Genomic DNA, 122,586 nt, shown 5'->3' on the forward strand with positions numbered 1-122,586 from the left:
TATATTGCTCTTCTGTTAATATTTTTTATTACAGTCATGTTTATACAGTTGTGTATATTTTTTATAGCCTTATCTTATTTTTATCTTGCCTTTACTCGTATTTATGTCTTTTTCTGTCTTTTCAATCACTTATGCTGCTGCAATGATGTAAATTTCCCCATTGTGGGACTAATTAAGGATTATCTTTTCTTATCTTATCATAACAGTGCACTGCATTACAGTTTGTTTCACTGGTGGTACTGAGAGAGAAAACATTTAATCGCTTAGTTTGTAAGTTTGTCTTAACATTGCTAAAATGTGAACTGAGCACAAAAATTCTGCACTGTATTATCTTTTAATTCCACCTTTTAAGACACTTAAGACATCTAGTATCTTTTGTATGTGAACTACCTGTTTTAAGATGATCACTGTAAGACTCAACAGGCTGCAGCATTTTCTTTGATCTTGAGGATCTTGTTCAAACAAGGAATTATGAGTATATTAATACAAGATAATGTCAGTTAGTAGGCAACATAGCATACTATCAGCCTCTTAATTGATAGTGCAGATAAAGAAAGCACTGTGTACGATGTATTTCTTAAACTAGCTAAAGAGTGATTAGAAAATTCTGTACTTTGTCTTGGCCACACACAGACAGTATCTTTCTCAGCTGTTACAGTAATACTTACCATTTGTATCTGCAACTTTGAAATAAAAGCATCATATTTTTTAGATGTTCAAATATTTTCGGCCTATGGAAGCTCATTTCCACCGGTATAAGAAAAAAACTGCAAAGAGATAGTAAGTCATAATCATGAGATGATACATTAAAATTGAGATAATAATTTGGAAAAGTCTGTATGCACTCCAGTGGTGCACCAAGTTGTCCTCACCATGCCAACAATATGTTATCCTAAATAAGGTAACCATGACACTGACCAGATGTTTCCAGTTGCTGTTCAATGAAGATTGCCACTTCAACCACATCATTTTTATTCTGTCTACACAAGGGTGTGTTTGCTCCATATAATCCAGTGTGAATCAGCAAGCAAATTAAGTATTTCATCTGTTGTAAAGCCCTGTTTAAAATAGTCTTCAATGTGCTCACAATCCATGTCATTGTCAAGGTAAATAGGAGAACTCATGCCAAAGAACTGCTACTTTGAGTCTTGTGTGAAAGTATCTTATAATTTTGACATGATCTCATAATTATAATTTTTTAATCTCACAATTTCGACATTATCTCATAACTTCGATTTACTATCTCGTAATTTTGATTTGTTATCTCATAATTTTGATGTTATCTCATAATTATGACTTTTTATCTCATAATTTCGACATTACCTCAGCATTTTGACTTATCTCATAATTTGTACCTATCTCACAATTATGACTTTTTATCTCATAATTTCGACATTATCTCATAATGTCGACATTATGTCATAATTTCACTTTTTCATTATTTTGATTTATTATCTCATTATTATGATTTCTTATCTCATATTTCCATCTTATTTCATAATTTCAACATTATCTCATAATTATTTTTTTTAATCTCACAATTTCAACATTATCTCATAATTTCGACATTATCTCATCATTTTTGATTTATTTCATAATTTCGACATTATCTCATAATTTTGACTTTTTATCTCATAATTTTGACTTAACACAGGCAGTTTTTTTTTTTTCTTATACTGGCGGAAATGGGCTTCCATATCAGCTCTGCTATGGTGAGAAAGCTGCCAGTCAGAGGTAGTTTTAATCGTGCCTGTTGTCTTTTGGTGTTCTGTGTAGAAAAGGTAACATAAAGGTTTGTATCATCAGAGTTTTTACCTCCTATCCTCTTGTCCTCTTCTGAAGAAACTGTGGACCATGTCCTTATTCAATGGGTCCTCTGTGAAGACACATCTTCTGCTTCACAAATGGACTTTTGGTTACAGGACGGTCAGGTTTTTGTGGGCTGCCTTTATGTACTTCCTCTGATGGAGTATAGTCATCACCAGTGCTTTCAATACAGCTTGTACAGGCCTCTGATCCCTCAGATACTTTGGAGAACCGTTCAAAATATTTCTGGTAAGCTGAAAATGAAACATACAAGAGGCTTATAGTTAAAAGAAGAGACATGAACCCAGTGTGAAAATCTTAAATTGTCTGTGAGACCCCCTTAGAATCTTGGCAACCTAACCTGACAATGAACCCTGTGTATTAAGCAGGGTTAAGAGTTGGTGGTTTTGCAAGAGCTACAAGGTTAATAGAGAGACATGGTGGTTAATTCCACTGACTGTTTTATTTACAGTTGGATTCATTTTAAATGAATGTTAACTTGCTATGTTTCAGAATGCATATTTGCAAGTATACTGTCAGTTCTCCTCCAAGCTGATACATCTGGGTCATCACCAGCATCAACTTGAGCTTCCAGGGATGTATGCATCTGCACTGCTGTCAGAATCTAGGCTTATATATATATATATATATATATATATATATATATATATATATATATATATATATATATATATATATATATACATATATATACACACACACACACTCCTGATCAAAATTTTAAGACCAGTTGAAAAATTGCAAGAATTTACATTTTGCATTGTTGGATCTTAAGAAGGTTCTAAGTAGTGTTTCAAAATGCAAAAAGAAGAAATGGGAGTGAGACAAGAAAAAATTTTGAGTAAGCAATTTATTGCAAACATATATATATATATATATATATATATATATATATAGAGTATATGTAGAGAGAGAGAGATACAGATATAGATAGATAGATAAACAGATAGACAGATAGGCAGTAGAGAGAGACATGGGGGAAGGAGCAATCTCACTGTAGCTGCAGCAAATTCTAATCACCTGGGAGGACACCTGCATTGCAACTGGCCAGTAACAATAACAGGATAGAATGTTCTATTAAATTACTGCCATATGAAATGAGCTAAAAACGAATGACTATTGAACATGTAAATTGTAGCCATGTCTTTGCTGATGTAAGTTGCAACATTATCTTCTTCCATCATTGATGCTGCAGGCAAAAGCCTCTTGCAGCATCTGAGTCTGGGGTTTGTTTTGAGCACTTTACTTTTGTGGAACTAATCTATGGATTCTCTCCATACTGTTTGACTGACTGATACTATTTGACTATTACTTAGGTGGTAAAAGAAGCTAATGGTGTACTATACAAGAACAGTGTAATGCGATTATGGTATCACAACTGAAAATCAGATGGCCAAATATTGAGCCAGCATTATTACCTGTGTTTGGTATTTTTGTATTCTGTGTGCCTGGACAAGCAATTAAAATAACGCCCCCTCAGGTGATGTAAGTGTGTCCTCATTCTGGTGAGTTGGCCACTCTGTCTGCAGGACATCAAAGACAAAAAAGTGACTCTACCTGATGTAACATCTGACCATCAAATACATTATTTTCACAATTTTGATGAAGAGCCACACTACAGTTAACGTTGTTGTTGCAGCATTTGTTTTGTTATAGGTTTATATTTCACTGACAATCCATCCCTTTTCATGTTTAGTCATTATTTTCCTTGTATATTTTTGTTTTATATATATTTATTTTGTGACCTTTTATTTTGCTAATGGGTTTTTCCTCACTTCCGGTGAGCAAGTTTTTAGAAATGTTTGCAAATTAATGAAAAAGGGAAAATATTCTAATATCACATTTACATAAGTATTCAGAACCAGGCAGGTTTAACTGATCAGAATGACCCATTAGTTAATGTGTAGATCAGTTGTGTGTGTGTGTGTGTGTGTGTGTGTCTGTCTGGTTGTGTGTGTAAACAGACATGTTGTGTTTAAGTGTCCTTCTCTTTCTCTGTGTATTTGAGTGTCTGGCTCTGTTAAACCCCTGATGTTTTATTTTGAAAATCTGTGTGCGTAAATGTGTTTTCTATCACCAGAAAGGTAACTCCTGATTAAAACTGCTCTAAAACCTGTTTGAAGTGAAAACTGTTTAACTGTATGTGAATCCACATCTTCTATGTGCTGTGAAGACAGTTTGTAGCAGGATTTTGACAGAAAAGTAAGTCAAGCGTTTGATAAACAGCACAGACATCAGAGATCAGCTGATCACAAACGTTTACAAATCACAATATATTTCAAACATGAAAGAGGATGCAAATATATAATAACGGTTCTGTCCTTACAAATAAAGTAATAACTATCCGGTTTGTTTAATAAAGGATTGGCAACTGACTGCAGATTGTTAATGGTAATTCATTCAGGCTTTCAAAAAAGAGAGAAGGGATGGAGGTAGAAGGATTGTGAATGATAATTAATTCAGTAGTTTAGGTAATATAACAGTGGAAAACCCTTTCTTAATGGTAAAGATGAGCAAAAGATGCGTTGTTAGGAAACAGCATCCCTCCACTTTCTGTAAAGCAAATTCAGGTAATTGTAAATTGATGAAGAGCTACGCAAACAGTAAGATGTGTGACATTATCAAGCAGTGACTCTCATAACATGTTCCTGAAAACTATGAACTTCTTTGTAACCATTATTTGTAAATTTATTAGCTAACGTACAAAGACTGGTGGTGTATTTATTGTCACTGAGAATGATAGTCACCCAAAATACATATTTATGAAGTTACATTAAACTATTGACATGTTTTCAACACTGACACCATTATCACAAAAGCAAGTTAAACTAATATGCACATATTCCAGTGCATGTAGTCTAAGAAATCCCTGTTTCTGGGTCATTACTTTCAGTCTCAACAGGTTGCTGTCTTTTCTTAGATCTTGAGGATCCTGTATAATAAGGAATTATGAGAATACTGATATTAGAATACTGACAGCTAACTGATAACACACCTTCACTGTCTGAATGTAAGCCATCTAGATAGACTTCCGTACATTACCTAATCATTTTGGTAAAATGGCGCTGCACGAGTGGCAGCCTGTTGCGGCAGCTCTTGGGTACTGTTTTTCCTCTTTTTTCCTCTCTATGTCTGTGTTCTTTAAATTTTCTTTAGCTTTTTTGTGTGTGGTTTGTGTCCTTTTTGTTTTGTGCACTATGGGCCCCAGTGTCGCTATTTTTGCTGTGGCCCTACTTGTGCTTTTTGTACTTTTTGCAACCGCGTCCGGGGATACTGTACGCAGCCATGGCCCTATTGTTTACTCTAGGGATCAGCTGTTGGTGCTCTGCAACTCAGAGCTGCTGCCCCAAGAGAGGCCCGAGATGGCCAAGCTGACGGCGCTGACCCAGCATCAGAGAGAATATCGGGAGTGCAGCATCTTGGTGTTTACAGAGACATGGCTGACCACGGTAACCCCGGATATGAATGCTGCTCTGGACGGGTTTCATCTGGTGAGGGCAGACAGAACAACGGAGAGTGGTAAAAGGAGGATGGACTGGCTATGTTTGTTAATGATAGATGGTGTAACTCTGGGCACATCACTATTAAGGAATGACTCTGCTGTAGGGACACTGAACTGTTGGCCGTTAGCATGAGGCCTTACTATCTGCCGAGGGAATTCTCGCACGTTACCGTGATAGTAGCGTATATTCCCCCCTCTGCTAACGCCAACGATGCTTGCACTTGCACAGTGAAAAGATGATCCACCGAGACTGAAGGGGCTCTGAAGGACTGTTTTGAGACAACTGTGTGGACCAAGCTCAGTGACTCTCATGGGGAGGACATCGACAGCCTAACAGACTGCATAACGGACTATATCAACTTCTCTGGAGAACGCCGTACCCACCAGGACTGTATGGTGTTTCTCAAACAACAAACCCTGGATTAATCCTGACATAAAGGCTCTCTTCAAGGAGAAAAAGAGGGTCTTTAGGTCAGAGAGATAGAGTAAGGAGGAGCTGAAGGCTGTGCAGAGGGAGCAGAGGAGGAAGATCAGGGAGGAGAGGCCTGAAAACCATCTCTGGGCACAGGAAACCAGACCACCAGACTGTGGGGACTCAGGAGTGGGTGAATGACCTGAATCTGTTTTTTTAATAGATTTGATCAGTCACCCGCCCCTCCCCCTGCTCAGTCATCCCTGCTGCAACCCCCCTCATCTGCTACCCCAGTACACTGCCCCACCCCTACCTCCACACCCCTGCCCACAGTGTTCAGCTCACAGCTACCCCCCACTGCTTCTCCTGCCACACCCACCCTAGCCACCCACACCTTCCAACACACAGCCCTCCTGCTCCAATCTGTCCCTCACAACAACCCAGGTGAGAGATGAGCTCAGGAGGATCAGGGCAAGAAAGGCCACAGGTCCAGATGGCATCAGCTCCAGGCTCCTGAAGTCCTGCACAGACCAGCTGTGTGAGATCGTGGAGCACCTCTTCAACATGAGCTTGAAGTTGGGGAGAGTCCCACAGCTGTGGAAGACATCCTGTGTGGTACCGGTGCCGAAGACGCAGCACCCCAAGGACTTCAACAGCTACAGGCCAGTGGCGCTGACATCCCACCTGATGAAGACCCTGGAGTGATCTCCGGCCCTCGGTGAGACAGTCAATGGACCCACTGCAGTTTGCCTACCAGCCTGGCATCGGGGTGGATGATGCAGTCATCTACCTTCTCCACAGAGCTCTCTCTCATCTGGATAAACCTGGGAGCACTGTGAGAATCATGTTCTTTGATTTTTCCAGTGCTTTTAACACCATACAGCCCATGCTCCTGAGGGACAAGCTGGAACTCATGGGGGTGGACCAGCATTTCACATTCTGGATACTGGATTACTTCACCAACCGACTGCAGTATGTGAGGACACGAGACTGCAAGTCTGACATGGTGGTCAGCACCACGGGGGCCCCACAGGGAATGGTGCTGGCTCCATTCCTCTTCACCCTCTACACTGCAGACTTCCAATACAACTCACCTCACTGCCACCTGCAAAAGTTCTCTGACGACTGCAGTCATCGGCCTCATCACAAATGAGGATGACAGGGAGTACAGAGAACTGACGCAGGACTTTGTGGACTGGTGCCTGTGGAATTGCCTCCAGATCAATGCAGGGAAGACCAAAGAACTGGTGGTGGATTTCCGCAAGAGCAGACACTCCCCCCCCCAACACCAGTGAACATCCAGGGAAGAGACATTGAGATGGTGACATCTTATAAGTACCTGGGTGTTCAGCTGAACAATAGACTGGCCTGGACAGACTACACTACTGCACTTTACAAGAAGGCTCAGAACAGACTCTACCTGCTGAGGAGACTCAGGTCCTTTGGAGTGCATGGGGCACTCCTCAGGACTTTTTATGACACTGTTATGGCATTAGCCATCTTCTATGGAGTGGTCTGCTGGGGCAGCAGCATCTCAACAGCAGACAGGAAGAGACTGGACAAGCTGTTCAAGAAAGCCAGCTCTGTCCTGGGGTGCCCCCTTGACCCCGTGGAGGTGGTGGGTGAGATGACAATGAGCTCCACCCCATGCAGGACAGTCGGACAGCACTGAGCAGCTCTTTCAGTGATAGGCTGCTTCACCCAAAGTGTGTGAAGGAGAGGTATCGCAGGTCCTTCCTTCCTGCTACTGTCAAACCCTACAACCAGCACTGCTCCTAATATACCACATACCCACATGGACCTTTTTTCACTAGGTTTCTGCACTTTAATTAATCCAAAACAGCTGCTATCAGTTATTCATTGTGTGCAATTCCATTTTCAAATGTGCAATATCTGTATTTAGATCATCTTCTGTCTCTATGTATAAAGTCCTGTGTATATTGCTCTTCTGTTAATATTTTTTATTACAGTCATGTTTATACAGTTGTGTATATTTTTTATAGCCTTATCTTATTTTTATCTTGCCTTTACTCGTATTTATGTCTTTTTCTGTCTTTTCAATCACTTATGCTGCTGCAATGATGTAAATTTCCCCATTGTGGGACTAATTAAGGATTATCTTTTCTTATCTTATCATAACAGTGCACTGCATTACAGTTTGTTTCACTGGTGGTACTGAGAGAGAAAACATTTAATCGCTTAGTTTGTAAGTTTGTCTTAACATTGCTAAAATGTGAACTGAGCACAAAAATTCTGCACTGTATTATCTTTTAATTCCACCTTTTAAGACACTTAAGACATCTAGTATCTTTTGTATGTGAACTACCTGTTTTAAGATGATCACTGTAAGACTCAACAGGCTGCAGCATTTTCTTTGATCTTGAGGATCTTGTTCAAACAAGGAATTATGAGTATATTAATACAAGATAATGTCAGTTAGTAGGCAACATAGCACACTATCAGCCTCTTAATTGATAGTGCAGATAAAGAAAGCACTGTGTACGATGTATTTCTTAAACTAGCTAAAGAGTGATTAGAAAATTCTGTACTTTGTCTTGGCCACACACAGACAGTATCTTTCTCAGCTGTTACAGTAATACTTACCATTTGTATCTGCAACTTTGAAATAAAAGCATCATATTTTTTAGATGTTCAAATATTTTCGGCCTATGGAAGCTCATTTCCACCGGTATAAGAAAAAAACTGCAAAGAGATAGTAAGTCATAATCATGAGATGATACATTAAAATTGAGATAATAATTTGGAAAAGTCTGTATGCACTCCAGTGGTGCACCAAGTTGTCCTCACCATGCCAACAATATGTTATCCTAAATAAGGTAACCATGACACTGACCAGATGTTTCCAGTTGCTGTTCAATGAAGATTGCCACTTCAACCACATCATTTTTATTCTGTCTACACAAGGGTGTGTTTGCTCCATATAATCCAGTGTGAATCAGCAAGCAAATTAAGTATTTCATCTGTTGTAAAGCCCTGTTTAAAATAGTCTTCAATGTGCTCACAATCCATGTCATTGTCAAGGTGAAATAGGAGAACTCATGCCAAAGAACTGCTACTTTGAGTCTTGTGTGAAAGTATCTTATAATTTTGACATGATCTCATAATTATAATTTTTTAATCTCACAATTTCGACATTATCTCATAACTTCGATTTACTATCTCGTAATTTTGATTTGTTATCTCATAATTTTGATGTTATCTCATAATTATGACTTTTTATCTCATAATTTCGACATTACCTCAGCATTTTGACTTATCTCATAATTTGTACCTATCTCACAATTATGACTTTTTATCTCATAATTTCGACATTATCTCATAATGTCGACATTATGTCATAATTTCACTTTATTCATTATTTTGATTTATTATCTCATTATTATGATTCTTATCTCATATTTCCATCTTATTTCATAATTTCAACATTATCTCATAATTATTTTTTTTAATCTCACAATTTCAACATTATCTCATAATTTCGACATTATCTCATCATTTTGATTTATTTCATAATTTCGACATTATCTCATAATTTTGACTTTTTATCTCATAATTTTGACTTAACACAGGCAGTTTTTTTTTTCTTATACTGGCGGAAATGGGCTTCCATATCAGCTCTGCTATGGTGAGAAAGCTGCCAGTTCAGAGGTAGTTTTAATCGTGCCTGTTGTCTTTTGGTGTTCTGTGTAGAAAAGGTAACATAAAGGTTTGTATCATCAGAGTTTTTACCTCCTATCCTCTTGTCCTCTTCTGAAGAAACTGTGGACCATGTCCTTATTCAATGGGTCCTCTGTGAAGACACATCTTCTGCTTCACAAATGGACTTTTGGTTACAGGACGGTCAGGTTTTTGTGGGCTGCCTTTATGTACTTCCTCTGATGGAGTATAGTCATCACCAGTGCTTTCAATACAGCTTGTACAGGCCTCTGATCCCTCAGATACTTTGGAGAACCGTTCAAAATATTTCTGGTAAGCTGAAAATGAAACATACAAGAGGCTTATAGTTAAAAGAAGAGACATGAACCCAGTGTGAAAATCTTAAATTGTCTGTGAGACCCCCTTAGAATCTTGGCAACCTAACCTGACAATGAACCCTGTGTATTAAGCAGGGTTAAGAGTTGGTGGTTTTGCAAGAGCTACAAGGTTAATAGAGAGACATGGTGGTTAATTCCACTGACTGTTTTATTTACAGTTGGATTCATTTTAAATGAATGTTAACTTGCTATGTTTCAGAATGCATATTTGCAAGTATACTGTCAGTTCTCCTCCAAGCTGATACATCTGGGTCATCACCAGCATCAACTTGAGCTTCCAGGGATGTATGCATCTGCACTGCTGTCAGAATCTAGGCTTATATATATATATATATATATATATATATATATATATATATATATATATATATATATATACACATATATATACACACACACAATTTACATTTTGCATTGTTGGATCTTAAGAAGGTTCTAAGTAGTGTTTCAAAATGCAAAAAGAAGAAATGGGAGTGAGACAAGAAAAAATTTTGAGTAAGCAATTTATTGCAAACATATATATATATATATATATATATATATATATATATATATATGTAGAGAGAGAGAGAGAGAGATACAGATATAGATAGATAGATAAACAGATAGACAGATAGGCAGTAGAGAGAGACATGGGGGAAGGAGCAATCTCACTGTAGCTGCAGCAAATTCTAATCACCTGGGAGGACACCTGCATTGCAACTGGCCAGTAACAATAACAGGATAGAATGTTCTATTAAATTACTGCCATATGAAATGAGCTAAAAACGAATGACTATTGAACATGTAAATTGTAGCCATGTCTTTGCTGATGTAAGTTGCAACATTATCTTCTTCCATCATTGATGCTGCAGGCAAAAGCCTCTTGCAGCATCTGAGTCTGGGGTTTGTTTTGAGCACTTTACTTTTGTGGAACTAATCTATGGATTCTCTCCATACTGTTTGACTGACTGATACTATTTGACTATTACTTAGGTGGTAAAAGAAGCTAATGGTGTACTATACAAGAACAGTGTAATGCGATTATGGTATCACAACTGAAAATCAGATGGCCAAATATTGAGCCAGCATTATTACCTGTGTTTGGTATTTTTGTATTTTGTGTGCCTGGACAAGCAATTAAAATAATGCCCCCTCAGGTGATGTAAGTGTGTCCTCATTCTGGTGAGTTGGCCACTCTGTCTGCAGGACATCAAAGACATTTTACCACTCTTCAGGAATGTACTTTAAAGTACTGTGTTTTATTTAAAAAACACACAAACAAACATGTTTTCTAGACATTGGAAGTTTACAAAGACTAATAAATAAACATGATTTTGTTGTTATGTTGTCTTCCATTCCACCTGATGATGGGTGATTTATTTTGTGACAGCCAGGATTTATTAAACAGGTATGGCACTCTGGAGCCACAAAGCAACACTGGCCAAGAAATAACGGCTAACAGATGGTAAAACTTTTAGTATCATGATGTTAATCTCTTGAGCCTGCTTATTCATATTGCTTAGAAATACATCTATACTGAACAGAAATATCTCACATTTTGTCACATCTGCCCCAGCCACCTCCCTTGACACCCCCTCCACATGTCATTCTCTGTCCTCCTAATGATAAGCAGACCCCCAAGAAAAACCCCAGATACAAGAAACAACAAGAGACTTGTAACATTGCAGGTGCACAACAAATATCTAGCAGGTTGTTGGGGAGTCCAAATCCAGCAGTGTTAAAATTGTTGTGACCCATTTGTGAACAACAAAGAGTGCGGCAATGAGCTAAAGCCAAAGAGAGCACAGGACTTTGGGGAGTTGTACAACATCAACAACAACTTTGTGTCTTTACTACAAATCAGTGCAAAATCAACTTGGTTCTTGCCAACATTGGTTTTGGAAGAAAAAAAATCCTGTCTTGCACCTGGTATTGTGTCATTTCCTGTGTTACTTCTTGTGTGTGTTTTCATGACAAAACCTATTTTGGAGACCAGACAGAATGTAACTTAACATTCTGTGCTGGTGTTCTCCAGGTGCTCCAACACTGTAAAGATGTACAGGCCAGACTAATGGGAAACTAAGTATTGGTGGGCTGAAATAAACTCCACCCTCCTCTTACATTCCAGTGAGGAGAGAAAATCAACTGATGCACACAACATTAAAATAACAATATGTATATATTCCCATTGCTGGCTTTACACCTGCCTTGAAGTAATGAACAATATCACTCCCTACTAATCAAATGTCAAACTTCATTATATAATGTGGTTTTATGAATAAATGCATGAACACACTTTTCTTCATGCCCAATTTGTATCTGTTATTAACTGTAACTTAGCACATAAAGACCTAAAAAATCTTCTGCACAAGGTACTGGTCATAATATTTAGCATTCAACATGCTGTATTTGACCAAACAAAACCAATCATTCTTCATAGGCCAGAGAGCATTAAGAGAAAAACAAAGATTTAAAGAATAAATAAATAGTAAATGTTGCACCGCTGGTTCTTTTGTTCTGAAGTTGATGGGTTTTGAAGGGCCTTTGTTAGATGTTCAAATAAAATCTGTGATGTTTTATTTAAATCTTTTCTGCTCCTTCTTGTACACCTCACCTCTGACTTTCCTTTGAATTTTGTAAAACCAGCGACTTTTCCTCTCACCCTCCTGTGCCAACATTCCTCCTCCTCTGCCTCACAATGCTCCTGGTTTCTTTCCTGCTGAAGCTGACTGTGTGATCAATATTATTATTTGTGGCCTCATGTGATTTCTTTCATTGGCCAAGAAGTAATTGCTAAGTCCCATCATATGAGTCCTGTATAATGTTTGTTGTACTTCTTTCAAGATGTCTGGTCTGCTGTCTAAGTGACTGTAGACTTGTTAGTGATGAGGTTGAATCTGAACAGATAGTTGCTCTCAAGTGGTCTAACCTCCTCTACCTCCACTGCCGACAGTATTGCAATCATTTCAACCGTGTATACTGATAAACCATCACTGATCCTTTTCCCTGACTTGAAATTCTGGAACATAGACCTATATTATCCATCTTTTAAGTCAGAAGCTTAGTGGTGGTGACGGTAAAGTCATGCGACCATGGTGTGGTTCATTTGTAGCCTAACGTTAGCCTGTTACAATTGTATTTTTTGGTTCAAAAATTATAAAAGTAGCGTTCATCTGTGAAGATTATCCAGCTTTTAAGTATCAGAATCGTTTGTTGGTCACAGTTTGATGCGATCAAAATAAGTCATCCTTGCACCCCTCAATTAAACTCTCAATTGATGAACCATGCTGTATGTGCAGTATTAAACCTTACAGCATCAGAAAACTTTAATTTTCTGTGTTAAGTCTGCGTCCCAAACGTACAATCAGAAACTCCGCAGAAAGTCCACTCCGGTAAACTTGTGGATTTAAACAGTTCTCGGTGATGCTGAAAATGCTTAGATTTAACCAATGAAATGAATTCAGACTCAGCCGTTAAAAGAAAAATCAGGCAGTGCTTGTTGTTTACGCCGGGGCGCTCGGTTTCAATAACCGGGGTTAGTTGCTAAACTCAAAGTATAACAGGCGTGGAGAGAAATCGACTCCGCCTCCTCTGGGGAGTATCGGCACACGCCGGCAATTTTTGAAGTGAACCCAAAAATTAAAGTTGAAAGACGCATTGCGTCGAGCCACCCCATTGGCCAGTGGTTCACCCCGTAAAATTTTCAATGAGCCGCCATATTAGGAAGTCAACCCCTCTTTCATTCGTGAAGGAAAACACAGGATATACTTCCAGGACAATTTTCAGAAGCGCTGGCTGTTGTTGCGCGCTCCAATCTAAATCGTTACATCAGCACGAGTGGTATCCTGGTTTGGTTTCAGTCTTTAATACGGGTTATTTAGCTACTGTTCTACAATGGCGACCGCGGCTGCAACTCCGACCGGCCAGAGAAGCACGTGCGGCAGCGGTACACCGCTGAGTCCGACTAGGATAAGCAGACTACAGGAGAAACAACAACTCAGGGAACTCAACGACCGCCTGGCCGTCTACATCGACAAAGTCCGTAGTTTGGAGTCCGAAAACGACACACTCCACCTGCAAATAAGCGAGAAGGAAGAAGTGAGGAGCAGGGAGGTGTGCGGACTGAAAGCCTTGTACGAGACCGAGCTAGCCGACGCCAGGAGGTGTTTGGATGATTCCTCTAAGGAGCGGGCCTGGCTGCAAATTGAGCTGGGAAAGATCAAGTCCGAGCATGAGCAGCTTCTACAGAAGTAAGTCGTTATCAGTTTCATTATGTTACACAGTGTAATGCAGACGCGAACTGTTGAAGATTAGTTTAGGGCTGTATGCTGAGTTTGATTTTCGAGCCACTATTGTACCACGACGCAGGAAGTTAGTCCGGTGGATTACGTTTTCTCGTCTGCGGATAGCGTCACTCAAATTGCAGTACTATGGTAAAGCATGCTTTATGATTTCATTGTCCATTTTGTTTTGGGCCTCGTTAGAAGGCCCTCTTAAATTTGATATAGTTAAACAGCATGTCCTTTAAAAATAAAAAAATACTGGCCGTTACCCATCCACCACTGTCTGTGTTACTGAAATAGAACTGTCAGACCACGTTTTCTAAATGTTAGATTTATTTTACCATGGCTAAACCCAATGAAATAAAAGATCAAATATGTTAACTAACCAGAAAACAAAATGTATTCACAGAAATGTATGTGTGTTTTAGAATAATAGAGTAATGTAACAGAATAATAATTAGAATGAAAAGGCTCCGCGTTCCCTGAAAGTGACACGGTGCCTTTAGGGTCTAACATTAGGATCTGTTAAGGACAGAAGGCGCAAACAGAGGCGCCGAATTGCAGTGATTTAATGAGGAAAATGATAAACCGTTTTAAAAAGGTTTAAAAGCATTCGGTTTTTATACTATTTAAAGTGGCACACAGAATTGATGTATATTTAGCACGGCATAGATGAGACATATAAGTAACATGATGTTAATATGCAAATTGTGCTAATTGAATATTGGATGTTGTAGTCATTTGAATGGACAGCACCCACGTATTAGCAAACATGAGCGTGTTTCTGTGTATTCTCATATATCTGTGAAAACGTGACAGCAGCAGCTGTTACTCACAGCTGTTAAAGTGCTTCAAGAGTCAATGTGGAGTTTCCTCAGTCAAAGTATGGTGTTCTCTGAATTCAAATGTCAATTAGATGTTCAATTAATAGTAACAAATATGTCAGAAAAATAAGTGTATCTGTGATGTATCTATATGATGCAGTTACTAAACATAAAATGAAAACACATTTATTTGATTGAATTGATTAAAACATATTAATCAACAAAGCAGAAGACTAGGATGTGCGGTGTAACGGTCAGACGGGGTACCGCAGTTATGTAGTTTGCCTCTAAATGTTTACTAGGATGGTGTTTCACATGCTCTCTGACCACCCATAAGGGTCACACAAATTCTAAACAAATGAACCACACCATGGTTGCATGATGAAGTCATGTCACCACCACTAAGCTTCCAACTTAAAGAGTTTAAGGGGTAAAATAGGTTTATGTTTCAGAATTTCAAGTCAAAATATGGAAAAGGATCAGTGATGATTTATCAGTATACACAGGTGAAATGATTGTAAGAGCTCACTTTGTCGCTTAGTGCTTGCTCATGGTGGGATCTGTTGGGTTTCTCTCTGTAAATTTTATAAGATAAAGAGTACGGTCTAGACCTGCTCTATATGTACTGTGCCTCGAGATAACTTCTGTTGTGAATTGGCGCTATATAAATAAAATTTGACTTGACTTGACTTTGGCAGTTGTGTTTATGAACATGGCTGTCTGGTTTAGCTGAGCTACCAGTGGCTCATGCTAGTCAGTGAGCAGTTGCTTGGTTATTGCAGACCAGGAGCTGAGTGTCAGACAGCAGATGGCACTGTTGCAGCTCTCATTAACTGTATAAGCAACAGCCTTCTGATTTTAGTATAAATGCTTTTTACTGGTGGCAGTAAATCTTTAAAGACCTCCTGGGCTGATGAAGTTGGTGCAGCATTATTTGTGCATCTCTAGGACATCTGTCTCAGCTGAACAGCTGTTTCCAGCAGCTGCACAAATGTTAGCTACAATGAGCAACGCACAAGTCACTATCATAGTATACAAGTTGGACTGTGACTGGCCTGTTGTTGAAGAAACATATGTCACTGTTAACCAGCTTTATCATGGAAAGTAACCACGGTATTTCATAAATTAATGATTAACTATCTGTTGATTTGTCTTCTGCCAATTAAGGAAATTACTAAAAATGTGCATCTCTAATTATACAGAGTAGTCAAGAGATAGTAATGTGTTTGCTTATTATTAGGAGCCAGTAGTCAAAGGGATTTCTTCAATGTGATTATTTTGGTTATTATAATTGGTTTAAACTGTTAGTTGGTTGCAGTCATTTATTTTTTTCAACTGATCACTAACCACATTGGACTGCTCTTTAATTGCTTAAGCTTTCTCACTGTGGTGCTTTCTGATGAAGCTGTAAACTTATTGTCTTTGTAAAGCATGTCAGATAGATGTTGTCAGATATGTTCTTACTGAGAATGCTCCAGTGAAGTGAGAGCCTGTACAGGCTGTTTTTGTCTCCCAGCTAATGTTTCTCAGTAAAATGTGAGAAAGCAGACATACCACACTACATTCCACTCATAGTTTAACCACTTTAGCTGCAGTCCCACCCACCCATCATATCCCTGAAGCACAGCATGAGATAATAAGTAGCCTCTGTCTCAGCATAGCTCTTCCAACACACCACTTTACTCACAAACCCACTGAGCAGTCCATGTTGACTTGGGCTGGGAAATGGATGTGCTGTGTGTTTTTGAAAATTATGTCTATTTTTTCTATCCAAGGATTCAGGAGAATTAAAAAAAATAAATTCCTAAAACTGAAAAGCATTTGTTTTTAATAATCAGCAGAAAAATGACACAGAAAGCTCATATTCTAATTAACAGCTCTTCTCTTTACTTTTCTCTTGTTCTAACCTTTTGTGGCTACCAGAGGACCCGATTTACTGTAAACTGAGCCGACCACAGTCAGCTGGCAGCAGAAACCAATCTAAAACTTTTTGACATAATGTACTCTCTGTGAGTACTGTGTATGTTGTGCTTCAAGTTTTGAAAGTTTACCCCTTACCATAAAGAGAAGGAGGAACAGCTAAAATTAATGACATGTAATCAAACATGTCATAAATCAAACCTGCCTTAAATCCTAGCTTCATGATGATTTTAACATTCACCTACTCTGAACCTAACTTTTATTTGGTTGTTCACATTAAAGGTTTCACAAATAGTTGTGTAAGAAATGCAAAAATAGTCAGAGTGAAGTTGAATGTCTGACTCCTCACACTTCTGCTCAGCTGGCCAATCACCATGTAAATATCAGATTGTTGGTTTCAGAAAGTTGCAGAAAATGGTTGACCCAGATATCCATCTGACATGCAGTTCAAACAGCCCATAAATCCTGCTCACTCATCGGGTTTAGGTTTGATCCAACATTTCTCAAATTTGTGTTAGGATATACATGTAGGTCCTTGTTGGCAGTCTTTGGGTTTTAATGCACACTGTGATCCACATACACTCACCATGCTGTGTCCTTTTCCTTCCAGCTACAACAAGAAGGACTCTGTGGCAGCAGGAGCCCAGGCTAGGTTGAAGGACTTGGAGGCTCAGCTGAACTCCAAAGAGGCCATGCTGGCTACAGTGTTGTCTGAGAAGAGGGGCCTGGAGGCCACACTGAGCGACCTGCAAGAACAGCTGCAGGAGGTACAGCAAGACTGTATAATGAATATGATGAGGCTAGTGGAGAGAGATTTTCTTTTCCCTTTTAACTGTTCCTTCAAACAGTAATGGAGCAATGGAGAAAACTGATTGTAAATACTTTAGTACCCCAACAAAATGTTGTGCTAGTTTGTTTTTCTGTGGTGTGTCCAGTGCTTCTCTTGAATGTTGCTCTGGGCACGTTAAAAGTTGTTAACCACTTTCCACTCATCTAGACTTATTTTCAAAGCACTGCCTGTCTTCTGTGTTATCAGCTGGATACAGGTCTCGCTCAGGCCAAGAAGCACCTTGCAGATGAGATGCTCCTGCGTGTTGACCTGGAAAACCGCTGCCAGAGTCTGACTGAGGAAATGGACTTCCGTAAGAACATGCACGAGGAGGTGAGAATTTAATATATTTGATCAAGTAAGAATAGATAAGACTCTGATGCTGATGGCCCAAGCTGGCAAGACAGAATCAAAAGAGAGGCAAATGGTAAATAAAAAGATGAGAGGATAATAATTACATATTGTGCTTAAATATTAAAGGTTCCTTTTTTCCTCCTCAGTGAGATATGAAAATATCATAAGGTTAATTTTTTTTTGTTGTAAGGCATGGTGCTGGAGAAAGTGGACACCCTGGTCTGTTGTTGTTGTGCAGGTATCCCACTGGTTGTTTTAGGGGGACCACCAGCACCTGCTTGGGTCTGGGACTGTAAGGTCTTGCATTGTGCTCTAAAGGAAAGCCACTGCTGAAACAGAATAGTGGTCTCTTTGATAACACTGTCCCTCAAATTTTCGTTAACATTTTCTGTCATCATTTTCTCTTTTCTCTCACTCATGATGTACTGTTATTCACGGCTGCAGTTGCCCAAACTTTAGCACATGCTGCTCTGTGCTGTGTCGGTCTGGTGAAAGCCCCCACAGAGGTTAAATACTTGGGTCTCCACACCAAAAATCAGTTGGACCAGTCCCAGCCTGGTCAGCTGCGAACACGAACTGATGAAGCCTCTTGGATGAGAGGTGAAACGTCTTCTAGACTATAACTAAGTCCAGTTGCTTTCGATTAAACTTTTTCCTTGAGATAACTATGACCTGGATGAATGAGAATATTCACAGAAAACTTTTTCCCTGAGATATCTGTGCTGTGTGTGTCAACCTAACCTGACATGGCTGTAATTCTGTTCCAGCCACATGATTGGTTTGGCACAGCGCTGTTCTCATAATTATTGGCTTTTCATATTGTCAGTCAAAACATGGATGGAAGGAGTTCTATCAACATTGTATTGACTGTCTTACATTTCTATCAAGGAAAAGTTACTTTGTGGTGATTATTATTATTATTATTATTATTATTGTTTTATCGACCAGCTCTACGATTGATTCAACCTTATGACCACTTCAGAAGATATAGTTTGTGGTGCTGCTGAAGTGTGTTGCATGACACAGGTGTTTCTGTTATTTTGGTGGGAACACTGCGGACTGTTGATATAGATGTGGTGGGCAGAATAATAGAAAAACCTGCTGACTGGGCTTTGAGAACAGAATCAAGGAACCACAAGAGCAAAAGCATGATGACCTTGGGGGCGCCCCATAGCCGAATGGTTGGGGCCTGTACCACATGGGCTCATGTGCCCTAAGCAGCTGGTCCCCGGATCGACACACGGTTCGGCCGGATCTTTACTGCGTGTCATTCCCCTGCTCTCTCTCCCTGTTTCCTGTCTCATCTCCACTGTCCTATCCAAACAAAGGAGAAAAAAAGCATGATAAGATGAGATAATCCTTTATTAGTCCCACAATGGGGAAATTTACATTGATTAACATGATGACCTTGTGTTCTCAAAAGAGCTGTAACTGACAACTAAGTGAATAATTTTTTTCACTGAATTGATGATGTTTAACCTAATGAGAGATGACTTGAGTTAATTACGGCAGGATCAAACCTGAGACCAATGTCTAAGTGTTGAATGTGTGTTGTACTACAGGAAGTAAAGGAGGCCCGGCAGCGGTATGAGACCCGACTGGTAGAGGTGGACTCTGGACGGAAAGAGGAGTATGAGTATAAACTGACTCAGGCCCTAGCTGACATGAGGGCTCAGAACGAGGAGCAGATCAAGATATACAAGGACAACATGGAGAGCACCTACCTGACCAAGGTAAGAAAACACACACGCACACATACACACACACACACACACACACACACACACTGTCTCAGTACATATGCTCCATTCACAGATCAGAAGAAGAAAAACTTGATTAATCCTCGCAGGGAAATGATGTCACCATTGATCAATACTTGGTTATGAAAGTGAATAAGTAAAAATTACTATAAAAACGTAATAATAATAAATATACAGTAAGTGAGTAGAAAAATGTACAAATGCAAATGTGGAAAGTAGTTATTAAGTAGATTAATTGGAATTTCACAGTGACATTTACTGTCAGTAAATTAACAGTAGTCTAACAGCAGTACTGATGGAGATGTGCAGAAAGAAGTGAATTACTGGATGGTCACAGGAAGGTAGGACCTTCTGCACCTTAAGCCAGATACACATTCTGTGCTCTTTTGGCAAGAACACTGTAGTGGTAGCCGTAGACAGCTGTTATCATTTTACAAGAATCACGGCGAGTATTTGACTGACAAAAACTTAAGGCACAGGCTGTTGGTTCAATCGCAAAAGGAGGGGGTGTCAGAGAAAGGGAAATCCCATAAGCAGGAACCCAGATATTACTTGTTCTGGATATTTTCAACTCTGACTGTGGAGTTTTTTGCAATGTCTTGACTCTGTCGGTTGCAGCTTGGTTCGAAAAGATGGAAGAAATCAGTGATAAAATGAAATGCTTTTTCACAGTTTCTGCAACTGGAATGACACTCTGGTGACAAAAAAAATCATCTTTCAATTAAGACCACACCCCCTGCCCCTCCTTTTAAAAAGGAGGGCTGTACTTTTACACACTATAAAAGACATCCGTTTGGAGTGTACGATATCCACTGCTGAAATAACACCAGATGAACCATGCCCTCTATCAAGAGAAACACCAGGACCGTGCATCTGATGCCTAAAGACCTTTCAAAGTTTTGGGGGTTTACTCTAAAACTCTGACTGCTGAGACCGACCAGCAGTCTGAGGGCGAGGTGTGTATGGACGGCCCTCCACCTTCCACAGAAACCCTGGCATCGCGCCCCCCGGAGCATCTCTTCTCTGACCTGGTTCTGACCCTACCGTCCCTCGGACGTTCACCGTCGTTCGCTGAGCTCTCTTGGCCTCTCTCAAAATCATCCGATCTGACTCTACCCCCCAGACGTTTGGCGGCGTGCCCTGAGATGTCTCCACCACTTCCATGTTTACTGCCCACACCGGAAGGTGAGAGCATGGCGGATGTGCCTCCGCCTCTTTCACATTCATCTTCCTCTGATTCGAGTTCATCCTCATCAGAAAATGACAGCAGGGTGATACAGCTGTGATATTTCTGTATTTAGTAAAATATGGGGAGAGGGGGTATCAATAATACAAAAGAGGTAATAAAAGAAATAAAAAAGTTGTAAATGCAGTGGTAGCAGTAATACAAGAAGCAGTACTAATCATTTCTAAATAAAACTGCAGGTGTTGAGTGGGGTTGTAGGAGCAGCAGGAGGCTGTCCAGGGAAGATGTTAGAGTTGGTGTGATGTAGGGATGCAACGGTATTCGGTAAAATATTGAACCCTTCAGTCCGCCCTGCACGGTACAATACGCCCTAATGGACCGCAGGTTTTCGGTTTTGCAGTTCATTTTGCATTGGTGCTTACTGCTGTCCAGTGTGTGTGTGCCTGTCCAGGCAGGCGAAAGCCCTCCCCACGAGTTAATGTCCAATCACTGTTGTGCCTCCACCCACTCACACTGTAACTGGAGCCGGGTTGAAAGTGCAGCTTACAGAAGCGGAGACAACGAAAACAAACGGGCATGGCCAGCACTAGCGGAAGGGTTGAGAGGCATGAGGTTGAAGAAGCACCGGCTTCATTCAAATTTCCAGTGTGGTATCATTTCGCTTTCGCTGTTGAATACAATGACGAGGGAGTGAACAGTTTTACTGTCTGTAAATGTTGCCTGAAACATGTCCACTACTCAAAAGGAAACACAAGCAGTATGTCCATATATCTCCAGCGTAAGCATCCTGATTTAACAGTTCCTGAACAAGGGACAGACGAGCGACTCGAAAAGGCAGCAAAACAACTGTCTACCGAGAACGCTTTTGAACAGACCTACTGAGCCACTTCAGACAAACACAAGAAAATAACTTGTGCAGTGGGAGCGTTCATTGCCAAAGATTTGCAGCCCTTTTCTGTGGTCAAAGATCAAACTATACAGTGTACACTGTGTGCACAATTATTAGGCAAGTGAGTATTTTGACCATATCATCATTTTTATGCATATTTTCCAACTCCAAGCTGTAAAAACTTGAGTGCTCGTTGGATTTGAGCATATCAGGTGATGTGTATTTGTGTAATGAGGGAGGGTGTGGCCTAAGGAGATCAACACCCTATATCAAGGTTTGCATAATTATTAGACAGATTCTTTTCCCCAGGCAAAATGGGCTGAAAAAGAGATTTGACTGACACTGAAAAGTCAAAAATTGTAAAAAAAAAAAAAAAAAAAAAATCTTTCAGAGGGATGCAGCACCCTTGAAATGGTAAAGATATTGGGTCATGATCAACTGTCAAACATTTTGTGGCAAAAGGTCAACAGGGTCGAAAAAAACGTGTTGAGAAAAAAAGATGCAAATTAACTGCCAAAGATTTACGAAAAATCAAGCGTGAAGCTACTAGGAACCCATTGTCCTCCAGTGCTGGCATATTCCAGAACTGTAACCTACCTGGAGTACCCAGAAGTACAAGGTGTTCAGTGCTCAGAGACATGGCCAAGGTAAGGAAGGCTGAAATCCGACCACCACTGAACAAGACACATAAGTTAAAACGTCAAGACTGGGCCAAGAAATACCCGAAGACTGATTTTTAGGTTTTATGGACTGATGAAATGAGAGTGACTCTTGACCGACCAGATGGATGGGCCCATGGCTGGATCAGTAATGGGCACAAAGCTCCACTTCGATTCAGATGCCAGAAAGGTGGAGGTGGGGGTCTGGTATGGGCTGGTATCATTAAAGATGAGCTAGTTGGACCTTTTCGGGTTGAAGAAGGACTTAAAATCAACTCTCAGAACTACTGCCAGTTTTTAGAGGACACTTTCTTCAAGCAGTGGTACAGAAAAAAGCCTGCATCTTTCAAGAAGACCATGATTTTTATGCAGGACAATGCTCCATCACATGCATCAAAGTACTCCACTGCATGGCTTGCCAGTAAAGGCCTTAAAGATGACAGGAAAATGACATGGCCCCCTTCCTCACCTGACTTAAACCCTATTGAGAACTTGTGGGCTCTTCTTAAACGGGAGATTTACCATGAAGGAAAACAGTACACCTCTCTGAACAGTGTCTGGGAGGTTGTGGTTGCTGCTGCACAAAAAGTTGACAGTCGTCAACAGCTAAAGAAATTGACAGACTCCATGGATGGAAGGCTTGTGACAGTTATTTGAGTGACAGTTTTCAGTTGTTTGTTCATTATTTTCACTTTAACAGATGAAAATAAACAAGTGAGATGGGAAAATATTTGTTTTTCATTTAGTTGCCTAATAATTCTGCGTACCAATATTTGCCAAATAATTGTGCACACTGAGATATTCTCTTAAGAAAGACAATACCTGACTTTTACTTTCTTAAATATTCAGGTTTGAGCTTTATTAACATTTTTGGATTGAGTGAGAGTGCTGTAGTTGTTAAAAAATAAGATTAATCGTCAAAAAAGCAAAGCAAGCAAAGGTATGTGAACCCTTTGGAATTTCAGGGTTTTCTGCATTAATTTCTCCTAAAATGTGATCTGATCTTCATCTAAGTCAAGGGTATTGACAAATATAATGTGCCTAAAATAATAACACAATTTTTTTCTTATCTTTCACGTCTTTCATGTCTGTTGAATGCACTCATTCAACATTCAAAATGGTAGTGGAAAGAGTAAGTGAACCCTTGGAATTAATAGCTGGTTGACCCCCCCCCCTTGGCAGCAATAACCCCAACCAAGCGCTTCCTGTAGCTGTGGACCATACCTGCACATCGTTCAGGAGGAATTTTAGTCCATTCTTCCTGGCAGAGCTGCTTTAGCTCTGTCATATTCTTTGGATGTCTCATGTGTATGGCTCTCTTCAAATCATTCCATAGCATCTCTATTGGATTGAGGTCTGGGCTCTGACTTGGCCACTCCAAAAGGTGGATTTTGTTGTTCTGAAGCCATTCTGTTGTGGAATTGCTCCAGTGTTTTGGCTCATTGTCCTGTTGCATCACCCAACTTCTACAGAGTTTCAGCTGACATACAGACATTCTCACATTATCCTGAAGAATTTTTTGACACACTTGGGAATTCATCTTCCCCTCATCTCCCCTGATTGCAAGCTGGCCAGGCCCTGATGCAGCAAAGCAGGCCCAAATCAGGATGTTTCCTCCACCATACTTTACGGTTGGGATGATGTTTTCATGATGATGTACAGTGCCCTCTTTATGCCAGATGTAGTGCTGCGTGTTCTTTCCAAATAGTTCAATCTTAGTTTCATCAGTCCACAAAACATTTTGCCAATACCGCTGTGGAGTGTCAATGTGTTTTCTCACAGACTTCAGGCGTGCAGCAATGTTCTTTTTAGTAAGCAGCGGCTTCCTTCATGGTGTCCTGCCAAAGACACCCTGCTTGTTCAATGTTTTACGTACTGTAGACTCATGAACACAGATGTAAGCCAGCTCCAATGATGCCTTCAAATCTTTGGCTGTCACTCGGGATTGTTTCTTTACCTCATTGATCAGTCTTCTTGTGCTCTTGGGGTCATTTTGACTGGGTGCCCACTTCTTGGTAGAGTAGCCACAGTCCCAAAGTGTCTCCATTTGTAGATTGTTTTCCTAACTGTAGACTGGTGAATTTCGAAAGTCTTTGAAATGACTTTATAACCCTGTCCAGCTTTATGTAAATCAGCAATTCTCAATCAACAAAACTTTTTGGTGAAGCATGGCTCACATAAGCGTATTCTTCTTGTGATGAGTAAAGTCAAAAAGTCAAAGTAGCTCTAGTCCACACCTCCAAACTCATATTTGTCAATACCCTTGACTTAGATGAAGATCAGATCACATTTGAGGAGAAATTAATGCAAAAAACCCTTAAATTCTAAAGGGTTCACATACTTTTTCTTGCAACTGTATACCAATAGTCAAGGAATAAGAGGCAGTTTACCATTTGAAAGTGTTGTGTTTAACAGTTGTAACAGTTAACTTGAAAGGAAAGTGTTATATTATTCAGTACACGAGTGATACTGGAATTTGTTTACTGTGAAATGCAGTTTTTGCTGACAAGCAAAATAAAGATATAATTTTGGGAGAAAAAAAACATAGTTCTCTTTACACACAAAGCATGTACCGAAACTGGCCCAAAGTGGCCCCTAGTGTGATGTGAACTAATGTAGATGATGGGCAATATATGGAGCATTAGACATAGTCAGATGAAGTGATTATTTGGCACTAATCAAACCATCAGAAAAACACAAGTGGTTCAACTGCTTTGCACTGCTGACACCATAATAAATTATACAAGGTGAAAGCACAGTCATGTGATCTGTGGTATGTTGACAAACCAGTTTTGTCAGCACACTCAATATACTCTATATATGTAATACACAATTAACCTCATACACGGTAAGCTAGTAAACAATAATCTGTCTCAAGTCAATCAGTGAGTAAGTAAGCAGTGAGAAAGCCAACACACAAACAACACTACTAACTTCCTGCATGTCAGGAAGTGACTGACTCTGCTCAGTTCCTCTTTGAGGGTGTGTTGAGAAGGAAGCAGTGTTGATGTTGCTGAATCTCGAAACATCTGTGTGTTTGTCTCCAGCTTGAGGACCTGCGTCGGTTGTCTGAGATGAATGGAGCATCAGCCAACATGGCCCGAGAGGAGCTTAGAGAGTCCAGCCTGAGGATTGAGAGTCTCACCGCCCAGCTGGCAGGACTGCAGAAGGAGGTTCACATTTTATCTACTCATTAAGTTTTTGTTTTTTGACAGAATTAGTCTCTTAAGCAGCAATATGTACACAGTAACTCAAACAGAAAAGTCCAAATGAATCTTAATATAATACAGGAAGTCCAGTTCAAGTTTTTACATCTCTGGAAAGTGACAGACTTTCTGCAGACCAACTCTTCCAAACATTATATCCAGATAAATGTCCTGTAGGCAGGACAGTATGGTCCTGCTTCATACAAAGTGCTTCCACTATCTCTGTTGAACTTTCTCTGTGAAAATTGTATATTTAAATAAAAAGGTCTAATACTGGCTTTTAGATAAAATAAGGTCTGTAATTCACACAGAACTTTCACTGGAAAATTGTTACCTATCTTGTTTTAAATATATTGATTTTATTGAAGCAGGTACCAAAGTTTGCCAGATAACTTGATAAAGTGTTGGCTTGGCCTGTGACACGGGCATCACCTCACTCTCTGACCTCGTCTCTGTTCAGACTCGTGGTTGGCGTGATCGTATAGCAGAGCTAGAGGCAGCATTGGCTCAGGAGAAAGACACAAGCCGCAAGATGCTGGCAGACAGAGACCGTGAGGTGGCTGAGATCCAGGCCAAAATGCAGCAACAGTTGAACGAGTATGAACAGCTGCTGGATGTTAAACTGGCTCTGGACATGGAGATCAATGCCTACCGCAAACTTCTGGAAGGAGAGGAAGAAAGGTGAGGACCCCCAATTTTTATAAGTAGATATGGCATCAGTTAAATGTCCGCTCCATTTCTGACTCACCCACACTCACAGTATTAGTAGATTTTGTACTCAGTTCTCCAGTTCTATAAAGAAATGTACGGTGGCCCTGAAGGTCAACGCACAACGACAAGTCACAAAACACTTCAACATTTCACAAAACACTTCAACATTTCACAAAACACTACAACATTTCACAAAACAAAACAACATTTCACAAAACACAACGACATTCCAGAAAACACATTTGACAAAATGGAAAGGGTAGGACAGTAGCTCTTCTTTGTGATTGGACAGAATCCCTGTCAACTCAGAGTTTATCCAGTGATGTGTTCACGGTCGGTGGATAATAGAATTGAGCATAAGGATGGCTTTCTCAGCATGTAGTGCGCAGCACTCAGGCTACTTATAATATTAATGTTAAGTTGATTATTAGCTAACAAGGCAGCACGAGTCGCAGTAACTACGTTAATTATATAGCCATTATATAGCCAGTCATTAATAATGAGATTGTAAATCAGTCTGGAAACTGGGCAACACCACTTTATCTGTGTGTCTATATCGCTAAACTGCTGCAGCTAGTACGTAGAGAGAGAGAGAGATGGATGGGAAAAACTGGCCTTTAGCGCTCATGCACTGGGCATCGGGAAGCAGTCACTTCTTAAGATGAAGGATAGTCTGATAGTTTCAGCGGACTGTTTTTAACATTAAAAACTACCATGTCACATCTGCATCGCACATTACAAAGCTGTGTGTGAGCTACAACACGATAAACACACACCCTCTCTTGCCCTCTCTCTCTCCAGCTGCAGCAGTTTAGTGCGGTATAGACACACAGATAAAGTGTGATAAAGCAAGTCTGTTGTAATGGGTCTCTGTCTATAAACTTATCTTGTGTGCACAAATTAATCAAGACGGAGGAACATAGTAAAGTGAACCCTCACTGTATAGCCTATACACTAATCTTCTTTCTCTATGATCATTCTGTCAATCCTTATGCTCAATTCTATCACCCACCAACCGTGAACACATCACTGGATAAACTCTGAATTGACAGAGAAGAACTATTGTCCCTACCCTTTCCGTTTTCTGAAATGTTTTGTTTTGTGAAATGTTGTTTTGTTTTGTGAAATGTTGTAGTGTTTTCTGACATCGTTTTGCATTGACCTTCAGGGCCACTGTAGTAATGATTTCATTAGATAAAAATAAGGATATCAGGATTAATATCAGGGAAAGGTGAGCCAGACCTTCCAGAATGTGCCACCTGTCACATCCAGCATTATCCTTGGCATTTCAGCCACGCTGTTGTGTGCTCTGCAACAGACAGGGCTGAGTGTGAGCATCATGCAGCTCTACCCTCAGAGAGGCATAAGTGGTGTATGCAACAGTTATAAATGGGGACCCTGGATCTCTAACTCACTCTCCTCCCGCAGACTGAAGCTGTCTCCCAGTCCTTCATCTCGTGTCACGGTGTCCAGAGCGTCGTCCAGCAGCCGCAGTGTGCGAACTGCTCAGGGAAAGAGAAAGCGTGTTGATGTGGAGGAACAGGAAGCCAGCAGCTCAGTGTCCATTGCTCACTCTGCCTCAGCCACAGGACCCATCTGCATCAACGAGATCGACACTGATGGCAAGTTCATCTGCCTCCACAACAGTGGAGATGAGGTGAGGTTTTTAGATGATACACGCATTTTAGTTACTTTATGTGCAGAAAGTGTTGACATGGGCAGCCGTAGCTCAGGAGGTAGTGGTCACCCACCAATTGGAAGGTTGGTGGTTTGATCCCTGGCTCCTCCAGTCTGCATGCCGAAGTATCCTTGGGCAAGATACTGAACCCTGCTTTGTCCCCAATGTGTCATTGGTGTGTGAATGTGTTAGAATGTACTTTATATAAGGGTGCCCCCATAGCCGAATGGTTGGGGCGCGTACTGACCAGCTGCTCAGGCCTTAGCCCTGAGCAGCCCTGAGCAGCACCACTTTGTATGTGCTGTGTGAATGCATGTGTGAATGGGTGAATGTGACCTGTAGCATGAAGCGCTTTGAGTGGTCAATGAGACTAGAAAAGCACTACATAAGTGTAGTCCATTTACCATTTTGAGATCTGCTGTAACTGTAGTATATTAGACCTGTGACATTGTTTTGTCACTGATTGTGTCTGTCAGGACCAGGCCATGGTGGGTTATGAGATGATTAAGACAAGTGGAAATGCTACAGCCACCTACAAGTTCACACCCAAATACGTCCTGAAGGCTGGCCAGAAAGTCACGGTAAGAGTTTGTCCTGGGAGTCCAATAATTTTCAGCTGAACTCTTTCTGGGGTTTTGGAATTTAGTATGTTTAAGAATCAAACTCATGTCAAAGAAAATATTTTTTAATTAGCTATGTAGTGTGCAGACTGGCATTAGCTGTGCATTCTGCAGGTCAATGTTTGTATGGCAGCTTGCTCATCTTGTCTGTGTACACTGTGTTCCAAATTATTATGCATATACTGTTTTTGTTAATTTTTTCCTAAATAGTCTATATAACTGGCAGTCAATAGGATTAGTCATTCATCAACAATTATATTGTAATCTGGATTTTATTAAACAAAATTACCAATGATGACAATGGCTTTTTTTTTTTTTTTTTTTCTCTGCAAAATAACTTACAATGCAGTGTTCCAAATTATTATGCAAAACAGAGTTTCTAAACACTCAATAGTTTCTAAAGGATTGAAACAGAAATCTGTTGTCATTTTTTTGCAGTAGGAGGTAATATTTCCCAAATCAAAGCTATTTCAATCAAAATCATCTCTACAGATCAATTGACATATTAATATAGGAGCCCTTCTTTGATATCACCTTAACAACTCTCTCATCCGTTGAACTTGTAAGTCAATGTATAGAATCTGCCTGTATTTCCTTTGAGGATGCTAGAATTGCCTCCCAGAGCTGCTGTTTTGAGGTAAACTGCTGTCCACCCTCATAGAGCTTCTTTTTAAGGATGTTCCACGGGTTCTCAATGGGGTTGAGGTCAGGGGATGATGGTGGCCACACCATGATTTTTTCTCCCTCTATGCCCATAGCAGCCAAGGCCTCAATGGTATTTTTTGCAGCATGGGATGGTGCATTGTCTTGCATGAAAATTATTTTATATTTTATTTTAAATTAGTTTACTCTGGAAGGCACATTTCTTCTTTTTATACTACAGCAGGAAATGGGCAGTTAGGAATTCCATATATTTTGCTGAGGTCATTGTGACACCTTCAGGCACCTTAAAGGGGCCTACCAATTCACCTTCTATGATTCCAGCCCCAAACATCACTCGACCACCTCCTAGCTGACATTGCAGCCTTGTTGGGACATGGTGGCCATTCACAAACCATCCAGAATTCCATCCATCTGGACCATCCAGTGTAGCACAGTATTCATCAGTAAATAAAACTGAAAATTAGTCTTCATATATTTCTGAGCCCACTGCATTCGTTTCTCCTTGCGGGCATTGGTTAAGGGTGGCCGGGTGGCTTTACGCACATCAGCAAGCCTCTGGAGGATCCTGCATTGAGAGGTTCTTGGGACTCCAGAGGCACCAGCAGCTTCAGATACCTGTTTTCTACTCATCAGTGGATTTTTCCCAGTTGCTCTCTTAATACAATTAATTTGCCTTTCCTTAATACACCTTTACAGGAACTGACGGCATAGAAAATGCCATTCCAGTTGAGTTCTGTCTTTGTGAAAACCCTGGCATGTGTGTGCTGTAAACTGATGTGCTGCACTGCACCTTTTTTCATGTCAAGTAACAGGGGTCCTTGTTGTGTCTTAACAGAGGAGCAATACACCTGGAAAGCTTAAAGTCGGTCAGATGAGCACTTGTTGAGAAATCGATTTAGGGACAGAGAGACAGATTCCTCCATCTATAGTTAGCGGTCATGATGGCAGTCTTAAAAGGGTACACCTGTAACATGTCTGTATCAGTGTAAGAATTTGGCACACAAAGTGGAACATTAAATCATAGGCTACAATCACACTGTTTCTCCTGTTACTCAAAAAACAATTTAAATCTATGTCCACAGAAATCACGTAAGAATTCATTTCCAGTTATGTCGCCAAGATTCCTGTTTCTACCTTATTCCAGTTCACAGCAAATGAGCCATATCATAAGAGGACAGATACTGATGATTAGGCTACACCCTCATTTATCAGTATGACACTTTGATTCATGGTTGATTCTTGCCCCCTATACCCACCAGTTTTTGGTATTTGTAGGGCCTCCACCCGCATTGGGCTCAGAATGCTCACAATACACAGACTGAAAATACCTACCAAGGTTTATGATAATTGGACAATTTATTAATGAGTTAAACGCCAGTTTCCTGCTCAGCTCCACCCTGGGCAATGTTTTTTGATTGGTGGAGGTCATGTTTTTGTACTGATCATACGCATTTATAATAGAATTGTTTCACATCATACAAATTAGTTAAAAATCCATCATGGTGGCCTTAATTGGCCAAGAGACTTTTTTGTGGAGTATATAGAGTTGTAGTTGAGTCAGATTTGAAGTGAATAGAACACACTCAGATTTAAGAATTATGGAGGCCACTGTACTCTGGGAAATCTCCAATGCAGCAGATTTTGTAGCCTTCCCCAGATCTGTGTACCTTGACACAACCCTGTCTCTCAGCTCTGCAGACAGTTCCTTCTTCCTCATGTTTTGGTTTTTGCTCTGATAAGCATTGTCAGCTGTGAGACCTTATATAGACAGGTGTGTGTCTCTCCAAATCATGTTCAATCAGCAGATTTTACCACAGATTGACTTCAATCAAGGTGTAGAAACATCTCAGAGATTCTCCAGAGAAATGGGAGGAACCTGAGCTAAGTTTGTAGTGTCATTATGGGGTACTGACTGTAAAATCAAAACATGTCTAAATTTAGCAGGAGGCTGCAACATTACAAAATCAAAATGTGAAAAACTGAAGGGGTCTAAATACTTTCTGAATGCATTAAAATCCTAGTTAATTAATTATTGGAATCACTTTGTTTATTATTATTATTATTATCATTGTTATTTTCTTCAAAAAAATGAATTGCAGTTTTGAGGGGCTAAATGTTATGTAAATCTAATGTCTAATGCTTGCAAAGGTGCAGGGCTGTCAAATGTGTGTGTGTGTGTGTATGTGTGTATAAAATATTATTTTTGGTTCAGCCATGACCAGAGGCGTTATGCTTTTAGGTTGTCTGTTTGGCTGTACATACATACTTCCTAGAATTAATTTCTTGAACTTGGTACAAATGTTCTCTTGAACTTTAGGATAAATTGATTAGATTTTGGCGGTCAGAGGTCGCTGTGACCTCACAAAACAAGTTTTTGGCCATAATTCCAGAATTTACAAACTAATGAACTGCAACTGGACTGGTTGATTGAGGCATACAACCACAAGTTAGTGATTCTAGTTTTTGTTTTTTCCTAAAAAGGTAGCTAAAAAAAGAAAAGTAATAACTGATACGGGAACTGACTGATGTTAGTTGATTCTTTACCTCTGAGCAAAATCTCAGTGGAGTCACTTTGGATTTTATGGATATTGTGTGGTGTTATTCACTGAATGTGAAGCTTGTGTTGAAAATTAGGGTCTTTTTGAACCCTGATGTGTTTGTGTACAGGTGTGGGCATCTGATGCTGGTATGAGCTCAAGACCTCCTGCAGACCTGGTTTGGAAGAACCAGTCCTCCTGGGGTCCAGGAGAGGACGTCCATGTGGTGCTAATCAACCCTCAGGGAGAGGTGAGACACACACACACACCCATTCGTCATCTCCATCCCTGTACACTGTCACTATTTAGTCTTTACATACTGGTTGAATTGATTGATTGATTTGGATTCATTATGTTCTTGATGGAAAAGTTTTGAGCAACTCATGATATGTGTGTGTGTATGTGTCAGGAGGTGGCAAAGAGAACCACAACATACAAGACAGGAGTCGAAGAAGAGCAGGGTGAGGAGGAGGAGGATGATAATGGTGTGGAGGCCGTGGAGGAAGACCTCTTCAACCAGCAGGTGACAACATCAGCTCATTAAAGACTCATTCAGGATTTAAGCCCAACAACTGAATGTGCATGTATTTAAAAATATTCCACTGTAGGAACACATTTCTGGGAAAAGAGTTGTTGGTGTCTTCTAATCTGACCACTGTGTTTCTGTGCAGGGAGACCCTCGTGCTGCCAAGAGAGGCTGCTCCATCATGTGATCCCACTGTACCAACCAGCCACCTCTTCCTCCTCCTCTGAGCCCAGCCAGTCTGCTGCCAACTGTAATACTAGAACTATTTTTCTATCTTTTGTAGTGTATTATTTTATCTTTATTTCTCATAAAAAATACAAAACTGATTTTTGTAGGTGTATTTATATCTGGAAACCAAAATAACATGGTCATTGAACAAAATTTACATTTGTAGGTCAGAAGCTTTTTTTTTCCTTTTTAGACCACACAGCATGTAGCTGAACTCAAGGACAGGACAGACTGTTTTTAAGAAAAAAATGAGTCATACCATGTCATTTTAAAAATAGATTTTCATTTTGTTATTGTGTTTTATATTTAATCTTAATTTTATTGTTGATGCTATACTCAAGGCCTTTAAATTCCAAGAACAGCCACAAGATGTCAGTAATTAGTTCAGGTCCTGGGCTGGTTTTGATGTGTTCTTCACTTTGCTTTAGAAGGATTGTTTGGGGGGCGGGGGACTTAACACTAACAGGGCACGTACACTAAAAGCTCTGCAGTAACAGGACATAATATCATAAATGACTTCCCTCATCAGCCTGGACCTTGAGTGGACAAAATGTCAGCGTTATATAATCCAGACACTTCTGCTCAATGGCATCCTTCTAGTATCTTTAGGAACAAATTAATTGTATGATTGTTTTCATAAGGAAGTTAGAGGACAGCTTGTTAGCAGTTACTGAGTTACTTTAAAGCCCTTTATGTGGAAATAAAGAAAAAGATCTGACAAGGGCACACGACCAAAAATGGACTGAAAGCATTTCCCCCAGGGCATGTCATTTTTACAGAAATAAGATCAGGTGCCAACAGAAACATTTGACAGATGTCACACACAGGGGATGTGATGGCATGAGTTTCTCTTCACTGACTCTGAATAAGCGTTGCACCACTAATTAAGAAGTGTTGATTGTATTCTTAACTTTTGATATTTTAAGTGTTTGAAGTACTTTTGTGTCTGTGTGTTACTATGCATGCTATGGCTGTAATCTTGATAGTTGAAAGATTAAATGTCTTCTCGTACTTGTGTTTTACTTTTCCATACATCATTCAATCAATCAAGAACTCAGCAAAATAAAGTGATGCTAGATAACAAAATGAGAAATATATCCTATATCCTGTATTTCAGCAGATTGCTGTTGTCATCAAACAGGTCATTATGTGGTCTTTCCAAATTTAATGTTTTAATGTTGTTTATTTCAAAGCGTGAGAGTTTGGGCTGTCCTAGTGAATCATTTTTAAATAATCGCTTGATTTTACTGATAATCTTCAACCTTTATACAATAGGTTTACTCTCTGGACCTGGTCCAAGGAGAGACAGCATTCATCCCAATGTTATCTGCAGCGGCCTCAATCTCTTATAGAACTTGTGACTTTCAGTGGTGGAAAAAGTACTCAGATCCTTTACTGAAGTAAAAGTACCACACAGTGACAAACTAACAGATGGAGGCAGTGGTATCTCAGCAGCTCCCAGTAGAATTCCTGTTCCTGTTTTTGTCAGTGGAGTCTGGTAGTGATATATAAATAAAAAGATCTGTCTCTGTAGTGTCTGTTGTAAGGTACTTAGAATAACAATCTGAGTCTGTTGGTGACAAAAGCAAGAACTTTAGTGGACGGACTTTGACGTGAACAGTTGTCCATTGGATCACACTGCAGCAGCTGCTGCTGGTTCACTATTCTTGATCAATACTGCACAGATTCCAAAGATATTTGTCCCTATAAATCTTTTACACCCTAAAACATGGGAAATAAGATCCAGCTTCAACCTGAGAAAAAAAACTCCTTTCCATTACTGACCCTGATGTACTGTCCAGTACAGTAGCTTTAGAATTAACTGTAACAGCTGATTTATATTTAGACTTTTATATATCTCTCTGAGGTGACTCCAGCTGTTTCTTAATCTAAACCATCAACTTGTCTTTTGGATTCTATTCCAGCTAGGCTGTTCAAGGATTTTGGCTTTTTGTAGTAAAACAGAACAGCTGTTGCTTAGCTTTAGAAAAGTGAGGTCTGTGTTATTTTAACTTGCATCAAGTAATCCACCTCAGAGTGCTCTCCCATAATTCATCTGAAATCTGAATATTCAATTCCTTCTAGGTGGTTTAGATAGTAAACATTTTCTATAGTACATGTCTGAATACAGACCATCTCACAAATTCACATAAGTGTGTAAGATGTTTAGTGCAAACAAAGAGGAGGAGGAAGTGCAGTATGCAGAGAAGAGTTTATGGCATCACCACAAACATGAAGTAGTTGAAGCTCTGAGAAAACAAAGGTCACTTTATGTCTGTGACAGCTGTACCACCATATATCACATCATGTTCATCTTCATCATCATTATGTTCATCTGGACTGAAAAATGTTCATGTCTGGAGCTCCCATTTTCAGGGAAAGGGTGAAACAGCAGCTTTATTTCAGTGCGAATGTCTGTGCAGAAAAATAGAACAGAGGCAACATTGTACCACTGTCCAACACAAGTGATCTGATGTCCATTCTCAAATGTCACCACTGTAATCTATGGAAGTGATTCCACAACTTGTACATCAGAGCTCAGACGTGGAGAACTGGAGTCTTACCTTAAGATCTGATGTTAGAGTGACAGTAAATACATTCGTTCTTATTGTGGGGAGGACTAAATGCACAGTGTTTAGGTCAAAATCTGGTAAAAGTAGGACTCACTTTACACTTCACTATGGGAAATGTTACTGAACAAGTGGCCTAGCTGGTTTTTAACAGAACTGAACAATAGTGGCATGAGATTAATTACCACTGATTTTAAAGGATATATGATACTGATTTATGAAAATGATCCACTCCAACTAAACTATAGTGAGTCTTTTCTTTTTTACATCAGCACAGAAACAGAACATATGAAAAAATGACTCAAATTAAAAAATAACCTTTTGTTTAAGTGTGTCCCAATCATCAAATCAATTAATTAATCACTCAATCAGTCAATCAGTGTGAAAAACTGTTGATGGACTTATCATTAGACTTTAAGTAGATTGCCTGTAGCCGTTTGTGTGCATGAACTTGAACCAGGCCTTTAAGGCTGAGGCACATTATGGTTACAGATCAAAGTTTAATATCAAACATTTTCACTTTGTTTCATCCATACATCACATCTTTTTTTGCTGCTGAAATCTAAAGATGTCCACAGTGTTTTGATGTTTGAAAGTACAACAAAGGACAGTCTGATGGTTTGGGACTTGAACTTCTCAGCTGATTCAGTCAAACCATTTCTTGAAGCAGTACTAGAGCCGTGGTGTCTTCACTATAGTGTAAGAATGTCTGAGGCTTTTCATCAGGCTTCTGTCATTTGACCGGAGCCACGTTGGTGTCCAGGTGAGATAAGTGTGAGAGTAAAGTGCTGCTTGGACCATCTTACCTGTGGTCATTCATACATGTGACATTAGCTCTGACATAACATCTCAGAGTGGTGCTGTAAAGTGCTTCAAAGCAGAGGATGAACAGAGTCCACCTCCTAATCAGAGTCTGTCTTGGAGCTGGCTCCATACTCACACTGTCGACTCCTTGGATGGCTGCTTCCCTTGCTGTGAGCCTTGTAATGGGTGAAGCCCTGACACTTCACTGTGTGACCTGGGGAGGAGGAGGACCACTCTCTGATTGGACAGTCGCCACTCATTGTACAGTCGACAGTGATACCTGAGAGACACCTTAGGAAAAAAAACATCAGGATTTCACCTCTGAACTGAGTGAACTTCATTCAAGTGAAATTAATTTAACTAGTAAAACTGACTTATTTTAAATATTTTGCATATGGGTTTCTTGGTCGTAGTTAGTACTCCTCAGTATGTGACTATTGTATAATGCCTTCTGTGGTTCTGGAGGAGCTTAATTGAGTTGGAGAAAATAACCCTGATGAGGTTATTTCTGGTGGGGCTTGGATACTACACAGATAATATCTACCAGAAAGCCTTCACCACAAACGTGAAGTGTGGAAGATGTCAGTGAAGCTCTGACCAAAAGGATTTCCAGCTTCCATTGGTTGCATTATGAGAAATATAGGAGTCAGTATTTTTGGAGCTTGACCCATTGACCCATCTCCACTGTCTGTCTGCCAACTTTATGTAGGTGCACTACTTAACTGTTGGACGATCACTTCACCTGTTCATACACACACACACACACACACACACACACACACACACACACAGAAACCACAAGATGTGGGTCAAAGGAAAGTGTTAGAGGGGTGAAGAGAAGGGTTGAGCTCAAACTGTTATGCTTTAATATTAAGCCAAACACCAGACCAGACAGGGGTGCCAAAATTTACCACTAGATAATGCACTTGACTGAGCTCCAGAGTGGAACATAATGAGACGGAGAGAACCCATGACTCAGTTTGTGACAACTGAGGGCCACTTAGTGGCAGCAACACAACTCTAAGCTGGTTTTCCAACCACCAATAAACACTGAAGAAGAAGAGCCACATCCTGTTTTTATTTCTCCCAACAACCAGCTCCACTTTTCTGTAGTTGTGTAGAAGGTCCACAGGACGGTCTGCAGTGGAGGCCTGATATTTTCACAGCTTGGTATGAATGTGGATATATATCTTGCAGTGACTTTGAGTGAGATTTTGCCTTATTGGCACAGTTGTAATTTTCTTTGAGACCAAGTCTGCATGTCTCCTCTCACCATCATCCCAAAAAACATCAGCTTTGTAGTAAATAGACTCAAACCGCCCCCTCTATCTCCTGAGCCACAGCTTACATCAACTACATTTCAAGTGGCACCAGCAAGTAGCACAGGTTGTATTACTAGCTGAGCAGACAAACGTGGTCTGGCAGACTCCTGCATCAAGTACAGGGTTGTGAGTGTGATTGTACAGGGAGATGACCAGACACCTGTGGGTAACCTCATGCAGAAACTTGGCTGGAAATGTTATTAACAAGAGGACACAGTGATCTACAGTATATGTACTGTATGAACCTCTTCTAATGATGCTAACAGCTCTGCTGCTGATGTCAAAGAGTCTGGTCCTGATCAGAGCACTAACAGCTCTCCTGCTGTTACAGCTGCACCCCCAACAAATAGAGGAGGACAGGCCTTGCCCCGTGTTTACCCCAGTATCCGAATGGTTAGGGCGCATACTGCATGGGCCTTAGTGCCCTGAGCAGCTGGTCCCCCGATTGACTTCTAGTCAGACCTTTATTGTGTGTCATTCCCCTACTCTCTCTCCACTGTCCTATCCAAATAAAGGCGAAGCCCCCCCCCCCAAAAAAAAAACCTTTAAAAAAAAGAAAGAAAACAAATGCAGAATATTTCATTTTTATCACAAGTAATGAACACTGCACAACATCCACCCCTACACTGCTCGGCATACTCACCAGAGTCCAGAAGAGGTAAATGGTGAAGAGGGCGATGGTCAGAGCGATGAGCCCCACAGCCTCCAGCCGGCTGGAGAAGTGAAGGTGATCTATGGCACCACGAAGGCAGAGCCAGCCGGAGATGGTGGCCAGAGGAGTGATGAGCAGGAAACACACCATGTCACCAAACAGCGTGCGCCTCTCCTGACGAAGACCCGGGTTCTGCATCCACTGCACCACCAAGAATTAAAGCACAGTTATCTTCCAGGTAAAATGAATGTGATGTAATGACTGACTGAACTGGATGTTCCCTGATCATCCTGTACCTCAAGCAATGGCCTGGACTTCCTCTGCACAGTGAACTGGTAGTGGCAGAGCTCACAGAAGCTGGTTCCTGAGGCAGACAGCCAGTGTTCCAGACAGCTGCGGTGGATGGTGGCCAGGGTCCCAGAACACTCACAGGGGGACAGCAGCTCCTCCTGGGCTCCGCTGTCATGACAGACACGACACATGGGGTTCTCTGACCCGGCACTGCTGAACAGAAGAATCAAGGAGGACATACTAACTATGACTTTTTGTTTTCAAGATGAATTCAGATGCATGGTCATCAGGAACTCCAGCAGCTGTGGGGAGCCATGCCTTTAATCTCAAAGATCTCCATTCTACCAGCGCAAATTCAGAGTTTCCTCAAAGACCATTTAGTGAAGAACAGAGAGAACTCCTGAGCTAAAAGAAGGGGTGGTGCAGACCACATCACCATTTCCTGCATGGTAAATGGACTCAGTGTCTTCTGTCTCTTCATGTAATCTCAGACTGACTCTGTGAGACAAGGGCTCTGTGGGGTCAGACCATCTACTGCAGGACTCCTTGTTCTACTTGTCTCTGAGGACAGTTCTTTATGATGCTGACTCACTGTCCTGCTGCAGATTTAATCTGGGACTGATCAGACACCTCCCCGGTGGTTCTGATGAAGGATAAGAGTAAAAACTGAACTGCCTAAAACTTTGACACAGTGCTGTAGATACAAACATGACCATTCACACCCACAGACAGTTTAGAGTAACCAGTTAACCTGCATGTCTTTGGACTGTGGGAGGAAGCTGGAGAACCTAGAGAGAAGCCACACAAAAACAGGTAGAACATGTAAACTCCACACAGAGAAGCCCTGGGAGAACCGGGGTTCAAACCCTGAACCTTCTTGCTGTGAGGGAACACTGCAACCACTAACCACTACTTGTCAGGTCTAGAAGTTGTGCACAACCACCAGAAGTGGAAGGGACCAGTGATGGAGAGAAAAAGAGTCAGAGTGCAAGACAAGGTGAGGCTATTAAGCTGCCAAGTCATTAGCAGTGCATTAACACAAAGCAGATGGTTACATTATTTTAACAGTTTTTTTAAATGAAGGTACTCTGCTCAACGTTAAGTTAAATCCAAATAGGGAGGAGAATTCTTAAAGTGGGAGGTTTTGGAACCAGTGTTATGTGGTGTTAGCTGCTGACAATCTGAGATAGACTGTTGTGAAAAATTAGAAGCGTTTTTTGAAACTGAATTGAACACATCAATTACCTACCACTGTTTGGTGTATGTGTCCAACCCCGGAGACATCAGCTGACCGTCCAGCTTGGTCGACACCTGTGTGTAATACTGAGGCTGTTCACTGGCAGACACACTGCACTCCTCAATGGTTTTACCTGGCAGAGGCAGATCAGCAGACAACCCACACATGGGCTCAGAGTCCAGCTTAGGCTGGTACCTCATAAGACACTGATTTGGCAAAATTTCTGGCAACAACGAGCAGTGACTGGTCATCATGGTGGTAGAACACTGGACACAGACTGGTCTTAATGGGCATCTCCCATCTACAGGAACAAGAGAGAGGTGACTCAGGTGAAGCCAATGACAGAGAGGAAGGTCTCTGACAAAACACCTACATTCACTTGTACAAAGCAAACACCTCTTAGTGCTCAAGTACATAAAACTGATGCATGCCAATGTGATATCTATGTTTACTACTGTAAGGATAGACATCACAGTGCATTCAGAAGTATTCACTTTTTTCACGTCATTATGTAGCAGCCTTTCAGACAACTGGTTAGGTGGTTAGTAGACATGGATCATAGTAGTAATATTATCAACAGTTAATATGAATAATTTTATTGTTCATCTTCATTTTTTCAAATAAGTTTGACTTGACCTTTAATATTTTAACTACTGTTCTTCATAATCAACATCAGTGTTAATTTTTATCATTTTTAATTTTTATTATTTCAGCTCAGGTTTGGTCTCCACCACCTCCTGAGGGAAATCCCTGTCTCTAGCTGCTGAATGTTTCACTGTGTACTCCAGGTGCTCACTGACTGTGTGTGTCTGCTGCTGGATGATGAACAGGTTGCGGACAGTGACTTTATCAGAGCTTTTTATCTGAAAATAAAGCCTACAAATGCAAAACAGTGACTTACAACAAGCTCTCTTTTTCCATCCTGTACGTATTAATATCTCATAAATACATGTCACTAACTCAATATCTTCCTTTTCCTGTAGTTTTGCACTTTCTCCTCTCCTCCCAACTCTTTCTGCAGGTACTTCTGCCTCTGGAGCAGTGGAGTCTGATCTGTGATGACAAACCTCCTGCAGCTCCTACGATCCTGCTCAACACCTGCTGTTATATTTAGAAATTATTAGTTCAATTCAATTTTATTTATATAGCGCCATATCACACCAACAGTCATCTCAAGGCACTTTTCATATAGAGCAGGTCTAGACCGTACTCTTTAAAGTAGGTATTTACAGAGAGAGACCCAACAAATCCCACCATGAGCAGCACTAGGAGACAGTGGCAAGGAAAAACTTCCTTTTAAGAGGCAGAAACCTCGAGCATCTGCCTCGACCGGTTGGTTTAAGAAGGGGGGGGGGGGGGGGGGGTAGAGAATAGCGAAAGAAGAACATAGCATAACACAGGTTCCATATCAGATGTAAGATGAGGCCGGTAATACAGCAGTAGTAATGATAGTAGTGATAATTAAAGTATTAACTGCTAACATAGCAATACAACTAATAGCAGTGTAAGTAATTTCTAATTCTAGCAGCAGGTGTTGAGTGGAGTTGTAGGAGCAGCAGGAGACTTGTCATCACAGATCAGACTCTACAGCTCCAGAGGCAGAAATACCTGCAGAAAGAGACAGAAGAGGAGAGAGAGACGGAAGAGCACAATACTACAGGAAAGGGAAGATATTGAGTTAGTAACATGTAACATGGGATATGAATCCATATTGAGTGGAGAGAGGGAGAGAGAGAGGGAGAGAGAGGGGGAGGGGGGGAGAGGGAGAGAGAGAGAGAGAGAGAGAGAGAGAGAGAGAGAGAGAGAGAGGAGCTCAGTGCATCATGGGAGATCTCCCGGCAGTCTAGGCCTATAGCACCATAACTAAGGGATGGTTCAAGCCTGAGCCAACCCTAACTATAAGCTTTATCAAAGAGGAAAGTTTTAAGCTTACTCTTAAAGGTACAGAGGGTGTCTGCCTCCCGGACCGAAACTGGGAGAAGGTTCCACAGTAGAGGAGCCTGATAACTGAAGGCTCTGCCTCCCATTCTACTCTTGGAAACTCTGAGAACCACCAGTAAACCAGCATTTTGGGAGCGCAGAGTCCTGGTGGGATTGTAGGGGACTATGAGATCTTTAAGGTAAGATGGAGCCTGACCATTAAGGGCTTTGTATGTGAGGAGGAGGATTTTGAACTCTAGTCTTGAATTAGTCCTTATTGCTACTATTATTATTACTAACAGAATTGTCATTACCGTTATTGCTATTATCACTATTATTAATACCACTTTACATCTCTCCTTCCAAATATTAACTCGTTTAAATAAGATGAAGGCTACATCACAGAACATATCATTACATGAACAATAATTATAATTACACAGACAATGTGCTGTTTATTCAACATACTCAACGTCATCACTATTTTCACGTTTAATTCACTTTCCATTCCGCTTCAATGTTTTCTTTCTCTTTCTTTCTTTCTTTCTTTCAGATAACTCACAGAGGATGAGACAGTCCAAACCGGGGCTGGGTCATAACAACAGTCAAAAGAGATGTTGTGGGGATTTCCCCATTAACACGTCATGTAGCCTCCTTTAATAATGCTGTGGTTATCAGGCCTCAGTCTGACAGCTGAGGAATGCACCGAGTAGAATAGTGGTGCGTGTCCAGCTTTGTGTTACACTGTGGACCACCATCTGCGGATTGTGCTAGGCTAGCTAACGACGGGCATAGTGAACAATATGTCCTCATTAACACGAGCGTAGCACTGTTCAACTACTACAATGAACAGTGATGTAACGTAGACATACAACGATACAGTGTCTGTATGTTGAACTGAATGTCTCCGTCTTGAGACGCAGTTTGAAGTTCCAGTAGGCCCAGCTAACGAGCCACGCCTCTCCTCTGTCTCTGTCTCTAAAGCCACATTCTTACCTTCGATCAGCCTCCTGAATTCACGGTACCACCAGCTTCCATAGCAAACAACACTGTGAAACAGTTCACCACCGTCGGTCTGTATTCAGCCCGTTAACAGGTCGCTGTCACTTCCGCTTTGAGCTGAACCAAGCGGCGACAGCAGGGGGCAGTAAAGAGCTAACTCACATCTTGTCACAACCAACAAAATGTTACCAAACCCCAAAGCAATGGACAGACATTTACAGGTCATCTGATCATGTTCTTCTCTACAGATTACTGAAATGCCATACGGGAACTTTGTAAGCCCTGTTTAACTTCCACATTAGTCTCATATAGGCTTTATACAGAAATGTTGTCTAAGCTGAGTTACAGGAAGTGAACTTCTGGTTAAAAGCAACTGAAAGTAGATGAGGAATTGATGTCTGCTTCGAAAGTGAAAGTATATGTTGGAATTTGAGGAAGAAATTCCTTCAAAGAAAGTTTTGCTTAACTAAAGTATGTTTCTAAACCTATTCAATTTTGTAAGTGTCAAAGATTTGCTCATACATATAAAGGAAGAAAATGTGGAGAGGATGTAATTGCAGAAGCCATAGTGGTAATGAATAAGGAGGTAGAGATTCATTAGGTCAGAGTGAAAGACAAGAGCAGCCAGCAGCAGCTGTCAAGATGGTGAACCAGAGGAGAGGGACACAACAGGAGAAAGAGGGTAAAGGGTGGATTGATGTAAAGAAATGGGTCTCTTTCATAGCATGAGTCATAAATGCTACAATGGAGACAAAACAGAAATAATTCAAATAATGATAAAAGCAGCAGCATGTCACCTGAAGACCAGTGAACTAACATCAGTGGAGGTGGGAAATAAGAGGAAGATGAAGAAAATGAAGTATTTTAATTCACAAAGTGTAAGGAGATACAAATGCAGAGAAAGAGAAGGGCTGTTGGAGGATAACAACTTGGTGTGTCTTAATACTGAGAGAGGTAGGAGGATAGATGTATACACAGGTAATAGTTCAGCACTAGATTTGACAATGGTGTCAATAAAGGCAACAGGGATATGTGAGATGAATTATGGGAAGACTCAACAGCTGGTGGTGATCATTATTCAGTATTTATTCAATATATGCAGACAGGGCAATAAGAGTAGAGGAAAGAACCTACAAAATGTAAGTACTTGTGTGAGATGGAAAATAGGGAATAGACCTAAATTAATGGAGTTTTAGAGAAAAGCAGCAAATCTGTCAATTCCTTGAAGCAAAGGGAAAATGAATAGGAAAGCAGTCACATGGTGGACAGGGGACTGTGGTAAAGCCATCAAAGAAAGGATCAGAGCTTTTAACCACAACCTAAAGGTTTTTAAGGAGGAGTGGAACAACCATGGTGTTTGGACAGTGAGGCATCAGACATGATTCAGACAACTGTCCAGGGAAGTTTTCAGAGACAAACCACTCAGAGAATCCTGGATTCATCACTGATCATCCAGGGGCAGATATTACAGTGCTCATTCTGAACTGGCAAGCTGTTGTATCTGTCTCTCTCAAGCAATGCACACCAAGCCCTGCACAGATGCATCAGCTCCAGAAAGTAGCTGCTTTGGCAAGACCTGTTGACAGTTTGGCCTTAGATATATGGTTCTTCCAAGTGTTATTAGCATTTTAGAGTAGCAAGTTCAGACATTCTCATACCACTGCTGCTCCTACTTCTGTTTTTTCTTCTGCACACAGAAGTATACAGCTAGCCAGGCAAAACTAGCTACAACTGAAGGAACAACTTGGAGGATGGATAAACATTTTCAGTAGTGTCCACTTGGCTTTTTTCCTACACAATATTCACACATCTTTCCCAACACTGCTGTGTTATGAGAAACAGATTATCTATCTGGGAGATGTGTGTGTCTCCTTTCTTACTGAGAGGTTTGAAGACTTACAGTGGGGGAAATAATTATTTGATCCCCTTCTGAATTTGTAAGTTTGCCCACTTACAAAGAAATTAACGGACTCTAATTTTTATGGTTGTTTACTGATTATGGCAATAGACAGAATACCAGTCGAAAATGCATAAAAAACAAACAATTTAAAAGTTATAAAATGTGCATTTTATTGAGTGAAATAAGTATTAGATCCGTCAAACTCCTCGGTCTGGAGCTCCATGCAAGATCTCACCTGCTCAAGAAGGCACATGTATAGGCCTGCCTTGTGTTTGCCAGTGAACATCTAAATGACTCAGCTTGGGAGAAAGTGCTGTGGTCAGATGAAACCAAAGTTGAGCTATTTGGCATCAACTCGACCTGCCATGTTTGGAGGATGAAAAAATGCGAGTATGACCCACAGAGCACCATCCCAGCATGGAGGTGGAAACATTATGTTGGGGCTGTTTTTCAACCCAATAGAAAACTTGTGGAGGGAGCTGAAGCTTCAAGTTTCCAAGTGGCAGCCAAGAAACTTGAAGGATTTAGAGACTTTCTGTAAAGAGCAATGGGCCAAAATCCCTCCTGAGCTGTGTGCAAACCTTGTGACCAACTACAAGAAACGTCTCATCACTCTGCTTGCCAACAAGGGTTTCTCTACCAAGTACTAACTTATGTTTACTTGGGGATCGAAAACTTATTTTTACTTTTATATTGTGTGTTTTATTCATATTTGACTGATATTCTGTCTATTGCCATAATCAGTAAACAACCATAAAAATTAGAGTCCATTAATTTCTTTGTAAGTGGGCAAACTTCCCCCACTCTATATTATTTCCATGTCTGTGTGTTAAACATGAATCTGAGGCCAGCAGCTGGTTAGCTTAATTTAGGATTAATGCAGGGAGAGCCAGCTATCCTGGCTCTGTCTAAAGGGACCAGAGTAATCAGTAATTAACTCCTCATATCAATCTAATTTGTACAAAAAGTGTAAAAATAACAAAGTGTCATTTCATGAGGGCAGGGGTTGTGTGTCAGTATGTAGCAGATACAAATTACTCATGTGACTGCCATCTGACACATTCCTGCCTTGTGATCTTCATTACTCTCAATTACTCTCACACTGTTTTAGAGCCCCTGGAACCCCATTAGAGGGTTGCTGGAGTCATTATGGTAAAGAGTGTATGCTGGGATGTTACTTGCAATTATACAATGAGTGTTAAGCATTTGTTATATTGTCTATTACATGAAGAAAACAATCTGTGCTAACCTTTAACTCATCACCTTATAATGAATTCAGTCTCCTGTAGATTAGATTCTGGGAGGAAATGAGTCACAGATAATACACACACATTCATACAGCACTTGTTGTATATACATATGAAGTGCTCTAACACACACACCCGTTCACACTGACTGGAAGAGCAGGGACTGAATCACTTACCTTCCAATTGGTGGGCAACTTGCTCTGCCTCCTGAGCCACAGCAGCTGCTACTGTACATACACATGCATACACACATATGCACATGCACACACACGCTACACACAGATGTATACATACATACATGTACACATTATGTCACACCTACAATCACATCTCAAGTCAATAAAGCCTCTAACCTAGTGTCTGATCTGCCCTTTCAGTATCAGTATGTCAAGTTTAAGTCAACTCTGTTATTAATTCTAGATAAATAGAGCATAATAGTTAGTTAGTTAGTTAGTTACATTATTGTCCCCATGGGGGAAATTAATTTTTACGGCTGTACAGGCAGGGAAACACCATAGCACGCACCCACACATGTAACACACTACAGTCATTTGTGACAAAGTACAGATATCAATTTCAGACCATTATTGCATATTGTTCAGAGTATTGATGGCTGTGGGGATTAAACTGTTTTTAAAATGTACTCTGTTGTATCTGATGGGCCTATATCGTCGACCAGAGGGTAACAGGGAGAAGCAATAGTTCAGTGGGTGAGTGTGGTCCTGTGTTATTGCCTGAGCGATGCGTGTAATGGCCTTAGTGTTTAATTGTGAGAGGTTGGGAGTGGGAAGACCAATGATTTTAGCTGCTATGGAGGTTATTTTAGTGAACATGTTCCGGTTTTTGACTGTGAGTATTGTCATGAAACAAGGAGAACAGTATAGGAGGATTGGCTTTTATACAACATTAACAGAAGGTGTGGGGAAACATGAAGTCCTTTAAGTTTACGGATAACTGAGAGTCTTTGCTTGCATCTTTTATGAATGTCCATTGTGTGTGAGTCAAAACTGAGTTTATTGTCAAGTGTGACTCCCATATATTTGAAATGTTCAACCATATCAATTGTGGTATTGTCAATGATGATGGGATGAGGTGTTGTGATACCAACAGTCATTTCTTGGGTTTTCTTGAGGTTGAGTTGAAGATGGTTATGTTGACACCACTTGGTGAAGTGTTCTATTGAGTTCTGATAATGTGCAAGGGAGGCGCTGTCCTTAAGAAGTCCCAGTATGGTGGTGTCGTCTGCATATTTGATGTACACTGTAGTGGGTGATGGGCTGGTGCAGTCATTTGTATAAAGTGTATACAGGAAAGGACTTAGCACACATCCCTGGGGGGCTCCAGTGTTGGAAATAAGTGGAGCTGTTGCTGTACTGCCGGTCCGAATTGTCTGCTGTCTGTTGGATAAGAAGTCATGGATTAAATGAATCAGCCGGGGTGGAACATGGAGTCGGTGTAATTTAGGTATCAGAATGTGCCGTTGTATGGTGTTGAAAGCCGAGCTGAAATCTGCAAATAATATTTGAAGGATGTTTTTCCAAGACCAGTATTTACTTCAAAAACAAACACTGTCAGTCAGTCCTGAGAATGGAGGTTAGAGGTAGAATGTCTGAGGAACAGCAGTGGTAATAAATAAGGAGGTAAGCAATTTCTGAAGTAGTCCTTTATAAATGAATAGATAAGAAAGAGGGAAGCCAGCCCATCTTCTGTTACAAGACACAATGATGGGTTCCATATGGTCTGAGAGAATGTCTATAAATAACATCACCATAATCCTGCTGCACAGTGGTAGTCAAGGCCTGTTTCTATACAGAAAACTAAGTTGCATTTTTGATTTGCAACTTAAGTTGTTAAATTAATTCAATATCAAATATAAGGTATTTATATATATATTTATAGTGGGGAACCTTCTCACTTCCTGTTCCTGGTTTCCTCTCCCCTTCTCTCTGACTTAATTCTTAATTCTTACTTCTCTTTCTGAACTGAAGCTGTAGTGTTGTCCCTCACTGGGGGTTGACATGTTCATGTTGATTCCTTTGGTCTCAGTTATACTGTTCATTAAGCTAAATGATGGGTCCACTACAGGAATGTGGAAGACTGTATGCAGCTTCCACCCCTTGTTTGAGGGCCGAGTGGCCACTCACTGTGAGACCCAGTACGACAGCTCCTGTTTCCACAGGGAGGAAAGTTTGTCTTGAAGCTTGTTGTTAATAATGGCTGCTTTATTCAGCTGTGAGTGTGACTACAAACAGAGTTACACTCAGTGATGGAGTCAGAGTGGGGAGTCCAGTTTGAGAAAGATATTCCTCAAAATGCAGCCCCAGTTATGTGTCCTAGATGAAGGAAACCCCACATACCTGTGCAGTTCTATTAAAAGGTTAAGTAATAAGTTCCCCTGCCTGAGACAGACATTTGATATTGGTTAACACATAAAAACAACAAAAAAACACTTTAGCAGAATAAAACAATTGTGACTGATCAAAGTGAAAATCCAAGGACACTTCTGTACTGAAAATAAATTAAACCTCATATCAGTCATCGTCTAGTTGCTCCTATCTCCTCTGTTCTCTCTTCCTTTCTTTGCATTTGTTATTCTGTGTATCACCCCAGTGTTTGACTGTACCTCCTGATTTTTACAGAACACCTGTCTGCAAATGGTGATACCAGCGTTTCTGGTGAAGCTCTGGCAGAGTGATGTGCTGTGGAGGGGTTGGGACTTCAGTGTCTGTGATCAGAAGGACGTGCCAGTCACACTGGCTATGAGGTGCACGGGTTGTATGCTATGTCTGTTTCCCATGGACAGCTCTCGTCTCTCCACCCTCTGTTCCCATGCTGATGTCTGGATCAGTGGAATCCTGTTAAAACAGAGAATTAAAAAAGGAGGTAAAAATAAGTGATAAGCAGCCTCTTTGAGAGACTACTCATGAGCTGCCTTTTAAACTCCAGTGACATTCAGAAGCCACCTCAATTGAATGTCAAATGTGAAGGAGTCCAAGTTATGCTGAATCACAAACTGGAAGGCCTGGGTCAGGACAAACCTGTAGTCTGCATCCAACAATTTTCAGTCTCTTTATGTTTTCGGTCTTCTAGAAGCAAATAGTGTAGCTCAAAAATCACTGGAGATAATCAAATGTGAGAGTTTATTGAAGTATTACAGCAGCAATCTCAATAAACCCAAAGAGTCCCAGTCACAAGACAGTCAAAGGACAAGAGGGCTTCTGGTTTTCTACAACAAGATGTCTCCACCTCTCCAAAAGCATCTCCTCCTTCTTTCTAAAAGAAACATATTGAACTTGTTTTTAACCATGTATGCTTTTGTGTCTCTTGAGATCTTATTTCTTTTTAACCATGTCTGAGAGTCATGTTTTCCTAGGTGTCTTGGAGGCTCTGGTAGGCCTTTTCAGATCCCATTATTTCTTGTTTAGCTGTCAATGTCAGGGCCTTTCTTCTTAATATGGTTTCTGCTTTGACATGCTTATGTCAGGACTGTCCCTAGTTTTTTTTTTTTTTTTTTTTTTTTTAACATTTGCTCCACAGGTTTACCACAACATCTACACAGCCTCAACAGGTCCTCCTCCTGATTTATGACATATAAGATAACAGCATGCAGGATCAAATTTACACAACATGCAGGCTTGGGTGTGAGCTTTCCCTTTAATAATGTAAAGTCTGGGTAATATATACTGTAGAAATAACTGAAATGACACTCCAATATCTGAGCAAATTTGTCACTACAGTTGCTAAGCACACATTGGACAGGATATCAGTTTATAACTATCTGTTGTTTTACCCTGTATCTCCTTTTAAGGTCCCCCATTTTTTGGCTTTCTCACTCAACACAAGACCAATTAGCTTCATTTCATTGAGTAACATTAGCCCCCTCTGTTGATTTTGTTTTGTCTGCGGTTAGAAAGAGTCTCTGTCTGTCTTTTAAAGAGAAAAGCGCCTCAGCACGTCAACCCCTTAAACTTATCTCTACAACTGTCGTTTGAGTTCACTCCCAGAGAGACTGTCAAGTAGCCTCAAGAAATCAGTCACACAAGAAGTGTACTGAGTTTTCTCTTCAGAATAAAATACTCCCGATTCCTCTCCCATTCCAAAAGAGGTGTTTAGTGTTACCGTGTGTCATAGAGGAGGGTAAAACACTAATTTTAATGACCTGTATTTAACAATATAAAATTAATATTAAAAGGTGAATGGTGTATTAGGTGTTTTTTGCATACCCTGTGGTATGATGTGTGTTATTGTGACACTTAATATTCCATAGGCTAAATAAGTCTAAATATAGCTTGGTACTTTCCTCATTATCATAGTGGAGAGCAAACATGTTGTACTATATTTTCAAAGCTGTTTTCAATAATTCCTCTTTTCCTGCCTGCAACTGCTTTAAGTCCGTCTTTACTTTATTTCTTGTCTTGTCTGGCATTAGGGGTGACAGTGGCTCAGGAGGTAAAGTAGGTCACCCACCAGTCAGAGGTTTCAATCCCCAGCTCCTCCAGTTTGTGTGCGGAAGTATCCTTGGGCAACATACTGAATCTGTTGGCAAACCATTGGTGTGTGAATATGACCTGCAGTGTAAATTCTATGAGCACTCAACATGACTAGAAAAGTACAGTCCATTTAGCATTTGGCCTCATCATGATGGGTGACCCCTGAGCCAAAGTTTAGAGTGACTAACAGTTCTTGTTGGGAAATCTTCCGTTTCAGGGGATGTCCTGATCATATTTCTTTCCAGAGTTTAATCTGCTAATACTGACGTCATGTCTTCAGAGACCTGCCTCATAACCTGTCCAAAGTTATTAAGCTGTTTTATATGGTTCTGTCTTTTGTTGTTATCGTTTTGTTCCTCACGTGTAACTATTACCAGGCTTACCATATGACCAGCGACTAGTCTTTAAAACTTGTGGAGATTTTTTGTATTTACAACCGTATTCTTTCCAGCACTGGTGACAGGCTGATACTACACCCACGCCTTTATTTTGAAGGCGTCATATATTATGTTCCTGCCCGACGTTGTGTAAGTCGTTGGCTGACGTCACGCTGACGGTCAGTGTTTATCACCTGGAACATGTAGCGGCGAAGAATTTACCGCGCACTCGTCTCTCCGGGAGTCTCCAGCTGTCTCCCCCGGGGTCCTCTCAGCTTGTCACAGCCGCAGACATGACTCTGTCTCTGGGCTGGTTCTCAGCTCTGGCCGCGGGTGTTTTCTCCGCTCATGTTCTGCAGAAACTCTTATTCCCTTACTTTTGGAGAGACCTTCTGTTTTTGATGAAGGTGATCAGGTACGGTGTGAGGCTGGAGCTGTTCAAGTTTACATCCAGCGTGTGTACAGTCCTCGACAGGTTCATTCAGCAAGCCCAGCGCATCCCCAACAAGCCGTTTGTTATCTACGATGGAAGCGTCCACACTTACAGAGACGTCGAACAACGGAGCAACAGACTCGCCAATGTTTTCTTCGACAGAGTCGGTTTGAGGAAAGGAGACTGTGTCGCCTTGCTCATGAGCAACGAGCCCGACTTCCTGTGCGTTTGGTTCGGGTTGGCGAAGGTCGGCTGCTCGGTTGCTTTTCTCAACACTAACATCAAGTCTAAGTCTCTGCTGCACTGCTTTAACTGCTGTGGAGCCAAAACTCTCATCGTTGGTTCAGGTAAAGCTCGCACCCGGTGTCACCACAGGGGCCGTTCTCCCCTAAACCATTATGGCCTCATCAGAACCACTTATCTTACCGTCAACTGTCAACTACTTTAAAAGGCTGTTATCTAGTTTAAATGTAACTTTATGTAACCTCAGTCAACTTCCTCTCCCTGTCATCAGTAACCTGGGCATTACTCCCTGCTAGCTTTAATCATTCAGGATTGGGGATATAATCTGAAACTAAGAAACCTGATTATTGATAACTGCATTATCCAGGTTTTCAGTCCTCAGTACAGGCATGTCTTTGACTACTCAACTCAACTTTATAGCACTTTCATACTAACATGCAGCCCAGACTGCCTCACATGGAAACATATTAAATAACATAATAAATATGAAACAAGTAGTTAGAACTGGAGTTGCCTGAGGGGAAGTGTGAATGTAAACTGCTTTGCCATCCATTTGTTCAGTGCCTTAATGAAGAGAGAGGGAGGTAGAGACCATGACTTCTACTACTAATAATAATAATAATAGCAATAATAGCAGCAGTGTGTGTTAGGCAGGATCTTAAGGTGTGTAGGTCGCCTGTGATCACAGACCCAGACTCTACAGCTCCAGAGGCAGAAATGCCTCTAGAGAAAGAGAGAGAGAGAGAGAGAGAGAGCAGTTTCAGATAGAAAGAAACTGTTTTTGTGGTGTGAAGTCTTGGTTTTGATGGACCACAACCTCCTGCCAGAAGGTAGTGTCCTGAAGAGTTTGCCTACTCTTAAAAGTTCAGAGGGTGTCTGCCTCCTGAACCCAAACTGGGAGAAGGTTCCACAGTAGAGGGGCTCTGCCTCCCATTCTACTCCTGGAAACTCTGGGAACCACCAGTAAACCAGCATTCTGGGAGAACAGGGTTCTAGTGGAATAATCTGGAACTATAAGCTCTTTAAGATTCAATGGTTCCTGACCATTAAGGGCTTTGTAGGTGAGGAGACTTGTTGGGGCAGCAACAATAATGAATTACAGTGGTTAAGGCAGGTGTAAAGGGCAGTCCTTTTCCACCTGCGTAATATTGCTGAAACCAGGTAGGGCAGGGCAACAAAACGATAATGATATAGATCACTATATAACATTTAAGACATGGTCAATAACAATGCCGATAGAACCCCTTCCACCTGTGTTTTGACAGACAATACAAAAAGCCAATGATAATGAATGATGATTCTCCAATAATGAGAATAGTGCTGTGCCAAACCAATCATGAGGCTGGAACAGAGTTAGAGACACATCAGGTTATGTTGATGCACATAGCACAGAGAAATGGCAGTCCTTTTCCACCTGTATAGATATATGCCATCTACTGTAAATGTCATTAGAAAATATGTACTACAGTAATTTCAGTTTTGTCTGAGTTAATTAGTGGGAATTTGCTTGTCATCCAGGACTTTATATCCTTAAAGCATGCTTGTAGTTTACTTACCTGATAGGTTTCATCAGGCTTCAATAATTAGGTATCAACAGTTGGTGATGCAGCAGAACAGTGAGCCTTAACATTAGAATCTGCAACAGACGTCAGACAAAGAAAATCCATCTTGTGGAGACAGAGCCCAGGCCTCAACTCAACAGAGCTGCAATGGAATAAGCTCACAGTCACATTTTGTGACTAATTAATGCAGAAAACCAATTAATGCAGGAAACGAGGTCATTCCAAACAGTTCACTGACTTTTTATTGCCTCTGTATAAACAAGGCTCCTTATTAGAAATTCTTCTGTTTGACATTTGACACTTTCTCCAGTGTGAGAAGTTGGTGTTTATTTCTGTCTTATATCATTGTAAAATATCTTTTGGTTGTAGACTTTATCCTACTGCATGAAATTTTAAGATGTCAACCTTGGACTAATTAATTACTTGATTAATTGATAATGAAAACATCACTTAGCTGCAGCCTAGTTCAATGGCTGTCAGTGGTTAAGCTTATTATACATTTTATTGTAATTTTTTTTGTTATTGTTTCCAATTTAAAATCTAACTCTGAAAAGTAACTAGTAATACAACTGTCAGAGGCAGTGGAGTTAAAGGTTCAGCATTTTCTTTTGAAATGTAGTGGAGTAAAAGTGTAGACTCAAATGAAAATACTTTTCATGATTTTCAGAATGAATCAGTTTACCAAATAAAATATTAGAAAACAGCAAAGCTTGCCAATCATAATTCTCTAGAACCCAACGAGATGTCTTCCAAAGTGTCCTGAAAATGCTGCTTTCCGTGCAGTTCTTAAGGACTAATATAATGTAGAATAATGTACTTTTCATACATGTTAAACATTTGGTAGGCCTATTAAATAACAAATAGGTGCAGCACACTCCCTGATTATGTTATAATGCCCAATAGTGAACCCCAGTCTCCAAATGACCCACCACATTTAGCTGTAAAATGTGTCTATTCATCTAAGTGATTTCTCAGTGCGAGAGTCAACTCTGAGAACTGCCAAACAGCAACATGAAATTTTGTTGAACCATATTGAGCTTCCACCCATGTTTCACTGTAAGAGTCCTGTTTCTGCAGTTAATAGGATTCACCATGCTGCAACCATGTGACAGGATGCCACATCATTGCTCAACCAAACAAACATGATGTTTGTCAGGGACACTGTCCTTACTACAACCCCAGTGCAACAGGAGAAGGATTCATGGAATAGCTGGAACAGTGAGACACTGATAAGTGTAGTGTGCACAGAATATTATACCTGCTGCTGAAGTCATATTGTTTATGACAGATGTAGGTGTAAACTTGCTCAAGAGCTTACAGGACTTTGCAAATTGCAGTATATTTTATCACTAGTCATAGAGATTTTTGTCACTCTGATTGGCATGCTTTCCAACTGCTGGGCTCAGTAGATTCTCACTGAATGCTTTCGAGATAAAAGTTTGATAACAAAAACTAAGCTCACTAGATTTAGGTTGGCTTTTGCCAGAAAAAAAGATGTACCTACCCCACCCACATAATATATATAGTGGTACTTTTTACAGTGGTAAAGTTTGTGAACCCTTTAGAATGTTCTATATTTCTTCATAAATATGACCTAAAACATCATCAGATTTTCACACAAGTCCCAATTAAACAAATGAGACAAAAATAGTATACTTGATCATTTATTTGTTGAGGAAAATGATCCAATATTACATATTATGATATGTTCTTCTCTTTATGCTATGTTCTTCTCTCTTAGTTTAGTCCTGCACATCAGCTTGGAGAAATTTTAGCCCATTCCAACTGGCCAAGTCAAAGCCGACTTTACCGACAGTCCATAAACTTTATTCTTCTTTAGCCAGTCTTTGGTAGACCGACTTGTGTGCTTAGGGTCGTTGTCTTGCTGCATGACCCACTTTCTCTTGAGATTCAGTTCAGGGGCAGATGTCCTGACATTTTCCTTTAGAATTCACGGGTATAATTCCGAATTCATTGTTCCATCAATGATGGCAATCCAGATGTAGCAAAACCCAGACCATGATACTACCACCTCTATATTTCACAGATGGTATAAGGCTCTTGTGTTGGAATGCAGTGTTTTCCTTTCTCCAAACATAATGCGTCTCATTTAAACCAAAACATTTTTCCAATAGCCCTCTGACTTGTCCATGTGATCTTAAGCAAACTGCAGACGGGCAGCAGTGTTCTTTTTGGAGAACAGTGGCTTTCTCCTTGCAACCCTGCCATACGCACCACTGTTCAGTCTTGTCCTGATAGTGGACTCATGAACGTTAATATTAGCCAGTGTGAGAGAGGCCTTTAGTTGCTAAGAAATGACCCTAGGCTCCTTTGTGACCTCATCAACTATTAAACACATTGCTCTTGTCACCTCCAGGGGAGGATAACAATGGTCTTGAACTTTCTCCATTTGTACACTACCATCTGTCTAACTGTGAATTGGTGGAGTCCAAAGTCTTTTGTAACCTTTTCCAGCCTGATGAGTGTCAACAACTTTTTTTCTGAGGTCCTCAAAAATCTTATTTGTGCCATGACACACCTCCATAAACGTGTTGTGAAGATCAGAGTTTGCTAGATCCCTGTTTTTTAAAAATAAAACAAGGCATCCACCCACACCTGATTGCTGCCCAATAGATTGAAAACACCTGACACACCTGACCTGAGGCAGTAACTCAGGATATGCTCAAGTGTGCTAGTATTTTCATATAGGGGGCAGACTGGTTGTTCTGCAAGGCCCCACCAGTGCAGGTGGGATAGAATAGGATTGGCATTGTAAACAGCCTGGATCAGGAACATGTTGCAGTCAGATCCACCTTCCAGAGATTCCTCCATGTGATCTTCCGCTTCACCCCCTGCTCCCATCTAGTCAAGGCACCTTATTGTCTCATTGCTTCTATTCTGCTGTTCCTCTGCTCCTCCACAGCTGCCCTGATTTCCTCCTGGATCACTTCTTGGCACTCTTTCCATTATACTATGTCAAGGCTTCAAGGCCTCCAAGAACAACTCTTCCCTAGGCGACTGCCCCCACCAGCACCTTATGGCGCAGTCACGCCTCAGCTTCTTTCACTGCAGCTTCTGTTCTCCACTTTCTTCTAGTTCTCACTGCCACTCTTGCCCTGACAATCGCACACATAGCTGATAGCTTGGGTAGTCCCTGAAGGATGGCTCTGCAGTACTAACATGATTCACAGTAAGGACCAGTGGTGGGCTGTGAAGGCCAGCAAGGCCTTCTGTGCTGGCCTAAACACTGTCATAATCACTGAATTATAGTTTTATATATGTTTTTTATTCCATTAATACTGTATGTACTAAATTGTTCATTCTCTTCATCTCATAGCTTTCCTCTTGTTTGCATTGCTTCCAATACTGTCTGTTTATGTTCGAGCTTTTATCCAATTAGATTTCAGCCCCATGTTGCCAAGTTAAAAGAAATCTGCCTTGAGGCCTTCAGAATCATTAGTGCAGGCCCCTGTAATTAAAATAAATTAGGATGATACTGTCTAGCATACCCTTTAACCAATCAGATTTTGAGTTGGTGAGACCAGGGGCCCTCTAGCAGGCCCACCATGACATCGAAATTTTCATGTCATTTGGTTGGATGGTCAGAGCATACCAGTCACAGCTAGCAAACCGCATTCAAGCTAAAATGTATTAGTATAGATTTAGCTGTTTTTTTCAACCCACAATGGCTGAAGGAGGAGGAAGAGTTCAATGACTCTAATTTAGATCTGTGCAGGTTCTCAGTCATCTGGGTCATGGTAGTTTTAAGTGCTGAAGTTGAAGGCAACTGGACTTCTTTTAGCTTTCTTGAAGACGTTCCCCCTCTCATCCAAAAAGCTTCTTTTGCTGGTTGACAAGGGGAGATGCACTGTTGTTCTAAACATAGAGGATTACTACACTAATCCTCCCATTCCCAAAAATACACAGGCAGCCCCCCTCAGATCCATTGTGAGCAGTATCGACTCTGCCACCTACAACATTGCCAAACACCTTGCCACCATTTTAGCGCTGCTGGTAGGCAACACTCATCACATCCAGAACTCTATGGATTTCACCAACAAGGTCTGGAGACACAAACTGGCTTCAGACAAAACCATGGTGTCTTTTGATGTCACCTCTTTTTTCACCTGCATACCCACAGCTGAGGCAGTAAAGACGGTCAGGAAATGTCTACTACAATGAGGGTCCCCCAGTGTCACCCATTGTGGCCAACCTCTACATGGAAGAGGTTGAGAACACAGCTCTGAGCACCTTCAGAGGAACAACACCCAGTCATTGGTTTAGGTATGTGGATGGCTGAAAATCAAAACCCAGGAAGTGGAGGCCTTCACTGAACATATCAACTCATTATACAAGCACATCAAGTTCAGGCACAGGTTACTATTTCTGGACTGGCTGTGCTCACTGAGGAGGATGGTAGCCTCAACATTAAAGTCTACTGGAAACCCACATACTCAGATCAGTACCTACTCTTTGACTGCAACCACCCACTGGAACATAAACTCTATGTTATCAGGACTCTATGCCACCAAACACAGAACATTCCCTCTAAGACAGATGGAAAAGAAAAAGAACACAGACACCTCAAGACAGCACTTAAAACATACTCGGAACAACCCATAGGTGAAACCAAACAACCACTCCACAAGCACATGGCACAAGAGAGAGAGCCAGCTCATCAGGACAAGACTTGGCTATTTGTTTACATCTAAAGGAGAAGGGACATTCCTTTGAGGACAACAAGGTCCACGTTTTGGATAGAGAGGACAGATGGTTTGAGGCCATCTTTGTCCATCTGGAATGTCCTTTACAGTTGGTGTCGTAGGCCACCACCTCTATCAGCCACCTATAATGCAGTCCTGAAATCCTTACCCAAGCGATTCATCCCCTATTTGTACTTTGAGACATGTGACCCTAAGGACTCACATGAGGTCTCGCAGAAATTTTTATTTGTTTTATGGCTGAGAATGTCTGCTTGTCAGAAGCAGTTTTTAAAAAAATGTCTACAAATAATCAGCAGTTTCAGTGACTAAACTGCATTTTACCTGTATTTTGTTATGTCTTTGTCATTTTATTAGTTATTAGTTTAATTAGTTACTGCTGGAGATGATGTGTGTGGAGCAGCTGTGGCTGCAGTGTTTGGAGAGCTATTGAATTGTGTGCTAATGGGATTTTTATAACATTGCTTTAGTAATGGCATTTGTTCTTGCTACATCAGAAAGTATTATACAAACACACATATATTTTTAATCACTTAGGAAATCCCAGTCAGGACCAAATTATTATTATGTGATAGAGTCAAGTCAGGTCATTTTATTTATATAGCATGAAATCACAACAAAACCCATCTCAATGCACTTTTCCCTTTAGAGCAGGGTCTAGACTGTACTCTTTACATTATTACATTTACCGAGAAAGACCCAACAGTTCCCTCCATGAGCAAGCACTAGGGTGGAGGTTCATTACATCAGTTGGTTCAGAAAGGCAGTTGCACATATTTATCAGTTCCATTCTTAAAATATCCACAGTCGCTTTGTGCAGTTGCCAAGCAACATTATTACTAGCTGCACAATCCTCTTAAAAGTACATGTAATATGATATATTATTAGCTTGCTGTTTACTCTGGTGTATCTACATCACACTCAGAAAACACATCTGTTTACAGCACACTTACAATTAAAGCTTTAGGACAGGAAGAAAAAGGAAGCAGGTGGCTTTTCACTAAATACACTTTGGCTGTCTCCACCTCACAGATTTATTTGAATGTCTGGACGGCATCATAACCAGCCTGCTTGAGGACAACATTCAGGTGTGGGCCATGAACAGCCAGAGTGAGCACACAGAGGTGCACACTCTGTTGGATAAGATCAATACTGCCTCTGACCAGCCTGTACCTGCAGTGTTGCGTGTCACTACCTCCCTCAAATCACCCACCCTGTACATCTTCACCTCTGGAACAACTGGTGAGTCTGCAATTTTATTCATTTTTTTTACAGGTCAGTGAGGAGCGACATTTAAAATCATAGTGCTCATGTTTCAGTCAGGACAGCTCCTACTAATAATATAATAATCTAGTCTGTTTTTACAGAAAAAAACCCCATCAAATTGAAGATCCTGTGTCATGTTTCTCTGTATAATGTGTAGTTCTACTCTGTCTGATAGCGACAGTGTTATTGTAATGCAGGGATTCCCAGTTTGAATATTTCCTTTTGAAAGGTGTGATTTATTTTGGAGAAATAACCAGTTGTTGTTGAGGTAAAATTTAATCCTAGACACATCTGGGCTGTTATGGTATACCTGTCAAAACAGTCTGACTTGATGGAGATGTTTTCTCTGTTCTGTGGTTATCAGCAACAGTAAATTTCAACTTGACTTGAAAAAACTAAGGCACAAACCTCTGCTCCATCAAATCAATTTTACTTTTGTAAATCTCCAATGTTATGCTCACATTCTGAGCAGCATGCTGACAGAGGCCTGACCTGCGATCACTAAAGACAGAGTCCTCTATCTCTTCCTTCCTTGGTACTTTCTTTGCCAGAATTCCACTTTTACAGTATCATGTGTTTGTTTTAAATGAATGGGACTTTTCTCCTCCATATATCACTTTCACACCCACACAGTTATATGTTCGGCTTGTCTGTACATCTGTACATCCATCCCATTCCCCACTCTCATACTCAAGGATTAACTGGTTAGATGTTGGTGGTCAGAGGTCAAAGGTCAAGGGTCATTGTGACCAAACAAAACCTGTTTTTTGGCATAACTCAAGAATTCATGTGCTAATTATGACAAAAATTAACACAAATTTCTGAAACAATAAAATGACGAAGTGCTGACATTTATATCTAACAGGTCAAAACTCAACTTCACTGTGCCATCATAATGTTTCTGGAGGTTAACTCATGAACAGAGGAGGAGACTGACCTGCTCAGATACTGAATTTGTGACACTATTAAGTGCATTATTCCACCTCATGCAATTAACAATATTTATCTCCTCTATCAAAATTGAAATGTGCAATACAATATTCCTTTCAAATGTGCAATACACTATTTTCAAATGTGCGAATCACTATGTTCAAATGTACAATATTCAGCTGTGCAATATGGTATGCAAGTGTCAATGCCAACAATGTATATACTTTGTTTATTTCACGTATATTTATTTTTATACATGCACACACTTTTTTATACACATATCTTTTCATATTTGTGTGTGTATCATCTATCATGTATCATCATCAGTATCATGGAGTAGCATGATGAAGGGGAAACAATTAAATGAGATGATTTTAGCATGAGACTGAAACAACAAAATGTGAAAAAATAAAATCTGTCCTTTCTCAATAAGAACATTTTAGAAACACTGAAAGCCTATAGTCTACCTGTCCATCTCCATCTCTGTGGGCCTTCCCATCATACAATCCAGCTCACTTATTCCTGTTTCAGACCTACACTGTAAGAACATTCTTGCTTATAGATATATTTTGTACTTTGATTCACAATAATTTGACTTCTGTCAACTTTTTGACTGAACACTTTTACAGTTTCCTTCTTGTTGTATGTATTTTCATTCTTTTGGTTTTGGTTGTGTCTGATCACTGTGAAAACATTTGAAAAATATGTTAGTCCCTGAGTTTGTGCTGTCATTGTGATTATTGTGTCATCTACCAATATATGGGAGGTCATGTATGTAAATGATAAATAACAACAGTCCAAGGCATCTCTCTTTTGCCACAGTTATCTGTATGTAGCAAAGAGTAGGAACCATTCATACAGACTGACTGACTGTTTTCTGTCACTTAAGTTAGATTTTAACCAATTAATAGAATATTTCTTAAAGGCATTTTGAGTTATTTTTTTAAGCAATACAGGTCAGTTACATCAAAAACAGCTGTGAAATCTATAAAGAGCAGGGACACAGATGTTCATTGATTTAGCACAATTAGCCACTGGTTTGTCATGTCATCAGCATGACATGTCAGCATGACTAGTGCTGTATTCCTGGTTTAGTTCAGATTTTTCACTCTGTCTTGGCACTGACAGGAGATCCACGTTTGATCCACAGAGTAAACCCCTGACTGTATTCCACATTCCTTTAGAATTGTTTGCACATCAAATGTGTTTTTATAACATGCTGTTTTTTCTGGCAATTTAACTTCACCATGAGGTTTTCCTTATTGGTGCATAATGATTGATCATATCAGTAAACACACAGTAAATCAATCAATTGCACAATCAGTATCATCCTCCAGATACACATGGTCTCATGGAGTCGCCAAATCTCTGATAACATTGTAGTTTAAATCCTCTCTTTGGTGCTTTGGTTTATTATGTACTGTACAAAATGTTGTGATCTTTCTGAGACAACAGATAGAATTGATACAAAATTTCAGATCAATAGTAGTTTCAGAACATAAATACCTCAACTAATACTGCTGTCTCCACCATCTCCATCACATGCACATCACTGTGACCTGCAGAGAGGCTTCAAACAGAGGGAGAGCTTCTAAAATTAGGGGGCAGTGACAGTGACAGACAGAGTGAGTGACAGAAAATGTCAAAAGTGTTTTTGCAGTGTAATATAATGCAGTATCATGTCTTCATTTTCACAGGGCTCCCGAAGGCTGCAGTGATCACTCACCTCCAAAGTTTGAAGGCAGCAGCAGGTTTTTGGGCATTCGGGGCGACTGAAGATGATGTGGTGTACATTCCTCTGCCCCTCTACCACAGCGCAGCTTCCTTGATTGGTATAGGAGGAACCATAGAGCTGGGTAGGCCTCAGAATCTCCTCATGACCCTAACCCAAATCTGAATTCTTTGTGTTCACTATGTCTTGTAAGCATTTCTTTTATTGTGTCAGATGAAACCTAAACATCTAGCAAAGCATTGTCTAGATCAGTCTGACAATGAGCATCTCTCCTGCACTCGAGAGGCAAATGTCCCTGATCTAGATGTTTTATTATTGCCAACATTAATTTTGAAAGTTTACATTATTACGTATGTATCAGCAGCCGAGCGATACATACGATGATGATGAAGGCCTGGTCTATAATGGCCCAGATTAATTAGTCTTACCAATAGAGCTCACACGTAACTGAAGGTGAGCTGAAGTTTTGCTGAAAAGTCAGTAGACTGCTGATGTTTTCTGTGATGCCCTCAGCTGCTGCATGTAGCAGTAACCTTGTTTTATTATATTTATTTATATATTTATTTATGTATTTACAGGATGAGTCCTGAGCTCCATCGAGGCTGTCAGGGCATTTGTGTTTTACTGTGTGCCAAACTCTGTTTTCTCTGAGATATTTAATCTGTCTTAGTTCAGTTCTTTTGCTTAAATGTAACGTTTCATGATATTTGTAGTGGAGTGGAGTGTAGTGAAGCATTTCCATATACTGAACACAACTTCTCTTATGCTAAACCAAATAATATGACAACAGAGAGTAAAAACACACTTTGTTGACTTACTCTAAGCAGGACATGTGGACAGGAATGCAACCACATTGGCAGTGTATGCTTCCCATGAAGCTGCACCACAGAAGAAATCCTTAAATTTTGGTTAAAATCCAATATGCAGACTTTTACCCAGCATATGATTCGAGTTCCATGTTAGCTACAGAGAAGCAGTTCTCTTGGTAAACTGGTGTTCAGGACTGCAGACAGAGTTCACACTGTCCACAGCGTGACTGCTAAACTATGTGACCCCTTTGTGGACCCACTGTTTCACTTCAACTAGCAGCTTAATTAGAAGCTTTGGAGCTGGAAGTGGACACTGGAGACTATTATGGAGAATATTAATCAGCTATCCTGTTGATAAATTCTTGGTTTCTGCATTTGTTCCAACTGTTACCAAAGGTGGCAGTTCAAGGTCTGTCACTGACAGAGACCAACCAGTCTGAGCTAACAAACCTTTGGTGAGGCCAGTGACCTGTCAGATGTTGAAATGTAATAAACTTTGTGTGCATTTGTCACATTTAGCTTTTAGACTCTCTGCATGGAGCCAGCTGCTCTGTCATTGTTGGAAAAGGTCTACAACTGCCAACCTTCACCACCTGTAGGAAAGAAAAGGGAAAGAACAAATTCTGCACATATGGACATGTTACCACCTTCAGGCAGGGAAAGTAATAGGAGCTTTAGATTTGACTCACAAATCACAAATAGAAGAGACTGAGCCAGAACCTCAGGCATAACTTTCGTTATATTCACACATCATGTAAGTCTATTTATTTGTTTATGAACAGCTAATGAGAGTAGGAATGATTACAGTGACCAATCAGAGAAAGTGGAAAGAGGTGGCATGGAAGGAGTGTTTGGTACGTCCATTAAAGCTTATGTTCTAACTTTGCTGAGAGAACAAAGGTTACAGCCAGATCACAGTCAACAGTGTTATTTTTTTAGATGTAGAGTGCTCAGTCATAGGACTGAGATGAGCTTATAGGACTAAAGAAAATAACATCTGTCTGTCTGAACCTTTACCACAAGATAACATTGGCAGACATTCTGTCTTTTTTATTTGTAGTAGATTAGTAGGTCAAAACGAGTGCCACATTTGGTACTTTGTACCTTGGTTTTTGAAAGACAGCAGTAGGGAACCATGTGTTCTGTTTGTGCTAATGTCTCCACCTCTGTTTGTGGAGTGCATCCACTCAGGGAGGTCAGTAAATGGGTTCTGTCTCAGATGTTGTCGTTATGTTGGGTTCAAGTCCATAGGGCTGAAACAGTGTGTTGATGGTCATTGGTCATTTTTCTTGATTTCTTAGATCTTTATGTGTAATATTCTGACTGGAAAAACATGGATGGTTTGAAGAAAGCATCTCTTACTTCATTTAAACAATTCACTGGAGTTTGGAGATATTTCTGGCAAGAACTGCACCGTGTAGTTGATGTAACCAGTGATAAAAATGTAGGCAGTGGAACCAGTACAGCAGCACTGGGGGTGTGTGGTGTGAGAGTGTCCATGCACAGTCCACAACAGCAAAGCTGATGGAAGAATAATCATGACTATTTAATGCAGTGAGTGGAGGTGAGAGAGTGGTGGTTTGAACTTCTCTCTTAAGCTCCTTTTTTATTCTTGACTCAAGTATTTTTGTTGTTTTTTCTTTTGTATGAACAACTGAGTACACCAGGAATGCTTTTTTGGAGATTGATACAGTAGCCAAAACCTGCTCTGAAGAGCAAGTATTGTTACTTTGTAAAACCAAGTCCTCAAGATGAAGTAAAAATGTCATCAAAATAACTACAATTACTGAAAAAAACAACCAATCTCTATCTCTCTAGTGAGATTTCCCCCCAGACACATACACACAAATATTACTCAATACTGTCTGAGTAATCTTCTGTTACCTGCCATTACCTGCTATAACTCTCGCTCCTCCAGATAGTTTCTTTACAGGGTTCCTAGGATTTTTACAGAACTTGGTAGAACAGCCTTTTCCTTTACTGCACCTTGGTCATGAAATAATCTTCAGAACACACTGCAGCTTAGAGATCTTCTCTCTTTGGATAAATTCAAAATGCTGATAAAAGTGTAATTGCTATTCTTAGGCTGGGTCTTCTTTTATCTTTTTTCTTTCTCTGTTTGTCATGGTATATTGTTGTAGTTCCTGTGAAACTTATATGGAATGGTGTGCCTTCTTGGCCAGGTCTCCCTCAAAAAAAGAGACTGTAGTCTCAAAGGACTTCCTGGTTAAATAAAGATTAAATAAAAAATAAATAATAAAATAAATAAAATTCTTGTGATATTGATCTCAGGAACACCTTTAGGAAATATCTTCAACTTGTGCACAAATGTCCACTTTGACCTTAAGGATAAGCTGATTAGAATTTGGTGGTCAAAGGTCAAGGTCTCAGTGACCTCAGAAACACATTTTTATATCCAAAAAGTCAAAGGTCAACTCATTGTGACATCATAATCTTCAGCAAAAACACATTTCTGGCCGTTATTCAACGCCGTAACTCAGGAACAGAGGGGTAGATTGACTGGTTGACTCAGGTGTACAGCTTTGAGACAGAAAATCTAGTTAAGTTACTTTATCAGGTTTTTCCTGTCCACTGTGGCCTCTCTGCTCTGTGTGTGTGTGTGTGTGTGTGTGTGTGTGTGTGTGTGTGTGTGTGTGTGTGTGTGTGTGTGTGTGTGAGAGAGTGTGTGAGAGAGAGACCGTGTGTCGGTCAAACAGGCACACAGATCTGCAGTTCTTTATACATCTATGACACTGACAGAGAGCAGAGGAGAGAGAAGGAAACAGTGATGTAACCTAGATGCTATGTTTTTATAGAGTCCTGCCCTCCCTGTGTGCAGTTACTGGCTGGGGGCTCCACCCCTGCTGACCGAAGGTTACAGCCCAGATATGTCCTGAACATAGCAAAATGAGTAGGAAGGTCGCAGGTAGGGGAGAAATCATGTGCTGATCTGTATATTACCATGCATATTATAGTCACCAGGTTATATGTGCATGTAAATAAGTTCTTTGATTACCAAAGTAACTTTTTTCTCAGCGTAACCTGGATACTTAAGTACAAGGCTCTGTATCACAGCAGACTTGCACCTGTCTTGCATACGGCCATTGGTAACAGGTTTTAACGCATTTGCCTTTAGACGTGTTTGGACAACAATTCATAGCAAGGAGTTGGTTTGAAACACACTGGGACATTAAGGTACCATGGTATATTTGGCCCCGGGTGATATCTTGTTAAAGTACAATGGATACATTTATCATCAAAATGTTTAAAGTATACAGTACATTGTAACTGGAAATTCCAATGCCAATCTGTCTGTGTATTAAGGTCCACGTTTATGTTAATAAGGAGTAGATTTACTTAGTATTGAAAATGTTGAAAGTGAGAATTGAATCTCTAAATAGTAAATGTAATGACAGTGTTGTGTGCTGTGTTACAGGTGCGACCTGTGTCTTGAAGAAGAAGTTCTCAGCCTCCCAGTTCTGGAATGACTGTAGAAAACATAACGTGACTATTTTCCAGTATATTGGTGAACTCTGCAGATACCTCTGCAACCAGCCTAAGGTAATCTTCTGTTTGGTATTCAGCTCTGAGTATTAGAAGCTCTTGCAAAAATAAAAAATGTACATACTGACAGCACCAAAACATTTTTTTCCTGGTATGATTTAGTATAATTCAAATGATATTTTTGTTGTTCTATTACCTTTATAACTGGAAATCCACAGCATGACATGAGCGGTGCTAAACACTACTAAAGCATTCCATTTGTTCAATCTATGCTGACCTTACATCTGTGGAAATTATGCTTAACTAAGAACACCAGGGAGTAAAACAAAACTTGGAGCTTAAAAATCCCTGGGGGTCTGGCCTGACATGTGTTTCACACACATATACCCTGGAGTTAATGTGAACTGATATGTGTAATAAAGTGAAAGTTTGTACTGTTCCATGAGGCGGGCAAGTGATGGATGTCAAAAACACTTCCAAATCGCTTCCTATGTGGATTGGCCTGAAAGGAAAATATCCCCTTTGGAACTTTCTTGTTTGCTATGAAATAGATGCAAATAGAAGTCACCCACAAGATGTCCTGTGGTATTTGTTTCCCCAACTAGAATTACTTCTTCCTGTGGGAGGTTTAGAAAGAAATGCTCATCTTGATTCTGGTGGAGTGACAGTATTTCTTTTGTTCTGTACTTTCTATTCTGTTCCATTCTGATTCTTTTATTTTATTCCATTGCTTGCTTTTAATATGCCAACATGGCTTAACATTGTTCTTATTAATATTTATCTTGTTATCAGCTTCTACACTATAAAACAGGTCCAGATAATCAACTTATGTTGCCGCTTAATGAACGAGAGAACAGGCGAGTTAGAGGAAAGGAAAAAAGCATGAGTGTCCCTTACACAGAGGAGACTTTTCTCCTTTGTAAAGAGTAGCACTCTTTGCTACTTATGAATCATTCACGTAACATTGTGCACAACTGTGGCAGAAAGATAAGCAGGCTCTTTGTTTTAGTGTTGCATCCTCCGATTGTGGACAAACACACACACACACACACACACACACACAGTGTGAGGGCAGAACTTGTCCCCTCTTGAGGCTGGACTCAAAGTCCTCTTTGTTCACTCTTTGTGTTATTTGGCGTGTGGGTGGAGGGCTGGCCATGACTGTCCTCACCACCGATTGGCAAATTAAAGATGTGGACACGTAGAGCACATATGCACCCTTTCAATGAGGGTTAATGTGTGCACACAAGAGTGTGTACTAATTACTGCTTTGTATGCTGTCATTATGCACAGTGATCAATGCACAAACATGACAGATACCTTATCACAGAGGAAACAAATACAACCAGCAAGCAGGCATATACACATTTTATGAAAAAATAAATTAATAAATCACCCAAATTCCAAACCAACCAAGTAACGTGAAGAGGAGAGAGAGACTGACTGCTCAAGCACACATATATATAGATGAGCAATCACAGCCAGCCAGGTGTCAGCCACCCCTCCCACTGAGCCACTCCCCAGATCCCAGCAACAAGGAAATAAGTCTTGAGGCCTGAAGGCCATCACAGTGTTTTCATTGACATGAATGAAGGAGCAGTCAGGGAATACACTGTGTTACCCAGAGTCAGATATCCATCCATCCATCCATTATCTAAACCACTTATCCTTTAGGGATTGTTTGGGGGGGCTGGAGCCAATCCCAGCTCCACCACTGTCCCAGAGTCAGATAGAAAAATCAATATCATTGTTTTCTTTGTGTGTCCAGTGCAGGGATACTACTTCAAGTAGCTTTAAAAATACACCTCCAGCAACTTCAAATTCTGTCCTACCATTAGCACAAGACTGATAATGCTCAGTTGGTGACTGTTTTTTTGAAATCTTTACATGTAATTGTTAATTGAACCAGGAGTTATTTTTGTTACGTTCCTAGAATAGATCCTTTCTTTCAACATCAAATAAGTGCAGAACCTCAAACCTTACCCTGACCCTAACCAAAACCTAATTTTAACCTGAACCCTAATACCAAGTCTTAACCCTCAAACAGCCCTTTGAAGTTGTGAGGACCAGCCACTCTGTAAGGTCTATTGCACAAGCTGTCCCCAGTTAACTGTTAACTTTAGTTTTTATTTCAGTGCATCACCGTAACATGAATAAACATGATCTTGAATTGCAAGTATTTAAATATGATTGAGAAATGATCAGTTGTCACCTGTCAGATCTATTTTGCTCATGTTATTACTTCCTTCTCCCTCCATCAGACAGAGGTCGATAAATTTCATAAGGTGCGGATGGGAGTCGGGAACGGGTTACGGCAGGACGTCTGGCGGGAGTTCCAGAGTCGCTTTGGAAACATTAAAATGTGCGAGGTGTATGGCTCCACTGAGGGAAACCTGTGTTTCATGAACCACATCGGCAAGATTGGGGCTGTGGGCCGCTCCAACTTCTTCTACAGGGTGAGTGCTTGGTAACCTTTCCCCCACCTGTGTGATACAAAAACAAGATCAAATCCCTTGTCACGCACACTACTTCTCCATTCACAAAGGTGAAGATTTTCTGAATATGCACATTACTCTAGTGTTCAGCCATTCAGAGTTAAAGGCCTTTACTCAAAGCCTTTACCAAAAGATCCAAAAAAATTGAATCATTAGTGACTGCACAAATTTAGTTGTTGAGGTATTTCATTCTAGACCAAAGAGTCACCAAGCAAGAGACTGACATTAGCATACCTAGAGCCAAGCTGCTAGCATGGCTTAAATACTCAAACTATAGAGTTTTTCCTAAAGGTGGTGTTAGAAAGGACTAATTAAAAGCAGAGGTTCAACTTCTTAGGGTCATAAATATGGTCTTTATATGTTATGACATTCTATCTCTTGTAGTATTATATATCTTATGTGCAACTGACATATTTCACCTAAAAAGTCAGGGTGTTGCTGATGAGAAAAGTTAATGGCTGTTGCAGGTTTGCCTTGCTCTTTCTGATGTAATTGAAGGGCAACAAGTTGTAGATATTTGTCATGGAATTCTAAAAGAACACAAAGAATGAAATAAAGTTGGGGGAAAATTGAAATTACAGTTTTAACTTTGGTGTAGTAGAGCATCAGTGTTTATTGAAAGCATGGAGCTGCATACACACATATTGGTTAAACTTTTTAAGGAATTATTCGCAAGGAAACAATCATTGATGGCGGCACGATGGCGCAGTGGTTAGCACTGTCGCCTCACAGCAAGAAGGTTCTGTGTTGAAGTGAAGTGGAATTTACATATTCTCCCTGCGTGGGTTCTCTCTGGGTACTCCAGCTTCCTCCCACAGTCCAAAGACATGCAAGTTAGGTTAATTGGTGACTCTAAGTTGCCCCTGAGTGTGAATGGTTGTTTGTCTATATGTGTTGGCCCTGTGATAGACTGGTGATCTGTCCAGGGTGTAACCTGCCTCTCACCCAATGTCAGCTGGGATGGGCTACAGCCCCTTGCGACCCCTTAGCAGTATAGATAATGAATGAATGAATGAATCACTGACATCTCTGACACTGTGTGTCAGTATGAAGGCAAAGTATGAAGGAGTGCTGTGTATTTAAGGCCGTGGTTGTGTTTCTCAGATTCAGTTTCTGCATTCTTGTGAGAGCATTTTAGTAATGTCTTGTTGGCATGAGTCCAACAGAAGTTACTTGGAGTCATAGCAGGACACTGAACATATGCAGCTGCCTTGACCCATTAGAATGCAACATACTGTACATCTTAGGAATGCACAGAAGAGTAACAAATAATGTAGCTGCTTCAGCAGAGCACACTGTGTGACAATGAATGCTGTTTTTCCTGTTCGCTCTGCAAGGGCAAGGTACTGTGGGTAAGTCTTGGTTGTGTTATTTTTACTTCTTAAAGGAATAATAATAATAGCATTTTGGGAAATGCACTTGTTCTCAATCTCATGTCAGTGTGTTAAGCACAGAGCTGAAATCAGGACATGGTTAGCCTGCATTTCTAAATGTGTCTTAAAATGTGTTCAGATTTTCATCTAAGTTGCAGTGCTGCAGCAGGAGTACTTTTAACATGCACTCTACTATTTGTGCACAACTCAAAGTAGACAAGTATGAGTAGGCAAATACACCGACAACTTTAACAGAGGCAGCGTGCAAGACTTGAATTAGTTTGCTTTAAATGCACATGGTTAGCTGAGTGAACTGTAATGAGTGGTGGGGGAAGGGTAAGCAGCTTAGAGGAGATCTGTCAGGTCATGTATTATTCAGGATTGAGCAAGTGTCCTCCATCACAGGGGTCTACAGGGGGTCAGTCAGTTGATGGTATGACAGAGTTGCAAAGAGATGGAACATTTCTGGTAAATTTCTGGAAACTTTTCAGAAACTTTCCATGGGAAGTTAAGGTGGGGAATTTGGGAAATATTCCAAGTTGGAAACTTGAAAAATATTTAATGATTTATGCTGGATAATTGAATAGAAACAGGTTAGATGAACAGATACACTCTCCTCAGTCAGCTGCTAAATTAAACTCCTACAGTCTATGAACAGAAAACTGACAGAAAGCAGAAGAAACAGCATCACAGCTGAGCTAACAACATGACAGCTTCCCTCTTATATTCAAGTTGAGTCAATTTTTATTTATATTGCACCAAATCACTCTCAAGGCACTTTTCATGTAGAGCACTATGCAACACTGGAGAAAAAAAAAAGAGGAGAAAAACTTCCGAACCAGACTCAAATTATTGATGAAATGGTGTTAGGTAGTTCACATTTAGCATCTCTGGTTTACCAGTTAGCTAGCTACTGTATAAAGACATTTTGAGTTATTTTGTCGCTAGTAAAACTTTAATACCACAGATCAAATATATTGAGCCTAGTAATCTGATCCAGACTGACTGACTGGATGTAGTGTGTGGGCTCAGATGCAGTAGTGTGGCTTCATTAGTCCTGCTGTAGTGAGCAGGATTCTAGAAATGATCTTTGCATGTGATGGAGGAATGACCAGTACAGGGGAGAATTTCAACTCAAGTTGCATTAAATCTTATTGTTTTAACCAAGATTATGCTGCAAGATGTGTTTTTTTTTTTCCAACTACATTTAAGTTAAGTTTTGCAAATTTCCAGTTAATTCCCATTAATTCCCATATATTCCTGTTAATTCCCATATATTCCTGTTAATTTCCATGGAAAGTTTCCAACTTTGGAAATTCCTGTAATTTTGCAACCCTAGTATGAAGTTACTGTACATGGGGTGGGCACAGCATGGACTCACAAGAGATGACAGAAATGAATAGAAATCAGATCCAGAATATGACGGAAGACATTTTCAAATGATACTACAAAAATTAAGAGTTACAATCATATATCTTACTAAAGGTTTTTAGACCTTCAGGTCAATAGCACAGCTCATGCATTGCATTAATTACAGCTATGTAATTTTGACCTTCAAGTGAAATCCAAGTGAAGATTGTCCATCTTGTCTTATTTTCCAGGCTTTTGAGACAAAGTTAGCCAATTTAAAAACATTTCAAATTAACTTCTGTTTTTGAAAATCTGGAGATCATCAAGGTACACCTAACAAAATCACACAGCTCACACAGTCTGTCTTTCTCCTGAATATTTTTGAATCTGCCAACCCCTATAGCCGGAAGAAGAACACCAGTTCTTAGTTTTGCAACTGAAGATCTTTGGCTTCTGGTTGATTTCTTAATTTTAATGAGATGACATTTATTTCTTTCAACTTGGCCAAGGTCGACTAATGATGTTCACATCACAACATATGTCCTGATAATATATAGTACATTTCCCAAAACCAAGTAAAGACATTGAGTGAGTAAATTTCATTCAATACAATGCACTGTAGCACAACAGTAGACTGGTGATCTATCCAGGGTGTACCCCACTTCTTGCCCAGTGTCTGCTGGGATTGGCTCCAACCCCCGTGACCCTTATATAGCTGATTGATGGATGGATGGATGAAATATTTCTTAAATGATAAAAAAATAAGACTGCACAAGTTTTGTGATGTGCACCTAAAAACTTAATTTGCTGTCAAACCAAACGCTAAAATTCTTTGCAACTAGGGATGTACTGATACCACATTTTTTCAATCCAATTACAAGTACAAGTACTTACATTTGAGTACTTGCCGATACCGAGTACCAATATGAGTACTTGTTAATGCCATTACACTTTGTACATTTACTTGAAAACGTGTTTTATTTTCATCAGATATTGTTTCATTCTCTGGCTGTAAGAAATTGCTGTCACTGACCCTAACCCTTTTTGAACTCGGCGTCGTGTTGGTTTTTTAGATGTTTTATCAGACTGCTTGTGTTGAAAGTACTCACTTTCGTCCCTCCTCAAAAGCTGATATGCTTCAACAGGAAACCAGCAGATGGCAGGATTTGTTCTGCTATATGTCTCTCTTTTGCTCAAGTTAAGCTGCAGAAAATGTTGTGCTATTCAATTAGGCAGGTACATCTGTCTGTCATCGGCATTAGGGGAAACAGGGGAAGCATCTACTGAGAAAATATAACTGATCTCTAAACTGACCGTAGAGATTAAGCTGTAAGTCTGTTGGGGCAGTTAAGAAAGATGACTTGTGAAATGGCTTTCCTGTGGCCGTCGTAGGTATTAGCCTCACTAATGCTTGTCTGTGGAGCTGCGGTTAATCAGAGGAGTTACCAAAGAGTGACTGCATGTATTTAACTCTAATCTCTGACCTCAGCTTCTTGGGTCTGTCTCAATGACTGTTACAGAAGAAAGTTATGAAAGTGAACTTATGAAACACAATGATTTCAGGACATGTATCCTAATGTAGTTTGAATTTAGACAGAATTGTCACTTTTAGTTGTTCTTAGATTTAGTTTTGGAGTATTCATGTTTTACTTTAGGGAAGCCTGTATATATTTTCATTTGTGTATAATTACAGACCCTGTTTTTGCATTATGCATATTTTTAATGATTATTAGGAAACCAATATGTAACAAAAACTATAATAGATTACAGTAAGAACTATAAATACTAAGAAAGTCTTTAAAATATATACAGGAGAATATATACAGGAAAATAATTCAGTTGCAGTGCAGTATTTTTGTCTAAGAGTGGATGTGCAAAAACTGGCAGTGAAGTATATAGGAAATATGTACAATATTACAACATGTGATACTGTTGTGAATGAAGTGAATAGATAGTCCCAGTATTTTCAGAATGTGTGTACAGGTGGCAGTGTTCATCTGACACACACAGGTGAGTTGTTGTACAGGTACAGGTCACATTCACCCATTCGCTCAGCATTTGTTCTGAACATGGAAAGTGCTTTCTAACACATTCACACACGGATGACACACATCAGGGGCAAATGTGGAGGCTGTGTAAAAACATAATATATAAAGAAAATAGGTAAATTCCATGCCAACTCATCCAGAATTCAGAACTTCTACAACTGATTCTTTGTATGTGTATTCTAAACCTAATTAATCACTCACTAGATTGGGTTGAAATTTGTGTGTGTTTATATACGTAGTTATTGTTGAATGCCTTATAGTAATCAAATATATATTTTTGAGCAAACAATCTTTAATTTTCAAAAACTTTTCACATTCTTGTAACCAAATATTGATTCTGTATAGTATTAATATAGTTCTAAAACATCTAGAGCTATATACATACCAGAGTGCCACAGATCTTTCTAATTATACCATAAGAAATGAAAACCTTCCTTATATTTTGACTGTATATTATATTCTATTTTAATTTCCTTGAGCCTGGAAATTTTGTTGAAATGCTCCATGTCACAAAGCAAAAGTCATCTCAGACTGGTTTCATGAGCATGACAGTGAGTTCAGTGAGCTTCAGTGACCTCCCCAGTCACCAGATCTGAAGCCAGTCTTTGGGTGAGATCTGCAGCGTGAATGTGCAGTTGACAAATCTGCAGAAATGATGTGATGCAGTCATGTCAACATGGAGCAGAAGAATCTCAGAGGAAAGTTTTAACATCTGGATGAATCCAGTGCAAAGGGAAGAACTACCTGGTGTTAGTGTGGTGTTCCTAATAAAGTGCTCACTGAATGTATACTTCCACAATGTTTACAAACACACTTATGAAATATATTCTTATATGAAAACAATGAATTTAAGATCAACCGCAGCCTCAAAGTGGAATGCCTTTTATCCAGTTGAAATAAGCTGTGTGATCTGCTGAAGATGCTTTCCTTTAGACAGCTGCTGTTATGTGTTCCACCAACAGATTCAAGCAGCCAGCTGGTGGCATGTTATCTGCTAGGCGTATCAATACTACAATAAATAGAAAGCCTGTCTCCACAAAGGTTCAGTTGATTTTGCCATCAAGAAGTTTTTTTGCTTCAGGGTCCCAGGGTATCTTCCACAAGTTGTAGCTATTCAAACATGCTACACAACATTCATGTATGTGTGTGTGTGTGTGTGTGTGTATATATATATATGTATGTGTGTATATGTGTGTGTGTCTGTGCTGGGAAATCATTATGGCTGCTATTAAAGTTATGTGGTATTTAACCATTAGTTTAGAAGTCTGTGCCACTGCCCCTTTAATAATATGTCCTCTTAACTTTTTATGTAGCTCCTGTTCAAGTATGAACTGGTAAAGTATGACATGCAGAAAGATGAACCAGTGAAAGATGAGTGTGGTTTCTGTCAGCGAGTGGAAAGGGGTAAGACTGTGACTTCTCAAGATTTCCACACATTCACATCCAGTGAGCTTGTCTTTGAAAAACATTTGTACTGATTTGAAACTTTGTCTCCTGTTTTTCCTCTCAGGTGAAACAGGGCTTTTACTGTCCAAGGTGAGCACCATTAGCCCCTTCTTTGGCTATGCTGGAGGCAAGCACCTGACTGAGAAAAAGCTGATGAGGAATGTGTTTGTGAAGGGAGATGCCTACTTTATCACAGGTGACCTAATGGCTGAAGACTATGAGGGCTTCATCTGTTTCAGAGATAGAGTGGGAGACACCTTCAGGTACAGTCTGACTTGTTTGAGATGTCTTAACCACAGGTACAAACTATGCACTGGGACCTTTAAAGAATCTACTCCCTGCGATGATGTCCAGTCTGTTGGCCTAATCGCATGATTATTTATTGCAGAAAGCCTGCGATACAAAAAGGACAATGTAAAAAAAAGAGCCAAAGTCACAACGTCACTTCCTGTCTCACCTCTGTGACACAATACAATCTCTCATTCAACATTTTCTTTTGTACTGTGGGGTCCAAAAGCCTGACATCATTCCCCACTCCCACTGTCATTTGAGGGCTTTGTGGGGTTTACTTTCCATTTTCTAAGACAAATTTGCATCTACTACGGCTCCTGCTATTACATGGTGAAGTCCCCATCATGTTAACAGAGTTAAACAAGGATTACTTTGTGAGTGAACAAGAAATTACAGCTCCCATGAAAATGTAATGGTGCAGCAGTGTGGGTACTTCAGTTATTAGGGCCGGAGCATGGGCCCACGCAACGAGTTGCAAGGACCCTCTTGTTGTAACTTGGCTTCATCCATAACATTCACCAATGCTCTCCTCTAAAGTCAATTCTGTCTAACAACAGCTGTCTGTCTGCTGATGGATGTGTCTCTTCTGCTGTGCTGTGACGCTAAACCTGTGAAGGTCTAAGATTTATGGGAAATTAATTTGTTAAAGGCCCTGTAAAACAGAAATATTGAATAAACAACTAGATTTTTCAGGCAGCAGTACTGTTAGAGTGACAGCAGGATGCTCCTGTTTCACCTCAGCTATCTGTTGAGTTACATAATGAGAAATTAGGATTCACAGATGTTGGAGCTGATGCACTCACTTAATCACAAATTTCTAAATGATTACAATCTAACCATTTGAAACTGTTATTTGGTTTCATGGGTTTTTACTCTTATAAGTAAAAACAATATCCATAGTACTGACATAGTTCTTATTAAAGTACACATAAAATCTGTATTTAATACACAGGACCACACTGTCACTATTAAACTGTTGTAGAGATCTCATCCAGGCATGTTTTCACAAGTATGAAATGACTTGGCTTTGAATAATAATTAGTGTGTGATTTGATTTTTCCACAGGTGGTTGAAGTTAAAAGTTTGTCTCCTTCTCTCTCATTATAAAATCCAGAATCATTTCATTTCATTTTGTATTGTCAAACTGCTGTGCTGGACACAAGATGTGAGCACAGAGGAACAAATGTGAGGACAGGCCCTGGTGTCAGACTGCACAGGCGGTTATCAGAACTATGTTATTACATAAGGTGGCCAGTAGGTGGACTATAGGACCACAAACAGGGTCAATGTACAGTATGTCAAGGCTACAGTTCAGTGTAATACACAGCACCTAAAAACGGCATGAAGTTCTGTTTGCCATCAGACTCATTGTGATTGTAGATAGATCACATGACACATTGAGTGAAGGGGGAACTGCTTGGTTGAAATGCTTGAAATGAACTAGTTTTTCCTCAGAGGAATTCATGGTGTTCACTTACAGCTGTATGAAGGATGGAGCTCTTTATTTTTACATTATCTAACTACCTCTGTATGTAATAGTTTTTACGTTTTGTGGAGTCTGTCCTGTGTTCCACAGCAGCTTTGATTGATCTGAACCTGCCCCACCCTGAATATAATGACTCTTCATCACTTTAACTGAAGTCAGCGTTTCTCCATGATTTCAGGTGGAAAGGTGAAAATGTAGCAACAACAGAGGTCACAGAGATTCTAGGGCTGGTGGATTTTATCCAAGAAGTCAATGTGTATGGAGTGGAAATACCAGGTATGTTTAAAATGGGTTTGTGTTCACATGTCTGCCTCTGTTCTCCAAATACTACTCATCTCAGTGAGAGATTGTATTTTTTTAGCAAAAAAGATCTGTGTCCAAATAAGAGCAGGTATACTGAGAGTCAGCCCTGTCCAGTGTGTGATTTAGGCGACACTGAAAATTAGTTTTGAATGTCCTTTGTACCGGGACCTAGGTGTCTTACTGTATGATCCCCAGAGGGATGAAGTGAAGAAGTGAGCACAAGCTGGTATCCCTGCTGCTTCTAATACTAATGAATGGCACTGAGCTGTAGAGGACTGACAGAGGTTACACTGAACCATGTTGTTCACAGGACATGAGGGAAGAGCAGGAATGGCGGCCATGATTATAAGACCAGCTCACACATTTGATGGGAAGAAACTGTTTGAGCATGTGATGAGGGATCTACCAACGTATGCTCGTCCACTCTTCATCAGACTCCAGGTAATGAGCAGAGATATCCCGACACACTGAGTCTGCAGCTGGATTCTGTTCTGATGTGTGTTCTCTATTCTGACCACTGTAGTGGAATGTACATTAATTCACTGTCACCTCACAGTAAGAAGGTTCCAGGTTCAAGCCCTCTGGGGTTTTTCTGTTTGTCTGAACCTCTGGGTTCTCTCTAGGTTCTCCAGCTTTCTCCCACAGTCCAAAGACATGCAGGTTAACTGGTGACTCTAAACTTACTGTAGGTGTGAATGTGAGTGTGAATGGTTGTTTATCTCCCTGTGATAGACAAGTGATCTGTCCACCCCCCAAGGATAAGTGGTATCTCAGCTGGTGAATCTTTGGAACAAACTCACACTCAGTGTGAGTTCAGTCCACTGTCTGCCAAAGCAAAACTGTGAGACAAGTTGATAGAGGATACTGAGAGACAGTTTTTGTAGCTAATCCACCGTGTCTTACGAGTGGCAGAGTTAGGAGAAACTCCTAGAGATAAGGGGTGTGCCAGTCCTAACTTTGGTCTAAAATTCCAAGTATTAGACAGTTTAGTTTTTCATTTTAGACTTGTTTGAGACTGCTGATAGCCTGAAATTACACTGACTGTTGGTTTCTCCATCAGGAGTTCATGGAGATGACAAGCACCTTCAAGCAGCAGAAGTTCCAGCTGGTGCAAAGTGGTTTCAACCCCTCAATGATCTCTGAGCCTCTGTATGTGTTGGATTACCAGCAGAAGAACTACATTCCTCTAACAGACAGTATCTACCAGAGCATCCTAGCTGGAGAACGCAAGTTATAGAGCTCACAGCTGTGATGATGGTTTGAAACGGTGCACATGACATGATCAAGTCAGCGAAGAAGAGTCGACACATCAACACTAATGTCCCTATGAGTTGTTTTTGTTTTGTTTTTTTTAATATAAATAATATTCAAGGGTTAAAAACCATTAAAACTGACCAAGTACCATGAAACCCAGTACTCAGTAAAAGTTCAGGTTCATTTTGGAATTAATCAGTTAATGAATGGAGAAGTGAAAGGATTGTAATACATAAAGCAGTTTGGAGTAAAATGCCCTGAAAATGACCAGATATCATGAAACTATCCCTGAAAGTAAACTTTGAAATATTGAGACACGTTAAGGTATAAATTAGACACGACTTTCCTTTCATTCATTTGGTCAATTTAGAGGACCACTTTAAATGCCCTCAAACTGTACAGAAAATCTATTAAAATACCTTAATATATTACAATAAATTAAACTGTCCATTAATTGTTTTCTCAAAATCCCACTGACATGCCTTAATTATATCTTCACTAATGGATAAATCAATGGATTAATTAATGGATAAGCAGTATAGATGATGAATGGATGGACTTTCACAAACAGAATCACACATATGTCTTTGCTGATGAGTCACATTGGTTAAGATTTGTTCAACATCAACAAATTTATCCAACATATTCCTACGTTACACTGACCAATCACAGCTCACTGCATATCAGCTGACATTATGTATTTATGAAACGGAGTATGAAAGCCCAAAAGTATATATACGTGTGTGTGTGTGTGTGTGTCTGAGAGAGAGAGAGAGAGAAGTACTCCCAACAAGGATGACTGCAGTCACAGGACACATCAAACCCAGTAGAGCAGGAGTGGTGATAATGACTTCCCCAGGGGGATGTAGACTCAGAGCCAACAGGTGGATGCTTGGTGGAGGTGGGCGTTTTGAAATGCTATATGAACAGCAGCAGCACATAGCTTTCAGGAGAGCAGTGTGGCAGCAAAGCAGTGAACTGACACTGTGTCAGACATATGTTACAGTGACGTGTGTGTGCCATGTTCTACTAATGAAACTGGCTTTGCTTCATTTGTCCATGGATCAGTTTCTCTGCACAGTGACAGATTATTACAGACTCCACTTTTCAGTGGTTTGACTCATTGGACTTCTGTTCCAAGATCCCAGCTGTTTTAATGAATTCCCTGTCATCACTGATAGAGATGATGGCCAAAACTACCAACACAAGACCCAGGTTGTAATTGAGCAGAACTATCCTTTAAAGGACCTGTTCTACACTTTAGAAAATGCACTTGTGTGTCCAGTACAGTAAAAGTTTTGAGGCATGTTTGGCAAATTAACAACAACAACAACAACAACAAAAACCTATTCAGTTCAGTTTCACTTATTTGTATAGCACCGAATCACAACAGAAGTTACCTCAAAGCACTAGAAAAATACAGCCCTGTTGCAGGTTTGCTGTTCACTGATGTGAAGCTTGGTTTCTTTTTTTCTTTCTTCATTGTAGCACTCTAATGACTCAGGTGCCTTTAGGAGCCAACTCATTGCTGATGAGTTCCCATGTTTCTTTTGTAGCTACTCTGTCACGTCCTGCTCAGTCTCAGCTGTTTTAAACATGTCTGATACTCAGTAAGCTGTTACAGAAACAAGCCCAGGATGAAGCAGTAAAGTTGTGCAATTTTAGATATCCTTACCTTCCCCTGACTGGAAGAGCTGCAGTCCTGACGGACTCACACAAAGCTGTGAACAGAGATCTACATTTACGAGACACTCACATGGCCTGATACCAGCTCAGAGTGAACTAACACACAGATCATCACCAAACCAACTGACTTGTTGGTCTGGAGGCTGATTTATAATATGAATTAAAACACAACTTCTCACTCAGTTATGGACTACATAAAATATATGTTTTATTAATCAGCTTGTTCAACACTGTGTAACTGTGACTGAAACTGTCTCAGGTGAAATGATACTGATCCTATAGTTGCAGAACATCTCACATTCGTCCAGCTATGTCAGTTCTTCATGTTGTATGTTCCAATCAGATATTTGTTAGAACAATGTGACACATTCACACCTCTGCTGCAGGCAGGAAGTTAAAAGAACAAATGACAGATTTTTAAAATCCTGTTTAGATCACAGAACTAAAGTATCATGACAAAATATTTCTATCATGTCAGCAGGGACAAATGCTGTGGTCTCAGCTGGATCGATCTGATGATGTCGGACATCCTAATCATGATGGTTAAAATGTATCCTTACTGTAAAAACTCAGATCTAAAGGATCATTACAGTCTCCTTCCCAGTTTTGGCTAAAGGTTCATGTTTTGTTCCATGTTCATGCCAAATCTAACAAAAACAGACAATCTGCAAAACATTGGACTCTATTTTGACTTCACTGTAGCCAGCTACAGATTCATGCTCATTTGGTGACTAATCTATTCTGTGAGAATCGTAGAAAATCATGCATCACAGTAAATGAAGTACTTTCAAAACTTAATTCACTAAAGAGACATCATATGATAATGGAGAGCAGAAAACAAAGAAAGATATAATGAACATGTTATCACAGCACATTAACTGTTGTCATTGCACAGTAACACTGTACTGCTCATGATCTCGGGGTTTACAGAACATTACTGAACTATAGAAGCTCTGGGTATGCATACAAACCTAATCTCCATCAGGTCACACAATTATCATATTGTAAAAACACCACCAAGAGAACACAGTGGCAGTGTTACCATATAATATGTGATCCCCACATGAGCAAAGCTGTGGGTATAGGCTCACTAACAGAGGGGAGGGCTGTATGACAGTAAATCTAATGCAGTGTTTGTGAATCTGAGCTATGGTCCAGCTCCGGCATCAGACCGCCAGCTCAGGTTCTGTCATCCTGTCCTGGACTGCCTCCTTTCTTCTCTGGTCCCTGCCGTACCTTTGACACAAACAAGCTGAGCCGCAGAGCACATGCAACACTCTGACTTTCACTTTTGCCCAACAGATTGACTGTGTTGCAATAACAACCTCGTAATACGGTTATCTGATTTGATTTCATCCTCTTGTTGTGTGTCTCCCAGTCTGATATGGGTCTGTGATGTTCTGTCCACTGACAGCTGAGCAGTCTGACTGAGATAAACTCAACTCTCTTTCTTTGTTTTTGAAGTTTGTTTTTGTTTTTTTTGTTTTTTAAATTATACATGATTATAATTTAGTTCCTTTAAAATGACCTCTGTCCCCACTATTTCTGTGCAGAGACAGTAATAGTTTGCCATAGATGCTCATTTAGCTTGTGAATAGACAGACAGACAGAAAGGAACACTCAGTGACATATGGACTGAGTTACAGGAACCAGTGGAGCAGAGCTCAGAGATAGCGTCAGGACTGTGGCTCTCTGTTAGAGAATGCTTGAACACCTCATATCTTCTGCTCCCTCTTTTCTTTGTCTAGCTCTGTGTTAAGTCTCTTTTAGTCTAGCTTTAAAACTCAGTTAAATTTCAACTGCTTTTCTTTTGACTGATTTTGAGTGTGTTAACCCTCTGCACGTTTGTTTAAATTTCAGAATGTACTAGCGTTTGACAGGTAATATATTGAACTGAAGATATACCAGTCATTTTTATCCTGGGTAATTGCTATTTCTTCTGTTAATCAGTGACCCATATTCAGGCTTGATGCAAACATGGTGTACAAAATACTCAAAGAAATAAATCTTGCTTGACTGAATACAAAAAACAGTGGTTTTCATTTTAAACGTCATTTTTAAAGCACTTGTGGAGAGCATTTGAAATGTTCTGACTTTAGTGACTCTGTGCTAGTATAAGCAAAGTGTAACTGCAAAATAACACCAGATACCTGCACACAGTCAACTGAGGATACATTGAAAAGCAAACATCTCACCACCAACAAAAGCAGAGGCATTTAAGAGAAGCTTTATTACATCACAATTCAGCAAGGGGTGGCTTTAAATGTTAAAACAAAAGTCATATTCATAAAAAATCATTTGCCCTTGCCAACAGATACTACACACAAGATACACACAAAATAAAGCATTTAGCCCCTGTACCACACATCAACATGACTTTATATGTCTTAGATGTATCATCACATGTTAAAGCAGATCACATGACAGAAAACCTCTCAGTGTTGAGAGAGAGTCTGAAGATTGTGGTGACTTTCTTCAAGGTGTTTTAACACACCGTTACTGATAACCATGACAGAAAATGCAATAATCGTAAATGCAATAGTAGCAGTAATACAAGAAGCAGTACTAATAATTTCTAAACAGTGGGTGTTGAGTGGGATTGTAGGAGCAGCAGCAGGCTTGTCATCACAGATCAAACTACAGCTTCGGCGGCAGAAGTACCTGCAGAAAGTGACAGAAGAGGAGAGAGACAAAAGAACACAAAACTATGAGAATGGGAGGATATCAAGTTAATAATATGTATTTATGGGGTAATTCTCTAACTTCTCTAAAAATTTCATTTAAAATGAACAGAAACCAATAGAAGAAGAGGAAACAAGAACAGCCTTAGTCCTTTTAAGATCCTCTTTGCACAGCGGATGGAGACAGGGATTGGGCCTATTAAAAGACCATTCCCCTACACCAGTGCAAGGATGAAGTGGTCGGTGGCCGGTGGAACAGGGCCTACAAGATTCTCCTCAACACAGAAACGTGTGAAGTTCGGAAAGGGCAACCTGGATCCACGCCAGCCACTGCAAACTAGTCCCTGAGCCCAGAGAGAACACCTCATCAAGCATCCATTAGCATCAGTAAGTGAGACAACACCTTCCCCTGCCTTGTGTTTGTGTGAGAGAGAGAGAGAGAGGTGTGGATTGTCAATAGAGCAACATGTTTCTCAAACTCACGAAGAGGCACACTGCTGATGCAATGACGCCATGTGATCTCTTCACACTGGCGTAGAAGAATGGTCTTTTAACAGGCCCAATCCCTGTCTCCATCTGCCATGCAAAGATGATCTTAAAAGGACTAAGGCTGTCCTTGTTTCCTCTTCTTCTTTTGGTTTCTGTTCATTTTAAATAAAATTTTTAGAGAAGTTAAAGAATTCCTTTGACTTTCAGTCATCATACCCCCTTTTGACACATGGTTCTTGCCATGTGTCAACTTAACATAACGATCTAACAGGTATTTGGGTAACCAAGGTTTCGTTTGACTTTGTCAGTGAAAGAGCAGCCTGCTTTCTTCCAAGCGAGTCTCTCTTTCTGGGTGTTTCTGGCCTGCAATTCCTGCAAATCAGCTGTGAGTATTAGTGGTGAGTTAGAAAACGGTAAAGCATTGAAAAGTCAGTTTTTTGTTTGCAATTTTTTTTTTCGCCAAAGCATCCGCTCTGGCATTCTGTGAAACAAAATCATGATTGTTACTGTGTACTTCACATTTGTAGATAGCAACCTGTGTGGGAAGGAGGACAGCGTGCAATGGGTTTTCCCAATGGATGTTAAGAAATTCCTATTGGCCCAAAGGCAGCCAAAGTCATGCACCACTCCCCATACATATCTACTGTCTGTGTAGATATTGACTGTTTTGCCAATTTGCCAATTTACATGCTTCTGCCAAGCAAATAACTCTGCTGCCTGTGCAGAGTAATTTGAGAGGAGTGATTCAGCCAAAATAGTGTCAATGTTGTGTTGTTACAGCATAGCCCGCTTGGTTTTTACCAGTTGCTGGGTCTCCTGAGGCTGAACTGACCACAAACAGTTCCAGGTCAGCGTTCTGCAAAGATGTGCCCCGCAGGTCAGGTCTGGGGGAGCAGGTTTCTGTTATCACTGCCACACAGTCATGCGGTTGTCCATTATCTGGTGTTGGGAGAGGAGTAGCACTGCTAAGAACATTGCATCTTTTAACAGTAAGTAGTAGTTGAAAAGTAAGCTACAGGTCTCTGTTGGCCCCCATGTTCTTGTATAAGTCATGTATTCCTCCCCCCACTTGTCAGCAGTCTGTGTGGATGAAGTTTGTGTGAGGAGATTGCAAAACCAAATTTTAAATCAGCAAAAACTTTTTCCTGCTTCAGGTGTCCATGTCACCTTATCTTTGACTGTGCGGCCTTTCCCATGAGCAACTGCAGCCAATGGTGCCTTGATTTCAGCATAGTTAGGGATCCACTGTCTGCAGTATGACATCATGCCTAAAAAACTTAAAACATAACCTGTTTCTTGGTCTCTGGCTGTGGAATGTTTTGGATGGCTTCACTATGTTTGGGTGAGAGGGTTTGCCCTCTGCTGTGATCACATGACCCAACAAAATAAGCTTTTTTTTCCCCAAGACAAATTGTAACTTAGACAGACTGGCTTTGTGACCATTATCAGCTAAATGATTTAGCAAGGCAAGTGTGAATTTGGAACATTTGGAGTGTGCATGTGGACTGCTGCATTTACTGCTTGCAGAACCTAAAAAATCTCCATTCATCGGGCTGTCCAGAATGTCAGATTTTTTTTCTTCACAGGAAAAATTGGTGTTCAATCAGGAGAATTTCCACATGGGATGATTACTCCAGCTTTAAGGAGAGATTCAAACACTGGTTTAATGCCATCAACTGCTTCTTTATTTTCAATCAATATTGATTTTTGCATGGCCTGTACGAGAATTTTGGTGTGATCACAACTGGTTTGGCACCTTTGATCAATCCTACATCATATTTGTGATTCACCCACAAACAAGATGGCACCTGATTTAACTCAGGAATTTCAGAAATGTTGTTTACAAAATTGTAACATTTGTGATACAAATCAAATGGATCCTTTACTTTTGAGATTGTGTGAAAACCGGTGTCTGAAAGAAGCTTAACAGTTCTTACCGCAGTCACTACAGCAGAAAACCTTTTCCGGTGCACCTTTAAATGCAGATGGAAGTCAATACCAGAATCTGAAGCTGCTTTCCACCCCAAGGCCTCGTTACATGTTTTTTGTCCAAGGTCCTAAATCCTCCCACCTCTTGTTTTTGGGTTTGACCAATGAAATATGGGGATTGGAGTGTGGCACCCTGAATAAAATTTGACATGATGGCTTAGGCAGAGTAACTGATACAGTAAAGTTTAAATTCCTGTTTATCCTGGCTTTGCCTGTACCATTTCTCCTCAAAATTATTCCCAGTCCCATGAGAGATATGAGATGTGCAGTGTACGCTCTGTGTTGTCATGAAGTCTGTGTGTGTACCTGTAGTGTCTTGGCCTCCTGTACCAGTGTGTTATTGACAGAGTTGAATGCAGTGCCTGGAATTCTTCACTGATAAGCATGTATCAGGTCTTCTTTGCTTTACTTTATAAAAGAACCTGTTTTAGAAACAGTCATAACAATGCCATGTGGAGTGAAAAACCAATGCAATACCTAGGCGACACATAAGATCTTTCCCTAGCAGATTTACAGGACTGTGTTTGGACAGCAAAAATGAATGTTTTTAAGCTTTCCCTCAACATCATTATAGCAAGAGAGTGGGACTGTGTACCTCTCTAGTACATAAGTACCTGATGCTGCTACTAATTAGGGTATCTGTACTTATTTTTGGGATGGGATTAATATCTTTTGTCCAATTACTGACTCTGTTGATGAGTGATGTTTTGGCCTTGGACTGGGATTGTGTGTTTTGGCATTTTCTGAATGCACTGTGTGTGTATTTTGTGTAAAGCTCAGAAATTTTCAGTTGTTTTTTGTGTAGACTCAAGATGTTGCATGGCTTGCAAAAGTAGCTGTTGTGTGTTATATGTCTCTAATTCTGTCTCATTGTGTGTGTGTGTGTGTGTGTGTGTGTGTGTGTCTGTGCATTTCCGCTTATCTGCATCCATGTTGGGGTTGTTCCTCTCCTTCAGGTCAGGAGCACTGGCCTCCATGGCTGGCCATCTTCTGGGTGGAGCCGAGTCCAGATCAGGGTCTAGTCTGAGGCACTGAAACATAGGGATTAGTGATTCTGTCTTTGCCTTTTGTTTTCTGTCATGCAAATGCTTCCCAGTCTGCTTTAAATACCTTTCTTTTCCCCTTTTGTGTAGCTTGACGTCTCACACGAGTGATCCCACTTCTGACACAAAAATTGTTATGGGAATCTTCTGTTGAATAAAGCAGAGTCAACAGTTGTCTCTCTGTAGGTTTAATTCTTACATTTGCAAACAGACTCACTGTACTCCTCAAGCATGAGACACACAATGAGTTCAGAGTACAATAGATTACAGGTTAAATGCAAAAGAAACAAGGTTATGTCCAGAGACGAAAAGGAAAACATCTTAGATTAGATTAGATTAGATTAGATAGATACTTTATTAATCTGCACAGGAAATTCACAGTTCCAGCAGCATCAACAAACTTAAGATAAAAGGTTGGAGGCATGCAATGAATATTGGGAATAATAAAAACACTGCTAATAAAAAACACAGTGAAGGAACTTCAAGTCCAGTGCAGAGTCCAGTGCAAACAGAACCAGTGCAAAGTCCAGTCCAGTCTCTTCTGGAGACTACACAACAGTGTAGCCATGAGAGAAAAGAGTCTGAGGTTACACAGCTATGCAGCCCTGTATCAGCCCCTGTCCTTGATGGGGTGAAGTTCCCTGTCAGCTTACTGACATGTGGAAATGTATTAAGCATATGATATTTCATAAGGAACAATTGTACAAGTACAACACAAATGGTCAAGATAATAAATAAATCATAGTTATCATGAACCATATGAGAATTTCCAATACAACTCCATACTGAGAGAGAAGGCCAGTGCATCATGGAAAATCCCCTGGCAGTCTAGGCCTATAGCAGCATAACTATGGGATGGTTCAAGCCTGAGCCAACCCTAACTATAAGCTTTATCAAAAAGGAAAGTTTTACACCTACTCTTAAAAGTGCAGAGGGTGTCTGCCTCCTGGACTGAAACTGGGAGAAGGTTCCACAGTAGAGAAGCCTGATAGCGTAAGGCTGGAAACTCCAGGAATCACCAGCAAACCAGCATTCTCCGCAATGTCCTAGTGTGATTGTAGGGAACTATGAGATCTTTGAAAAAGTACAAAACTGTCTGTCTGCCTGTCTGTCTCTCTGTGTTTCTGTCTGACTGACTGTCTTCACGACTGACTGTTTGTCTCTCTCTACAGGTGTGTAGTTGAGATCAAAGTGAAGTTCTCAGATTAATATGGTCTAACCCATGAATACTGAGTACTGAGTACTTGTGTAATGATGTAGTACTGACTACCTAGGAAACAGGTCACATTCATCCATTCACACTAACATTCACACACTAGCCATCAGGGACAGTTTGGGGTTCAGTATAGATAGACTATAGATAGATAGACTCTTTATTAGATAGACTCAGTGTCTTGTCCAGGGTACCTTGGTTCATGGACTGGAGGAGCTGAGCCATGTAATCATTTAGTTAGTCATGACCTTTGAGTACTCATGTAATAATGCGGTATTGATTACTGTCCATCCCTGCACACATGGTGTTCTCAGTCTAGACTGTTATGGTTTGTGGTTCCCTGATGGTGGAACCAGCTCCCGAATACTATCAGAGCAGGAGTGTCCCTCACTGTCTTCAACACCCTGATATGCTCAACTAACACTGACTGCCAACTTTGTTACTTTACCTCCTGTTCTTTGTTGGATTCAACAGATTTAGTTTGGGGTCTCCTCCTGCTCTGAAATTTCAGTGTCATCCCTCACTGTGAGTCACTTTGGATGAAAGCATCTGTATAAATGTCTCGAGTAACCATGTAATAATTTGTTAATGACTACTGAGCACTATAGTTGCACATTAGCCAACACAGTGGACACCAGTGTGTCTACCATATACTACCACCCACTGGCCAGTCAATGTAAGTGCAACACAAATTTTTCAAAATCAAGATGACTGACAGCCAGAAATTCTGATTAGCTCAGGAGTATCTTCACTTTAATTGTCAATCTCCCCACAGAGGGAGGCCCCTGCAGGTAAAAAATAGAAAACATCAAGAAACATCTGAGGAGCCATTGTTAAGATTTCCAAGTATTGATTTTAAATTAAATAAAAATAATTTATGATTAATCATCTGCTCACTGACAGTTAATCTGATAAGATGAAAGATAAAATTAAATAAACAAATGTGATAAAATAAAATTGAATAGAATAAAAATGTAAATATACAATATACATGCTATATATAATGAAGACAGTAGTGTAGACACTATAAATACAAGTAATGTACACAGATTTCCTGGAGGAAGATTAGTGCTACTAAGGATTAAATTTAGGTTCAAATTAACCCTTTCAGGAGGTAGGTTTAACTTCACATTAATGTCATTTGTTGAAGACAAATGGATTACTTGCAATATGTCTATCAATGCAGACTGACTTATCAGGTCAAATGATGGTATCAAAGACAAAACAGATGGTCCTTTCACCCCTTCAACAGCACTGTGATTTTCAATAGCTTTTTGAGCATCTGTTGCCTTTATGAGGAGTAGCCCAGGACACGATCAGCTTTTCTGAACCTTGCTGTTCTATTCACATACACCTGCAGTGCCCACACTGGACACAAGGTGTTTAGTTTCTGTTGCTCACCTGAGGAAAAAGGAGGAGGGTGAAAAGCCAAACGCTCCCCATGGGACATCTGTAAGCTGACTCAACCACCTTTGGCACAAAAGCCAGGTTGGGTCGTATGCAGACTTTAGTGCCACCTGGGGCAAATTGCCAGCAGGAAGGGCAGATAGAAAAAGCTTGCAAGTCACTCACATGCCTCAATGTGGTTAAAGCCAAGAGCAGAACTGTTTTCAGAGACACAGACTTCATCCCTACAGCCTCCATAGGCTCAAAAGGGTGATGAGATAATGCATCCAGCACCACTGACAGATCCCATAGAGGAACTAAGGGTCTGGAAACTGGGAGCTTGCGGCATGTACCCTTCATGAAATGACAGACCAGAGAATGTTGTCCCACCAGCTTGTCTCCAAAGCCCACATGGCATGCTGAGATAGCTGCTAAGTAGGCTTTAATTGTAGAAAAGGCCTTCCCCTTCTCAACCAACTCCTGAAAGAAACACAGAAGATCAACCACTGAACATTGAAAAGGAATGACACGCCTAAAGTCACACCATTCCTCAAAAATCCGCCACTTTGCCCCATAAAGAGGGTGGAAGGGGCCGTTGCACTCTGAATGGTGTCAATGACCTGTGCAAGCAGACCTGCAGCATTCAGATTCCACCTCTCACGGGCCAAGCCCAGAGAGCTATGCGGTCTGGGTGAGGATGGTAAATCTCCCCATGCGCTTGGGACAAAACATCCCTGCATATGGGGAGAGACCAAGGCTCTCCTGCTAGAAGTTGTACTGTCTCTGCAACCAAGTTCTTGGATGACCACTGCGGCGCTATCAGAATTAGTGACAAGCCCTGCTGTCTCACCCTGGCTAGGGTGGGGGAGATCAGACTGAGAGGGGGGAATGCATAGAGCGTTTTTGTCCCACAGGGAGAAAAACAGTGGACAGTGGGTGTTTTCCTGCCAGGTGAAGAGATCTACAGCTGCCCGGCTGTACCTCTGCCAAATCTGTTCCACTACCTGAGGGTGAAGAGTCCACTCTCCGTACAGGGGGTTTCCCCGTGATAGGTGATCCGCCCCCTGTTCATTACGCCTGGCATGTGAGCCCCGGGCTCCAGGTGCCATTCACCCCTCTGCCCATCATGGTCGCCCCCCATCTCGATAGGGACGCATCTGTCGTCATGGTTACCCTGGATGACACCGTTCCCAACGGGACTCCCGACGCAAGCGCAAACGTCACGAACTTTCCCAGCTGGAAAAGGGAGAGGCAATGTATGAGAGATGCTAACCTCTCCTCCGATAGCGTGACGCGATAGGAGAGGGAGTCTATGTTGAGACCAGATATTCCGTACATTGCGCGGGTTCCACTCGGCTTTTCACCCAGCTGATGCTGAACCCCAGATCGCTGAGATGATCTATCACCATAGCAGAATTCCTGATCGCCTGATCCCCTGATTGGGAGCATATCAGATAATCGTCTATGTACGAGAATATTCTGATGCCGCTGTTCCGTAACGGAAACAGCGCTGCTTCCACACACTTGCTGAACACCCTTGGAGCTAACGATAGCCCGAATGGGGCTATCCCTGGCCAGATATCCGTAGGCTCTGCCCTTATAAGCGAACCTGAGAAATTTCCTGTGTGTGGGATAAATGGCGATGTGAAAATAGGCGTCTGAGAGATCTATTGTCACAAACCAATTGCCACTTTGTGTGCCAACATTCTGAAAGTGTACTTTCGTAAGTGCTTGTTTAACACACGGAGATCTAAAATGGGGAGAAGTGATGAGCTCTCTTTCTTTGGAACGAGGAAGTAATGGGAATAAAATCCTAGCTGAGTTTCCTCGCTCGGAACGGCTCTGATCGCCCTTTTCATTATTAGGGACTGTATTTCGTTCTCCAGAACATGTGCAGCATCCCCCCAGGCCACAGAAACCAACACACCGTTGAATCTGGGTGGTTTCATAGCGAACTATAGTCTGTACCCCTGAGACATAGTGGATATAATCCACGGGTGCAGTGCGCATGCGCGCCACCTGTCCACCCGGGCAGCGAGAAGTGTCACCTCCGGGATCTGAGGGAAGATGTCTGCACCCAGTGGAGCGAGAGCTCCCCCTGTGGGTACAGTCGGGGCACGCCATGAGTTTGTTTTTATTTTGTGTTGGGGAAAACATCCCGCCCTTGGCCCTGGGCCTGGCTGCGAGAATGCAAGCTTTATTTGGGAACAAAGTGGAAGTGCTTGATGACACTGTGTTATTTGTCCCTGACTTTCCCCCTCTGAAACATGAGGGGAGAGAGGCTGAGAGAGGACACCTGGGACAGAACTCACCAGGGCATCTGAACCATGAACTTTGGAACTCTGATCCACCTCTCTTCTCTTCTTTGTGGGAGGAGGGGAGAGAGAGAAGCTGTGGGTACTAGGTTGCATGCTTTTTCTTCCCTTCCCCAGGGTGGGAGGGGCGGTTTCTTGTTGCCACAGCAGCAACACCGCGGAGTGCTTGCCCCATAGTTCTGGGTTTCCTGACCTGGGCTGCTGATTAGTCTTTTGATTAGTTACCTGTCTCTGTGGTCTGGGACCCTCGTGTCTCCCTCTCACAGCTGCCGCTTCCAGATCTCATCCCAGAGAGCCGGGTTAGGTGACCCAGTGTCCAGCTGCCTGCCCATCTCCTCCAGTATTTCTGCCTGGTATGCAGACAACAGCATCATTCAGGGAGCACACTAATTGTGCTGCATATTTATACATCCTCTGGAAAACGGAAGCAGTGACACGTTCCATTTTGCTAGGCAGAGAGATGCTGCTGGAGGCCAAGAGAGAGCGACGGTTAGGGTGGAAGTGATAAGCCACTGAAGGCTCCACCACTGGGGGTTCGGCCAGCCCCAGTTACCCCATCCCGTGGATCTCCAGCTTAGAGTAGCCTTTGGTGGGAAGCTTACTTTTGAACGGATTAGACCAGTACCTACTCACTTCCTTCATGCAGGCAGGCACTGCTGGCAGAAGTTGTTTAGCTGGCGGCTGGGCTGGAGGGAGCCTCTTGCCATCATAGAGGTCTCTCTCTGCCCCTTCAGTGTCCTGGGCTGCTGGCCACTGAATCCCCAACTTGGAATGTAGCCCGTTTGCAGACCTCGTATAAGCTGCTGTCTACTGGTGGAACAGCGTCAGATGCACTGGGGGGTCTGGACTGTGAAACTGGGAACATGGAGTCATCCTTCTCTTCCTCCATCTCGTCCATGTCAAGGAGGTCAGAGTGGGCGTCAACCTCTGCCTCCTCGTCACACATCTCCCCCTCGAGGAGCTCCTTGAAAAGTGGGGGCATGTCCGGAGGTTCAGCATCCATGATGTCCGCCAGCTTGGTGCAGCTTGTGGCAGATGGGTGCTGGTTGTGGCTTTTGGGGTGGCTCCAGACAGGCTAGGGTCCTGGTTGTTGGCCACCACCACTCTAAGCCGCCTTTCCAGTATCTTTTCTGGCATAGACGCACTGTGAGAACATGACTGGGGGTCCACCAGTGACGCTTGAGCGTGTTTAGCACCCATGCCCTCGGGTGAGGGTCCCTGCCCGAAATGGATGACCCGCATGACACGGGGCACAGGTGGGATGCAACCTCTTTATTCTTCGGTTTCGACCCTTTGGCGGGGGTATTGGCCGAGGACTGGAAAGGGGGATCGGTGATTGCGTTAGCACACAGGGTTTAGCCCTAGTTAGCCAGCGTAGTGTTAGAGTTTGCTCACCGTGACACATTAGCAGAACTCCAGGCACCCGGCTCAGCTAACTAAATTAATGCTAGCCAGACCCTCAAAAGCTCACCAGAACATGTTAGCCGTAGGGTACATTGCAACACAATCACCGGTACACTGGTAATCAAATACAGGGTACGTAACTAACAGCTTGCCCTTATGCGGACACTGTTTTCAGTCACTAGTGTAACCGTAAAGTTAACTTCTTGCAAAGAACTCAGCAAATCCAGACTTAGATCAGAAAAACTGCGTTCGGCGACATGGTCCTTGACGGTTTGTCTATGAACAGTTAAGCAGCTAGCCAAGCTAGCCTGGAAGAGCTGAGGGAGCTTGTATAGTTTCTTCATGGGAAGAAAGCGAGAATGATTTGAGAGGGGCTGGTTGACTGTGTTGGTATACAGGGGGTGTGCCCCAGCACAGTTCGACCTCTCTGTCACTGACAGACGTGGTGTCATTGGAGCTTCCGTAGTTGGTCACGCCAAAGCGATTCCCATAGTGAAACACCAAACAACATGTGATCAACTGCACTGCAAGAATTCTTGGACAAAGTACAGCCTCCCTCTCACTGTCCATAGAGATTGTGCATCTTTCACATATGTAGTGACTCTGGATGTTATTTTTTATGTCATCAAATTTATTGTAAAAAAGATATTTCCTAGATGACACAGCATGCTTCTCACTTATAACATTTATCTAAGTGTGTCTACTAAAGCTTCATCTGTCAGTCCATGTTTGAGTTTTAAAGCAAGTAGCAGCTCATGTTGTTTTCTGGTATCCTCAACATTTGCAGTTTGTGACACCTGCCCAGTTGCACATGAAACATTTGTAGAGAACTGGTAGACTGGTGGTACTGGTTGTGGGGGTACTGTTTCACAGACCTGTAAATGTGCAAAGAAAAAAAAGGGAAAGATTGCATTTTTAGTTTTTATTAACAGCCAGCAGTAGTACATAGCACTATAGCAGTTACAGTCCTACTGTTATTAGCATTATGAAGTAAGGTCAGTCACTCACATGTAAAGAATGTAATTTATTTTATGAAAAGCATGCACATGGAGATGAGCACAATGATAATGATTAGCATTCTGGTTTTAGATAGATCTCAGAAGTAAAAAGTTGCCTTTAAATCTGAAAATTTTTGATATACTGATGAGATAATGATATTGATTCATATGATAGATTGTGATAACATTTTCAGGTACATTGCCCAGCCCTAAGCAGTAGTATTAATAGCAGGGGAAATGTCTGGATTAGATTAAGGAAGTAAACAGCTGCAGTAGTTGTATGAAATAAATAATTACTTGCAGCAATAGTAGAAAATGTTACAGTAGTATGAGCTGCATTAGAAACAGAAAAAGTTAACAAGAGAAAAGGCAACAGAAAGGAAGGCAGCACAGGTTGGTCAAACAGAATGATACAGACTGGCTGCTTCAGTGTCAGCAGCCAGTCAGATCACCAAGCTTTTCCTCTGACAAACACAATCTTGGAGCAAGGTATATGCATACATTTTCAGTTGCAGAAAGACTTTGGTGTAAGGATTGCCCACTGGCTGTGGCTTTCCCAGGAGAACTGACACCACAGTTGTCACCAGCACTTGCAGGATCACTTGGGAAGAGTGCAGGCTCACTTTACACTCTCTCTCACGCACATACATGCCATACACACACACACACACACACACACACACACACACACACACACACACATACCTGTCCAGAGGTGAGGGACAGATCAGGGCAAGAAGTAGTACCAGACTGTGGCCTGCAAACCTGCAAACACATACCAACAACAGTTTTGATCAACTAGTATTGTATATTAATGATATTATTTGTGGGAGCACTCTAATTATCTAAAACAGAACATAAAAAACAAATTGTGAAAGTATCTCTCATTATCCTTAGTGAGCAAACAATAAGGGGGCTATCTAACTACAGACAATTCACAAAATAATGTAAAACCCTGAAAAATGAGTGGTGAAACAGGATGACAATGCCCCCATCCACAGTGTACGAGGGGTCACTAACTGGTTTTGTGATGATGAAAATGTTGTTAAACATACAATGGTCTTAGCAGTAACCACATTTCAATCCAACTGAACATCTATCGGAGATTCTGGTCTGACGTTATAGACAGCATTATCCACCACCATCATCAAAACACCAAATGAGGGAACATCTTTTGGAGGAATGGTGCTCTATCCCTATTCAGAGATTTGGACAGTCAACACCGATACTGATCAATACAATCAAATTTATCCTTTCAACTGTCACCCGTCTGTATAGTGACTCTAATCGAGGTTGTCAATCTGCTGCAACCACACGTAGCTAGCTCTCTAACATCATCAATTGAGGCTAGCTAATTCTGTCATTAGCCTTTACCTAGAATAGCTAATATCTGCGGAAAGCTTTACAGATATCTTACCTTTTCCACCAACGCTCTGTTCGCGTGGGGACTGGTCTGCCCGTGCAAAGATATTTCAGATACTTAATCTTTTATTGAATTACTTCCCAGCACTGTTAACCAGAGACTCTCTGTGCTAGTGCAGCTATAGATGGACGTAGCCTCCATGAGGTCACCCATAGGAATCTGAAGAGTGGTTTTGAAGCTCAAGGTCATCACCATCTTGGCAGTGCCTGACTCCGCCCAACTTCTGGCTAACCAAAAATGGACAAAGAAACATAAAAATTATGACAGTAATGCAGAGTTGTTAATCATAAAAGAAATTTGTGTGTTTAAATTCTGTAGATATTTAGCTTTGTATTAGAATGTGGTTTTCATTTTATCAGTGCACTACCGAGACAATAATTTCAGTTATTTCATTTTAACAGTGACAGCACAGAGCAAGCTGGGCTCTAACCTTAAAATGTCTGATTGGTAATGATATTATTAAATATGATAATGTTTAACGTTAATATTGCATAATGTTAGCTAAGTAACGTGGAGGACCTTTATTTTCTAACCTCACTCAGATGCCTTACCTAAAATCTAACACTTCTCTTTTACTTTGAGAAGTGACAGTCTTTGTCCGATACGTGCATGAAAAAATCCCCAAAAGGTACCCACACCACCAGGCACATGGCCAAGAAGTCAATAACCTGGATTAGCTGAGGTGCCGCCTAGCAGACAGCTAGCAGTTAGCTAGCTCAGAGCAGCTAGCCAACTGTGGTGGCAGCTAGCTGTCACTCAAAGTGGCTCCACCCATTTATTCACAACAAGCATTAATACAATTTAAATGGGTTATAAAAGAATTCACCCCCGTACAGTTGTCACAACAGGGGAAATTAGCTATAGAGACCAAAACCGTTTGTACCAGGCTGTAAACATGTTTATCCACGCTGTAAAGTTGGCCATTTTAATATGAAAGTCTAAGGGGATTGACTCGCTTTTGGAGCCAGCCTCAAGTGGCCATCTGAGGAATTGCAGTTTTTGACACTTCCAGGTTGGCTTCATTTTTCAGCAGCGGAGGTTGCCACTTAGATGCAGCTCAGGAGACCACATGAGAAACAGGTCTAACTAATGGAGGCCAGTAGTCCATCCAACTTGGTGCATTATGGGCTGGCCACTTCTGGATGATTTCTGTGTTCAACAATTAAAACAGCATATAAAATATGAGAGATAATATCTTTGTTTTTAGTGCTAGTCAAATTAATATAGCCTTGAAAAGGTGAAAGAAAAAGAAAAGTACAGAGTTCCTATCTCCATAGCAATCCATTGTGTTGCCATAACAACACCCGTTGTTTACCCAGGGTATACTTCACTGTGTCGCACGATCCGGTAGACTTGAAGAAAATGTTTGCACTGATTAAATGGTCAGGAGGGAATGATGGGAAATTAAGTATTGCCCCTACCAAAGAAATAAAGTTTAGTACAGAGAAATACTTGGACGGGATGATTTCCTTAAAAGTAGGGCTGGGCGATATGGAAAAAATATTGCAATATGGTTTTTCATATGGATTGATATTGATGTATATTTTGATCTAAATCAAATCACTATTTTTGTTGAAGTTAAAGTTTCCCTTTTACTCGTAAGTACTGACTCCTGTTGGGGGCAGCCGAATCTTTAGCCACTCCTGCTCAGCTCTGCTGAGAATCCATGCAGGCAGGCAGGCGGGACCATGCAGCTAATCACATAATTCTGTGTTCAGTTATTCATTTAAAGATTTGATTAAAATGTTAAACAATAGTAACTGTGTATTTTTTTTGTAATGAGAAGAAATGCAAAAAAAAATAAGGTTTTTATGAAAACACTAAATAAAAAATTGCTTACCAACACACAAACCATTCATAGTCGCTAAATTAGGCTAAAATAGGAGGCTCCAAGTGATATTAAATGAAGAGTGTAGATTTATTCTGTCAAGCGAGTGAGTAAATGATCACAGCGACCTTTTACCAAAACAGTCAATTTTATTTGACACAGAACAAGAAGCATTTTTCCATTATGCAGGTGAACTAGCATGGTCTGTCTGACAGGAAGGACCAATCTAACCGTCTGCTGTGACATCAGGTGTTCAGCAGGGGAGCCCAGTTTTGAAACATAGGGGATGTTTCTGAGATTCAGGAGACTGAGGAAAACATCAGATGCCATCTCTATGAGACTTCTCCATCAGCAGGCAACTGGACTTCTTTTTGGTCTTTTTGAACCCATGCTAGTGTACATTTAGATTAATAGTGATGAGCTAATCCACACCAGTATAAAGACTGCCTTATACCTGAATACTTTTTTCTCTACATTCCTAGATGCTGTCATGTTGAAGTAACCCATGGCCAAATTGGAATAGCTTTGGACCTAAGCTCTCACTGTCAGAATGTCAGTGGTGTGATCCCTGAGTCCTCCAGTCCACATGTCTTAAGTATCCTTAGGCAAGACACTGAACCCCAAATTGCCTCCTATGGCAAACCATCAGAGTGTGACTGTGTGCATGTGTTAGCTCTGTATGTATAGAACAAGGGTGCGTGTGACTTGTAGTCTGAAGTGCTTTGAGAGGTCGACATGACTAGAACATGTGTAAGTACCGTCCATTTACCATTTAACTATACCCTGATTTGAGGGATTTTAGGGTTCTACAAGTCAAAAGGGTTGGCAACCCTCATAAATTTAGCATCTGTGTCTTTATGTAAAATCCTACTCAGAAACATACCAGTGATAATAGCTGTAAAATAAACATAACAGAGTAAAAAGTAAAATATTTCACACAGTGGACAACAAAGTGCTGCAGTCCATACAGTGGCTGCAGTAGAATAGTCCTTTTTGCTGAAGAAGGTTCTTAAATAAGTGAAATGATCCGGAGGTATCTCAGTAGCAGCCATGATAAGAGCAGGTCAAATTTTCAAAATGTTAAGGAAAGGAGCCTCTGAGGTCCTATCTTATCTCCTTTAGCATAGGATACACTGGACCTTCCTTTATGAAAGGAAAGGAGAGAATGCCATCCACAAATTGCAATAGTAGCGTTTAGAATAATGCACCGTAGTTTCACCACGGCAGATCCATGTACACAACAGAGCTATTTTATGTTTGTGACACAATCCAAAACTTCTTAAAATCTTCCCCCCTCTAAAAAAATTAATTGAAAATTATTTTTTATTTTTCTCTACAACAAATGAATAAAAAGGTTTAAGGCACCCATAATGAACACAACCAGTGTATCACAGTTTGTACAGGAAGTCACATGGATTTCATAAAATGTTATCAGACCATTATATCAGCTTGTACTCTTCTGTATCAAATGCTCCACAGGCCATCTGAGCATCATGTTAGTGTTAGTATAAATCAGCGACATTCACACCATGAACCAACAATCAAAATCCACTGGGAGAGGAGAGCAGAAATACAGGGGCCAGACTTAGACTGTCATGGCTTCTGAGGTCATATCAAGAATCCTCACACCACGTTTCCTCTAGAAATGTAAAAATTTCTAGAAACCATTCGTGTTTGAATGACATCAGAGCAAGCTGGGATCAAGTCAGTGATTCTGCACAGACCAGGGGCTGAACGAGCCTGTTTTGACTTCTCAAAGCAGGTAAATTAAACATGTAAATAATCACATTAATGATGGCTCCATGATTAACTGATATTTGTCTACTGCTGCTGCAGTCAACAATGAACTTTGAAGCTCCACATTCAGTCCAGACTAGATGTTTCTGAAGTGCATCTACAATTCCAATTCACTCACCAAAAGCCATCTCATCTGCTGATGGAGAGCAGCTACAGTACTCACCCTGATGTATACGCATACTAGGTACTATTATTGTCCTACTGGATATCTCTTGGGACTTGCACATTTAAATTACAGATAAATGGGTTGGAAGAAAATATATTAGTGACCTAAAAGCTGGAAAAACAATATCAGGCACCTATGAAGTGATTAATTTATTCCAAATAAGAAAGGTTCTTTCCATTAATATTGATCTGAATCATTTCAAATCAAAGATGATGCAGGACTGTGAGAGGACTGTCAGACTGTCTAAGCAGCATTCGACTGGTCTGAGAGCAGCATGTATAGAGCTGCATACAGATGTGTGCAAAACAGCTCCTCCTCACACTGAATACTGACTAACTTTGGAATAGAAGATGTTTTCAGGAGCTCTTCTTGACATTTTAATGTCCATAGGGCACCATCAATATTGACATCCATAATGTTTACTGTGATTCAGTTCAACCAGTGATCTCAACACTCCATGCTCCAGCTGGAAGGATAAATGCTGGTTGTGCTTCCATGTGTGTAAGCTGACAACAAGCAGCTGTGTGTACAGGGTATCCAGAGAAAACTTTCCACTCTGCCCAGTCTCCACTCACAGTGGGAGTGACCCTTTGTGTGCTGATTTGTTTGTCAGTAATGTTATGCTTGTTAATGAGTGAGGAGCTTCAGAGAGGACAGGCTCGCTTTAAACACTGTGTACTGAAAAGTGAAAGCTTCTTTTTCCTTTCAGTCTTTCTCCTTAGTTTTAATGTGGGACTGATGCTAACGAAGCCTTTATTTGTTCAACAACACTGTTTATTGGATGCAGAAAGTTAAATGGTCACTTCACCCAAATTACAATAAGTAGAAGACATGTGAAGACATTTCCATTCCATGTTAATCTCTGGGGCCTCCAGAGAATAATAATGCTACAACCAAAATGGGACATGTCTGTTTCACCTAGAAATGTTCACACTGCCATCACAACACTGCATCTTGACATCTTATCACACATATGGTATAGCGCTGTATACTGCATTTTGCATCTGCTCAGAACCTTTGAATGTGCGTGAAAATATTTTCACCTGCATGCTGTTTGTGATGGTAACCCACTTGTTTTGTGTTTGGCAGCTTATCTGCTCATAGGGAGAGGTAAGACTCACTACAAGTTTTTAATCAACTATTGCAGTAAAACAATGTACGATTTACAGTGTGTGCAAACATGAAAGAATAAGGGGTGTTGTCCTCACCTCTGAATTTCATACACTTATGTTTTAAACAATATTTTATAGCTGTGTCTTTGGAATTAAAGTATAGAAAGAAATAAGTCTCAAAACCAGTTTAGAAAAAAAGCATTTTTCATGACAAAGATTTATAACTGTATATGACCCTGAATAAATGCTTTATATTTCTCCATAGAACAGATATGAATGTAAAGTACATTACATTATTTCTGAGTAGTCATTCAAAATTACCCAGGTTGGAGCGTTTGTATGTGTCACCTTGCAGAGAATGAGCTGTGTTCAGATGGTGATGGCAGTTTGATAGAAGTCATTGTTAGTAAAAGTCACACTACCCTGTTAACTGAAAGGCCACAGATATGGTCAAAACAAACAAAATATTGATGACACATAAACCCTGTCACACCACCATGTAGTGTTCTAGTGGGAAGTTAAAATAGCATTCATCATTCATCCAACTGCAGAGCTGAAATTAATATTTTCATCTCATAATATTCCATGTATGTTTTGTGGGGGAAATGGGTTATCTGGAGAGTACTAACGCCAGGCTCTAATTGCAGCAGTGACTTGGTAGAAGTGCTTTTGTCATCAGAGGTGAATTATTTGAAAAATAAATAAATAAATTAGGAAAAGAAAAATGGTGTGGCTGATCAGCGTATATTTACACTTCCTTAACTGTAATCATACTTAAGGAAATCAGTACATGTATTTTGTTCTGTGTATTCTTAGTAAAAGAAAAAAAAACAAAACACCTATATTCTCACGCTAAGGTGCCACACATAAAATTAACTAATTCAATTTTATTTTGTTTTTTAAATATGAGCAATAAAAAGAAAATTTTTGTCGTTTTCTTCTTTCTGTAAAATTAAAATTAAGAAAAAGATATTGTTTTCATTTCCCTTGCTATCAGTCTTGTGGTGAAATGAAAAGGTTTCATGAACCATTGTTAAGATGATAATGCGAGTGAATGTGGTCATATAAAATGCGGAGTCATGTCTTTACAGACAGTAATTTGATCTCACTTGGGTTGGTTTCACTGTTGACTCAAGTCAACACGTTGACTTTACTTAAAGAACTGGAAAATTGGAGAAACTAATTTCTTAGAGTGAAGCTGACCATGCTAAAATTACAATGCACTAAAATGCATTATTTGTAGTTAAAATCTGGGCAAATTGAACTTTTTGGTCAACTCTTTATGTTACAATGATTTTCCAGTTTAGTGTTCGTTATTCACTTAAATCAAATATTTGACTTGAGATGACATATGAATGAAGAGAGAACTCAAAAGACACAATTTACTAGTAAACACACAATGCAGACATTTAACAAAACTTGATTAAAAATGACATAACAGGAATAACACACAAACTGAATTCTGTCTGTGGAGTACAGCGCACACCACCCACTTTGGAAAAGTGGTCCACATCATAGACCCCTTTTACTGGGGCACTTACCCCAGTGGGGGAGGAGAAATAGAGACTTTGGCCAGCCGACAAAGTTTTATTTTGCAAAGAAAAGGTCAGTCACCACCCAAGCAGTCAGGAGATGGCAAAAGACCCTGAACATAGGGACATCTAAACTTTTAAGACTGAGGAACACCCCTCAAGGTGAACAAAGGGTCATTGTTCTTGTTTGCCTTTTGGCATCCCTTTGTCTGCCACCGGAAGTGGCACCCCACCCCTAGGGTTATCTTTCACACTTGGGGTATCCTACCGAATTTACATCTTGATGAGAATGTAAATAAGTAAGTGGTCTAGATGTCACAAATGGTCACAAAGAAAGAAATTTACAATTACACTAACTATAAGCTTTATCAAAAAGGAAAGTTTTAAGCCTACTCTTGAAGGTACAGAGGGTGTCCACATTCCACAGTAGAGAAGCTGATAACTGAAGGCTCTGGAATTGTAGGGAACTATAAGGTCTGTAAGATATGATGGAGCCTGACCATTAAGGACTTTGTAGGTGAGAAGGAGGATTTTGAATTCTACTCTGGATTTGACTAGGAACCAATGTGGAGAAGCTAACACAAGAGAAGTATGGTCTCTGTTTCTAGTTCCTGTCAGTAAAAGTGCTGCAGCATTTTGGATCAACTGTAGAGTCTTTAAAGATTTGTTGGGGCAGCCTGATAATAATGAATTACAATAGTCCAGCCTGGAAGTAACAAATGCATGGACTAGTTTGCATCTTTTTGAAACAGAAAATGTGATTCTTTATAGTGGAGCTGGAGGCCAGGGCAATGCCATCTAATGTAAATACATCATTAGAAAATGTATTTCTGGGGTGTTTGGGACCAAGTACAATAACTTTGGTTTTGTCTGAGTTTAATCGTAAAAAGTTGCTCGTCATGTCTCAATGTCCCTAAGGCATGCCTGAAGTTTGGCTAACTGATTGGTTTCATTAGGCTTCATTGACAGATATAGTTGTATATCATGTCAGAATCAGAATCAGAATCAGACTTTATTGTAGAGGTCAATGGGAGCGAAACAGTCTAGATTAGGTGTTACAGTTGTTTCTGGGGATCCTGTGTTTTGAGATAAATCAGTGCTGGTTGAAGGCAGGATGTGATGAATTTTGTCTCTATTAGTAAACATTTTATCACTGCTGAGGGTTATAGGAATACATGGATCAATAGAGCTGTGACACTCTGTCAGCCATGGCTACTGTGCTGAAAAGAATCTGGGATTGTTTTTATTTTGCTCTAATAATGAGTAATAGGCAGCTCTGGCATTACAGAGGGCCTTTTTGTATATTTTAAGACTGTCTTGCCAGGCTAAGCGGGATTCCTCCAGTTTGGTGGAACGCTATATTGTTTCTTTTGCTTTATTGGTTTCTTTTTTGGGGGGGGGCAATAGGGAGGGCATTCAGGGTAACATACTCACCCTAACACAGCCAGGTTTCAGTCAGACAGAATAAATCAAGATGGAAATCTGAAATCAAATCATTTACTAGTACAGCTTTAGATGAGAGAGATCTGCTATTAAGTCATTCACATTTAATTATTTTATTTTGCTGTAAATTTGAATTGTTGATTATTGGGGTTAACTCCTCATCTGCTAGCCTTTGATGATACATCCTCAGTGATGTTCCTTAAGTCATCTGGTATTTTGGATCTGTCACCAGCCCAGGGTTGATCAGACCCCAGCTTGTGTCCCAGCACCACTGGCCCATGGACCTCTCATCATGATCCAAAGCCATCTGGAGGCCCTCTCTGCAGCCTCCATGGGGGACCTGATGGCTTTCGTTTTTGCAGCTCCAGTGATAGTAGAGTGTAGACCTTGCAGAGTCTGATGCAGAGGTTAGCAGACTAGCTCCTGATCTGTGCTGTCTCACCAGCCCTGACAAGGCAATGTTTCTGTGGCTGCAGACATGCTTTTTGTTGGCAGTGACTTCAGAGATGGCCTATGCAGCAGTCTTCAGCACCTGGTCATGTTACCAGTGATAGTGGCCCTCCACAAAGGCTGTTGGGCAGCTGCTGAAGATGATTGAACTTCAGCACAGAATTGGAATCACTCTAGATGTGGAGATTTGTTGGGCTAGGTAGAACTATCATACACACTTTCGACCATGTATTTGAATCACTGGGGTTCTGCCTGCCAGATATCAGTCCATGATATCCTCCTCTCTGGATACCCTCCCACCTTGTCCATGCTCCCTGCTTCTGCATGCCCACCGTTCTGCTGGTCCATTCCTCCCGACACCTGCCCCCACCTCTTTCAGACAAGGTAAATGATAAATGGATTGTACTTATGTTACTTACTTGTTATATTCATTTAAGTGCTCTCTAACACACACTCTCTAACACACACACACAACACATCAGAAGCAGCTTGGAGTTCAGTATCTTGACCAAGGATACTTCAGCACGCGGACGGGAGGACCACCAGGATCGAACCACCGACATTCCGATTGGTGGGCGACCACTCTACCTCCTGAGCCACAGCCATCCCCATCTGTCCTTGTCCCATAGCATCACAGTATTACTATGTTAATATCTGTTCCAAGTATATCACTCCAAACTTCACTCCTGATTGCACATGAGGGGTAGAAGTGATGCATCAACCCCATAGCCTGTTGGCACCATTCATGTTTCAGAAAAGATGGACAGATGAACTGACCAGTGATTATTCTATTTGGCTAAATCTTGCTTGAAAATCCAGATATTTTCAGGATATGTGGTAATTTAACATGTCTCTGTGGACTGGCATTGAAGGGCATGAAACTCAGAGCCAGTACCTTCTGACTGGTATGGTATAACTACTCAGGGTTCCATCTGTCACCCTAATGATTTATACATGGTCACAACAGAAATAACCCAGGGGTCAAAACCTGTGGCACACTTCTCAACTTACAGTGAGCGCAGAGAGGATGGGTCAGTTAGGGAGCAGAATGATGAAGAGGGTAGGATTCTTTTTCATGATTATTGTTACTGTTATTATTAACATTTACACAGATTTTTTTTACAGCCTGGGGTTTGTTTTTATCATTTTGACCATCATAGCTGTCAGTCACGATAATATTGTACTGACCATTTCCATTGCTGAAATACATAGGTGCAGGAAAGTCAACTGTAAAACTACAAAGTGCTGATAGTCAGGGTTGGGCTGTCTTCTTCCCTTTCCCTGTGTTTTCCCACCTTGTGTGGTTCTCATCATAACACTGAACACATTGTGTTGTGCTCACAAAATGAGGAGTTATGACAACTGATATAAAAGCTAAATATAACAATGGGATTACTGTGTAGTAAGACTGTAATGGGCCCAAGAATCAGTGACAGTGACATTTAACCACTTGGTTTCCAGGATGCCCCCTCTATGTTGAAATGCTTATAGTGGCTACATTAGCCATTACAACATGCATGTTTTATTCTTTCTTCTTCCCTCGTCTTTGTTGGTTCAATATACTGTATGTTGGTTATCTGATTTCTAGTGTGTTTTTGGAGGCAGAAAAGGAGAGGAGAAAGGGATTAAGACCAACCAATTTCAGTTATTCAGTGGGGTGTGTCCTTGAAATTGCAAAGCCCAACATGATAACCATGCAGCAGGTCTTTATGGTGGGTAACCAAGCTTGCTCAATGTGGCATAGTAATCATAACCTTGAAGACCTTTAATATTGTTGAACACTATGCACAGATGGAGAAGGAGTTACTGTCAGTGGTCTTCACATATTTCATGAGACCAGTTGTGGTTGATTGTTAGTGACAATCCACAAGTCTTTCTTGTCATGATGTTAAGACTGCAAAATTTCAACTTGACTCTGGTCACAAGAAAGGAAACACCTCAATCTAGCCAACACCCCCTCACGCACCCCTAGGCCAAACATCTGCCCCCAAAAATAGGATCAACGTGAGCTTGAGGTAATAGTTGTCCAGCTGGTATCTCACACAGCAACTAGAGGAACTCCACGAGCACACAGCTGAGGAAATCATTCTGAAGGAAAAAAGGAAGTCTGAAGAAAAAAAAATACAGACACATCTTATGTCATATCCCATCACACATGCAAGTGTACCAGATGCACAACATCAACATGAACCCAAAGTGGACAAAACTGAAACACTGATAAATATGAACACACACTTATGAAACAAAAACATGCAAGAGCCACAGAAGTTTGTCATGACACAGGACAAAATTATTATGTTATCTTCATGATTCTCACTCAGTGTGTCAACAACCACCTTCTTTTAGTCATTTAGACTCTGCAGTGAAACTCAGATAACTGAGTCCTGTTTGTCTGGTTGAAGACAGACAATGGATTAGCAGCCAAACCTCAGAAATGAGAACCAATCAGTTGTAGATTAGCCATGGCATGCCCCAGAGGAATGTTCTTGGGCCCTTTTATTCTTTTGTCCATTAACTGGCCTTTTCCATGACATGTACTTTTCCTGGATCCAGGACCATTTTTGGGAACCAAGGAATTTTCTTGAGTACTGCACTTGTCTGCAGTAACAGCTGAGGTCTTAAAAAGATGAACAATAGGCAACACAGAGGGCACTTTGCCCTGACAATCTACATGTATCACTGTGTTGTTTTTTAAATTTATGTATATAATTTATTTATTACCCTTGACAGTAGTTTGCTGCTATAGCACCCTGACGTTCTGAGCATGTTTCAGTACAGGCACAGGTCTGCTCATAGGTGTTACAGGTCATGAGGGGTGTGGAATAGGGTTGGAGATAACTGCCTGTACTTCCAGTTCTGAGCTCTGTGGGTGTGATATATGTTTGCAAAACCAAGTGTTGTAATTTTTCTTTATGCCACATGCTGAATGTGTTGTCAGGTAAACGTGTTTAGACTCAGTTTGCTTGTATCATATGTATTCACAATGTTTTTGCTGCCATGTTGTCATAGTGGTGGAAATCTTTTTGCCCTTTGTGCTTTTCTGCTTTTCATCACATTGAGCCCTGTCAGCCACAATAATAAGTCCAGTACAACTTCAAAGAAATGAATGTGGGGCTGTAGCTTCAGAGTGGGTGAAGAGTTGGGTGTGACTGTGGTGTAAATGACAACTGTTCCGAGGTGCTTTGGTGAATGGTGAATATTTCTTTACGGTGAAAACTTCATGAGGTACTTTTACAGGGTTCTAACCACATACAGGTCAACTGTAGATGAAGAGCCACAGGTTTCTGATGAGCATTCGGGTGACTGGAGTGACACTTTCTGTAGTTTGTCATTTCTTTGCAATCAGACAATATACATTGAACTTTTAATTATTTTTAACAATTTTCTTTGTAGATTTTCTTTTATCAAAATAGTTCTGTTTCTGTAATCTGGTACTTGGTGCTCTTCTGTATTTTTTACTCTGTAAATTCAGATTTCTTCATTTGTAGTTGTGTTTTAGAAATCCTTGATACTTATTTATTTATTCTTAGGGAAAAAGCAACATAGGTTTGGTTGAAACATTGCGCTGTTTCTTATAAACTCCACCCACTCAATCATGGTAGAACAGTGAGGAATATCAATTTTTGTGCAGATTGGATGAAACAGAAAATTTTAAGAAAATCTAGTTAGGTGAAGCTGGGTAGGTCCACATATGTAAGTTTCATATTGGTCCAAGGAATCTAAGGAAGAAAGAAATTTTCCTTCACAGTGCACAGTTTGTTCACTGTTGGTGCCTCAAGGCAATCTCACAGGTACAAACTGTACCACATTTGATGTCATTTGGTGTAGCTCCCTCATAGCATCACAGATACAGGTCAGTTCTTTTAAACAGCCGTTTATTGCTTTGACACTTCGCTGTGCCTGAACCACACCGTGAGAACTGCATTTGCAATTAAATATAAGACATATCAACATGCTGTTCTGGACATAGCAAGAGACCACAAGCAGCACTAGCCAACATGAAACAAAGTATTCCACAAATAAATACCTTGTCGTTCAACTTGCTATGATAGGCGGTTAGTTTCTTTGAGTGTCCGTGTCAACTTCACAGAAAAATATAGAATAACACCAGCTTTAGAGGTTCTACATTCAGCAGTCACTCATGCCAGTTTGTTTCAAACTAAGACACCAGGTGAAAAGTCTGCATCACAGCAATATAATTCTTTACAGATATGAATGTGACATCCCCTCTGAAAATTCATATCAAGACATTATTTGTGAAGTTTCAATACTGTGTATTCAGCATTCTTATCTCTTGTTATGAAGTTGGCTCCTTTTAGATATTTGAAGGCTCCAGTCTATGTGGCTACTTTTTGTGATTGTGTGTGGTTCCACAATAATAACGGTAATTATGAGAAAAACAGGAGACAAGCTGTAACTAGAAAGTCCCAGACTTAGTGAGAGTTTGTAGGACAGCTGCATGTGGACACCCCTACTCATACTGACAGACTAACAAACTGGTGCTTCACATGTAGTTCATACAGTCATTCAGTGTTGTATTTTTCCCTTCATATTGTATATATCTGTGTTGTAATGTGTATCCTGTTTTGTAACATAATAACACTGATGGACTTTTCTGTGACACTGTAACCATCCCCTGCAGTGCTGAATATTGTGAATTTATTGTTGACAATCCGCACTGTTCCTTCTAGCTTTAACTAGCTTGAGTCTCTAAGTAATATTGGCCTGTTTTGAATCTTCCGTTCTTCTCTAAAATTCTAAATATTCATGTCTCAACAGCTTTCAGCCCACTTAGGTGATAATAATCTTTTTAAACCTTTTCAGTCTGCGTTAAGGGCCTTTCACTCTATTGAAAAGGCGCTTGCTAAGATAGTAAATGATCTTTTACTCTCTGTGGATTCAGATTCTGCCTCTCTGCTCCTCTTACTGGATCTCAGTGCAGTCTTTGATACTACACCGATCAGCCATAACATTAAAAACACTGACAGCTGAAGTGGATAACATTCATCATCTTGTTACAATACAATGTTCTACTGAGGAACCATGGGTTCTTCATTTGTCTGGATGTTACTTTAACACGTACCACCCACCTAAACATTGTTTTAGACCAAACACACAACACTGCTCAGAAATGTCTCCAGAAACACAACAAAGAGTCCAAGGTGTTGACCTGGCTTCTAGACTCCCCAGATTCCAATCTGACCCAGGAACTGTGGGATGATCCAGAACAAGTTAGATCCATTTAGGCCCCATCCTGCAACCCACAGGACCCAAAGGATCTGCTGTCAATGTCCCGGTGCCAGACACTACAGGAGATCTTCAGAGATCCCACGTCCAAGCTCTCACTCAAAGTGCTTCACACTCATTCACTCACACATTCATACATCACTTATTCTATACATAAGTGCTCTCTAACACATTCATCACACACATCAGGGGTGATTTGGGGTTCAGTATCCCAAGGATACTTGGGATCTTCAGAGAAGACTGGAGGAGCTGGAGGATCGAACCACCAACCTTCTGGTTGGTGGATGACCACTCTACCTCCTGAGCTGCCCCCTACGGGTGTGTGATTGGTTTGTGACAATATTTAGGTGGATGATAAGTGATACAGTAACGTCCAGATGAATGTCAGGACCAAAGGTTCCTCGGGAGAACATTGTGTTATAATCAGATGACTGATGTTATTCACTTCATCCACCGCCATAATGTTATGGCCCTCTCTCTCTCTGGTCTGGCCCTCAGCTGGTTAAAATCCTACTTATCTGATAGAACTCAGTGTGTCTCTTGTAATAACACCACATCAGCATTTTCTGATGTGAAATATGGAGTATCCCAGAGCTGTTCTTGGCCCCCTGCTTTTCTCTCCTTATATTTCTCTTCTCAGCCAAATCATGGAATACATTTTCACTGTTCAGCTGATGATGTCCAGCTGTATATACCTACAAAGGCTGACATTGCCTCTCAAATTGTTTGTCTTCTGTGAGCTGGATGTCTCAAAACTTCCTGCTTCTTAATTCAGATAAAACCGAAATGATTGTTACTGGCCCGGGCCGATATAGACACCAGTTTGATTAAGTAACAATATCCCTTGACAACTGTATGATTTCTCAAAGTATGACAGCCAATAATCTGGGTGTCACATTTGATCCTCCTCTTTCCTTCGATCAGCACATCAGAGAGTCTCACCAAGACTCAGGACGTACGCAATAGAACTAGGATTCTGTCTTTTCTTTCCATGGCAGACACTGAAATTTTAATTCCTGCTTTTGTTTCCTCTAGACTTGACTGCTGTAATGTTTTGTTTTGGGGCCTGCCACGTGCTAGCACTAAAAGTCTACAAATGGTCCATAAAGTTTGACCATATTACTCTGATTATAGCCTCCCTTCATTTGCTCCCTATTCATGTTAGATCATACTTTAAAGTGCTCCTAATGACCTACAAAATTCTAAATGGGCTAGCCCCCTCATACCTGCCTAATCTTCTTAATCCTCCAATTCCTTTCTGTGCTCTGCTTTCTCAGAGTGTGGAGTTAAAAAGAAGTCAGCAGGCTGCAGGGCCTTGTCCTATTGGGCCCCCTTCCTATGGAATACCCTCCCTATTGATATTAGACAGGCTGACTCAGTTAAGGCCTTTAAATACAAACTAAAAACTTATCTTTATGCCTTAACTTTCAGTTAGCACCTATTTCTCTTTCTTATTTCAGGCTCCACTGGTTACCACTGTCAGTCTCAATGCATCAGTTAAGCTTAGTAGTTAGTAAATTTTGTCCATGTTGTCCTGCCGACAGGATTACTTAAAATCGCTGCATCACGGTAACTCTGTCCCCCTTCAACCACTTTGTCCTCCTGTCTTCATTATTCTTCACTGTAGTTTTGTGCTTTTGTCTCTCTCTTCTTCCCCTGCCCCCTACTGCAGGTTTTCTACCTCTGGAGCTGTAGAGTCTCCTGCTGCTCCCACGATCCAGCTCAACAGACATTTAAAATGTATTAGTGTTGATGGTAGTCTTAATGTTATAAGACTCCCCATCTAAACCCAGCTGGACCTATATCTAACCTTCCCTTTCCTTCCAAAATCTTAGAGAAAGCAGTTGCAAAACAGGTGTGCCACTTTCTACAGAATAATAGTTTATCTGAGGATTTTCAGTCAGGATTTAGGTTGTATCACAGCACAGAGACAACACTTGTAAAAGTTACGAACGACCTCCTAATTGCATCAGATAACAGACTTGTTTCTGTACTTGTCTTGTTAGATCTCAGTGCTGCTTTTGATACAATTGACCATTACAGAGCATTTTATTGGCATTAAAGAAACTGCACTAAACTAGTTTAAGTCCTATCTAACTGATAGGCTTCAGTTCGTACATGTTAACAACAATTCCTCCATGTACACAAAAGTTAGACATGGATTTCCACAAGGGTCAGTGCTTGGTCCAGTTCTCTTCACCTTGTATATGCTTCCCTTGGGCAATATTATCAGGAAACACTCCATAAATTTCCATTGTTATGCAGATGATGCACAGCTTTATCTGTCAAGCTAACAAAGCCTAACAAAACCAGAATCCAAAATCAGCTAGCCAAATTCCAGGCTTGTCTTAGGGACATTAAAACTTGGATGACAAGCAATTTTTTACTCAGATAAAACTGAAGTTATTATAATTGGTCCTGAACACGTCAGAAATAAATTCTCTAATGATGCAGTTCCATTAGACAGCATTGCCCTGGCTCCCAGCTCCACTGTAAAGAATCTGGGAGTCATCTTTAATCAGGATATGTCCTTTAACTCACACATAAAACAAACGTCTAGGACTGCCTTCTTTCACCTGCTTATTATCATCAAAATTAGACATTTTCTGTCTCAAAAGGATGAAAAAAAATCCATTGCATGCATTTGTTACTTCAGTATGGATTCATAACCCATGAATACATGTTACTAACTCAATATCTTCCCTTTTCCGTAGTATTGTGCTCTTCTGTCTCTCTCTCCTCTTCTGTCACTTTCTGCAGGTGCTTCTGCCTCTGGAGCTATAGAGTCTGATCTGTGATGGACAAGTCTCCTGCTGCTCCTACAACTCCACTCAACACCTGCTGCTATAATTAGAAATTACTTGTACTGCTATTAGTTTTAGTTCTACATTAACAGTTAATACTTTAATTATTACTATTATCATTACTACTACTGTATTATTGGCATCACCTTACATTTTATATCCCATTTTTTATCCCGCTATTCTTTAACACCCCCCCTCCAGTCGAGGCAGCCTCTTAAAAGGAAGCTTTTCCTTGCCACTGTTGCCTAGTGCTTGCTCATGGTGGGATTTGTTGGGTCTCTCTCTGTAAATACCTATTTTAAAGAGTATGGTCTAGACCTGCTCTATATGAAAAGTGCCTTGAGATGACTTTTGCTGTGATTTGGTGCTATATAAATAAAAACTGACTTGACATGAATAAAGTTCTGTATTGTTTTACGTTATCTTAGCCAGCTTAGAAGGAATGTACACTTTAAATTACTACTGACACAAACCCTGCTGCTGTGTCATTTTTAGATTTTTGCATGGATCATTCGTATTCCAAAGCCCCCAGGTGGGAGGCTTGTGTAGTGTAGTCACTATTAATAATCAGTAATAATACACATTCATTACAGAAGAAACAGCTGAAACAAAGGAAAACTATTTCACACACACACACACACACACACACACACGCACACACACACACACACATTAAAACTGAATTCATTTTCTGAATTTTCACTTTAAGGACAATTATAAAACAATATTTTTAATTATATGTATGTGGTTGTAATCTATATTATTTATCTATATCTACATTTAGCTCAGAGTAGAGGCGCTGCTCCTTTGTGTTGAGACAGTTGTTTCGGGCATCTGTTTCGGGATCCTTGTGGCCACTTTCCTTTGGAGGTTTTCTAGGCATGTTCACTCAGGACCCTGGAGTAGATCCAGAACTCATTCCTTCCAGTTCCCCTAGGAGGAGCTGGAAAGTGTTGCTGGGGAGAGGAATGTCTAGAATATTTTGCTTAGCCTGCTTCTGCCACAACCTGACAATGGATAGTCAGAGGAAAATGGATGGATGGATGGATATTATCTATGAAGGAGACATGGATGGACATTTGCTGTCTGTTCACTAAATTACCAAACACAAGTTATTTCCACAGAAATTTTCATGGTTTTAATATCATCACATTTATTGATAGATAGATAGATAGATAGATGTACTTTATTGATCCCATCAGGGAAATTCTTGTGTTACAGCAGCAGAGACAGTAAGAGACAGCAACAATAGGTAACAATAAACATTAAGAAAAAAGTAAGAACTATAAATACTAAGAAAGCCTTTAAAATATACACAGTACAGGAGAATATACAGGAAAATAATTTAAGTTGCAGTGCAGTATTTTGTCTAAGAATGGATGTGTATATGAATGTGTACTGTTAGTGAAGTGAATAGATAGTCCCAGTATTTTCAGAATGTGTGTACAGGTGGCAGTGTTCATCTGACACACGCAGGTGAATTGTTGTAAAGAGCTATGGAGAATGGCAGGAATTATTTCCTGTAGCGTTCCTTGTAACAGCGGAGCTGAATGAGTCTGTTGGAGAATCAGCTCTGCTGTCTCTGTGTTGTTTCATGAAGGGGGTGGGAGGAGTTCGTCCATGATGGAGAGCAGTTTGTTCAGTGATCTCTTGTCCCTCACTGACTCAAACATCTCCATCTTGTGTCCAGTGACAGTCCCAGCTTTGTGGATTAGTTTGTTGAGTCTGTTGGCATCCCTGGCACTGATGCTGCTCCCCCAGCAGACTACAGCAAAGTAGATGGCACTAGCAACTACTGACTGGTAGAAGATCTCCAACATTTTGTTGCACATATTGAAGGATCTGAGCTTCCTCAGGAAATAGAGTCTGTTCATCCCCTTCTTGTACACGGCATTGGTGTTGGTGCTCCAGTCCAGTCTGTCATTCAAGTGGACACCCAGATATTTGTAGTCCTCCACAATTCCAACCTCTGCACCCATGATGGTTATGGGTCTGGTCACAGTCCTAGTCCTCCTAAAATCCATCACCAACTCCTTGGTCTTGTTGACGTTTAGGAGCAGATGATTCCTGTTGCACCACTCCACAAAGTTATCTATTAATATACTACAGTATATTAACTGTACTGTACTCTGACTCCTGCCCATTTCAAATACACCCCACCACTGCAGAGTCATCAAAGAACTTCTGCAGATGGCATGATTCAGTGTTGTACCGAAAGTCTGAGGTGTATAGAGTGAATAGAAATGGAGACAGGACGGTCCCCTGAGGTGCTCCTGTGTTACTGACCACCACATCAGACAGGGAGGACCCCAGCCACACAAACTGGTCTAGCTGATAGATCCAGGACACGGTGGACATACTGACACCCATCCTGAGCAGCTTCTCACTCAGCAACAAAGGCTGGATGGTATTAAAGGCACTGGAGAAATCAAAACATGACTCTCACTGTGCTTCCACTGCCAGTGTAATGAGTGGACATGCTGCAGCAGATAGATGACAGCATCATCCACACCCACATGAGGCTGATAAGCAAACTGGAGTGGGTCAAGAGCAGGTTTCACCTGTGGTACTAGGTGGGCCAGAACCAGTCTCTCCAGGACCTTCATCACGTGTAAAGTGAGGGCAATCGGCCGGAAGTCATTGAGGCCAGATGGTATGGCCTTCTTAGGTACCAGTACAAAGCAGGATGTTTTCCATAGCACCAGTACCCTTTCTTGCAGCAGACTTGGGTTCAATTCAATTCTTTACTGTCATTGTCAGATTCTGTTGAGCATCTCAAAAGTGACATAGCAAAATTAAATTTAAAAAAGTGCATAATGTGTAAATGAATGTGTAAATATATACAGTGTATTCTGTCATAACACAGTAAGATAATAATTCGAAAAAGGCACAGTCACAGCATCAGACGGATCAGATATGTAAATGGTTGTGGAAGAGCTGCAGCAATGCAGATTCAGTTCACAATTATTGCAGTGGTGGAATGTGAGGATGGATGGGGCTGTTCATTTAGGAGCCTCACTGTCTGTGAATAGAAGCTGTGGGCCATTCTGGTGGTTCTGGCACAGATGGACCTGAATCTTCTTCCAGAGGGCAGCAGGAGGAATAGGTGGTGAGCAGGGTGGTGTTCATCCCATAAGATGTTGTGCACATGGCGTAGACAGCAGGTAGAATAGATGGTGTTTAAGTCTGGTAGACTGGTCCCAATAATTTTCCCAGCTGTCCTGACTACCCTTTGGAGTGCCTGCTGCTCAGCTTTGGTGCAGCTGGAGAACCATGCTAAAAAGCCATAGGTCAGGATGCTGTTAATAGCGCAATGGTAGAAATTAACCATCGGCTGCTGAGGGATTTTGGCACTTTTCAGTTTTCTCAGGTAGAAAAGGCGCTGTTGGGCCTTCCCTACAGCTGAGGTGATGTTCCTGCCCCAGGACAGGTCCTCTTGGACAGACACATCCAGGAACTTCTCTCCACCTCCTCTCTCCCAATGAAGAGTGAGGTAGGAGTGGATTTTGTGTTTTTGCGGAAGTCCACAATCATTTCTTTGGTCTTTTGTGATGTTCAGGACCAGGTTGTGGTCTCCACACCATGATGCCAGATGTTGCACTTCACTTCTGTAAACTGACTCATCGCTGTTTTTGATGAGCCCAAGCACCGCGGGTCATCAGCAATTTTACGGTGAGATTGGATGGGAAGAGGGCACAACAGTCATATGTGTAAAGTGTGTAAAGCAGCGGACTAAGCACACATTCTTGTGGGGCCCCGGTTAGTTAAAAAATCTAAAATCCAGTTGCATAAATGTGGTGTTTAGTCCAAGGTTGTGTAGCTTAGACTGAACTCGTCGGCTGAATTGTGTTAAAAGCCGAACTGAAGTCAATGAAGAGTAGCCTTGCATAGGTGTTTTTGTGCTTTATATGTTCTAATAGAGTGTGCAGCAGAAGCTAACACAGGAGAAATATGGTCTCTTTTCCTAGTTCCTGTCAGTAATCGTGCTGCAGCATTTTGAATCAGCTGCAGAGTCTTTAGAGACTTGTTGGGGCAGCCTGATAATAATGAATTACGAACAAATGCATGGACTAGTTTTTCTGCATCCTTTTGAGACAGAAAATGTCTGATTTTGGTGATATTATGCAGGTGAAAGAAGGCAGTTCTAGAAGTTTGTTTTATATGTGAGTTAAAGGACATATCCTGATCAAAGATGACTCCCAGATTCTTTACAGTGGAGCTGGGAGCCAGGGCAATGCCATCTAATGTAACTACATCATTAGAAAATTTATTTCTGATGTGTTCAGGACCAAGTACAATGACTTCAGTTTTGTCTGAGTTCAGTAATAAAAAATTGCTTGTCATCCAAGTTTTAATGTCCCTAAGACAAGCCTGGAATTTGGCTAGCTGATTGGTTTTGTTAGGCTTTGTTAGCTTGACAGATAAAGCTGTGTATCATCTGCATAACAATGGGAATTTATGGAGTGTTTCCTGATAATATTGCCCTAGGGAAGCATATACAGAGTGAAGAGGATTGGTCCAAGCACTGACCCTTGTGGAACTCCATGTCTAACTTTTGTGTACATGGAGGAGTACTTGTTAACATGTACAAACTGAAGCCTATCAGATAGATAGGACTTAAACCAGTTTAGTGCAGATCCTTTAATACCAATAAAGTGCTCCAGTCTCTGTAAAAGGATGTGATGGTCAATCGTGTCAAAAGCAGCACTGAGATCTAACAAGACAAGTACAGAAACAAGTCCGTTGTCTGATGCTATCAGGAGGTCGTTTGTAACTTTTACGAGTGCTGTCTCTGTGCTGTGATACAACCTAAATCCTGACTGAAAAACCTCAAATAAACTATTATTCTGTAGAAAGTCGCACAACTGTTTTGCAACTACTTTCTCTAGGATTTTGGAAAGAAAGGGGAGGTTAGATATAGGTCTGTAATTGGCTAATACATCTGGATCTAGAGTGGGTTTTTTTAGAAGAGGTTTGATTACAGCTGTTTTATACGACTGCAGCACATAACCTGTTACCAAGGACAGATTTAACATATCTAATACAGGACTGCAAATTAAGGCAGAGCTTCCTTAAGCAGCCTAGTTGGATGGGTCTAAGAGACAGGTTGAAGTTTAGATGCTGAGATAATTGATGTGAGCTGGGCTAGGTCGATGGGAGAAAAGGAGTCAAGGTTAGGTTTTGCAGCTGACTCTATGGATCCTGTGTTTTGACATAAATCAGTACCGATTGAAGGCAGGATGTGATTAATTTTTATCTCTAATGGTAGAGATTTTATCATTAAAAAAGTTTATAAAATCATTGCTGCTGAGGGTTATAGGGATGCGTGGATCTATAGAGCTGTGACTCTCTGTCAGCCTGGCAACAGTGCTGAAGAGAAATCCTGGGGTTGTTCTTATTATCTTCTATTAATGATGAGTAATAGGAGCATTACTCATCTTGCATTACAGAGGGCCTTTTTATATCTTTTGACACTATCCTGCCAGGCTAAGTGGGATTCTTCCAGTTTGGTGGAACGCCACACTCTTTCAAGCCTACGTGCTGTTTGTTTCAGTGAACGGGTTTGGGATTTGAACCATGGAGCTTGCCTCTTTCTCTTTATTGTTTTCATTTTTAGGGGGGCGATGGAGTCTAAAGTTGTATGTAGTGAGTCTGCAACACTGTCTACAAGATGATCAAGCTGGGAGGGAGTAGCTTCTGCAAAATTAAGATGAGGCACTGGACCTAAGTTAGTGGGAATCATTTCCTTGAATTTAACTACTGTATTTTCTGAAATATTTCTAGTCAGGATATTTTTTGCTGATAATACATAATCCAGCAATATGAATTCGAAAGTGATTAAGAAGTGGTCTGATAGAACGGGATTCTGTGGGAAGACTGTTACATGTTCAATATCAATACCATAAGCTAAAACAAGGTCGAGAGTGTGACTGAAACAGTGAGTGGGTTTATTTACACACTGAGAGAAGCCAATACAGTCTAGTAATGAGGGAAAAGCAGAGCTAAGGCTGTCATTATTGACATCAACATTAATATTGAAGTCGCCTACAATAATAACTTTATCTGTTTTAAGTACCAAACTCGACAGGAACTCTGAAAATTCAGATAAGAAATCAGAGTATGGACCAGGAGGACGGTACACTATAACAAATAGAACTGGCTTTAATGTTTTCCACCTTGGGTGGGACAGAAAATGGCTGCAACTCCACCTCCACAGCCGGTGTCCCGGGGAATGTGAGTATTAATATGACTGGGGGTGGATTGGCCTGAACTCTGGATTGTCAGGGCTTTGGCTTCCTAATAAACTCTGTCAGATTTCTAGATATGAGAGACGCTCCATCAAAAGTAGGATGAATGCCATCTCTCCTAACCAGACCAGGTCTCCCCCAGAGTAACAGTGAATAACAGTTTTATTATATCTACGCTTATCCTTGGTTAGCAGCTTTAAATAAGATTCAATGTCGCCCGCTCTGGCCCCGGGAAGACATTTAACTATGATCGCTGGAGTCTCTATCTTCACGTTCCGCAAAATGGAGTCACCAGTCACCAGAGTTGGCTCCTTAGCGGGTGTGTCGCTGAGCGTGGAGTATCTGTTTGAAATGTGAACTGGGTGGTGGTCGGCAGGGGTTTTTTGCTTACGACTACGCCTGTCCTTACGACACCCAGTCACCCAGCCAGCCTGCTTTCCCGGCTGCTCGGGAACTGCCGGGGGAATGCTAACAGGAGCTACGCTAGGCTGCTCCGCACCGGCTACAGGGGACTGTTTAGCACCAACTGCGGAACAGATTCAATGGTGCGGAGCCGGGACTCTAATTCACTAAGCCTCGCCTCGAGTACAGAAAACAGACTACATTTATTACACATACCATTATCATTAAATGAGGCAGAGGTGTAACTGAACATCTGACACGCAGAGCAGGAGAAGGCAGGAGAGGGAGAAGGAGAGCGAGAGGCCATGGCTGAGAGTTCAGCTAAATCAGTAGCAGAAGATAGCGTGAATGGATAAAGTAGCGCACAGACAGTGGAGAGTTGAGGGTGACTTAGCAACTACTGTTACTGTGAATGTGCAGATTAAATTGGTAATAGAGTCAGAGATGTAATGTCGGTAAAAAGAAAGTATCTAGTCTGAGACAGGTAGGCAAGAAACGATGATCACCAAACACCGGTTTACACTGTATCCCTTTCAGTTCATCTTTGTCATCCTTGTATTGGTGGTGGGGACCTCAAATATTGCCACAAATAAATGAATAAATAAATAAACAACAGATTTTATTTGAAGAAAAAAATACGATATTATTCATTCATTCTTTCCAAATCTAGGGCCTTACAGAAAATCAATAGGTTACAGTACAAACATTTAAGGCGTTTTTATATATATATTTTTTTATTTAAACTTTTTTACAATGAAATAAGCATACACATATTGGACATAAAGTACCCAGCGCCGCAGCACTACTCAATAGCAGAGGAGAAGAAGAAGAAGAAGGGGAAAAAAAAAAGAGAATCAGGGGACACACACAGCTCCCAGCATCAGTCCAACCATATCAGTCAATAGCAATGTTAATATAATGGGAGATTGTCCCTTTCAGCAAGAAGGCCCTGGGTACTAAGAAAAAAAATAAACAAAGATGAGCAAACGAACAAAACTGAACTCAAACATATAAGTTAGGGGACTACCAGAAAATAAATCAATGTACAGAACAGGGCAGAGTTTATACCAAAAAAAAAGTACAACATGGCAGATAAGATTGTAAATTGTACAATTAGGTCTCATTGCAAGGCACTTAAGAAGGCTACCATATTTTCTGGAAATGATTCCATAAGTAGGGTTTACGGATCTGCTCCATCTTGATAATTAGGCGCATTTCATTGAGCCATCTCTTAAAGCCGGGTGGCAATGGGGATTTCCAATTTAAAAGTATTAATTTTTTAGCTGCGACCATGCCTGTTTTAAGAGCCTGTTTTTGATGGGAAGAGAGGACCGATATCTTGTCAGAGGAGCCAAATATTGCCAGTTTACAGTCTGCTTGAATGTTTATTCCATATTGTTTAGAAAACCAATTGAATATATCACACCAGTAATTACTCAATATTGGACATTGCCAGAATAAATGCGACAGTGATCCTTCAGCTGTGCCACATCTATCACACATAGGAGACACTGAATCAAACAATTTGCTGAGTTTAGTTCTAGAGTAGTAAAATATGCGTATGATTTTAAATTGAATTAGTCTATATATAGAATTGATAGAACAGCTATGTATACCGGACAGGCTTTCTTCCCACAATTCGCCTGACAGAGGGATACCCATTTCTTCAGCCCAGGCATCCTGGAGGTGATTGGTGTTTATTGGTGTCATGAAAGCCATGACAAAGCGGGAAATCAGATGTTTAGAGTTTGGATGTAAGAAAAGCAAATCATAAAAGATGTGGTTTGACTGCAAACTCTTGTATGTGCTCTCGTACAAAATGTCTGACTTGAAGATAATGATAAAAATGTGATTGGGGAGGCGGTATTTAGTTTTGAGCTGAACAAAAGAGGCAAATTTATTATTTATGTAAAGATCTCCAATACAGCTCAATCCCCTTTCCCTCCAATCGAGAAACACTCTATCCATCAGTGCAGGTTTAAACAGGTGATTGTATGTTATAGGAGTCTGCATTGAGATATTAGGGAGTCCAAAAAATCTCTTAATTTGATCTTCAGGGAGTTTTTTAGAATGAAGTTATTACCAACTACTTTATATGAAGGCTGTGGAAAAAAACAATGCCGGGAAAGAGGTTTTCAAAACTGACCGGGATTCAACTTTTAGCCAAAGGGGAGAGATAGCAGACCAGTCATCACAGGGGAAGCCCCACTGCCAAAAGGTGAGAGCCCTTGCATTTGTAGCCCAATAGTAATGCTTAAATATAGGGAGGCTGAGGCCACCCTTGTTTACATTCTTTTGTAAATGGATTTTAGAAATGCGAGAGTTTATTTGCCCAGACAAAGAACCTTGGAAGTGCAACCATTTTTATTGCATTAATGCAGCCAGTCATTGAAAAGTTCCTGATATTAGCTTTAAGTTTGTCAACCATATCCAAGAAATTTAATTTTAGTAATAACTTGGGGTTTCTGGGAATCTTAAGTCCAAGATAAGTAAAGTGGCTTGTAACTAATTTAAATGGCAAAGATTTCAGGAATGCAGAGCTCAGGTTGTTTCATCAAAGACACAAATTCACATTTATTTCAATTAATTGTATATCCTGACAGTTTACTAAATGACTTAATGTAATTCAGAAGGTTAGGAACTGAAATTGCTGAGTCAGACAAGCAAACCAATAAATCATCAGCATATAAATTCACAAGACTTTCAGCATCAACAGTTTTTTTGGGTGGGCCCTGATGCCTATTGCAAGGGACTCCAGAGCGATGTTAAAGAGGAGAGAAAGGGGATCACCCTGTTTGACACCGCGTTGCAAATCAAAAGGCTGAGATTTATCTGTGTTAGTGAGAATAAAAGATACCGAATTAGAATAAATTATTTTCATCCATTCTATGAAGTTCTCGCCAAATCCAAATTGTTTCAGAACCTCAAACATATAAGGCCATTCGATCTGATCGAATGCCTTTTGGGCATCAAGAGATAAGATGGCGGCTTGTGCATCTTTTTTGTGAGATGAGTATAATGTATTTAAAAGTAGCCGGACATTGCTGAATGAAAATCTACCAGTAATAAATCCAGTCTGGTCAGGGTGTACAATTGCTGAAATATGGTTACCCAGTTTTGTGGCCAGAACTTTAGTTATCACTTTCTGATCATAGTTGAGGAGAGCAATGGGTCTGTAGCTTGCAGGGTCAGTCTCCTCCTTTCTCTTTTTTAGGAGCAAACAAATATTTGCTTTGTATAATGAACTGGAGAGCCTCTTGTTTTTTTACTGAATCGTTCACCATCCTTAACATAAGAGCTATTTATGTATTATAGGAGCTATTTATAGGAGCTATGTTTTTTCTCTAAATGCTTTATAGAATTCACAGCCAAACCCATCTGGGCCAGCTGCTTTTCCAGAAGGAAAAGCTTGAATAGCATTTAAAAGATCTGCTTTAGTGACTGGGGTATCAAGGGTATCTCTTGAGGCACTGTTTAGTTGGGGAATATTTAGGGTGTTAAAGAAGTTACAAAAATCTGCTTTAGAGGCAACTATTTTGCTAGAATAGAATTCCCTATAATAATCACTGAAACAAGCGTTTATTTCTTTAGGGTTAGTAATCAATTTGCCTGATTTGGATTTAATCCGATAAATGGCCTGGCCTGTTCAGATTTGCTAATAATTTCTCTGGCTGGTTACCAAGTTCAAAATGTTTTTGTCTGAGTTTTAGCAAAAGGCTGCTTACACATTTGCCAAGGATAGTGTTATATTCATATTTGAATTTTAAAATTTTGTTGTAATCAGACTGTAAAAGGGAGGATCTGTACATCTCTCCAAGGACTGGAAGTGTTTTTTCAATCTCTGTAAGGCAACGGTTAAGCTCTCTTTTTTTAGAAGATTCAAATGAAATAATATGGCCCCTGATCACAACCTTAAAAACCTCCCACAAGGTAGAATCTGAGACCTCTCCATTGTCATTAGTGATAAGAAACTCATCTATACGTGCAGTCATATACTCCATGAAAGATGGATCTTCAAGAAGGAGAGGATTAAAGCGCCAGCTGTATTTTTGTTTAGGTAAGATGTTTTCAAACTGAAGTGAAACAGGGCTATGATCAGATATCACAATGTTATGATAGGTGGAACTGGTAATATTAGATAATAATTCAGAAGATATAAGGAAATAGTTAATCCTGGTATAGGATTTATGAACATGCGAGTAAAAAGAGAAATTTTTATCAGTAGGCATGCTGTAGTCGCCAGATGTCAACCATGTTTCTTGATTTGATTAGGTCATTTAAAATTTGCACTGAAGCTATGGCCGGATTTGTTTGGTCCGGTTTTGTTGAAAGTCTAAAAATCTAAAATTGGGTCAAGATAAAAATGAAAGTCGCCGCCAATGATAACATTTGAGCTGGAAGTTGGTATCACATCAAAAACCTTGCGAAAAAATTCAGGATTATCGATATTTGGACCATAAATATTTAGCACTGATACTGGAAGAGAGTTTATATGACCTGAAATCATTAAATACCTGCCTTATGGATCTACTGTCATAGAGTCCAGTCTAAATGGTATGTTCTTGTGAGATAAGCTGTTTTTAAGGCTATGAAAATGAAGATGAAGGGCTGAAAAAATATGAAAACAGGATTTGAACAGATTCTTACAGGGCTTAGTTTTGGGACCTAAACATTATATAGACAAACTACAACAAAATCTGAGATGGTGCTGCAACTATCTCTTCTGATTTGACATAGGATAACAAGCATCCTACTTGTAACTATCACAGCTTCCCCTGTGACTTCCAGATTTCCCACAGTTTCCTGTGTTTTGTCTCCCTGTCTGTTCCCCCTGAGTGTCTCCTTCCCTGTGTCTGTCTGTCTATCTGTCAGCTCTGGTCCTAGATCACCTCTACTTCCCATTAGTCGTATGTTCTGTGATATCTCTTTGGCCGCTCAGATTTCTCAGTGTTTTGTGCCTGTGCTCATTTGGGCTGTCCTTGTGCCCAGTTTTCACCTGGACTGCTACTGCTGCCTGTCTCGGCTGTTCTCACCTCCCTCACTGCCATTCCCTTCACCTGCTCCAAGCCTCCAGTCTCCACTGCTCCTTCAGAGCCACTCCATTCCCCTGCCACTGCCTGCTTGTCTCCATACCCCTCATCTACTACTCCCTCTTCCCCAGGCCACCACCTGCTCCCCGGATCATTAAAACCACCAACCCTTTGCTCATGTCTGTCCAACG

At 40.7% G+C, this 122,586-nt stretch overlaps 3 protein-coding genes and 2 long non-coding RNA genes across 13 annotated transcripts; 2 read left to right on the forward strand and 3 right to left on the reverse strand.

The window, feature by feature from the left end:
• Window positions 1-2,026: 2,026 nt before the first annotated feature.
• On the reverse strand, window positions 2,027-54,657 carry LOC108881532 (E3 ubiquitin-protein ligase MARCHF3). 5 transcript variants are annotated; one of them, XM_051072696.1, is made up of 7 exons: window positions 52,696-54,657; window positions 48,220-48,451; window positions 39,540-39,828; window positions 38,296-38,503; window positions 37,991-38,200; window positions 36,162-36,316; window positions 9,685-9,736 (listed from the first exon to the last, which is right to left on the reverse strand). In XM_051072696.1, the coding sequence occupies exons 3-7, from the start codon at window positions 39,779-39,781 to the stop codon at window positions 9,718-9,720; spliced, it is 834 nt and encodes a 277-aa protein (XP_050928653.1). In that variant the 5' UTR covers window positions 39,782-39,828; window positions 48,220-48,451; window positions 52,696-54,657; the 3' UTR covers window positions 9,685-9,717. The 5 variants fall into 5 exon arrangements, with proteins under 5 accessions (XP_050928652.1, XP_050928653.1, XP_018529114.2 ...); XM_051072695.1 differs by lacking the exons at window positions 9,685-9,736; window positions 48,220-48,451; window positions 52,696-54,657 and adding exons at window positions 2,027-2,060; window positions 42,444-42,600; XM_018673598.2 differs by lacking the exons at window positions 48,220-48,451; window positions 52,696-54,657 and adding an exon at window positions 42,444-42,600 and having other exon boundaries at window positions 9,686-9,736; window positions 38,296-38,500.
• lmnb1 (lamin B1) lies at window positions 13,466-33,662 on the forward strand. Its single transcript, XM_018673601.2, has 11 exons — window positions 13,466-14,028; window positions 17,416-17,572; window positions 17,842-17,967; window positions 19,551-19,721; window positions 25,530-25,655; window positions 26,149-26,369; window positions 27,828-28,056; window positions 28,554-28,658; window positions 32,028-32,147; window positions 32,307-32,420; window positions 32,569-33,662. The coding sequence occupies exons 1-11, from the start codon at window positions 13,673-13,675 to the stop codon at window positions 32,608-32,610; spliced, it is 1,767 nt and encodes a 588-aa protein (XP_018529117.1). The 5' UTR covers window positions 13,466-13,672; the 3' UTR covers window positions 32,611-33,662.
• On the forward strand, window positions 50,647-81,425 carry slc27a6 (solute carrier family 27 member 6). The gene is made up of 10 exons (XM_018673594.2): window positions 50,647-51,243; window positions 58,455-58,664; window positions 61,316-61,474; window positions 65,596-65,720; window positions 67,925-68,119; window positions 74,243-74,333; window positions 74,440-74,638; window positions 76,331-76,428; window positions 76,766-76,896; window positions 77,516-81,425. The coding sequence occupies exons 1-10, from the start codon at window positions 50,757-50,759 to the stop codon at window positions 77,690-77,692; spliced, it is 1,872 nt and encodes a 623-aa protein (XP_018529110.1). The 5' UTR covers window positions 50,647-50,756; the 3' UTR covers window positions 77,693-81,425.
• A 181-nt stretch (window positions 81,426-81,606) lies between these two features.
• On the reverse strand, window positions 81,607-85,759 carry LOC108881534 (uncharacterized). 5 transcript variants are annotated; one of them, XR_007813815.1, is made up of 5 exons: window positions 85,665-85,758; window positions 84,503-85,585; window positions 83,733-83,841; window positions 83,367-83,504; window positions 81,607-82,056 (listed from the first exon to the last, which is right to left on the reverse strand). It is a non-coding gene; the product is annotated as an uncharacterized LOC108881534 (long non-coding RNA). The 5 variants fall into 5 exon arrangements; XR_007813816.1 differs by having other exon boundaries at window positions 83,367-84,687; window positions 84,861-85,585; window positions 85,665-85,759; XR_007813814.1 differs by having other exon boundaries at window positions 83,733-85,585; window positions 85,665-85,759.
• Window positions 85,760-90,420: 4,661 nt separating this feature from the next.
• On the reverse strand, window positions 90,421-94,676 carry LOC108881533 (uncharacterized). The gene is made up of 3 exons (XR_001960634.2): window positions 94,331-94,676; window positions 93,619-93,678; window positions 90,421-92,790 (listed from the first exon to the last, which is right to left on the reverse strand). It is a non-coding gene; the product is annotated as an uncharacterized LOC108881533 (long non-coding RNA).
• Between the last annotated feature and the right edge of the window lie 27,910 nt (window positions 94,677-122,586).

This window comes from Lates calcarifer, linkage group LG9 (genome assembly GCF_001640805.2).
Source record: "Lates calcarifer isolate ASB-BC8 linkage group LG9, TLL_Latcal_v3, whole genome shotgun sequence".
Lineage (NCBI taxonomy): Eukaryota > Metazoa > Chordata > Actinopteri > Centropomidae > Lates > Lates calcarifer.

Excerpts from the sequence above, each read along its gene's own strand:
- lmnb1 (XM_018673601.2), top strand. The coding sequence starts at position 13,673 with ATGGCGACCGCGGCTGCAACTCCGACCGGCCAGAGAAGCACGTGCGGC. Across the intron at positions 17,573-17,841 it reads TGCAAGAACAGCTGCAGGAG|CTGGATACAGGTCTCGCTCA; the intron begins GTACAGCAAGAC and ends CTGTGTTATCAG. Across the intron at positions 26,370-27,827 it reads CTGGAAGGAGAGGAAGAAAG|ACTGAAGCTGTCTCCCAGTC; the intron begins GTGAGGACCCCC and ends CTCCTCCCGCAG.
- LOC108881532 (XM_051072695.1), bottom strand. The coding sequence starts at position 39,781 with ATGATGACCAGTCACTGCTCGTTGTTGCCAGAAATTTTGCCAAATCAG. Across the intron at positions 38,201-38,295 it reads AGTCCAGGCCATTGCTTGAG|TGGATGCAGAACCCGGGTCT; the intron begins GTACAGGATGAT and ends TTGGTGGTGCAG. Across the intron at positions 36,317-37,990 it reads TTTACCTCTTCTGGACTCTG|GTGTCTCTCAGGTATCACTG; the intron begins GTGAGTATGCCG and ends TTTTTTCCTAAG.
- slc27a6 (XM_018673594.2), top strand. The coding sequence starts at position 50,757 with ATGACTCTGTCTCTGGGCTGGTTCTCAGCTCTGGCCGCGGGTGTTTTC. Across the intron at positions 76,429-76,765 it reads GTATGGAGTGGAAATACCAG|GACATGAGGGAAGAGCAGGA; the intron begins GTATGTTTAAAA and ends TGTTGTTCACAG. Across the intron at positions 76,897-77,515 it reads CACTCTTCATCAGACTCCAG|GAGTTCATGGAGATGACAAG; the intron begins GTAATGAGCAGA and ends TTTCTCCATCAG.